The sequence below is a fragment of the Hyla sarda genome, chromosome 2 (assembly GCF_029499605.1).
Source record: "Hyla sarda isolate aHylSar1 chromosome 2, aHylSar1.hap1, whole genome shotgun sequence".
Lineage (NCBI taxonomy): Eukaryota > Metazoa > Chordata > Amphibia > Anura > Hylidae > Hyla > Hyla sarda.
The window spans coordinates 91,441,344-91,585,522 of NC_079190.1; the positions used below are offsets into that span (position 1 = coordinate 91,441,344).

General features: G+C 42.8%; 1 protein-coding gene across 1 annotated transcript; it reads left to right on the top strand.

The window, feature by feature from the left end:
- Nucleotides 1-2,180: 2,180 nt before the first annotated feature.
- Nucleotides 2,181-82,283, top strand: LOC130357657 (inhibin beta C chain-like). The gene is made up of 3 exons (XM_056560390.1): nt 2,181-2,285; nt 63,527-63,880; nt 81,358-82,283. The coding sequence occupies exons 1-3, from the start codon at nt 2,192-2,194 to the stop codon at nt 82,092-82,094; spliced, it is 1,185 nt and encodes a 394-aa protein (XP_056416365.1). The 5' UTR covers nt 2,181-2,191; the 3' UTR covers nt 82,095-82,283.
- Nucleotides 82,284-144,179: the final 61,896 nt, after the last annotated feature.

The window sequence follows — 144,179 nt, forward strand, 5'->3', positions numbered from 1 at the left end:
TGGCTCATTCATATAAATGGGATACAACGGGGAAATGGCAGTGGCCAGTTTTTATATTCTGCTAGATCCGGCTGCACAAAACATGATGTGAATGAACCCTAACAACGGTATTGGTTTCATAATAAGTCATTCCATAATAACAATATGATGGTTTGTTGTCAGCTGAATCACGATTTTCTTTTTTTAGAGTTAGACCATGTTTGCATTGTAAGAAGTAGTACTTAATATGAAAGTGCACCTCTCATATCACAGAAAAAATTGATGCTTATATATGTTAGTTACTAGGTCATGCAGATGCTTTACTTGTCTTTTTTATGTGTGTGGCTTCTGTGTTGGGCTCACAAATCTGATCTGCTGCTCACTCATTATGAAATCCACTGGTCAGGAAGGGAAATGTCCAAGGCAAGCCCTGAGCACACCCTCACTTGGCATGCATTCACGTCCTCCTGGAGTCTGCTCCTAATCCAATCACTGCAGGCTTTTATGTAACCCCATCCTCTTCTCCTCTCTGTTTTCATGCTGCAGATAGGACATACCTCCTTTGTCCCAGCCTATGCTGCAGCCGGACAGGATCATGTTCTGGATGGTATGAAAACCCCTAGTGGTCTTTTTTTAAGAACCATTATTTGTATAAAAATTATTGGAAAAAATATATATAACATTTTTGTGAAGTGAAATTTAGGCAATTACACTGTTCTACAAGTAAAAAGTTGCGAGCATGAAAACAGCTGTTCTTACATAATTTTGGGGTGCTAAAAATGAAAATAACATAAAAAAATGTAGATTGGCTCTAGTTTCCATGATATAAGCAACCAACTAATAAAGTAAGGTTTATAAAATGCATGATGCAACTTACACAATAGATTACATAGTCAGTATTGGTGACCAATAGAAAACCGCCAAGCGTACCAAGATGATGCAATATTAGCTAATATTACGTAACCAAATTCTATAAAAATCACGGTATCTGTTACTTGGCGAGTTTAGGGTGGGTTCACACTGCGTTTACTAACTATGGGAATTGGATCCGGTTGGGGGGAGTGAAAACCAGACGCTCCCGTGTCATTTGAATGAGCTGAACTGAGTCACACAGTGACTCTGGTTGGCTCATTTTTGCCCCGTATCCAGTTTTTGGATCGGAGTGAAAACCGCAGCGTGCCAAAGTTTTCAGCCCGGTCAGAAAACTGGATACAGGGCAAAAATAAGCTGATCAGAGTCACTATGTGACTCCGGTCAGCTCATTCAAATGAATGAGAAGGGGGCCGGGTCCAGCTGGGATATGGGAGCGCACGGTTTTCACTCCCCCCAGACGGATGCGGTTACGGTATGTAGTAAACGCAGTGTGAACCCACCAGTGTCTTTAAACAATGTTTTATGCTAGTAAATTTTATTATGCATCGAACCTGTAAACATATAAATAGATTATACATAAACAATAAATATAATAATAAATATAATTATAAATAAATGATAAACATGTACAATAGATTATTTCTTGCATTCACTGTTGCAAATGTAATTCACTTCATTTTAATAAAAATATACAGGTTTATATACCGTATATACTCGAGTATAAGCCGACCCGAATATAAGCCGAGGCCCCTAATTTTACCCCCAAAACCCAGGAAAAGTTGTTGACTCGACTATAAGCCTAGGGTGGGAAATACATCATCCCCCCATGTAATCATCCAGACCCCCGTCATCATCCCCTCCCCCTTCATCATCACCACCTGTAAATCCCTTCATCAGTGGTCTTCAACCTGCGGACGTCCAGATGTTGAAAAACTACAACTCCCAGCATGCCCGGACAGCCATCGGATGTCCAGGCATGCTGGGAGTTGTAGTTTTTAAACCTCTGGAGATCCGCAGGTTGAAGACCACTGCGACTTTCGTCATCATCCAGCCCCCCCCCCTTTTGTACTTACCTCCCCTTGGCGGGAAGTTAGGGTTAGCTAGTCCGGGCCATCTATGCTGCAGGGACCGTCCGGTGGGGAAGGTTAGTCGTTGCGGGCTATCCATTTTCACCGGGGTGTCCTCTTCTCTGTGCTTTGGGCCAGGAGCTAGTGACGTTGCCTTGACGACGACGCACAGGGACATTGCGCATGAACGTCCCTGTGCGTCGTCGTCAAGGCAACATCACTACTCCGGGGCCGGGCCCGAAGCGCGGAGAAGAGGGCCCCCCCCGGTGAAAATGGACAGCCCGCAACGACTAACCCTCCTCACTGGACAGTCCCTGCAGCATAGATGGCCCGAACCAGCTCACCCTAACTTCTCGCTGAGGGGAGGTGAGTTCAAAACAAAAGGGGGGGGGGAGCTGGATGATGACGAAGGCCACAGTGGTCTTCAACCTGCGGACCTCCAGAGGTTTCAGTACTACAACACCCAGCATGCTCGGACAGCCATGCCCGGACAGCTTGCTGGGAGTTATAGTTTTGCAACATCTGGAGGTCCACAGGTTGAAGACCACTGATGAAGAGATTGACAGGCGGAGAGTTCACTCGAGTATAAGCCGAGGGGGGCGTTTTCAGCACGAAAAATCGTGCTGAAAAACTCAGCTTATACTTGAGTATATACGGTATACGTATTAAGTTTTGGCGCATTATTTGCTTATTACCTGTAGTTGTAAAATGTAAAATGTCCGTTGCATGAAAACTAGAGCCAAATAACGAATTTAATTATTATATTTGAATTCAGCATGTGAAATTCATTAAGAAATGGCACGTTTCTTTTCTGAAACAAAAAAAATAGAAAATTTGTAGAACAGTGTTATTAAAAAAAATAAAAACAACAGCAAACAAATATAAACTTGTACAGAGCCCCTTTGTGAATTGAATACCAGCACAATTGTTGTCTTGCTGAATTACTGAAATAAACATCATATTTATAACGTGTGTAATCCAAATAGATCCCCAGTGACTATAGCTTGAGCAGCAGCTACAGTATATCAGTATTCTGTAAATTGGAAAAAATAAATGCTGTTTTTATTGCATTTTTGTATTAAATTTATTATAAAAGCAAATAAACCTAGAGTCATTTAATGTCCATGCATGCTTAAGAGCTAATAAAATTATTCATGACATAAACATTATATAAGCAAACACCTCTGACATGAAATGAATCACTTTTTTTCAAAATGAATTAAAATCTGAACATAAGCACAACATTGCAAAAAAGAAAATGTGTAATTTTGTCTTGTGCACTAAGCAAGCATTAGAAAATTAAGTATTTGCATTATTTATGCAAGAAAAAGTCACTTTACTGTAGGAATATAGCACATCCAAGGCTGGTTCTTGGAATTAGCTGAGCTGAAGGGTTTTAGCAAAGGATTAGCCCCCCCCCCAAAAAAAAAAAAAGTGAATTCTACTTGTAAACATTTGGAGAGATAGGCGCATGTGCACGGCTCACGGATAGGAAGCACCTGATGTGAGCTCCGTGCTGACCGGAGGTTGAAAGCCCTTATCTGCGCCAATTGTTGCTCCTACCTGGAAGATAATTACCTCGACGTGGAGGGGAACATGTCCCACTCCTCTAGGAAGAGGAATCAGAAGCTATCTCAGGGACTTTCTCAGTTGATTCCAGACATCTTCAGAGCGGAGCCTAGCTCCAAGATGGCCGCCTGGCACCCCTTCTCGCCTGCTAAACATTCTGATGAAGATGACTCACCTGCTGCAGCCGACCTAACTCCGGCCGCTATGTACCGCAATATCAAGGCCAAACCTCACTGGCCAAGGCGGTATTGGACATTTCGACCGAGATCCAGGACCTGGGACGAGTGGCGGATACGGAAGCTAAGCTGGACAAGCTCACAGATGCTGTGGAGGCTGACCGCCATGATCTCGACGACCACTCCGACCATCTCCGGGCTTTGGAATTAAAACTTTAGGATCTCGAGAATAGATCCCGCCGAGCCAACTTGCATCTTCGGGGGTTCCCGGCGGAGGTCGTGGACCTTGGTAAGACTGTCTCAGATCTATTTTTTGCCCTGGCGCCAGAGCTCGAGCCGCAACTGCTCCGGTTCGACAGGATTCATAGGGCCCTCGCTAGGCCCAAAAACCCTGATACTCCCAGAGATGAGGTCTTGAAATTACATTATCCAGAGGTTCGGGACACCTTACTGCAGGCAGCTAATAATACCCCCGTGCTCCCTGGCATGGCACCTGCTGTCCGCCTGTATTCCGACCTGGCACCCTCTACATTGGCCCGCCGCAGGGAGTTCAGGCCGGTTACCTTGGCTCTACAACAGGAGGGAGTGAAGTACCGCTGGGGTTTCCCTTTCTCACTCACTTTTCAGCTGCAAGGACGGACTCATGTGGTCAAGACGTTACCCGAGGACCTTTTTACTCACCTCAAAATTGCCTTGGTGGACCCCCCCACCCCTGCCACAAAGGCCGAACCGACCGACTAGAACATGGGCTCCGGTACTCAAGGATCGGCGATCCTATAACCGGTCACAGAGGCCTGCTACGCCACCGTGAGGTCCCCTCCTGCCACTAGAACTTTTCCTTTTATTGCTGGAGCTGAGAATATTGCAATTTACTATGCTTCTCCTTGCTGCTCGCATTTAACTGTTGGGATGCTATCCTGATAAGAGCATATCTGTGTATGATCCCCCTGGTTGCTATGGGAGACCCCCGACTCTACTGTTTGAGTTGTTGGCGGCTGCAGGATCCCATGTTCGGGACGTTCTCCTGTGTACTATTGCCCTCAGCCTTGCCACCGGCCACTTGACTGCCGCTCTGTTACATTGACTGCCCCATGTTGCTCCACGTAGAGATCGGGACATTTTCTAGTTGCCCCACAGCTTTCTCCCTCTGTCCTTTTGGTACATCTGCTTTGTTTTTCTCTCCCCTCCCTCCCTTTCTTTCCCCCCCTTCCCTCCCTTTTCTCTCTCCTTTCCCCCTTTCACTCACTCTTCTTCCCCTCCTCTCTTCCACATCCCTTCCCTCTCCCATCCCCCTTTCCCCACCACCCCCACTCCCTACCTTCTCCCCTTTCCACCCCCTATTTGCATCTTCCCCTCTCTTCCTCCTCCCTTTCTCTTCTCTCATCTTTCTCTCCTCCCTTCACCCTTGCTCATGCCCTTCATGCCCTTCTCTCTTTTTATTTCCCTGGTGCCTGTCACCCCCTCTCACTGCCCCTTTCCCTCCCTTCCCCCCTTCCCTTTCCTCCCTTCCCATTCCTCCACCTGACCTTTGATATTCTGATTTGGGCTGGCGACTTCAATATGGTTTACAATGGTAAGCTAGACCGTTCTAATACTGCCCCGTTTTGTAGGTCAGGAACTTAACAGAGACTACTTACCTCCCTTTTCACAGAGAACTCCTTGGTGGATGTGTGGCGGGAGCATAATGGGTCTATTCGTGGGTATTCATATTATTCTCCTGCCCACCATCACTACACTAGGATAGATTGGGTACTGTCCAATACACATATTTTGCCTCAATTGCTCTACGCTCGCCATATCCCCTCTGCGTGGTCTGACCACGATATGGGTATGGTGGCCTTCAACTTTATGTGTCCCCTTTCATTCCCATTCAAATGGCAAGTCAATGAGTCACTAATGACTATGCTTAGAGTTAAACGGCAACTAGAAGAGGACCTCAATACCTACTTCTCAGTTAATGTACAGCCTGCCTTGAATCCTCATTGTTGTGGCTGGCCCACAAATCTTTCATTAGGGGTCGTATCATTTCTTTAGCCACTGGGATTAAGCGTGATAGAACAGGTACCCAACGGGCTTTAGAGGTTAAGTTGCTTAGATTGACGTATGCACACCAACAGGACCCCTCTCCATATCTCTTTCGCCTGCTCCAGGGCTCAGCTGGACGCACTCCAATCCACGGTAGTGGAGAGAGCCCTACGTTGGACTAAGGCAACGTACTATAAATTCGCTAATAAACCCGATCGCCTTCTAGTGTCCAGGCTAAAAAAGACATCATATATTAACAGAGTACATAGCCTCCAGCTGCACCTTGGTGTAGGTACTTCCCATCCTGATAGGATCTATATGGCCTTCCTTTCTTACTACACAACTCTTTACTCTGAACCTCAACGCCCCTCCTCTTTCTCGTCTTCACTCACTACCTTTCTCTCACCGATTCCTCTTCCTCAACTTTCTCCTGACGCCAGAGAGACTTTGAATGCCGCTTTCTCCCCAGAGGAGGTCTCAGCTGCTATATCTAAACTGGGGAATTCCCCCGGCCCTGATGGGTTCGCAGCCACGTATTACAAAAAATTTGCCCCACTGCTTATTCCCAATCTAGTTCTTTTATTTAACTCCCTGATGGCACCTGCCCCTCTCCCCTGTGAGTTCCTAGATGCTCTAATAACTGTCCTCCCAAAGCCCCACAAGGACCCCCTCCAGAAGACCAACTATCACCCCATATCTCTCATAAATGTGGATTCTAAAATATTGACCTCTATTTTGGTCTCCCCCTTAAACAAATATTTGCCAACCTTGATTGATCTGGACCAGGTTGGTTTCTGTTACGCCGAGCGCTCCGGGTCCCCGCTCCTCCCCGGAGCGCTCGCAACATCCTCGCTACGGCAGCGCCCCGGTCAGATCCACTGACCGGGTGCGCTGCGATACCGCCTCCAGCCGGGATGCGATTCGCGATGCGGGTGGCGCCCGCTCGCGATGCGCACCCTGGCTTCCGTACCTGACTCGCTCTCCCTTGGTCCTGTCCCGGCGCGCGCGCGCGCCGGGTCTCTGCGATTTAAAGGGCCACTGCGCCACTGATTGGCGCAGTGGTTCCAATTAGTGTCTTCACCTGTGCACTCCCTATGTATACCTCACTTCCCCTGCACTCCCTCGCCGGATCTTGTTGCCCTTGTGCCTAGTGAAAGCGTTCCCTTGTGTGTTCCTAGCCTGTGTTCCAGACCTCCTGCCGTTGCCCCTGACTACGATCCTTGCTGCCTGCCCCGACCTTCTGCTACGTCCGACCTTGCTTTTGTCTACTCCCTTGTACCGCGCCTATCTTCAGCAGTCAGAGAGGTTGAGCCGTTGCTAGTGGATACGACCTGGTTACTACCGCCGCAGCAAGACCATCCCGCTTTGCGGCGGGCTCTGGTGAACACCAGTAGTAACTTAGAACCGGTCCACTAGCACGGTCCACGCCAATCCCTCTCTGGCACAGAGGATCCACCTCCTGCCAGCCGGCATCGTGACAGTAGATCCGGCCATGGATCCCGCTGAAGTACCTCTGCCAGTTGTCGCCGACCTCACCACGGTGGTCGCCCAGCAGTCACAACAGATAGCGCAACAAGGCCACCAGCTGTCTCAACTGACCGTGATGCTACAGCAGCTACTACCACAGCTTCAGCAATCATCTCCTCCGCCAGCTCCTGCACCTCCTCCGCAGCGAGTGGCCGCTTCAGGCCTACGACTATCCTTGCCGGATAAATTTGATGGGGACTCTAAGTTTTGCCGTGGCTTTCTTTCACAATGTTCCCTGCACTTGGAGATGATGTCGGACCAGTTTCCTACTGAAAGGTCTAAGGTGGCTTTCGTAGTCAGCCTTCTGTCTGGAAAAGCTCTGTCATGGGCCACACCGCTCTGGGACCGCAATGACCCCGTCACTGCCTCTGTACACTCCTTCTCGGAAATTCGTAGTGTCTTTGAGGAACCTGCCCGAGCCTCTTCTGCTGAGACTGCCCTGCTGAACCTGGTCCAGGGTAATTCTTCCGTTGGCGAGTACGCCATACAATTCCGTACTCTTGCTTCTGAACTATCCTGGAATAATGAGGCCCTCTGCGCAACCTTTAAAAAAGGCCTATCCAGCAACATTAAAGATGTTCTGGCCGCACGAGAAATTCCTGCTAATCTACATGAACTCATTCATCTTGCCACTCGCATTGACATGCGTTTTTCCGAAAGGCGTCAGGAGCTCCGCCAGGATATGGACTTTGTTCGCACAAGGCGTTTTTTCTCCCCGGCTCCTCTCTCCTCTGGTCCTCTGCAATCCGTTCCTGTGCCTCCCGCCGTGGAGGCTATGCAAGTTGACCGGTCTCGCCTGACACCTCAAGAGAGGACACGACGCCGCATGGAGAATCTCTGCCTGTACTGTGCCGGTACCGAACACTTCCTGAAGGATTGTCCTATCCGTCCTCCCCGCCTGGAAAGACGCACGCTGACTCCGCACAAAAGTGAGACAGTCCTTGATGTCAACTCTGCTTCTCCACGTCTTACTGTGCCTGTGCGGATATCTGCATCTACCTTCTCCTTCTCTACTATGGCCTTCTTGGATTCCGGATCTGCAGGAAACTTTATTTTGGCCTCTCTCATCAACAGGTTCAACATCCCAGTGACCAGTCTCGCCAGACCCCTCTACATCAATTGTGTTAACAATGAAAGATTGGACTGTACCATACGTTACCGCACGGAGCCCCTCCTAATGTGCATCGGACCTCATCATGAAAAAATTGAGTTTTTGGTCCTCCCCAATTGCACTTCCGAAATTCTCCTTGGACTACCGTGGCTTCAACGCCATTCCCCAACCCTGGATTGGTCCACAGGGGAGATCAAGAGCTGGGGTACCTCTTGTTTCAAGGACTGCCTTAAACCGGTTCCCAGTACTCCCTGCCGTGACCCTGTGGTTCCCCCTGTAACCGGTCTCCCTAAGGCCTATATGGACTATGCTGACGTATTTTGCAAGAAACAAGCTGAGACTCTACCTCCTCACAGGCCTTATGACTGTCCTATTGACCTCCTCCCGGGCACTACTCCACCCCGGGGCAGAATTTATCCTCTGTCCGCCCCAGAGACTCTTGCTATGTCCGAGTACATCCAGGAAAATTTAAAAAAGGGGTTTATCCGCAAATCCTCCTCTCCTGCCGGAGCTGGATTTTTCTTTGTGTCCAAAAAAGATGGCTCCCTACGTCCTTGCATTGACTACCGCGGACTTAATAAAATCACGGTAAAGAACCGCTACCCTCTACCTCTTATCTCTGAACTCTTTGATCGCCTCCAAGGTGCCCACATCTTTACCAAACTGGACTTAAGAGGTGCTTATAATCTCATCCGCATCAGGGAGGGGGACGAATGGAAAACGGCATTTAACACTAGAGATGGACACTTTGAGTATCTGGTCATGCCCTTTGGCCTGTGCAACGCCCCTGCCGTCTTCCAAGACTTTGTTAATGAAATTTTTCGTGATCTCTTATATTCCTGTGTTGTTGTGTATCTGGACGATATTCTGATTTTTTCTGCCAACCTAGAAGAACACCGCCAGCATGTCCGCATGGTTCTTCAGAGACTTCGAGACAATCAACTTTATGCCAAAATGGAGAAATGTCTGTTTGAATGTCAATCTCTTCCTTTCCTAGGATACTTGGTCTCTGGCCAGGGACTACAAATGGACCCAGACAAACTCTCTGCCGTCTTAGATTGGCCACGCCCCTCCGGACTCCGTGCTATCCAACGTTTTTTGGGGTTCGCCAATTATTACAGACAATTTATTCCACATTTTTCCACCATTGTGGCTCCTATCGTGGCTTTAACCAAGAAGAATGCCAATCCTAAGTCATGGCCTCCTCAAGCGGAAGACGCCTTTAAACGGCTCAAGTCTGCCTTTTCTTCTGCTCCCGTGCTCTCCAGACCTGACCCATCTAAACCCTTCCTATTGGAGGTTGATGCCTCCTCAGTAGGAGCTGGAGCGGTTCTTCTACAAAAAAATTCTTCTGGGCATGCTGTTACTTGTGGGTTTTTTTCTAGGACCTTCTCTCCGGCGGAGAGGAACTACTCCATCGGGGATCGAGAGCTACTGGCCATTAAATTAGCACTTGAGGAATGGAGACATCTGCTGGAGGGATCAAAATTTCCAGTTATTATTTACACCGATCACAAGAATCTCTCCTATCTCCAGTCTGCCCAACGGCTGAACCCTCGCCAGGCCAGGTGGTCTCTGTTCTTTGCCCGGTTTAATTTTGAAATTCACTTTCGCCCTGCCGATAAGAACATTAGGGCCGATGCTCTATCTCGTTCCTCGGATGCCTCGGAAGTAGAGCTCTCTCCGCAACACATCATTCCTCCTGACTGCCTGATCTCCACTTCTCCAGCCTCCATCAGGCAAACTCCTCCAGGGAAGACCTTCGTCTCTCCACGCCAACGCCTCGGAATCCTCAAATGGGGTCACTCCTCCCATCTCGCAGGCCATGCGGGCATCAAGAAATCCTTGCAACTTATCTCTCGTTTCTATTGGTGGCCGACTCTGGAAACGGATGTTGTTGATTTTGTGCGGGCCTGCACTGTCTGTGCCCGGGATAAGACTCCTCGCCAGAAGCCTGCTGGTCTTCTTCATCCTCTGCCTGTCCCCGAACAGCCTTGGTCTCTGATTGGTATGGACTTTATTACAGACTTACCCCCATCCCGTGGCAACACTGTTGTTTGGGTGGTCGTTGATCGATTTTCCAAGATGGCACATTTTATTCCTCTTCCTGGTCTTCCTTCAGCGCCTCAGTTGGCAAAACAATTTTTTGTACACATTTTTCGTCTTCACGGGGTTGCCCACGCAGATCGTCTCGGATAGAGGCGTCCAATTCGTGTCAAAATTCTGGAGGGCTCTCTGTAAACAACTCAAGATTAAATTAAACTTTTCTTCTGCTTATCATCCTCAATCCAATGGGCAAGTAGAAAGAATTAACCAGGTCCTGGGTGATTATTTACGGCATTTTGTTTCCTCCCGCCAGGATGACTGGGCAGATCTTCTTCCATGGGCCGAATTCTCGTACAACTTCAGAGTCTCTGAATCTTCTTCCAAATCCCCATTTTTCGTGGTGTACGGCCGTCACCCTCTTCCCCCCCTCCCTACTCCCTTGCCCTCTGGTTTGCCCGCTGTGGATGAAATAACTCGTGATCTTTCCACCATATGGAAAGAGACCCAAAATTCTCTCTTACAGGCTTCATCACGCATGAAGAAGTTTGCTGATAAGAAAAGAAGAGCTCCCCCCATTTTTTCTCCCGGAGACAAGGTATGGCTCTCCGCTAAATATGTCCGCTTCCGTGTTCCCAGCTACAAATTGGGACCACGCTATCTTGGTCCTTTCAAAATCTTGTGCCAAATTAATCCTGTCTCTTACAAACTTCTTCTTCCTCCTTCCTCTTCGTATCCCTAATGCCTTTCATGTCTCTCTTCTTAAACCACTCATCATCAACCGTTTCTCTCCCAAACTTATTTCTCCTACTCCTGTCTCCGGTTCTTCAGACATCTTCACCGTAAAGGAGATACTGGCCTCCAAAAAGGTCAGAGGAAAAACTTTTTTTTAGTGGACTGGGAGGGCTATGGTCCTGAAGAGAGATCCTGGGAACCTGAGGACAATATCCTAGATAAAAGTCTGGTCCTCAGGTTCTCAGGCTCTAAGAAGAGGGGGAGACCCAAGGGGGGGGGGGGTACTGTTACGCCGAGCGCTCCGGGTCCCCGCTCCTCCCCGGAGCGCTCGCAACATCCTCGCTACGGCAGCGCCCCGGTCAGATCCACTGACCGGGTGCGCTGCGATACCGCCTCCAGCCGGGATGCGATTCGCGATGCGGGTGGCGCCCGCTCGCGATGCGCACCCCGGCTTCCGTACCTGACTCGCTCTCCCTCGGTCCTGTCCCGGCGCGCGCGGCCCCGCTCCCTAGGACGCGCGCGCCGGGTCTCTGCGATTTAAAGGGCCACTGATTGGCGCAGTGGTTCCAATTAGTGTCTTCACCTGTGCACTCCCTATGTATACCTCACTTCCCCTGCACTCCCTCGCCGGATCTTGTTGCCCTTGTGCCTAGTGAAAGCGTTCCCTTGTGTGTTCCTAGCCTGTGTTCCAGACCTCCTGCCGTTGCCCCTGACTACGATCCTTGCTGCCTGCCCCGACCTTCTGCTACGTCCGACCTTGCTTTTGTCTACTCCCTTGTACCGCGCCTATCTTCAGCAGTCAGAGAGGTTGAGCCGTTGCTAGTGGATACGACCTGGTTACTACCGCCGCAGCAAGACCATCCCGCTTTGCGGCGGGCTCTGGTGAACACCAGTAGTAACTTAGAACCGGTCCACTAGCACGGTCCACGCCAATCCCTCTCTGGCACAGAGGATCCACCTCCTGCCAGCCGGCATCGTGACAGTTTCGTACCTGGATGCCAGGCACCTGACAATATTAGAAAAGTACTCAATTTAATTCACTGCGCAAATGCTTCTTCAATACCCCTCTCGATTTTATCATTGGATATAAAAAAGGCATTTGATTGTGTCTCATGGCAGTATCTGTTTGCGGTGCTTTCAATGTTTGGGTTCTCAGGCCCCTTTGTTAAGATCCTCCATCACTTATATTCTTCCCCCCACAGCCTTCCTAAAATTACCCTCCATGGCCCCCCAGTCCCTGGGGATTCGAAGGGGAACCCGCCAGGGTTGCCCTCTCTCTCCGACACTCTTTGCATTGGTGATGGAGCCTCTGGCGGCTCTGATCCGGCACAATCTCAATATATGGGGTTTAACTGTGCATTCCTCTGAATATAAGGTTAATCTGTTTGCAGATGATCTTCTCTTAACACTGACGGAGCCCCTGAATTCTTTGCCCAATCTTTTCTCTGTTCGGCCTGCTCAGGCTTTACTGTTATTGTGAATAAATCTGAAATTATCTACTGTAATGTCCCACTACCCTTACAACATCTAATTTCCCTCAACTTCGGCTTTAAGACTTCCTCACAAGGCCTCTCTTACCTTGGTATCACCCTTACTCCCTCCCTACGCTCTTTATATGCATGTAACTACATCCCCCTTTACCGCTCTGTCCGAGCGGACCTGGCACAATGGAATTATCCCTATCTGTCTTGGATGGGCAGAGTCACTGTAATTAAGATGGTCATATTGCCCCGCTTATTGTACCTCTTCCGATCACTCCCGATACCTATTGTCAAATCTGATTTGATTGGGCTGCAGAAGGATATTTTTGCTTACATCTGGGCTCATAAAAAACCACGTATTGCTAGAACGGTGATGTAATACCATAAAAGGCCTCTCAGTCCCAAACCTTTTGAAGTATTATTATCGCACAACTGGCTCTGGTTCACATCTCCTCGGGGGCCCCAAAATGGGCCTTTCTAGAAAATTCCATGCTTGCCCCGTACTCATATACAGCGCTCATGTGGTCCTCCTGTCATGTCTCTACTCTGTTGCCCTCATCAGCCCTTGTAGCCCTATATTCGTTGTCTCTCTGGCGTCAGGTTCGCTTTAAGTTCTGCCTCCAATCTCCTATCTCTCCGCTGCTACCTATTTTATCCAATCCTCTATTTCCCCCAGGCCTGACCTCATTGAGTTTCTGGTCTCTCATACACTTCCTTCTCTCATGTCCTTCACCTTATCTCGTTCTGTCCCTCATGCTGAACTCTTTAGGGCTCACAAGATATTCTCTTTTCTCCGCACACAGGTGCGTACTTCATGCACTATTCGCCCCACCTTCTTTGAAGCCCGCGATCTGTACACACCTCACCTCCCTGGTCTATTATCTTTATTATACTCCCATCTTAATGCACCCCCATCTGATACAAAATTGAAATATATGCAGGCCTGGGAATCTGATCTCCACATGGTTCTCTCACCGTCTCAGTGAAGGGATATCTGCACTGCATTAAGCCGAGGTAGTTGGCAGGTGTCCTTGATGGAAAGGCTTTGAAGGTCCTCCATAGGACTTATCTGGTCCCTGTACGGTTACATTCTATTTACCCCACTGTATCACCACTTTGCTTTCGGTCATGTGGTATGCTAGGTACATTTTACCATACTTAGTGGTCCTGTCCTGTAGTCTCGACCTTTTGGTCGCAGGTGCTTGACCTTCTTGATTCTATTCTACCTATTCGAGTTCCGAGGACGCCTGCCTTCTGCCTCCTAGGAAGCAGGCAAACAGGATGCGCTATAAACCGTTTAGACTTGCGCAACACATCCTGATGGCAGCCAGGATCCATATTGTCTCACAGTGGAAGCAGCCGGGTCTCCATATTGGGACTGTAATCTCTAGAATAAACCTTATAATGCTCTGTGAAAAATTGTCCACAATTCGAGATGATATGGTGGAAAACGTTCATACAATACGGGAACCATGGTTATCCTCTACACATAGCCCTGATATTTTTGCTTATCACTTTACTGATTGCCGCTACTCGGTAACTCTGTTTGGGTGTCGGCCTGTGATTGTGCTTAGCTGCCTTTAGTCTCACTCACGTCTCTGGGGGATGCCGACCTGAACTTATATTACTTATGTGTATCACTGTATTTCATGTTATGTTATATCGGTCTACGGACCACTTTTGTTACATTGTTGGAAGCGATGTTTATGTATCAATAAAAGCTTCATAGTTTGACTGTTAAACATTTGGAGCAATGTATCAAGCTGTTTTAGGCTATGTTCACACAGTGTAAAATTTGTGGCCTATTTTATTTCATGAGACCATTTTTTGGCCGTAATCTGATAGAAATATGGCTACATTTTTGCTGCCTAAGGCAGAAAATGCATGCGTAAAATAAAAAAATACAACTAAATATTAGACAGTGTAAATATAGCCTTAACGTAAGATCTAGAGCTTGTCTTCCTTTTCCCAGAGCAATATGAGAAATAAAAACTTAGCTGTGATTGATTACTATGGGAAACAAAGAGAATCTTACTATAAGACAACTTTGTTTCTCACAATGCATTGCATCCACAAGCTAACAACATATTGGCCGGCATTTATCATTGTGTTTACTTTTTTTTCTGTCTATATTTGGCGCTATTTTGCCACAAGTGTCCTTTTTTCTCCTTTTTTGCACCTTTTGGTTTACACATTTCTGCTGATTTTGAGTTGTAATCCACTGATTTTGGCAATACGCATGATATGGACAGGTTTTATGAACTGCGCCTTTTTGTGAAAAGATGCAAAAAGAAAAGCGCAAAGCCACTGAAAAGTCTCTAAACTACACCAGCCCAGATTTAGCTTAGCTTTTTGGTGTATGTGAAGAGAGAAATTTCAGAAAATGAGTACCTGCACAAAAATGAGTATCTGGGACCATTTAAAGGGTAGCTCCCACCATTATACATATTTTATTTCTGTCCCTGCCTATTGCCTATCTATCCCTAACCCCCTCCCTGCTTTTTTTTTTTTTTTTTTTTTTTTTTTTTTACTATATTAAAAATAACTTTTTGTCTGCCTGGTAGTGTGCTCACTACCAGGCAGACTTCCCCAGCAGGCACCACGTCACTGATGCCTGCTGGGGCCGACTTCCGCCCTTAGTTCATCTACACAGGGTGCCTCCAGCTGTTTCACCACTACGACTCCAAGCTTGCCCTGACATCTATTGGCTGTCAGGGCATGCTGGGAGTTGCAGTTCTGAAACCCGGAACCCCGCTCTCCTCCAAACCCCGTTATAACCACCAACCCCCCTAAACATAAATGAATAAATAATCATTAATAAACATACTTACTGATACTGCAGAGTCCGGCAGCGGGCGTGCAGGGGCAGCGGCGGCGACGAAATGTGCGGGAGGAGTGGCCTCCCAGCCAGTGGCCGGGGAGCCAATGCGCTCGCTCCCGCCTGTCTGATTGACAGGCAGGGAGCGAGCGCAGTGTAAATGAATTAGGACTGATTGCCCGGCCGCAATCGGTCCGAATTCAGGCGTGATGTCACGCCGTGCTGCAGCCGGCCACTAGGAGGTAGACCCCTAGTGGCCGGTTTTCAAACGTAAAATTCACCCTGAAAATGAAAAAATAAATAATGAAAATATATTACAGATATGTTGTACATAAGTACTACAACATATCAAAAAAATAAAGTTGGTGACAGTATTTACAGATATTTACGTCCTGCGCCGGCTCCCGCGATATGAAGCGGGATCGCGCCGCGATCCCGCATCATATCGCGTGGGTCCCGGCGCTAATCAACGGCCGGGACCCGCGGCTAATACCACACATCGCCGATCGCGGCGATGTGCGGTATTAACCCTTTAGAAGCGGCGGTCAAAGCTGACCGCCGCTTCTAAAGTGAAACTGAAAGTATCCCGGCTGCTCAGTCGGGCTGTTCGGGACCGCCGCGGTGAAATCGCGGCGTCCCGAACAGCTGATCGGACACCGGGAGGGCTCTTACCTGCCTCCTCGGTGTCCGATCGACGAATGACTGCTCCGTGCCTGAGATCCAGGCAGGAGCAGTCAAGCGCCGATAATGCTGATCACAGGCGTGTTAATACACGCCTGTGATCAGGATGAGAGATCAGTGTGTGCAGTGTTATAGGTCCCTATGGGACCTATAACACTGCAAAAAAAAAGTAAAAAAAAGTGTTGATAAAGGTCATTTAACCCCTTCCCTAATAAAAGTTTGAATCACCCCCCTTTTCCCATAAAAAAAATAAAACCGTGTAAAAAAAAATAAAAATAAACATATGTGGTATTGCCGCGTGCGTAAATGTCTGAACTATAAAAATATATCATTAATTAAGCCGTACGGTCAATGGCGTACGCGCAAAAAAATTCCAAAGTCCAAAAAAGCGTATTTTGGTAACTTTTTATAACATTAAAAAATGAATAAAAAGTGATCAAAAAGTCAGATCAAAACAAAAATCACACCAATAAAAACTTCAGATCACGGTGCAAAAAATGAGTCCTCATACCGCCCCGTACGTGGAAAAATAAAAAAGTTATAGGGGTCAGAAGGTGACATTTTTAAACATATAAATTTTCCTGCATGTAGTTATGATTTTTTCCAGAAGTGCGACAAAATCAAACCTATATAAGTAGGGTATCATTTTAACCGTATGGACCTACAGAATAATGATAAGGTGTAATTTTTTCCGAAATATGCACTGCGTAGAAACGAAAGCCCCCAAAAGTTACAAAATGGCGTTTTTTTTTTCGATTTTGTCGCACAATGATTTTTTTTTCCGTTTCTCCGTGCATTTTTGGGTAAAATTACTAATGTCACTGCAAAGTAGAATTGGTGACGCAAAAAATAAGCCATAATATGGATTTTTAGGTGGAAATTTGAAAGGGTTATGATTTTAAAAAGGTAAGGAGGAAAAAACGAAAGTGCAAAAACGGAAAAACCCTGAGTCCTTAAGGGGTTAATAAAATTGGTGCTCTTACATGTTACCAGCACACAAAATAGAGGTGTAGAAAAATGCTTCACTTACACCTACAATAATAAATGCCGGCCAGTGTACGTATTATAGTTGTTTATAGACATACAATGTAATATTATTTATTTACAGTTCATTCTAAGTATTACTTTTATGAAATACCTTGTCCATGGTACTGAAGGACATATCGCTATTACAAAGGGTTATTATTCTATCTTATTAATCTACAAATCAAAATTAACTGCTAAGTAGTTGATTTCATGTTACATGATAGCAGTTTATTTTTCCTTTTTTTAACAAATAATTTTAAATAAATTATGTGGCCAATTTATTAATATTGCTTTCTATAAAGCTAAATTTTTAAAAATAAAAATATTAATTTAGGGTATATTCATACTTACAGTATCCTGAGCATATTTGATGCACAAGATTTGATGCTGTAAATTTTATGCTGCAGATTTCAATGTAAACTAAATGAGTGAACACAACTTCAAATATGCGCAGCACACTGTACATGTGAATTGGCCCTAAAGCATACTAGTTGTAAGTATGTTTAAAGTATAAGGTGTCATATTTGTGGTCACAAGGAGTAGCATCGTACCTGACCATTATAAATCATGAATATGGATTGTTTTCTCCACTTTGCAAGATCTCTTTTTAAATTAAAGTTGTCGATGAGCTAGTTGTTAAAGGAAAGCTACTTTGAAGTCTCCTATGCACTTCACACACACACACACACACACACACACACACACACAAACACACACACCCACACAAGAGGATCCTGCCCCAATGCATCTCTGGTACACCTTAACAGCATCATAGGGAACATTACAGAGCAATTCTGAGTAGTCTAAGGTGTGAATCTCTGTTTCTCCCCATTATTTCTGCATATACTTTTATTTGCAGTGAGCTGATTATTTTTCAATGAGTTTAGAAGCAGTAGAAGCAGGTAAGGAGTCCGTTAAGTAGAGATAAAGGCATTTATGTCTAATAATTTATATTACAAAGTTTTGTATATCCACTTGTATTATTGTTGTAATGTTAGATGGAATAGCTTGTTTCCTGTTGTTTTAACCTTTTTTGCCTGACACCACAGTATTTATCTAACCTTGACATGGCGAGTTTAAGACTATAAGAAAGACTAGCGACTGCTAGTGATACCCCGTTGACAGCCACAGCTCTTTACTCAAAGATTGTCGGTCAGTGTGTTCCTAGCAACCAGTCTATCTCTGACATTTGGATAGAAAAAAAGAAATTTGTCCAAACACAGTTGTTCATATTGAATGACTGGAGGCAGAGTAGAAATAGATATAGAAAGTATACATAACATGCATAACATTAATTTGCTGATACCAGAATATTTATTTGGGTACTGTATAAGAAATTAAATATAGAAAAAAAAATTATTGGTTTTTTATACTCTCTCAGCTCAGTTTCTTTTTTGATGCCAATACTAGGGAAATTCAACTTAAGATGTGCTCACATCATGAGTTGCTTTAAAGGGGTATTCCAGGCAAAACCTTTTTTTATATATATCAACTGGCTCCAGAAAGTTAAACAGATTTGTAAATTACTTCTATTAAAAAATCTTAATCCTTCCAATAGTTATTAGCTTCTGAAGTTTTCTGTCTAACTGCTCAATGATGATGTCACGTCCCGGGAGCTGTGCATGATGGGAGAATATCCCCATAGGAACTGCACAGCTCCCGGGACGTGAGTCATCAGAGAGCAGTTAGACAGAAAACAACAACTCAACTTCAGAAGCTAATAACTATTGGAAGGATTAAGATTTTTTAATAGAAGTAATTTACAAATCTGTTTAACTTTCCAGAGCCAGTTGATATATAAAAAATAGTTTTGGCCTGGAATACCCCTTTAAGTTGCAGGCCTATGCCTCTCATTGGACAGATCAGCATCCCATTCTGACAGGATGCTAAAGTATCCATTCAACAGAGGGATAAATTCTAACGTGAAAATACCTAAAATTTTAAGACCAGGAGATAACACAGTCTAGAGTCGAATGTAAGTAATATATAACATATAAAAGTAAAATAAAAGTAATAAAAATAGCCTGCTATCAAGGAGGGATCGTTCTACTGATGCTGTGGATTTGGTGCAGACTGAAACAGACTGCTTATGCATACCATCAATGCAGAGTACGTATAGTAAATATGTGTGATGTGTTCTGACATGTTACATTTTGATTGATTTGTGGGATAACTCCTGTAATGAAATAAAAATTGAGTGAGTTGTAAAAGACATAAGTCAAATGTAAATAAAAAAAACTATATATTTAAAAAAAATTGAGAAAAACATTAAAAATTCTATGAAAAAAGTGATAACAAGTGCACACCTCTCTTAACCTTTACACACCATTATGACAAATCCATTTCACATGGCTGTCAGGTGTTTAAAATATTTATACCATAGACATATATAAAAGAAGATATCTGGCACTCACCAGATTTCAGATGCGAAGGTAAGGTTTATTCAATGAAAGTACAAAAATACATACATGGCAAAGGGAGAGCACGGACACCATCCACGCTGGCGGTGATAGCTACAGTCATGGCCGTAAATGTTGGCACCCCTGAAATTTTTCTAGAAAATTAAGTATTTCTCACAGAAAAGGATTGCAGTAAAGCAAGTTTTGCTATACACATGTTTATTCCCTTAGTGTGTATTGGAACAAAACCAAAAAAGAGAGAAAAAAAAAGCAAATTGGACATAGTGTCCCACCAAACTCCAAAAATGGGCTGGACAAAATTATTGGCACCCTTTCAAAATTGTGGAAGAATAAGATTGTTTCAAGCATGTGATGCTCCTTTAAACTCACCTGGGGCAAGTAACAGCTGTGGGCAAAATAAAAATCACACCTGAAAGCAGATAAAAAGGAGAGAATTTCACTTAGTCTTTGCATTGTGTGTCCGTGTGTGCCACAATAAGCATGGACAACAGAAAGAGGACTTGAGAACCAAAACTATGGAAAAATATCAGCAATCTCAAGATTACAAGTCCATCTCCAGAGATCTAGATTTGCCTTTGTCCACAGTGCGCAACATTATCAAGAAGTTTGCGCAGGGAGCATCAGTGTCAGCACGAACTATCCGTTGACATGTAAATGAAATGAAACGCTATGGCAGGAGACCCAGGAGGGCCCCAATGCTGACACAGAAACATAAAAAAGCAAGACTACATTTTGCCAAAATGAACTTGAGTAAGCCAAAATCCTTCTGGGAAAAAATCTTGTGGACAGATGAGACCAAGATAGAGCACATCATTCTACTGTTTACCGAAATGGAATGAGGCCTACAAAGAAAAGAACACAATACCTACAGTGAAATATGGTGGAGGTTCAATGATGTTTTGGGGTTGTTTTGCTGCCTATGGCACTAGGTGCCTTGAATGTGTGCAAGGCATCATGAAATCTGAGGTTTACCAACGGATTTCGGGTCGCACTGTACAGCCAAACATACGTCAAAAAGCACCCAGAAGTGGATGGCAACAAAGCTCTGAGTTCTCAAGTGGCCAGCAATGAGTCCAGATCTAAATCCCATTGAACACCTGTGGAGAGATCTTAAAATTGCTGTTGGGAAAAGGCGCTCTTCCAATAAGAGAGACCTGGAGCAGTTTGCAAAGGAAGAGTGGTACAACATTCCGTCTGAGAGGTGTAAGAAGCTTATTGATGGTTATAGGAAGCGACTGATTTCAGTTACTTTTTCCAAAGGGTGTGCAACCAAATATTAAGTTAAGGGTGCCAGTAATTATGTCCAGCCCATTTTTGGAGTTTGGAGTGACATTATGTCCAATTAACCTTTTTCCTCCCTTTTTTGGTTTAGTTCCAATGCACACAAAGGGAATAAACATGTGTATAGCAAAACATGTATTACTACAAGCCTTTTCTGTGAGAAATACTTAATTTTCTTGAAAAATTTCAGGGGTGCCAACATTCACTTCCTCGGACCACTCCCCCACTGACATCGGAGCAGGTGTTACATACCTATGCTCTTGTGTGCGTTGGCGTATGTTTTAACAGACAAGTGTAACACGGTAACATAATAACATAGTTCATAAGGTTGAAAAAAAGACCAGAGTCCATCAAGTTCAACCTATAACCCTAATGAGTCCCTACTGAGTTGATCCAGAGGAAGGCAAAAAAAAAAAAAAACATACTCGAGGTAAAAATTCATTCCCGACTCCAAATATGGCAATCAGAATAAATCCCTGGATCAACGTTCTGTCCCTATAAATCTAGTATACATAACCAGCGATGTTATTGTTCTCCAAAAATGCATCCAGCCACTTTTTTAACTCTTTTACAGAGTTCACCATGACCACCTCCTCAGGCAGAGAATTCCACAGTTTCACTGCTCTTACAGTAAAGAACCCACGTCTGTGCTGGTGTAGAAACATTCTTTCCTCTAAACGTAGACAATGCCCCCTTGTTATAGATACAATCTTGGCTATACATAGATCATGGGAGAGATCTCTGTACTGTCCCCTGATGTATTTATACATAGTTATTAGGTCTCCCCATAGCCTTCTTTTTTCTAAACTAAATAACCCCAATTCTGATAATCTTTCTTGGTACTGTAGTCCTTCCATTCCCCGTATTACCCTGGTTGCCCGTCTTTGAACCCTCTCCAGCTCCACTATATCTTTATTGTACACTGTTGCCCAGTACTGTACACAGTATTCTATGTGTGGTCTGACTAGTGATTTGTACAGCGGTAGAATTATTTCCTTGTCATGGGCATCTATGCCCCTATTGATGCACTACAGCTAAATTTACTGTTAACTAAGACCCCCAAGTCCTTTTCCACGTCAGTCATCACAAGTGTTCTCCCATTTAATACATAATCCCAGCCCGGATTTTTATTCCCCATGTGCATAACCTTGCATTTATCAGTGTTGAACCTCATCTGCCACTTCTCAGCCCAAACCTCCAACCTATCCAGATCCATTTGTAACAGTGCTCTGTCCTCTATTGTGTTTACCGCTTTACAGAGTTTAGTATTATCTGCAAAGATTGATACTTTACTATTCAACCCCTCTACAAGGTCATTAATGAATATATTACATAGGACAGGACCCAAGAAAGACCCCTGTGGTACCCCACTAGTAACAGTCACCCTCAGAATAAGTACCATTAATAACCACCCTCTGTTTCCTATCACTGAGCCAGTTACTTACCCACTTACACACATTCTCCTCCAGCCCAATCCTTCTCATTTTATGCACCAACCTTTTTATGTGGAACCATATTAAATGCTTTGGAAAAATCCAGATATACGACATCCAGCGATTGCCCCTTGTCCAGTCTGGAGCTTACCTCCTCATAAAAGCTAATCAGGTTAGTTTGACAGGACCGATCCCTCATGAAACCATGCTGAAATGGAGTCATACATTTATTTTTAGCAAGATACTCCAAAATAGCATCCCTTAGAAAACCCTCAAACAATTTACATACAAGAGAGGTTAAACTAACAGGTCAATAATTCCCGGGGTCACCTTTTGATCCCTTTTTTAAATATTGGCAGCACATTTGCCATGCGCCAGTCCTGGGGAACAGTCCCTGTCACTATAGAGTCCCTGAATATTAAAAATAGGGGTCTGTCTAATACATTACTTAATTTCTTTAAAACACTGGGGTGAATGCCATCTAGACCTGGTGATTTGTCTATTTTGATTTTTTGTAGGCGGCACTGTACTTCTTCCTGGGTTAGACAGGTGACCTGTAATGGGGGGTTTACCTTATCTCGCTGTATTTGACCTGGCATTTCATTTTCCTCGGTGAATACAGTGGAGTAGAATTTGCTTAATATATTTGCTTTTTTCTAATCCCCGTTTATAATTTCTTCCTCATCATTTTTTAAAGAGCCTACACTTAAATTTTTGACCTTTTTGCTATTTATATAGTTTTGGGGTTAGAACATTTTGGGGTTAGTTTTACTCTCTTTGGCAATGAGTCTGTCTCTCTCTTTTGCGGCTTTTATCTGTTTTTTTTATATACATATTTTACATTGTAAACTGTGCAATGTTAAAAACAATAAAAAAGCAAGTTGAAAACCACCTTAACAGAATTGTTAGGAGGGAACATTGAACCCCTGATTCAGATTTTTTGTTAGACGCAGTTTTCACTAGAGGTGTGAAATCTTACTTTTGCCCCCCACTGTCCCCAGGTAGCAGCTTGGACCTCTTTCAATGTGAGGTTTTGAAGGAGGTCAAAGCTCTAAGGTACCCAGAAGACCCCCCCCAAATCTCTCTTTTGAGGAAAATAAAGGCCTTTAAACATTAAGGTCCATGAAAGGGATTATAAAAAAAAAATAATAATCAGCCAAGGGGGGTAACAAAGTTCTCATGACTTAAGAATATTATATTAAAGGGGTACTCCGCTCCCCAGTGTCCGGAACATTAAGTTCCGAACGCTGGGTGCGGGCGTCCTTATTCACCCTGCCCCCTTGTGATTTCATGCCCCACCCCTCAATGCAAGTTTATGGGAAGGGGGCATGATGACCGTCACACCCCCTCCCATAGACTTGCATTGAGGGGGCAAGGCGTGACATCATGCCCCGCCCCTTCAATGCAAGGGGGCGTGGTGTCCACGGAAGCCTGCACCCAGCGTTCGGAACTAAATGTTCCAGACGCTGGGGAGTGGAGTACCCCTTAAAAGAAGCATTACATCAGTTACATAACACATCTTACTATGAACGGCTTTCTATCAACCCCACACAAAGGTACACTTCAAAGCTTCAGTCCTTGCTTAGAAGCTTTGTCAAAAAAAATCGCTACAAAATTGCTACCACTGAATGTCAAGTGGTATTGTCTCCGGAAGGGGGTCTTTAACGGAACCACTATTGAAATATATAGATTGGCTCCTGCATCCTCTATTAAAAAAAGTAACGGCCCTGGTGAAGGGTACCAACAAATTTGTACTTGGTTTGCAGGACATGACCTGGGAGGATGGCTTTCTTATGGCTTCTATAGACATAGAAACCCTTTATGCCAGTATTCCTCAATCATAAAGTGTACAGTGCATACGTGATCTCCAGTCTAAATCCAATAAGAGCCTTTATTGACTTTGTCTGCGATTCCCTCACCTTTATCCTTACAAACAATGCATTCCAATTTGATGAGATTTGTTACAAACAGATTAGCTATGGGCACTCCTGTTGTGTGCACTCTGGCTATCCACATAAAGTGGATAAAGAGTTATAGTCTCTTCGTGGACAATATTTTTATTGTTTGGTCCTGGACAGGTGAGACTTTCGCAGACTTCGTCCAATATTTAAACACAGCCAACAGTCTGAATCTGAAATTCACCCTCAAAACAAGTAAGTTAGAATTTCTTGATGTCCTGGTAAAACCTAAGGAAAGCATCCTTCATACAGAAGGGTACAGGAAACCAACGGAGGGCAATTCTCTGCTGCACTATGGGAGTTATCATCCCCAACATGTTAAGATTGCAGTACTTTATAGGCAGTACCTAAGGTGACGAAGAATTAACAGCACGGATTACCGTATTTATCGGGGTATACCACGCACCGGCCTATAACACGCACCCTCATTTTACCAAGGATATTTGGGTAAAAAAAGTTTTTTACCCAAATATCCATGGTAAAATGAGGGTGCGTGTGTGCGCGTGTATACCCCGATATACCCCCAGGAAAGGCAGGGGGAGAGAGGCCGTCGCTGCCCGCTTCTCTCCCCCTGCCTTTCCTGGAGTCTAGAGCGCTGCTGTCAGCCCTTCTCACCCCCTGGTTATCGGCGCCGCTGCCCGTTCTGTCCCCTTGACTATCGGTGCCGGCGCCGATAGCCAGGGGGAGAGAAGCGGCGCCGACAGCAAGGGGGAGAGAAGGGGCAGCGGCACCCATTGCGTCGTTGCTATGCACGGCGCGGCGCACTGACATCATGCGCCGCGCCTTTCAGCGCATAGCAACGACGCTGGGGACGCACGACGGAGGCCTGCAGCAGCGCGGACCCGACTCAGGTAATTATGCCACCGGGGATGGGGGGAGGCAACGGGGCAGCGGCGACGGCAATGGGTGTCGCTGCCCCTTCTCTCCCCCTGGCTGTCGGCGCCGCTTCTCTCCCCCTGGCTATCGGCGCCGGCACCGATAGTCAGGGGGACAGAACAGCCTAAAAAGTGCGTGTTATACGCCGATAAATACGGTAATCATTTTTTAAACAGACTAATTAATTATCAGAAAGGTTGCAGCAGAGAGGGAACCCACTGAATGTATTAGATAATGCAATATGTATGTACACAAGCGCTACTGATCACAATACCTACAGCAGCTATAAAATACGGGTGAGATGCCTTGATTACCACACCTCAATATGGCATAAAGAGTTTTAATATAGTGTATTTAGCGCTTAGTAGGACTTTGATTAATTCATATCACACAACTTAAGCATATAACACATGGATGTACGTATTTGTTACTTACAGTTGTGATGACTTTTCAGTAATTGTAGTTATGTTGGTAGATGCACTGTAATGGTAAGTGTTAATGATAAGTATTAACAGTTCATATACCATTATTTTTCATTATTAATAAAAGATAAAGGTTACAGCATAATGCACTCACAGGATTTTATCCATATTTTTTTTTCATATAATGGTATAGAAGTAATGCTCCAATCTCCGTTATGTCCTTTTATTGCAATGCGCTGCTCTATTGAAATACTCTGTGGAGCCCATATCTCTAGAAGGTAGGCCCACTGTTAAAATATAGTCCAGAGTTTTTAGACATATACCGTATATACTCGAGTATTAGCCGTTCCGAATATAAGCCGAGGCCCCTAATTTCACCCCAAAAACCCAGGAAAACCTATTAACTCGAGTATAAGCCTAGGGTGGGAAATATATCATCTCCCCACCCCCGGTCATCATCCCGCCATCCTCTGTCATCCCGACTCCCACTGTCATCATCCAGACCCTCCGTCATCCCCCATCATACAGATCCCCCTTGCCCCCCATATCATTATCATATCCCCCTGTCATCATCCAGACACCCCTATCTTGTTCTTTACTCACCTCCTCAGTTGCAGCTCTGTCCTAGCAACCATCCAACATCGCTGCAGGGACCCTCTGACTTCTAAAGGGGAGGGTGAGCCGGTTCGGGCCATCCATCTTGACCAAGAGTCCCTCTTCTCCGCTGCGTGCTGGCCCCGGACTAGTGATGCTGCATTGACTCCGCCGTGTAGGGACGCCCCTGACATCACGGACGTCTGCTGCGCATGAACGTCCCTGCACGGCGGCGTCAATGCAGCGTCACTAGTCCAGGGCCGGCCCGGAGCGGAGAAGAGGGCCTCCTGATCAAGATGGATGGCCCGGCCAGCTCACCCTCCCCACTGGAAGTCGGCCCTACAAACATGTGTGTCATTTAAAAAAAAGATACTTCATGGTGTATCGTAGTCTGTTTCCTCGTGGAATCAGGCTAGAATGAAATCCAGGTCAGGAGGGAGACTGCCCAGGCCGGTAGCATCTCAACTTTACCTTTCCCCGCCTGGAATATCCGGATGTGGTTCAGTAAAGCAAAGTGACGTTAATACGGAGATCCAAAAAGGGCAAAAAACCTCTGACACGTTTCGAAAGCTATACAGCTTTCTTCGTCTGGGATGTTGTTCCTTAGTCCTGTCATCCTTTATATTTCAGGGTACATTTAATTGATTTCACAGGAAGCCGAACTTCTAAAAGTCCTGATTTAACCCTTGTGGGGCTAAAGAGTTCAACTCGAATATCCATTTACTTTCTGCCCTAGACATTTGGGAAATGAAATTTCCCCCTCTCAAGTGTGGTGTGATTTTCACAATCCCCAAAAAAGGTGGTTCCCTCTGTGGATGCTTGGTGGTTATCTATAAAATGTTTAGAAAACGGGTGACCCTCGAATTTTCAGCTAATGTTATAAAAATGTTCACTAATCCTTTTTGAAGCCTTGTAGCTTTTGAAACGTGTTTTGAAACGTGATTTTTGTCCTTTTTGGTTCTCTGTAGTGATGTCACTTTGCTTTACTGAACCACATCCGGATATTCCAGGCAGGGAAAGGTAAGGTTGAGACGCTACTGGCCGGGGCAGTCTCACTCCTGACCCGGATTTCATTCAAGCCTGATCCGAACTTCATAAAAATTTTACCTGGATTTCACGAGGAAACACACTACGATACACGATGAGGTATCTTTTTTTTAAATGACACACATTTTTGTAGGGCAATATCTAAGGGAGGATTTCTATAACCACGTATATGTCTCTGGACTATATTTTAACAGTGAGCCAACCTACTGGAGATACGGGCTCCACTGAGTATTTTAATAGCAGCGCATTGCAACAAAAGGACATTACGATGATTGGAGCATTACTTCTATACCATAATATGAAAAAATCGGATAAAATCCTGTGAGTGCATTATGCTGTAACCTTTCTCTTTTATTAATAGAAAATAATAACGGTATATGAACTGTTAATACTTATCATTAAAACTTACCATTACAGTGCATTTACTAACATAACTACAGTCATTGAAAAGTCATCACAACTGTAAGTAACAAACACATACACATCCATGTGTTATATGCTTAAGTTGTGTGATATGCATTAATCAAAGTCCTACTAAGCGCTAAATACACTATATTACAAGGTATTAGATAATGATTCACAGAAAGCATTTAAACAGAAAAGAATGACATTATTGTAAACAGAGTAAAGTAAAATCTGATATACAGAAAAAGCCAACACGATTTTCCTTTGCCTTTAAATTTAGTCCTTTAGCCAGTACCAGTATTAAAAGGTAAATTTTTTTTTTTTTGCTGCCGTACCAACTACGTGGTCTACCATATAGTGTGTGCATGTGGCAGATTTTACATAGGCTGCGCTGTGCAGCCCATCCACTCACTTAAAACTCAGAAAGGCTCTACTCGTCTAATCAAACATGTTTTGAAAGAACATAATAGCTATCCCAAAGCATTCGTTTTTCAGAAGGAGACAGAAGAAAGATGCTGCTTCAGAGCAAAGCAAGATAGATTTTGCGTACAGGAGCGCAAGGTACATTAAGGATGAATGATAAAATAGATCTTGCTTGACTGTTTTCTCTTGGATACAGCACCCCAGAAATTGGAGGCTGTGGACTTGTCTATTGGAATTTTGTATCAGAAAGGGGATTTCCGCATAAGGAGTTGTGGTGATATGCAGTGCCGAACGCTGTCTCTTTGTTTCTTTCAATAGTTTTTTATTGAATTTTACCAAAATAGAAAAACAAACATGTATAAAGGACAGGCGCAGCTGTCAACTTATTATTTTACGACAACAAAAACAGCGAATCATAAATTAAAAGGAAATAAATCCTGTTTCCGAAAATTTCCTTTAATGGTCATGTCATTTTGCAAATTTCCCTCTATGGGATATCTTATGTAATTCCTAATATATTTATTTAAAAAAAAAAGCCCTTAGATCTTGGCCACTAGGTTTCACTATGCTCTTTACTGGCTGTTGTTAGGCATAGTCTAAGAATCTTTGAGTCTGTCTCCCCCCTTCAGAGGACCAACACTGTCCCTGAAAGGCTTTTCTCTTAGCAGCAGCAGTTTAGTGTTAAGTGAAACCCTTCCCTTGCTGTGCTGCTGCTTTTTCTTTAACCCCTTAAGGACTCAGCCCATTTTGGCCTTAAGGACTCAGACAATTTAATTTTTAAGTTTTCATTTTTTCCTCCTCGCCTTCTAAAAATCATAACTCTTTTATATTTTCATCCACAGACTAGTATGAGGGCTTGTTTTTTGCGCGACCAGTTGTCCTTTGTAATGACATCACTCATTATATCATAAAATGTATGGCGCAACCAAAAAACACTATTTTTGTGGGGAAATTAAAACGAAAAACGCAATTTTGCTAATTTTGGAAGGTTTTGTTTTCACGCCGTACAATTTCTGGTAAAAATGACATGTGTTCTTTATTCTGAGGGTCAATACGATTAAAATGATACCCATTATTATATACTTTTATATTATTGTTGCGCTTAAAAAAAATCACAAACTTTTTAACCAAATTAGTACGTTTATAATCCCTTTATTTTGATGACCTATAACTTTTTTATTTTTCCGTATAAGCGGCGGTATGGGGGCTCATTTTTTGCGCCATGATCTGTACTTTTTTTTGATACCACATTTGTATATAAAAAACTTTTAATACATTTTTTATAATTTTTTTTTAAATAAAATGTATTTAAAAAGTAGGAATTTTGGACTTTTTTAATTTTTTTTCGTTCACGCCGTTCACCGTACGGGATCATTAACATTTTATTTTAATAGTTCGGACATTTACGCACGCGGCGATACCAAATATGTCTATAAAAAATGTTTTTTACGCTTTTTGGGGGTAAAATAGGAAAAAACGGACGTTTTACTTTTTTATTGGGGGAGGGGATTTTTCACTTTTTTTTTACTTTTACTTTTACATTTTTTTACATTTTTTTTTACACTTGAATAGTCCCCATAGGGGACTATTCATAGCAATACCATGATTGCTAATACTGATCTGTTCTATGTATAGGACATAGAACAGATCAGTATTATCGGTCATCTCCTGCTCTGGTCTGCTCGATCACAGACCAGAGCAGGAGACGCCGGGAGCCGCACGGAGGAAGGTGAGGGGACCTCCGTGCGGCGTTATGAATGATCGGATCCCCGCAGCAGCGCTGCGGGCGATCCGATCTTTCATTTTAATCGCGAACTGCCGCAGATGCCGGGATCTGTATTGATCCCGGCACCTGAGGGGTTAATGGCGGACGCCCACGAGATCGCGGGCGTCGGCCATTGCCGGCGGGTCCCTGGCTGCGAACAGCAGCCGGGATCAGCCGCGCATGACACGGGCATCGCTCCGATGCCCGCGGTTATGCTTAGGACGTAAATGTACGTCCTGGTGCGTTAAGTACCACCTCACCAGGACGTACATTTACGTCCTGCGTCCTTAAGGGGTTAAAGTGTACCTGTCATTTGTAAAAACTTTTTTATAATATAGATAATACCATTGTATGTATATTTGTAATATACATTGGTTAAAAAATGTGTATATTTTTAGACACAGCAGCTATTTCCTGTGTGTCTCTGTGCAGAGACAAAATACACATAGTGTGGGTTGACATAGCAGGACTCTGTACATTGAGGCTCTGTGACACGCCCCGGCTCACACGGCAGGCTGCCTGACAAGCCAGAAGCCTGCACAAAGCTCTGCTTGTCCCGCCCAGACTTCCTGTATTTGGTCTCCTCCCAGAGACAAACAGGCAATATTTGCAGGGACAGCATTTTTTCACTCTAAAACATACAAAGTTTTCAACCAATGTATGTTACAATATATATATATATATATATATATATATATATATATATATATATACATACATATATACATATATATATATATATATATATATATATATAATGTTATTATGTACATTTACACTTCAACTTCTGCTCACATAGTACATAGCAAAGCCAGTGCATCATTAACCACTTCTCCCTCCACATTCCATCTACAGTAGTTTACTGTTAATCATCCCCCAGCAGTGCAGTGCAGCCTGGTCAGTCCTGTTAACTTCTTCCGGAACTATGTCATGCCATAACAGTAGTAGTAGGTGTTGGCCAGAGAAGTAAGGGAAAGGGTGTACCTTTATGTGTACTACTGGCAAACAGCCCAGCTCTGGCACAGCCCCCTGAAAGGAGGAAAATGAAAAATAGCTGTTCCCCATGAAGGGGCTTAATAACAGCAGTGAGGACACTTGTGACCACTCTGAAGGGTTAATCTGACAAAACCATGCAGGTTTTAATACAACAGGTAACTTTTAAATAAGACCAACTCAAAAATACATGGTATTTTAAATAACGACACAGCCCAAAATGTCCCACAAAAAGGAAGACACATATTTCGGTTACACTAATAAAAATATATAGAGATTTTATTTATCTATTTTATTTCTTTTCTGAACAAAATTTCCCAACACTTGCTTATGCTTTTAATGATGCCTTTGTCTGTTGAACTTTGCTTTCTAGGTGAAAAGTCATATCTAGCAGTCGTATGCCTAAGTCCAGTTTTGATTGTGTTGGCACAGATGTAGTTAAACTTGTTAATAGATTGTTTGAATTTCAAATTAATTGTGTTGAAATATCTCTAGTGTTTTTTTTACATTTTTTATGTGATGTACCTTTTATTGGAACGGGCCATTATATGACTAAAAATGTGGCACTACCGCCTATTAGGCTTGTGTTATAGATATGAATATGACATACATTTTATTTGATATATTTGTGTTTTTATGCCCATAAGCTTCACAAGTTATTGCCTAACAGATTAAATACAACCTTTTAAACGCCGAAAGGGTTAATTTCAATGGAACATCCTGTCTTTTGTTGAAGACCTGCCTGACTGCTTCTAGGAGGGGTTTTATGGGCAGGGAATAACCTGGAAGGCATATAATCTGGGAAGGGCTTCTTTTAGATAAAAGACTTTGCTGATCATTGTTGGGGGTCTTTTACCTTTTCCACCACTGGCTGTTGCTGGAACATTTTCCGAGATGTAGGTTTCCTGGTTACAGGCCAATGTGCCAATCCTTCCATCAAAACAGCTGCAACTTTCATCTACCTTTTTCATCTAAGATCCTGGGATGCTAAGTATAAAACTGTATCATTTCTGTGCATTTTATATTTAACTAGAATATGTTTATTATCTTATTAAACATTATTATCTTTTGCTGCATTCTGGGTGATTGGCAATATTTTTTGTTAACTTTTAGGATATATCTCTGCCAGAATTCTTTATGTTAATAGGTTGGCTTTGGGTACTGTGAGGATTTCACTCTGGGGTTAGCTATGGGATCGTCCTTGACACAGGCACAGTACACGTTTTTACTTCATTCAGCTGGCAAACAACAGTTCCTTATGCAAGTCTGGCTCCTCACCAGCTTTATTAACCAGGTTGCAGGATAAACAAAAATATAACACAGTAACAAACAAAATTCTAGGCTGTCCCGCCACTAACTACACATTAGTCACTTCCCTCTCTATCCACTTGTAAGCTAGTCTCCACCAGCTTAAAACACAAGTTTCTTGCAACCTTTACTCACTGTTCACACACAGCGTTGGCAGCCTCTTGCTTTGTTTACTAAGACCACTTGTCTGTCCACTTCACTGGTGTGGGTCACTCACATCGCCTGGCTGTGTGCTCCTCGCAAGGACCCCTGCCTCCCTCCTAACAGCCACCTTGCTGTCTTCTGGGGAGAGTTCAGACTATTATGGTTCCTTTCTTTATATGCAGACTTCCCACACTTCTGCTGGCCTAATTAATTAGGCACCTGATGAGCATCTCTGCTAGCTCACCTAGGATAAAGGTCTTGGAAAAACACACATTCATTGCCCTCAAACCTGCCTCAATGCCACCCCCCCCCCCCCGCCTCTGCTCAGACTACCGGGAAGGAGCACTTTATCTCAAGAGACAGTATATGACTGCCTTTCCTTTTACTTGACCAACTTCGTCCAACAGGTTTTGAGGCACTTGGCTAACTTCTTCAGCAGATTCTATATGCACCACTTCAATGGCGCACCCGTCTTTCGCACTTTCACCAGCCACCAAGCACAAGACTTTTGGTCACCTTTGACAAGTCCCTTGTAGAAGGCTCCATTCATGTCATGCCTTTGCAAAGCCAGGTCCTTCATCTTGGTCTGCGCAGTGCTCTGGACACTAGGTGCGGACAAAGCAGATTCTCCAGGCCTTTGTCTTCTGTCAATGGTATGGCCACCGTCCGAACTTTGAAAGTGGCCAACTAAGCCTGTATCACCCATTTGCTGAACTTCTAACACATTCTCCACAATAAGTAGAAAAACTTGGCACTCAAACAGGAGTAGAATAATGATAGTATTTTATTAGACAATCATCAGATTCTGACGTTTTGGTCCAATCCCGTTGTAGCAGTTGTACACTGCGCTTCATATATCCACTCTCCCGGCGGGAAGCCGTTTCTTTATTACTGCACACCTCCGCAGCAATCTAACTCTGAGGAAGGTCCAGGGATTAGACCGAAACATCAGAACCTGATGATTGTCTAATAAAATACTATCATTATTCTACTCCTGTTTGAGTGCCAAGTTTTTCTACTTATGATTGATGGTTTGGGACCCTACTTGTGCACCAACATATTAGGAGAGTGCCATATTTTTCTACATTACATTCTCCACAATTTCAGGGGGCTTCCCTTTAATGCACCTGCCCATCTTCTCCTTGAGACGGTCTCTTCTCCAAATTCTACTTCTGCAGACTTTCTTCCGGTGTTTTCCGGAACGAATCCAGCTCCTCTCAGGGTTTCTACCACAACCCTGTCTTCTATCACAGTGACTAGTGATGAGTGAATTTTTGAAAAAAATTGATTCGGCCGATTCGCCTATTTTTTCGATAAAATTTGGTTCGGTCCAAATTTATTTGTGGAAAATTGATATTAAAAAACGTCTATTTCTGGCCTACAGAGAGGCTCAATAGGGGTGTAGAACACTTTGCCTTGTCCTAACACGCATAGGGAGTGTGCAGTGTTAGTAAAATAATACTGTTATTCAGTATGACATGCAGATTACAGGCATCACTATTAGAATCACTGCTGCAGAGCGTCTGGATGTGGCAGATTTTTTAATGTAATTTTTATTTTATTTAATTCGAATTTATTTTAAACTTTTGATTACTAATTCTAGTGAGCATCGAGCTGGCAGTCCGCCGGGAGGTGAGCTACCACCTGTTCCAGCCCCTGCCTCTCAGTGCACCCCCATACTCTGAGCGTCCACTTGAAAAGGGAGGGACTGTAGTACCAGCATCATGGACAGGAGCACATTCAGCATCTGTGCCATTGGATAAGTGGGTGCATAAAGCTCGAAGTGGCAGTGAAAAAGCTTGTGCTTATATCTTCAAATCGATAAACTGGTGGTCCTTCAGGTGCAAATGTTTCATTTAATCAGTTATGGTTCATTGTTATCGCTCAACGTTTCATTGGATTCTTGTGATAATTCCACAGGTAATATGATGTCGACGACCATAGGGCCTCAGTCTTGAAAAGATTACATCAATTTTTTTTTTATTTAAATTTAAAATTTATATTAGATTCCCAAGTCCCGGTGCTTACTTTGAACTTATACTGTATGACCACAAAACCCAATCTAACAAGGAGTCACATGGCGGCACAATGAGCCTAGAGGTGGCAGCAGCATGAGGAGACCATAATTTGGCAGAATGACACAGCCTTAAATTGGCAGCAGCAAGAGGAGTCCATATAGTGGCTGAATGACACAGCCTGGATTTGGCGGCAGCATGAGGAAACCATAGGGCCTCACAATCCCTAAGATTAAAAGATGAATTTTAAAATTTTAATTGAAGATTTATAATAGCTAGTGCTACCATAAAAATTTTTGGTTAATGTCCCAGGCCCAGCAGCATCAGTAAACCATATAGTGGCTGAATGACACAGCCTGGAGCTCGCAGCAGCATATAGCGAGTAGAGCATATACAGTGGGGATCAAAAGTTTGGGCACCCCAGGTAAAAAATGGTATTATAATTCTTATAATATGTCAACATAAGTTAGATTTTAATTACATCATTTACAGAAAACAAAAATAACAGAAAACAAAAAAATGGTGTCTGCAAAAGTTTGGGCACCCTGCAGAGTTAATATCTTCTTTTTTTTTTTTTACAAGTAGATATTTTATTCCAAGAATTAGCAAAGTTTATATATAAATAAAGAGTAAAATGCAGAGTTAATATCTTGTACTGCCCCCTTTGGCAAGTATCACAGCTTGTAAACGCTTTTTGTAGTCAGCCAAGAGTCTTTCAATTCTTGTTTGATTTATCTTTGCCCATTCTTCCTTACAAAAGTCTTCCAGTTCTTTGAGATGTCTGGGCTGTCTGTCACGTACTGCTCTTTTAAGATCTATTCATAGATTTTCAATTGTGCTGAAGTCAGGAGATTGTGAAGGCCATGGCAAAACCTTCAGTTTACGCCTCTTGATGCAATCCCCTGTGGATTTCCAGGTGTGTTTAGGATCATTATCCATTTGTAGAAACCATCCTCTCTTTAACCCCTTAAGGACACAGGATGCCCTGTGACGTCCCCGCACCCTGAGCTTTAAGGACCAAGGACGTCCCCGGACGTCCTGGTGTTTCTCCGGTCTCTGCCGCGCGCCGGGCAGAGATCGGAATGGCATTCCTGCTGAAATCCTTCAGCAGGCATGCCATGCAAATGCTGAGGGGGGTCCCGAGACCCCAGCATGTCGACGATCGCCGGAGATCGCTTGCGAAATCATGCAAGCGATCTTCGGTGATCGGCGGTGTACAGTACACCGCCAATCACCTGCCGTTGCTGGGGAGCGGTGACAATACTGTCACCGCCCCAGCAACGCTGCTATTAGCCCGCGATCGTCCGGCCAATAGCAGAGCAGCAGAGGAGGGGTTAACGGTCCCTTCGCGCTGCTGCACCCGCTGCTGCTCCCGCTGTGGATCCCCCCTCGGAGCTCCGGAGCCCCCTCTATAGCCTTAGAATAGGGACAGCGGATTGCAGGGACAGGTAGGAGTTTAATTGGTTAAAAAAGTTAAATGAAAGTAAAAAAAAAAAAGTAAATTTTTTTTTTACCCCCCCCAACCCCCTAATAAGTCCCCAGGGTCCTATTAGGGTCTGATCCCTGACCCCGGTCCTATTAGGGAGCTGCGTTTGCCACCCCTTTTTGTTTTGGCCGCAGCTTTTTTTTTTTTATAAAAAAAATCCCCCCCGACCCCCTAATAGGTCCCCCAGGGTCCTATTAGGGTCTGATCCCTTACCCCGGGTCCTATTAGGGGTTTAGGGAGCTCCGTTTGCCACCCTTTTCTTTTTGGGCCGCAGCTTTTTTTTTTCTATTACTGTTCTACACTTTTTACACCAAGCACCACACAGTACATTCTTCCCCGCCCTCCCCCCGCACACACCCCCTCCCTCCCGCCACTGCCCCCCCCCGCCACCATAGAAAAAAGGCGATGGCCCGCCAGGCATTTTCGGCAGCAGAGGCTTACGCTTTTTTAGCCACCGACTCCGAATCTGCCAGTGAGGACGAGGAAGATCCAACTTTTTTGCGTTTTTCCTCTCCCTCCTCATCATCTAGTAGTGATGATGAGTACCCTGTACGGCGACGGAGACGCCGCCAGACGAGGCCACACCCCCCTCATGAGAGTGACCCCAGTGGCCGACACTAGTACGAGTGGCAATGCCGCTCGTAATAGGAGTCTGGCCCCCCAGACAAGTGCACAGGAGCCCCCTTCCGACGACCCTGTCTGGAGCCCCCCAGAGGCTTATCAGCCACGGATTCCTGAGTTTGTTGGTGACTCAGGAATCCGGGTTGACCATGCTGGCTTCACTGATCTGGACTTTTTTCAGTGACAGTCTGGTCAATCACATGGTGGAGCAAACGAACTTGTATGCCCAGCAGTTCATTGCCCACCACCCCGATTCCTTTTTGGCGAGGCCCAATGAATGGCGCGCCATTGATGCAGCGGAAATGAAGACATTTTGGGGCCTCGCGCTACATATGGGCCTGGTCAAAAAACCAAGTGCTCGTCATTACTGGAGCGGGGACGTCCTCTACCAGACCCTGCTTTACAGTATGGCAATGACACGGAACCGGTTTGAGGCGATTCGGAAATGCCTGCATTATGCAGATAATGCGGCATGTCCGCCCCGAGGTGATCCCGCCCATGACCGGCTTTACAAAGTGAGGCCGGTCATCAATCACTTTGGGGCCAAATTTTTGGAGGCCTACGTACCACTCAGGGACCTCTCGGTAGATGAGTCTCTCATCAGTTTTAAGGGGAGACTCATCTTCCGCCAGTATATTCCCTCGAAGCGGGCGCGGTATGGCGTGAAACTCTACAAACTCTGCGAGAGTACCTCCAGGTACACTTGCAGGTTTAGAGTATATGAGGGACAAGATTCCCGTATTGAACCCCCAGAATGTCCCCCCACTCTGGGTGTTAGCGGGAAACTCGTTTTGGACCTTGTGCACCCATTGCTGGATAAGGGTTTCCACATGTACATGGATAACTTTTATACCAGCATCCCTCTGTTCAAATCCCTTTCCGCCAGATCCACATCCGCTTGTGGGACCGTGCGGAAGAACCAGAGAGGCCTTCCTCTAAATTTTGTTAAGACGCCTAACCCCAAGGGTGAGTCCTGGGCCCTGACCCATGATAACCTGTTGTTGGTGAAGTATAAGGATAAGAGGGATGTCCTTATGCTCACCACTATTCATGGGAACGGCAGCACCTCTGACCCTGTGCGAGGTACCGTGGGAGCGTCCCACAAGCCTGATGTTATTCTGGACTACAATCGGTATATGGGGGGGAGTTGATCTCTCAGATCAAGTCCTCAAGCCATATAACGCCATGCGGAAAACACGGGCATGGTACAAAAAAGTTGCGGTCTACATGGTACAGGTTGCCATGTACAATGCGCTGGCAACACAGGGACATTCCTCCAGTACCAAGAAGAAGTCCTAAGGTTCCTGATCTTTGCTTAACAGGAAAGATCAGGCCGGACTTCCCAAGGGTCTGGAATTATAGGTGCCAGGATCTTTTCAGGTGACATCCTCCCCACTGGAAGGAAGGGGCGATCCCAGAAAAAATGCAGAGTGTGTTACAGGAAGGGGATGCGGAAGGACACGAGGTATCAATGTGACACTTGCCCAGATAATCCGAGCCTCTGCATAGGCTGCTTCAGGGAGTATCACACTTCCATGGAGCACTAAATTTTCCCTTTTCATTACAATTTTCCATAATTTGACCAATGTACCAAGTCCAGAGTACATTCCAAAATATGACCCCCATAAATCACTAAATTGCCCAAAAAAACCTTAAAAAAAAATAAATAACCTGATAAGACCTCTGGGGGTGTTTTTTCAAAAATGGGTCATAGGTCACTGAGTCACTATCATCGGGGACTTTTTTATGTTGCCTCAAATGCGCAACGCTCTCTCTCCATCTGAGCGGGTGCGCATTTGAGGCAGCAGGTTAGGGACGGCCACACACATCACATTCCCAGAATGATGATTCAGAGCATAGGGTTTGGGGCGGGCATGTTTTTTTACATTTTGTCTATGCTCTGGGTCATCATTCTGGGAACATATCCTGTTTTATTTTTTTATGATTTATAGTTTTCTGGCCCACTGTACCCCATATTACGAGCCTCTGTACCCCACCTGTCTATCCCAATTACGGCCCGTTGTCCCCCATAGTGTTTCCCTATTTTAGGGCTCAATGCTCCCCCCATTAACGCTCCTTGAGGGGGGGTCCCACATCCTGGCTGCTATAATAAGCTCAAGGCCCCTGACTGACCTCCCACTCCAAGACCTGGTGTGCTCCCGCGGAGCGAAAATCATCAAAAATTAAGGTATGTCCTTATTCTATTCCAGAAATGTATTTACCAATTTTGGAGGTTCTTTTCTGCTATTAACCCTTGTAAAAATGTAAAATTTTGGTGAAAACCCACATTTTAGTGAAAAATATATATATATTTTTTACATATGCAAAAGTCGTGAAACCCCTGTGGGGTATTAAGGCTTACTTTACCCCTTGTTGCGTTCCTCAAGGGGTCTAGTTTCCAAAATGGTAGGCCATGTGGTTTTTTTTTCGCTGTCCTGGCACCATAGGGGCTTCCTACATGCGACATGTCCCGTCCCCCCCATTTCAGCAAAGTTTGCAAATGTGACTCCTTCTCTTCTGAGCATTGTAGTTCGCCCGTAGTGCACTTGACGTCCAGTTATGGGGTACCTGCATACTCAGAAGAGATAGGGTTACAAATTTTGGGGGGTCTTTTCTGCTATTAACCCTTGCAAAAATGTGAAATTTGGGGGGAAACACACATTTTAGTGAAAATTATTATTTTTTTTTTTTACATATGCAAAAGTCGTGAAACCCCTGTGGGGTATGAAGGCTCACTTAATTCCTTGTTACGTTCCTCAAGGGGTCTAGTTTCCAAAATGGTATGCCATGTTTTTTTTTTTGCTGTCCTGGCACCATAGGGGCTTACTAAATGCGACATGCCCCCCTAGCAAAATTTGCTCTCAAAAAGCCAAATATTACTCCTTCTCTTCTGAGCATTGTAGTTCGCCCATAGTGCACTTCAGGTCAACTTATGGGGTACCTCTATACTCAGAAGAGATGGGGTTACAAATTTTGGGTGGTCTTTTCTGCTATAAACCCTTCAAAAATGTGAAATTTGTGGGGAAACACACATTTTAGTGAAAATTATTATTATTTTTTACATATGCAAAAGTCGTGAAACCCCTGTGGGGTATTAAGGCTCACTTAATTCCTTGTTATGTTCTTCAAGGGGTCTAGTTTCTAAAATGGCATGCCATGGGTTTTTTTTTTTTTTTTTTTTTGCTGTCCTGGCACCATAGGGGCTTCCTAAATGCGACATGACCCCTAGCAAAATTTGTTCTCAAAAAGCCAAATATTACTCCTTCTCTTGTGAGCATTGTAGTTCGCCTGTAGTGCACTTCAGGTCAACTTATGGGGTACCTCTATATTCAGAAGAGATGGGGTTACAAATTTTGGGTGGTCTTTTCTGCTATTAACCCTTGCAAAAATGTGAAATTTGGGGGGGGGGGGGGAAACACATTTTAGTGAAATTTTTTTTTTTTTTTTACATATGCAAAAGTGGTGAAACCCCTGTGGGGTATTAAGGCTCACTTAATTCCATTTTACGTTCCTCAAGGGGTCTAGTTTCCAAAATGGTATGCCATGTGTTTTTTTTTTGTTTTTTTGCTGTCCTGGCACCATAGGGGCTTCCTAAATGTGACATTCCCCCCTAGCAAAATTTGCTCTCAAAAAGCCAAATATTACTCCTTCTCTTGTGAGCATTGTAGTTCGCCCGTAGTGCACTTCAGGTCAACTTATGGGGTACCTCTATACTCAGAAGAGATGGGGTTACAAATTTTGGGTGGTCTTTTCTGCTATTAACCCTTGCAAAAATGTGAAATTTGGGGGGAAACACACATTTTAGTGAAAATATTTTTTTTTTTACACATGCAAAAGTCGTGAAACCCCTGTGGGGTATTAAGGCTCACTTAATTCCTTTTTACGTTCCTCAAGGGGTCTAGTTTCCAAAATGGTATGGCATGTTTTTTTTTTTTTTTGCTGTCCTGGCACCATAGGGGCTTCCTAAATGCGACATGCCCCCCTAGCAAAATTTGCTCTCAAAAAGCCAAATATTACTCCTTCTCTTCTGAGATCTTCCAGATCTTGCTTTAACTTCCACTGTTCCTGATGACTGCCATTTCTTAATTACATTCCGAACAGAGGATATTGACATCTGAAAACGTTATGCTATCTTCTTATAGCCTTCTCCAGCTTTGCGATCATCAACTATTTTCAGTTTCAGATTTCTAGACAACTGCTTAGAAGAACCCATGGTGCTGATTGTAGGGGCAAGGTCAGATACGTCTGGGAATTTAAAACCTTTGAGATTGACATCACCTTGTCTTGCCAGATGATTAAGAACAATCCATAACACTGGCAGGTCTCAGCTTTGCAAAGGGGGCAGTGCATGCTATAAATTCTGCAGGGTGCCCAAACTTTTGCAGATTTTTTTGTTTTCTGTTATTTTGAAAGTGTAAATGATGGAAATAAAATCTAACTTTTGTTGACATATTATAAGAATGTCTAATCTGTAATTCGATGCCTTTTGGCGATTTTTCCATCTTTCCTTGGCTTCTTTGTGCACATTAATACAAATTTTTACCTGGGGTGCCCAAACTTTTGATCCCCACTGTAGCGGCGGAATGGCAGAGTCTGGAGTTGGTGGAAGCATGAGCAGACCATATGGTGGCTTAATGAGACAGGCTGGAGGTGTTAGCAGTAGCATCAGGAGTCCTGAAAGTGACCCGGTGACAGAGTGGTGCAGTGCGTGGCAATACCAGTACCCGGTGACGAAGGTGGGTGAAAAAAATGTCAGATGAGGAGGAATGTTTGTAACTGGGGAGCAGCACCTTAAATCTGTTTGGCACTATCCATATTTGTGAAGTGTTGGAGTGGCACCATGGTTAATCTACTCCAATGCATCAAGCATTGGTGTGTGGAAATCCTGCTTGCTTGAGCAATCAATCACCGATTTCACTGATTTTTGCCATGCAACGGTAAGGCAGCAGCCTGTGAATGAAATCAGCCATGGCACCTATCAGCTTGCAAAAAAAAAGTGTAATAAAAAAGTTAACCCTTTCAGGTATTCCCTTCTGAATTAATAGTTTAAATCACCCGGCATTTCCTAGTAACAAAATAAAACAGTGTAAATAAAAATACACATATGTGGTATACCACTTTTTAAACCGCACGTTCAATGGCGTACGTGCGCAAAAGAATTATCAAAAAGTGATCAAAAAGTCTGATCAGAACAAAAATGGTACCACTAAAAACTTCAGATCACGGCGCAAAAAATTAGCCCTCATAGCCCCCTGAACGCAGAAAAATAAAGTTATAGGGCTCAGAAAATGACAATTTTACATAGTTACATTTTCCTGCATGTATTTATGATTTTTTTCAGAAGTAATACAAAATCAAACCTATATAAGTAGGGTATCATTTTAACCGTATGGACCTACAGAATAAAGATAAGGTGTCACTTTTACAGAAAAATGGACTGCGTAGAAACGGAAGCCCCCAAAATTTACAAAATGACATTTTTTCTTCAAGTTTGTCGCACAATGAATTACATTTTTTTTCCGTTTTGCCGTGGATTTTTGGGTAAAATGACTAATGTCAATGTAAAGTAGAATTGGTGGTGAAAAAAATAAGCCATAATACAGATTTTTAGGTGTAAAATTGAAAGGGTTATGATTTTTTAAAAGCAAGGAGGAAAAAACGAAAATGCAAAAACGTGAAATCGCTCAGTCCTTAAGGGGTTAATATTGGAAGAGTAGGGCCTTACAGGGGAAGGCACCCCACGCAAATGCCCGGGGGGGTCATAAGACCCCCCCCCCCCATGTCGCGGATGAATTCACACCGGCGATTTGCGGCTATTCTGGGTCTCCGGGTCTATGACCCAGTGACCCAGAAAATAAGGGGATCGGGGTTTTCCAAGATACCCACTATCCCCTTAAAGAAGATAGGAGTGAGGTGGCAGGGGTGCCACCCTTCCTATCCCTGCTATTGGTTGTCTAGAAGCGACGACCAATAGCAGATCGGGGGTTAAATTTCGGTTTCCCCGTTCTGCCCATGCACAATAGGTGGGTCAGAACGGGGAAACCGAGGAGGACTCGCGCCGAAGGTCCACTTACTCATCGGCGGTGGTGATCGGTGGCAGCAGAGGACAGGGTACATTCACATCGGCGAGTTTACAGTAAGTTTCCTGCTTGAAGTTTCTCCTAGCGGGAAACTCACTGTAAACCTCCGCCAGTGCGAATGTACCCTAAAAACACAACATTACACTAACACATAATAAAGGGTAAAACACTACATATACACCCCCTTACACTGTCCCCTTCCCCAATAAAAATGAAAAATGTATTGTATGGCAGTGTTTCCAAAACGGAGCCTCCAACTGTTGCAAAACAACAACTCCCAGCATTTCCGGACAGCCACTGACTGTCCAGGCATGCTGGGAGTTTAGCAACAGCTGGAGGCACCCTGTTTGGAAATCACTGGCGTAGAATAACCCTATGTCCACCCCTATGCAATCCCTAATTTAGTCCTCAAATGCGCATGCGCTCTCTCACTTCGGAGCCCTGTCGTATTTCAAGGAAACAGTTTAGGCGACATAATGGATATTTCCGTACTTGGGAGATATTGCTACAAATTTTGGGGGGCTTTTTCTCCTTTTACCCCTTATGAAAAGGAAATGTTGGGGGCTACACCAGCCTGTTAGTGTAAATGTTTTTATGTTTTTTACACTAACATGCTGGTGTTGCCCCATACTTTTTATTTTCACAAGCAGTAAAAGGAAAAAAAGACCCCCAAAATTTGTGACATAGACGCAAAAAAATTAATACCCACATGTGACCCCATTTTGGATACTACACCCCTCACAAAACGTAACAAGGGGTATAGTGAGCCTTAACAGCCCACAGGTGTTTAATGAAAATTCTTCAAAGTTGGATGGAAAAAAAATATTATAATTTTCACTAAAATGCTGGTGTTACCCTAAATTTTTCATTTTCACAAGGGAAAATAGGAAAAAAGACCCCCTAAATTTGCAACCCCATTTCTACTGAGTAATAACATACCCCATATGTGGATGTAAAGTGCTCTGCCGGCACACTACAATGCTCAGAAGAGAAGGAGCGCCATTGGGCTCTTTTCAGAATTGAAGACCACGTGTGTTTACAAAGCCCCCATAGTGCCAGAACAATGGACCCCCCCACATGTGACCCCATCTTGGAAACTACACCCCTCACAGAATTTAATAAGGGGTGCAGTGAACATTGACACCCCACAGGTGTCTCTCAGATTTTTGGAACATTGGTCCGTGAAAATGAAAGATTACATTTTTCATTTGCACATCCCACTGTTCCAAAGATATGTCAAACGCCTGTGGGGTATAAATACTCACTGCCCCCCTTATTAAATTCACATGAGGTAAAACCAGCATTTTAGTGAAAAACAATATTTTTTTTCATTTACACATCCAACTTTAACAAAAAGACGTCAAACACCTGTGAGGTGTTAAGGCTCACTGTACGGCTTGTTACGTTCCTTGAGGGGTGTAGTTTCCAAAATAGTATGCCATGTGGTTTTGTTTTTACTGTTCTGCACCATAGGGGCTTCCTAAATGCGACAAGCCCCCCAAAAACCATTTCAGCAAAATTTGCTTTCAAAAAGCCAAATGTGACTTCTTCTCTTCTGAGCATTGTAGTGCACCAGCAGAGCACTTGATGTCCACACATGGGGTATTTCCATACTCAGAAGAAATGGGGTTACACATTTTGGGGGGCATTTTCTCCTATTGCTCCTTGTAAAAAAGGGGGAAAACTAGCATTTAAGTGAAAAAAATTAATAAATCATTTACACATCCAACTTTAACGAAAAGTCGTCAAACACCTGTGGGGTGTTAAGACTCACTGTACCCCTTGTTACGTTCCTTGAGGGGTGTAGTTTCCAAAATAGTATTCCATGTGGGAATGTGCTGTTCTGGCACCATAGGGGCTTCTTAAATGTGACATACCCCCCAAAAACTATTTCAGAAAAACTCACTCTCCAAAATCCCACTGTTGCTCCTTCCCTTCTGAGCCCTCTAGTGCACCCACTGAACACTTGACATACACGTTTGAGGTATTCCCTTACTTGTAAAATTTCTAAAACTGGGTCTACAAGAACATGCCAGTGTAAAAAATTAAGATTTTGAATTTTCTCCTTCAATTTGTTGCTATTCCTGGGAAACACCTAAAGGGTTAACAAACCTTTTGAATGTCATTTTGAATACTTTGAGGGGTGAAGTTTTTATAATGGGGTAATTTATGGGGTATTTCTAATATGAAGGGCCTTCAAATCCACTTCAAAACTGAACTGGTCCCTGAAAAATTTAGATTTTGAAAATTTTGTGAAAAATTTGAAAATTGCTGCTATAATTTGAAGCCCTCTGATGTCTTCCAAAAGTAAAAACATATCAACTTTATGATGCAAACATAAAGTAGACATATTGGGGGATATTTATCAAACTTGTTTATGTCCCGCATCAATATAGACCAAACTACAGAGGGTTAGGCTGGTCTATTGTGCGCCTAATTTATCAAAAGGCACACAGCTCTTGATAAATTCTGTGCACAGACTTCAGGATCTATGGGTTAGACTGTATTTAAACCTGCTTCAACATGGTCTGACATTTCGGCGTACTTTCAGCCGATGCGACTTTTCAGCTTTTGATAAATTCAGCACCAATGCATTTTCCAATGCATTTCTGTCTAAAATAGACTATAATGCGTCATGTTCTAAAAATTCTCTAGAGAAAAAGTTGCAAAAAAGTCACACATATTTAGACTGCGACTTTCTGTGCGACAAATTTAGACAGGAAAAACCAGTCTAAATCCTTTGAAAAATATCCTCCATTGTATAAGTGAATCAATATATAATTTATTTGGAACATTCATTTTCCTTATAAGCAGAGAGCTACAAAGTAAAAAAAAAAAAAAAAAAATTAAATTTTTCCATCAAATTTTTTTAATTTTTCACCAAGAAAATATGCAGGTATTGACAAAATGTTACCACTAACATAAAGTAGAATATGTCCCCAAAAAAAAATCTCAGAATGAAAGTTAAAATCATCCCAGAGTTATTAATGCTTAAAGTGACAGTGGTCAGATGTGCAAATATGGCCGGGTCCTACACTGAAAATTGGCTGCGTCCTTAAGGGGTAAAAAAATAATTTGTCTAGAACAGCAGCAGGTGTGTACTTTTGGCTGTCCTTTCACAATATCTAGGTCCTTGACAGATTAACAGGTACAAAATAGTACACTACTTAGATGTAGGTATGTGGTATGCACTTATGAGGGCAGAAAAATGCGCCACAGTAGGCTTAAAAAAAAGTATTGGAGTAAAACACCAGCCGTGATTACATTTGCCTGGCCTTTCACAGTATCTAGGCCCTTGACAAATTAAAAGGTACAAAATTGTACACTACTTAGATGTAGGTATGTGGTATGCACTTATGAAGGCAGAAAAATGCACTACAGTATGCTTAAAAATAAGTATTTTTGCACAACACCAGCATTACACAACAGTGCTGCAGCACACAGTCACTGTGTACTAAACCCAAAATTGCACTCTCTCAAAGACTATTAGGAATGGACTGCTGGGTATTATACAGTCTACAGACAAGTATAGCCAGCAGACCATTTGTTGTGAAAATGAATTAAAATTTTGTTATAAAAAATAAAAATGTTGTTAAATATATTTTTTCCCATCCCTACTGCATCTTTTTGTTATTTTTTGTAACAAATTTTGAAAAAAACGCCAAAGGGGCCAAAAATGCAATTTCCACTCACATGCAAATACGCCAGAAAAAAAAACATCAGACGCAAGAAATTGCACTGGCATTTTTTTCAGTGAAAAGAAAGCAGGAAAAAATAATAAGTGGAATCCTAGCCTAAAGGGTTCATGCTGCTGCCCGTCATTAGTGATGATGTCCCGGTTACTGATACTAGCCGTTCCTCACCGACTAGCTCCTGCGTTTGCTTCATAGGCATTTAATGATGCAGGGCATACAGTTACACCCTGGTGGTTAAGAGCCAGATAACAGGGGCGTATCTGTATGCCTATTATCATCTAGAGGTTAATTTATATTCATTTTGTGGGGATTGTAAAAAATAAAAACAATTCCACTTCTTTAACACAGCCATGCATCTTAAAAATGCATTATCTTTATTGTAACATATCTTAAGTTATTGTAAAAGTTATAAATATATGTTTTAAAGGTTTTTTATTTACTTTTAAATTTGTTAAACTATTTGCTAGTTCTGTAGTAAAACATGAGGATGTTAACATGCAGATTTGATGTGCAGCATTTTAGTTGCATTTTTATATTAACATGCAGTATTCTAAAAGTATCTTCTTAACAGGACTTCAAAAATAATGGAACAAATATATGCAAATTAAAAAGGCACTATAACACTTCATAAATTGCTGCATACATTTTTTCATGTGTTTTTCAACAAAATAAACAAATACTCGTGTAGGAGTCCAAAAGGACTAAACAGAATACTATTAAAAACATTACATCATCATAGCACAAAAGTAATGACTACACTACCCTGCACCTTCATGCTACCAAACCTTTGTTCAAAAGCATAATGAAAAGATTCTGCATTAATTTAGTAGACTATGTCTGTTTTACTACTGCAAAAAATAGACATTGTATCCTACATAATAACATATACTATTAATGAGGACTTTGAGTTTAGCAAATATGTTTAACAGTAACTTCACAAAATTGTTCATATTCAAAGGTCATTTGATAAAATAAATTCATGTCATGTTCACTTTCCAGATTCTAAATATGCACCATATTTTTTTAAGATTTCTGTAAGCAATAATAAAAAATAAAAAAACACTATTATTTAGATGGTTAAAGGGGTACTCCCGTGGAAAATGTTTTTTTTTTTTTTTTAAATCAACTGGTGCGAGAAAGTTAAACAGATTTGTAAATTACTTCTATTAAAAAATCTTAATCCTTCCAATACATTTTATGGGCTGTATACTACAGAGGAAATACTTTTCTTTTTGGATTTCTCTGATGTCATGACCACAGTGCTCTCTGCTGACCTCTGCTGTCCGTTTTAGGAACTGTCCAGAGCAGCATATGTTGGCTATGGGAATTTTCTCCTGCTCTGGACAGTTTCAAAAATGGACAGCAGAGGTCAGCAGAGAGCACTGTGGTCATGACATCAGAGAAATCCAAAAAGAAAAGCATTTCCTCTGTAGAATACAGCCCCTAAAAAGTACTGGATTTTTAATAGAAGTAATTTACAAATCTGTTTAACTTTCTGGCACAAGTTGATTTAAAAAAAAGTTTTCCACAGGAGTACCCCTTTAATGTGGTTGTCCTTGTCCAACATAACTGTCTACTTTTGCTCGTAGGCTTTGTCCACCATTGCAACTTACACTTATCAAAGTCAATTTTTCAAAAGTACTGTATATGGACTCTTGTCCATCACACCTGTATGAGCTTGCTGGACATCCGATTCCAAAACTATAGGCTTTAAATGGTACCTGTTATTAGGAATAAAAATGTATATGTTATAGATTAGCCTATTTGAATTACTTTTCTAAATATTCTTAATAATTTTTTTTTTTAGCTATATGTGTTAAACTAACCCATAAAATTTGGTCATCAGGGGTCCTCCTTCTGGTCCTGCATGAATTCCTGCTGGCAGATTTACTCCTGTGGCAGCCTGGCAGAGACAAAAATCAGGAAATGCAAGTAAGACCTCAGCTCAGCACAGTGTATAGAGTGTATAGAGATAAATAGTTCAGCTCCCTTCCCTTGAGGTGAGCTACACTGTAGAGTCATGATGCTTTCAGTGCATCACACTGAATATTTTGCTAAATATTGTGCTAAATATATCTACTCCCTTTGCTAGCAGCTGGGCAGAGCTGATTAACTGTAGAGTTAATTGTAGAGAGCTGAGCGGAGTGTGCACGGTATCATCCAATCACGTCCCATCTCCCACTGAACTGCTGTCGGTTGTATGTAGAAGAGTGAGGGAGGAAGTTCTCCCCAGCAGGGCTTCAGATGATGTCATGCCTGCTGGGGAATGCCTCGTCCCAGTCTGTGGAGCTGACTTAGACTGAGCAGAAGATATAGAACAATATCAGGATAGAAAACCAGAAAAATAATACTAAATAAAGGTAGGTTTATCATGATGGAGGGAGTGAACTGGGAGGATTAAAAATTAAAAGCTTGTGACAGTTACTCTTTGACATGGAGTTGGTTTCCCTTATGAAGCTATACCTGTCTCCACTCTTCTAGAAAGGCTACCCTAAACATATTGGAGCGTGTCTGTGGGGATTTTTACCCATGCAGTCTGAGCATTTGTGATATCAGGCACTGAGGTTTATTAAGAAGATCTGGCTTCAAATCAGTTTTCCAATTCGTACCTAAGATGTTAGTTGTGGGTTGGGGTAAGGAGTTTGTGTAGACTGTTAGTATTACTCCACATCCAACTAAAACAACTAATCTAAGCATCTAACTAATGCTCTAAGGATGGTAACTAGAGGAAAAGGCCAAGGTAATTTTAAAAACTTTAAATAGACATTGGAGACAAATTTTTAGCCCATGATCAGAGACTGGAGATTTATCAAAACCTCTGTAGAGGAAATGTTGCCCATTTGCCCAGATCACTTCTTATATTTTTGAGAGGCCTCTTTTTCCTCAGCAAAGGTTTTAATAAATCTCCCCAATATGAGCAGGCAAGCCATGGAGACAAGATTTTCTTGAAAAATATCTGACTAAAAAAGAATATAGGTAAAAATAAAGTGAGCCATCTTTGGGAAGTGATCCACCACCAACCAGATGTTGGTAAAAGCAAACACTTTTTAAAGGAGTAGACGGCGTGCACTTTTTTCATTTTATCCCATTCGGGCTGCAAAATAAAAGAAAACACACTTTCTCTTACCTGCCAATGAGCCCCCGGAGCTCCGGTTCACTCCTGTACAGGTGTTCGGTCCTATCACCAGCTGCACCAGCTGCAGCGATGTCCCACCTCGGCTGGTGATAGGCTGAAGCTCCGTGTGACGTGCCGGGCTAAAAGGAAGTAAGAAGAATACAGCCCGGGGACCGAACACCTGTACCGGAGCTCTGGGGGCTCGTTGGCAGGTAAGAGAAAGTTTGTTTTCTTTTATTTTGCAGCCCAGACGGGATAAAATGAAAAAAGTGCGCGCCGGACTACTCCTTTAACTTTTTTTCAATTCGTATTTCCTCATCGATTGTACTTTCTTGCGTGCAGGACCTTCTTGCTTCTACTTTGCATTGTTAATTAGTTTGTCATTATGAAATATCTTAGTACCAACTAGAATATACCAATGAGGCTAAGATAAAACGTAACTTTTACTTAGATCAAAATTAAATAGCAACAAAATAGGGTACACACAAACTGACATAAATAGTTTGGTGTAGGGGTAGGGGCTACAGGTGAAGCCCTAACCTAAAGATACTAATACATAAAACACTCCTAATTTCTCAGTGTGGAAATGGAGAAAGGGATAAATGACAAACAATAATACAATGAAAATGGCAAGTGGCAGACCTCTCTTGCCAACGCATTTCACCCCTAGCATCACAGGAGCTCATCAGGGATAAGAGGAAACCACAATTTTATAGATATAGATGGATGCAGTGTACCACATAAGAAATACTGATGTAGTTTAACATATTACAATAAATGATACAGATAGATAGGTGTCAAAAAAACTGTAAAATAAATCCTAGGGATGGAGATCCTTAGGGGGCATGACTGCTGCTCTTATTTGGCATCTTGACGGTCCTATTCCATGCCCTTTGCCGTTCAACTATCTATATATTCTATCACTAGGTAAGCTACTCCATTCATTATTAAGGGGTTTACTGTTTTGGCTATTGGCATCTGTTCACAAAATCACTATGAGACGTTTGTTTATACTACTGAAGGATATTGTCATCCGTATCATCTCTGAGTCCAATGTACCGTAATTTTGTTGTTACTTTAGGAGTCTGTGTCTTTCATTAACTGTGAGGTTACATCTTTGGAAGAGTCATTACCCCCTATCTAATCTCATTAAGGGTAAGCCTAATCCCTTATATATATTTTTTGGACATTTGTTATATGTTCAACTTCAAATTTTATATATATATATATATATATATATATATATATATATATATATATATACATACACACACACACACATTTTTTTATACACACACACACACATTTTTTTGTCTTTACAGTGTGGCCTTATATTGTCACATATCAGTGAAGCTCATCTACAGCTCCAAGTCTGATATTATGGTCATACACTTACCCTCACTATACCAATATATCCTAATATTATTTGTGATTGGGTTCTATGCTATTGTACTGTCTAAATCCAGCATTTTATTCCTTGCATATTTGTGACGTCCATCTGACTCTGACTGACACAGACTTCCCTTTTACACATTTTTTACAGTTTTTTGAACAGCTATCTATCTGTATCATTTATTGTAATATGTTAAACTACATCAGTATTTCTTACGTGGTACACTGCATCTATCTATAAAATTGTGGTTTCCTCTTATCCCTGATGAGCCCCTGTGACGCTAGTGGTGAAACGTGTTGGCAAGAGAGGTCTGCCACTTGTCATTTTCATTGAATTATTGTCTCTGTCATTTATCCCTTTCCCCATTTCCACACCTAGAAATTGGGAGTGTTTCATGCATTAGTATCTTTAGGTTAGGGCTTCACCTGTACCCCTACCCCAAACTATTTATGTCAGTCTGTGTGTACCCTATTTTGTTGCTATTTAATTTTGATCTAAGTAAAAGTTAAGTTTCATCTTAGCCTCATTGGTATATTCTAGTTGGTATATATTTAATATACTGTCACCAAGGGCTCAATATCACAGCGGGTCCTGGTTACCCTTATTGGTTGCCAGAAGTGGGTTGATAATATGAAATATCTTGTAATATTATCTGTACATGTCCTCTCTGTATTGTAATGTGCCGAGGAACATGTTGACACTATGTAAATAGAGATAATTATGTAATATCATAAAGCAAGGTTAACAGCTGACTGGGTACTTCTTTTTGGCATTAGAGAATATCTTGGAAAATAAATTGTAAGAAAGATACTTATTTCCTTCTGTCTATTGGGAGAGTACTACACTCACAAGAACTGAGAAAGAATGGACCTTCAGAAAGAATGGCCTAATAGGGTCCAAATAATAAAAACTGGAACTGGAGCTAAGGAGAAGCAGAATTTAAAATGGTTAAAGAACATATGTAGAACTCCCACTGGAAGACAGACTTGAAGTGAAAGATTACTGATGTATCCCTGTGAGATAAGTGACACATTGACTGAATGTTATGTGTAGGGGTTCTTAAAGTGTCAGCAAATTAATGTGGATCCTTTTTGCAAGGGAAAGTTTAGTGAAATTTTCCACAGAAGCAAGGCATGACATAGAGTCTACAAGGATCAGTATTTTATCATCGATAGGGTATGTAAGATATACTGTGATTCCCCTAGTCTCACTTAGGCTCCAAAAGATATTTGGCTTGACAAAATGACCAGACCAGTTGACCTTTGATAAACTTTTTTTATTTTAATTTTTTTATTTTTTTTACAGACAATAGAGATATAGGGAGGTATTCATGAAAAGTGGAGTAGATGAACGTGTTTTTACTCCATTAATTCATGTGGCGGAAACTGTGTACCTGCACCAAATGGCACAGAGCATATGATAAATCTGGTGCTGATCACATTTCTTACTTCAGTACTCATTTTGTATGAAGTTTCCTCTGCAACTTTTTGTGCTACTTATTTACCCATGCGACAAATGTGCGACTTTTGGATAAGGCTGCCCACAGTCAGTTTGTAAGCCAACTGAGGACTGGTGTAGAATCTAACACAATTGCGCCTAACAAACTTAAAAGTTGCACATGATAAATTCCTGACCACTGCTTAACCCCTTAAGGACCAGGCCATTTTACACCTTAGGACCAGAGCGTTTTTTGAACATCTGACCACTGTCACTTTAAGCATTAATAACTCAAAGACGCTTTTACCTATCATTCTGATTCCAAGATTGTTTTTTCGTGACATATTCTACTTTATGTTATTGGTAAAATTTTGTCGATACTTGCATCGTTTCTTAGTGAAAAATTCCAAAATTTCATGAAAAAATTGAAAATTTTGCATTTTTCTAACTTTGAAGCTCTCTGCTTGTAAGGAAAATGAATATTCCAAATAATTTTTTTTTATTCACATATACAATATGTCCACTTTATGTTTGCATCATAAAATTTACGATTTTTTACTTTTGGAAGACACCAGAGGGCTTCAAAGTTCAGCAGCAATTTTCCAATTTTTCACAAAATTTCCAAAATCACAATTTTTCAGGGACCAGTTCAGGTTTGAAGTGGGGTCATTTATGGGGTATTTCTAATATGAAGATATTAGAAATACCCCATAAATGACCCCATTATAAAAACTGCACCCCCCAAAGTATTCAAAATGACATTCAGTCAGCGTTTTAACCCTTTAGGTGTTTCACAGGAATAGCAGCAAAGTGAAGGAGAAAATTCACAATCTTCATTTTTTACACTTGCATGTTCTTGTAGACCCAATTTTTGAATTTTTACAAGGGGTAAAAGGAGAAAATGTATATTTATATTTGTAGCCCAATTTCTCTCGAGTAAGCACATACCTCATATGTCTATATAAAGTGTTCGGCGGGCGCAGTAGAGGGCTCAGAAGCGAAGGAGCGACGAGGGGATTTTGGAGAGTACGTTTTTCTGAAATGGTTTTTGGGGGGCATGTTGCATTTAGGAAGCCCCTATGGTGCCAGAACAGGAAAAAATACCCACATGGCATACCATTTTGGAAACTAGACCCCTTGAGGAATGTAACAAGGAATAAAGTGAGCCTTAATACCCCACAGGTGTTTCACGACTTTTGCATATGTAAAAAAATGTTAAAAAAATTTCACTAAAATGTGTGTTTCCACCCAAATTTCACATGTATGCAAGGGTTAATAGCAGAAAATACCCCCCAAAATTTGTAACCCCATCTCTTCTGAGTATGGAGGTACCCAATAAGTTGACCTGAAGTGCACTACGGGCGAACTACAATGCTCAGAAGAGAAGGAGTCATATTTGGCTTTTTGAGAGCAAATTTTGCTCAGGGGCATGTCGTATTTAGGAAGCCCCTATGGTGCCAGAACAGGAAAAAATACCCACATGGCATACCATTTTGGAAACTAGACCCCTTGAGGAACGTAGCAAGGAATAAAGTGAGCCTTAATACCCCACAGATGTTTCACGACTTTTGCATATGTAAAAAAATGTTAAAAAAATTTCACTAAAATGTGTGTTTCCACCCAAATTTCACATGTATGCAAGGGTTAATAGCAGAAAATACCCCCCAAAATTTGTAACTCCATCTCTTCTGAGTATGGAGGTACCCCATAAATTGACCTGAAGCGCACTACGGGCGAACTACAATGCTCAGAAGAGAGGGAGTCATATTTGGCTTTTTGAGAGCAAATTTTGCTCGGGGGGCATGTCGCATTTAGGAAGCCCCTATGGTGCCAGGACAGCAAAATAACCCCCACATTGCATACCATTTTGGAAACTAGACCCCTTGAGGAACGTAACAAGGGGTACAGTGAGCATTTACCCCCACTGGTGTCTGTCAGATCTTTGGAACAGTGAGCTGTACGACATTTTTAATTTGCACAGCCCACTGTTCCAAAGATCTGTCAGACACCAGTGGGGTGTAAATTCTCACTGCACCCCTCATTACATTCCGTGAGGGGTATAGTTTCCGAAATGGGGTCACATGTGTTTTTTTTTTCGCGTTTGTCAAAACCGCTGTAACAATCAGCCACCCCTGTGCAAATCACCTCAAATGTACATGGTGCACTCTCCCTTCTGGGCCTTGTTGTGCGCCCCCAGAGCACTTTGCGCCCACATATGGGGTATCTCCATAGTCGGGAGAAATTGCATTACAAATTTTGGGGGGCTTTTTTCCCTTTTACCTCTTTTCAAAATTAAAAGTATAGGGCAACAACAGCATGTTAGTGTAAAAATTTTTATTTTTTACACTAACATGCTGGTGTAGACCCCAACTTCACATTTTCATAATGGGTGAAAGGAGAAAAAGCCCCCCAAAATTTGTTAGGCAATTTCTCCCGAGTACGGCGATACCCCATATGTGACCCTAAACTGTTGCCTTGAAATACGACAGGGCTCCAAAGTGAGAGCGCCATGCGCATTTGAGGCCTGAATTAGGGATTTGCATAGGGGTGGACATAGGGGTATTCTACGCCAGTGATTCCCAAACAGGGTGCCTCCAGCTGTTGCAAAACTCCCAGAATGCTTGGACAGTCAACGGCTGTCCAGCAATACTGGGAGTTGTTGTTTTGCAACAGCTGGAGGCTCCATTTTGGAAACAGTGGCGTACCAGACGTTTTTCCATTTTTATTGGGGAGGGGGGCTGTGTAGGGGTATGTGTATATGTAGAGTTTTTTACTTTTTATTTTATTTTGTGTTAGTGTAGTGTAGTGTTTTTAGGGTACAGTCACATGGGCGGGGGGTTACAGCGAGTTTCCCACTGCGAGTTTGAGCTGCCGCGCAAAATTTGCTGCATCACAAACTTGCAGCCTGATACTCACTGTAAGCCCCTGCCCACAGGGGGGGGGGGGACCTCCAGCTGTTGCAAAACTACAACTCCCAGCATGCACAGTCTATCAGTGCATGCTGGTAGTTATAGTTTTACAACAGCTGGAGGCACACGGGTTGGGAAACACTGAGTTAGGAAACAGACAATGTTTCCCAACCAGTGTGCCTCCAGTTGTTGCAAAACCACTACTCCCAAACATTCTCAGGCATGCTGGAAGTAGTAGTTCGCCAACATCTTTAGAGCCAGATTTTGCCGAACTACAACTCCCAGCATGCTTGGAGTTGTAGTTTTGCAACACCTGGAGGACTACAGTTTGCAGACCACTAATACAGTGGTTCCCAATCTGTGCCCTTCCAGATGTTGCAAAACTACAACTCCCAGTATGCCCTTACTGTCCAGGCATGCTGGGAGTTGTAGTTCTGCAACATCTGAAGGGCCAGATGTTGCAGAACTACAACTCCCAGCATGCCTGGACAGTAAGCGCATGCTGAGGATGTGTAGTTTTGCAACATCTGGAAGGGCACAGTGGTCCCAAAACTGTGGACCTCCAGATGTTGCAAAACTGCAACTCCGAGCATGCCCAGACGCCAAGGGCTGTCTGGGCATGCTGGGAGTTGTAGTTTATAGGGTCCCATTACAGCAATGCATGTCGCTTTACGGCGACGTGCATTGCTGTAAAGGGCCCGACCGCGGCTGAAGATCAACTCACCTGTCGCCGCCGCCGCCGCCTTCATCGCCGGGATCCGGGTCTTCAGGGACGAGGTAAGTACCGGGGCCGGTCCCCAGCACTCCCCCGTCCCCCGCCGCGTCCTCTGGTCTTCTTCTCGTCCTCTCCGGACTTCCAGGGGCCGGACAGGGCGGGAGGAAGTAACCGCCCCCCCCCCCCTGCGATTGGTCGGTTAACTAACCGAAGAATCGCAGGGGATCGGAGGAGTTGGCAGGCTTGCCACCTCGCTCCGATACTCCAGCATGGTCCTGGCTGTCTGTGACAGTCGGGATCATGCGAAATTACCGGGCGGTCGGGTCCCAGAGACCCGATCAGCCCGATATCGCCGCAGATCGCAAGGGCTATTTCCCTTGTGATTTGCGACGATCGCCGACATGGGGGGCCTACATGGCCCCCCTCGGCGTTTGCCCTGGATGCCTGCTGAAGCATTTCAGCAAGCATCCGGTTCCGATCTCTGCCCGGTGCGTGGCAGAGACTGGAAAACGCCAGGGCATATGGATACGCCCTGGGTCCTTGAGGCCCAGGGTGTGAGGGCGTATCCATACGCCCTGGGTCCTTAACAGGTTAATAAATAAATCAGATTTAAGACTGTCCAACTTTTGGAAGTGGAACAGTGGAAGAATCAGCAACATATTTTATGCATAGATTTTGTCTGCTTTTTCATCGATTACAAACAGAAATCAATGCATAATATATATAGGCGAATTGTTAGCTGTGTGAGTTTAGCCAATCTGTGTGCCTGGTCTCTATTAGTGTTGAGCGCGAATATTAGAAATGCAAATTTTTGACGCGAATATCGGCACTGCGTGTTTTTGCGATTATTTAGAATGCAGTGATATATATTTGTAATGATGAATATTCAATTTGTTTTTTAATGCAAATTTTTATGCAAATGTTTATGCGAATATTTATGCGAATATCGGCACTTCCAGACTGGACACTGATTCCTCCCTTCTTTTAGGTGAAAGATATAATTGTGCATGCACACTATGCGAATTTCATTACGAATTTTCTCATGAAAAAAAAAGGAACATAGCGAGTATGCAAATTTCGCGAATATAGGACAAATATTCATCCATATATTCGCGAAATATCGCAAATTTGCATATGGCCTATGCCGCTCATCACTAGACTCTATGGGGGACATTTATCAAAGCATTTAGTTCTTTTTTGCTTAAAATTGGCGCAAAAAAGTTGCATGTGCGATTACTCAACTTTTTGATTGTGCAGTGCCCTAAGCAAAAAAAAGAAACTTGGCTTGCTTACCAAAGCAAAAAGTCATTTTTGACTTGCAGTGGTCAGAGATTTATCAAATGCAAAAAAACTAAATTTACTCCAGCTCAGACATGAAGCAGAAGAAGCCACTACCAAAGCAGAAAAAAAAAAAAAAAAAAAAAATTGCTTACGTGAAAGAAATTCATCAACTGTCTGAAACCAGTTGATAAATAAGTCGCACATAAGCAAAAAAATAGAAAGAAAAAAACTAAAAAAAGGAATACATAAGCAAACATTGATTAATGTCCCCCTATACGAATCTGCTACGGTTCTTTCTCTGGTTATTATTTAATCTTAAAGCTACTTATGGTTTCTGAATTCTACATTTTTACCCAGCTTGTTTGACTATTCTCCTGAATTAACCCTCGCTTATCTTACTGGAATTAACCTTGTAGTTATTGACCCTCCATTGCCTGTCTCTCAGTCTAGTTGTTATCTCCTGGTTAAGCCTGCTTTCCTTGGTTCAGACACTGGATTTTTTGTTGGCTTTGATGTATATTCTGACATTCCATTATTGACCCTTGATTCGTTTGTTTCTCTTTTCTGTCAGCTCCACCAGTTAGTAGCAGAATAAAACCAGGTGATATTTTTCAGTTCAGGAGTAAAAAGGTAAAAAGTAATGTTTCCTTTGCGCCTATTCACACTACAGAATTTCTGATCTGAATTTCCATGAGTAAACTCTGCATAGATTTTGCTTGCAGCAGACTCCCTTTGATTTCAAGCATTTCTGCGAAATTTTTTCTATATATAGAGCCTGCTTTGGGTATGAAATAACGTGTCCATGCACTGTGTAGAAACAGAAGCACCCAAAAGTTGCAACATGGTGTTTTTAGTTTTTTTTCAATATCGCCTTACTGTAGGTTTTGTGGTAACAAGAGTGATGTCATCACAAAGTGGCACAAAAAGCAAGCCCTCATATGGGCCTGTAAGTGGAAAATTGAAAGTGTTATGATTATTAGAAGGGGAGGAGAAAAACCAAAACTGCACAGTCCTTGAGTTCTTCCTGAGGGTTAAGGACCATAAGGCTTCAATCATCGTACAGATTCAGGTCCCTGATTGATTGCGTTCTCCTATATTACTAGATTGTTGCTTTTAAAAACTATTATAGATGCAGCATACTGAGGTGACGTTGATGCCTATGTCTTTAATGTTTGAGCCATTAAAAGACAATATTGGTGCAATATAAGTGCCCCAAATTTTTTTTTTATCCTCACCAACTTTTTGCTTTTATTGCTGATGGCCAAGTGTAAGTTGAAACTGTAAGCACTGTAAAGGTTTGAAGGGTTTTCATCTCTATTAGTTGAACAAGAAACAGAGCAGATTGAGCACATAAATGTTATAGGATTGTTCAAGATTAAACAATGAAGACATATTTGCTAGAATTTTTCCAAACACTGCATGCCTTTTGCTTGTGCATTCTATCATTCATTTCAACTTTGCCCTTTTCACATAATTGATTCTGTACTCAGGGCCACTGTCAGGGGGTACAGCCAGTACCTCAGTAAGGGCCCCCGTGGCACCCCCCTGCAGCAGACCCAGCATATTTTATTTACCTTTTCATGTGACACGCCGCCCACCCTGTAGTCACCTGTAATCAGTCCCGGAGTGAACACGCTCTGGAGACTGATTACAAACGGGGTACCGCGTGCATGATCCCGGGGGTCCCCAGCGGCGGGACTCCCGCGATCAGGCATCTTATCCCCTATCCTTTGGATAGGGGATAAGATGTTTAAGCACCGGAATACCCCTTTAAAATATGGTAAATGTTGATAAGTAAAAGTGCTGATGTAAAGCATATGAATGTAATACAGGCATCATCAATGATCAGGCTGAACACTAAGGCTAGATTTTTAAACAGTTTTTTTTTTGTGTGTTTTTGACCCAAAGCCAGAAGTGGATTAATGAGGAAGAAGTAGTATAACTCATTCCTTTATATTTTCAATTCCTCTTTCAATACACTTCTGCCTTTGGCTAAAAACTGCAGTGGCAGTATTCTAAAAAATGCCAGAAAAGAATCCCTGCGTGGACTGGAAACCTAGCCTAAGGCTGGTTTCAAAACTGCAATAAGCAGTGTCTAGCAGTGCCTATTTAATGTAAGTGCCAGAATAAGTCCCAGCTTATACATTAATGGATCCATAGAGCCCAGTACTTGATTTAGGTAACAACCAGTGGTGTTTGCTGTATGGAATAGTGCAGACTTCCATGCTATTGCATTTAGCTATATGGTGTACCATACATTTCTTACTATGGGACGCCTAGGTCAGGGGTAGGCAACCTTTTGGTAGTGCTGTGCCCAAAAAAGTTTTTAAAGTCTCTTGGGGGTGTCGGCGATATAGGTGTAGCTTATTGTGGGTGTGGTTTATTGTGCGTGGGGCTTGTCACAGAGTCGTTTTTTTTCTTCAGAATTTTCCCTATATATTGTCTTTGCTGTAAGGACCTTACAATAAGGACAATGTAAAGGGAGGGGACCATCCACATCAGTCATTAAAGTTTTTGTTCAGCATGCATAATCATTTTAATACAGGCTGCAGAATCAGACCCCACCATAATACAGACCACAGAATCAGACTCCCCATAATTCAGACCCCAGAATCAGACTCCACCATAATGCAGACCCCAGAATCAGACTCCACCATAATATACATATAGTTACATTAAGTGACTCACAATTCACGTCTTTTCTGATCAGTGCAGTATTCTTTCATTTTCTTCTCCGGCTCAGAGCACCATGACAATTTCTTCCAGCCAAAACCCATCACCGCAGCATCTGCAGGAAAAATATTTTACTACTCCTACAATTGTCACCATGAATTAAACACCAATAATACAAAATTCATGAAAAAATAGTATAAACTTTATTAGATAATTAGTAACAAACTAAAGGACAGACAAACCCACCCCTAAAAAACATATACCCCAGAAAAGCACTAGTGACCTGGTCCTGATTATCAAGATGGTAAATATAAGGAACAATGCATAGGTTATGTTGGTTCACTCAGATTATCAATACGGTAGTGTGTACCTCAATACAAAATCGCCGCTAATACAAAAAAGATTATTATCCATAAAACACTACCTGTAATAGGCATGTTCCCACAGGCTATCCAGGGACACAGTGCACCCTCAACGGACGTCGTTTCGTGGGTCTCCCCACTTAGTCTTCATATTTTTCCAGTGCCCCACCTCTATCCTATTAGGTAGGTATATCCCACAGTATTTAGTTCCATATTAGGTAGTTCAACCCATAGGCAGGTATGTCCTCAGGTAGGCAGCCCCCCAATAGGTAAATACATCCTTAGATAGGTAGAACAATCCCCTCCCCTCCTCCGCTAGATATGTTGGTAGGTAGCTAACTAGTAAGTGTATTAGTAGGTAGCTAACTAGGTGTCACATATCGACAGGGTGTGGAGCCCTGAACTCACCCGCTCCCACTTGCCCTGCCTACTTCCATACCCACCCTAGGCGATTGGTCCACAATCACGGTGACAGTCCCTGCCTGATTAAGTGCAGGGAGTGAAACGTCAAAAAAATACAACTTACAATACAGATGGAGGTCAGGAAACTGTATGGAATAACACCCACTAACAGAAATAATAACTAAACATACACACAATATGTCACAGTCCACAAGCCGAGTCAATACCAAGAGATAACAGAAAAGCCAAATCGCAGAACCTATGGTCAACGTTTTTCATTATCTGTGTATAAGTTCCATTCTTACATTTTATCAATAACATCTATTTGGGTGTTACATATTATCCTACGCAACCCGATAACCATTTGATGTATTGGTATATGTTTTTTCACTTTTTCAATTATAATTTTTTTTTGCTGAATATGAGCATTACTTAATATTCTGCATTAGTCTACTCTCTAGTAGTCTTTTATCTAACTTGTGTTAAGAGATTCACGGACACAAATCTAGGTCATGAGCGCTCCCCTTGTGTATTCCCCACCAGCTAGATTTGGGATAATCAGTATATACCTACTCTTAAGTGACGCAACTTCTAGTATCAGTGCCTATAATCACGTATCTGCATATACCAGCTGTTTGCTAACATTGAGTGCTGTGCCAGTATATCAGAGCCACGCCTGTTACTGATGTCAGAAGGGGGATCGGCACCTCTGACGTGGCCTGCAGCGACCTGATATAACGTCAGATGCGGCTCACACATGCATAGAGCGCAGAGAAGCCGTCTGTTACGGCTCCCTGCCACTGCAGGTATGTGCTCCATCTGACCAATATGCCGGACGCCGGAACCGTGAGTACTCTGCTGAGCGGTATTTCTTTAGCCCTCCTTTCCTTTTCAGCATTATAAATTACTGGGGCTTTTTATGTGCATTTTTTTAGGTGCCTCGGTACATCAATGAACGGTTGTGAGTAGGACATCTGGGGGATACTGAGGACTTTTCATTTACAGGAATAATTGCTGATAGACATTTGTACATATCCCCTTATATCTTTTCAGGGGTACCTGGAATCTCACGGCAGTCTGATCCTTGTTTTGGGGATTATTCACCTGCAAACTTATCATTATAAGTTTCTATCCATATATATATATCCTCTTATGCATTTATTGATAAGAGAACTTATGAGTTATCCCTGAGGACGCAGTGTTGCCGCGGCAAAAATATGTTGGGAACCTCATTCTTGTGATATTTGATACTTTTTTTGACATAATAATTGTAGAGATAATGTGCTGATACAAAACAATATTAGCATTTTTGAACCTAGTTCTTTTTTTTGGCAAGATTGCCGTAAAAATTTGTGTTGTTGTAAGACTACACTAGTGCATAGCACTCTGTTATTTAGAATTGTTGTTTGGCGCCTGTTCCCGATTTTGGTCTATGTCCTTTTCCGTCTTTGTGAACAGATATTGCATCTTGCATCTCTTGGTCTTTTTTAAGACACGGTACACTGGATGTTTTTTTCGTACATATTTTAATGAAAATTAGAATTATTAAAGTTATATTTTATTCTAAGTTCCTCCCTGTTCTAATCTAGATTGGTGATTAGGCTTTATTTCTTGTAAAACATTCTTTGTGGGTATATATATCATTTTGGTCTTCTGCTGGACCCATGTGTGATAAACAGTGCTTTCCTACGGTTTAAAAGGAGCTAAGCAGGTGAAAAGCCAACGAGGTCAGCTGACCATCCAGAGAACAGGGCGTATCCACAGAAACCAGAGTAACAAAACACCTCAGTGCAGATTAACCCTTCGGGTTCTTACACTAGGTAGCCAAATAGGTAGGTATCCAGAAATGTAGGAAGCTAGCTAAGTAGATAGGTAGCTAGGTAGGTAGCTAGTTAGCTATGCAGCCAAGTAGGTAAGTAAGTACATATGTAGGTAGGTAAGTAGCTCTGTTGGTAGGCAGCCAAGTAGGTAGCTATATAGGTTGGTAGCCAGAAAGCTAAGTAGGTGGGTAGGTAGCTACATAGATAATAAGTAGCCAGGTAGGGAAGTAGCCAGGTAGGTAATTGGGTAGTTAGCCAGGAAGGAAGTAGCCAATCAGGTAATTACGGTATGTAGCCAGGAAGGGAAGTAGCCAATCAGGTAATTACGGTAGGTAGCCAGGAAGGGAACTAGCCAGGCAGGTAATTATGGTAGAAAGCTGAAAGTGACGCTCGCGCACCTGGGGATTCGGGACAAGTGTCCAGGATTCCCCAGTAGTGAGCAAGTGCCTGTGCCAGGCGGGTCTCCTCTCCGACCAGGGCCCTCACGTGCCACCAAGAAGCACGGCCCCTGCCCTAGGTCTTAGTTGTACGTTGGAACCCCCCACCTCCCAACATACATGTCTGACAGCCACTATTTATGCAGTGTGAAACCAACCTTACAGAAATATAGTAATATATTGCATCCTATTTTGAATCTAAAACACATTAGGAATTAAAACTAAATAAAAGATAAACAATAAAAACCATATAATATTATAAATATCTACTGATAACATTATTTTTTTTCTTTTTTTTTCTTATTAAATTCCACTGTAACAAGTATTTCTCAGCAAACAGTTTAGAGAGGGTTAACTGGGCTCTGCTAGCCATCCTGAGGTCACCAGATTGTGTATATTTGCTGTACTCATACAGCTTTTGTTTATTTTTTGTTTGGTGAAGAATCAAAGCTTAAATAATAGAAAACTTTGCACTTTTGGATTTAGTTTCCTCCCAATTTCAAAGGACAGAAGACACAGAGCAGAAAGCAGAGCGAAGCGATAACCGGCTGTAGATCTCCAAGCCTTGTAACCTTGTAATGCTTGTAAACAGATTTTATTCTTTAGATTTATTACAGTACATATACTTTTACCTAACTATAAACTGCTTAGCTAATAATTGTTACTTATAGGTTATTTATCATTTCCTATACAGAAAAAAAAGAATTAACTAGTCATTGGTCAGTCAATCATTTTCACATTTTAGTATCATGTAGCAAAATATAAACTAGTAGTCAGGCCCTTTACCTAAATGTGGTATGTTTACTAGACTATTTGTGCTGAACAGAGAATATAGAACTGTGCTTGTATCATTATGATGATTCTTATGTTCTGTGTTTGCTGAATTATTGCGTCCTTCTCTGCAGATTACATCATGATAGTCCATATTGCTTTACCTCTGTTGCTGGTTATTATGCAGGCGTCAGTGGCAAATTTTTCCTGCTCATCTTGCACCACTTTCAACCAACCTATGGAGGCGGAAGCTGAGAAAGAAATACTTCTGGAGGTGGCCAAGCACAACATTCTCAACAAACTTCACTTGCGCCAGCGCCCAAACATTACGCAGGCTGTGTCTAGAGAAAATCTGGCACAGGCTTTGCTACGATTAAATATTGAGTTGGATGAGGACTATTTTCTAGATTTGCCAAAAAAGAATGGAAAAGGGGACAAAGAAGTGGATATTGGTCAAACTTATGAAGTCATCAGCTTTGCTGAAATAGGTATGTAATATATAAAGTGTATATATAAAGGGGTTGGTTAACATTTAGCTACAGAGTATCATGTGTATTGTTTTAAATGTGAGAGAAATTCCTCATGGTCATGTATATTGGAAGTCAGATACTAATATTAATATCCCTAATCATTATGTGCAGTTGTGTTTTTTATTTTATTTTATAATGGGCAGATATTAATTTGTAAATGTGATTCTTCACAAAAAAAAAAGTCAATGGCTTCCATTGTATGTATGTATGTATTTATGTCATTGGCTTTTGTGTCTCCATATGAACCTCACTTGTAACACCATACTATAAGTTGTACTATTTTTACAGCTACAGAATGATTATTTTCCTTTAGCCAACTAACATAATGAGACTTAATAGTTAAAACTTGTAGTTTTTGTAGTGAACGCAATTATTTCCTTAAAGGGGTACTCCAGTGGAAAACTTTTTTTTTTTTTAAATCAACTGGTGCCAGAAAGTTAAACGAAGCATGTGATGCATGTGAAACGGTCCCGTTGCCAGACAGCTGTATCCCCTGTATGTCTTTCTCTCCCCATGTATGTGAGCATAAATAAAGAAGAAACTGCTTGAAAATCAGCTCCGGTGAGTCGCCGACTTCTTTTCTGTTCTACTGTTACATGACCATTGCTTTGTGTCAAGTCAGAGCACCACCAAGGTTTCACAGAAGCAGCCCACCTAGCTATCCCTTTTTCCACTAGTCCCATATAAACTTTACAGACTGAGCAGTGCCGATCTCACTTGCCTTCTTCACCAGATTTCTAAATTACTTCTATTAAAAAATCTTGATCCTTCCAGTACTTATTAGCTGCTGAATACTACAGAGGAAATTATTTTCTTTTTGGAACACAGAGCTCTCTGCTGAATCACACCATTTTAAGAAGTGTCCAGAGCAGGAGAAAATCCCCATAGCAAACATATGCTGCTCTGGTCAGTTCCTAAAATGGACAGAGATGTCATCAGAGAGCACTGTGGTCGTGATTCAGCAGGGAGCACTGTGTTCCAAAATGAAAATTATTTCCTCTGTAGTATTCAGCAGCTAATAAGTACTGGGAGGATTAAAAGGGGTTATCCAGGAAAAAACTTTTTTTTTATATATCAACTGGCTCCAGAAAGTTAAACAGATTTGTAAATTACTTCTATTAAAAAATCTTAATCCTTTCAGTACTTATGAGCTTCTGAAGTTAAGGTTGTTCTTTTCTGTCTAAGTCCTCTCTGATGATACCTGTCTCGGGAAATGCCCAGTTTTGAAGCAAATCCCCATAGCAAACCTCTTCTAAACTGGGCGTTTCCTGAGACAGGTGTCATCAGAGAGGACTTAGACAGAAAAGAACAACCTTAACTTCAGAAGCTCATAAGTACTGAAAGGATTAAGATTTTTTTTTAATAGAAGTAATTTACAAATCTGTTTCACTTTCTGGAGCCAGTTGATATATATATAAAAAAGTTTTTTCCTGGAATACCCCTTTAAGATGTTTTAATAGAAGTAATTTACAAATCTGTTTAACTTTCTGGCACCAGTTGATTTAAAAAAAAAAAAAAAAAGTTTCCCACCGGAGTACCCCTTTAAAGTAGCACTCTTGACATATCAACGAGTTGTGTAAAAAATGGGGACTGTAAGCTGAGGTCTCCAATGACTAATAGGCTATGTTCACATGGGGGAAATTCTGTGATTCCATTCTAATTCTGTTCTGCAGATATTTTGTAGTTTTGCATAATTTGGGTGGAATTTTGTTGGAATTTCTGTGCACTCAAAACACAGTATTGCGCTGAAATTGAAAGCCTCATTCAGTTTAAAGGGTTTCCGCTGCAGAATTATTCAAAATATAAACACATTTTCAATGTTTTTGCGGAATCTGGAATGCAGAATTTCCGCAGCGGAAATTCCACAGCAGAAATTTTGCCACGTGAATGAGACATTGGAATCCCCATTCAACACAATGTGCTGTAAATTTTGCAGAATTTCCGTGCAAATTTTCTGGCAAAATTCAGCTGCATGAATTTAGCGTTAGAGTGGGGAGGCTGGTGGCATTCTACTAAGTGCTATGCCCTACAGCTTTTAACATGGACATATCAGATGTCAGTGACGTACTATATACAAAGACAGATGAAAGTGGATGAAAGTTGAAGGGGAATCTGTCAGCTGTATTTGCTGGTAAGAGCTGCAAACACTGTTGGGTAGCTCTTAGATTATAAAAGCAAATTGTTCCTTTAAGTAGCATACAAGCCACCCCTTATGAGAATCCACAGACTGAATCAAAAGATATCTTCTCCTATACTGATACTGGTATTGTTTTCTTTATCCTACTGGTGACATATGGGCCCACCAATACTGTACTTTGGAATCCACGCAACTAGCTATAATCACTCTATATGATCAGTGGGGTAGTGTGTAGATAAATTACAACACTATGGGGATCTATGGGCAACACTATGGGCATCTATGGGCAACACTATGGGCATCTAGAGTGACCTACAATATTGTTATTTTTTGAAATTTCCTCACTGAATTACTCTGTGGATCAGCAATCTTCCTGTTTCATGTTAAATAAAACAAAAATGACCTGGGAATAGCACTTATATCCGCTGCAATTGGCTGTCCCATTGCCCAATGGCACTTTATTCTTTTGTCAGAATCCAATTGCTCGTTGGAAGTTCCACTATGGAACTTCCAACAAGTGAACTGAGCAGCAAAATTCCTATTGAAATCAGTGTGAGACTGCTGCAAGGCAGAATCAGAACAAAATATTCTTAGTAGTGTGAACAGGGCCTTACGGGGACATACAAGTCAACCCTAAGCTATTAAAGGGCACCAAGCACCATATATAAAGCTTGGCAACACGTTATATATATGGTAAAATCATTATCCTCACCTTCCCCGGGGAACGTTTTTGCCCTCAGGGAAGGTGAGGATATAAAGTTTCACCCGCTGCCCCGTAAGTAATCCCCTGGGTGGGTTCTGATGCCCGCTATTAACCCTATAGATGCCATGATCAATGCCAATCACTGCATCTATAGCGATAATGGCAGTGCCAGTATGATGGGGTGACCTCATCGGAAACCTGCTGTGCACTAAAATGGCAACCAGAGGTCTTTTACCTTCCTCTGGCATGCAGGATGATCACTACATAGCAATCCAATGATTGCTAAAAAAAAAAAGTCCCCATGGGAAAGTGTAAAATAAATATAATTTTTATAAAAATTATATATATATATATATATATATATATATATATATATATATATATATATATATATATATATTTATTTATTTACCGCTTTTCCCATTAAAGAAAAATGGAAAAAAACTAAGAAAAAAATAAATTTACAACATATTTGGTATCCCCGTGTACGTAAATGTCCATACTATTAAAATATAGTGTTTATGATCGGGAATGGGGAACAGTGTAAACTTAAAAGAATACCAAACACCAGAATTGCTGATTTTTGATCAGCAAAAAAAGTTTAAAAAAAGTTAATAAATAGTCATCAAAAAGATTCTTCAAAACAAAAAAATGGTACCAACAAAAACTACGGACCACAGCACAAAAAAAATGAGCCCTTATATAGCTCATATACAGAAAAAATAAAAAAGTTATATAGCTCAGAATAGGAAATCTTTTTTTAACTTTTTTTATGAAAGAAATGTTTTTTAAACTTAGTACAGTGATAAAAAAAAACTATGTGAACATGGGTATCATTTTAATAGTATTGACCCACAAAGCCCCCTAAAAGTTGCAAATTATATATTTTTTGCTTCGCCATACATTTTATGGTAAAATCTATGCGAAGTACAATTTGCCCTGCAAAAAAAGACAAGCCCCTTATAAAAGTATTAAAAAACGAATATGCAAAAATGAAACCTAGCTGTGTACTTCAGGCCCAAATGGGCTGTGTCTTTAAAGGGGTTAATAGTGTGCTCATTGGGAAAGGTGTGATGGAGCGGCCTCCAGGCCCCTTCCATATATCTCTATGGGAGAGCCATTCATCTCTCTTCAGCCATTGCTGGGGGCCCCATCACTCGGACCCCCCGCAATATAAAACTTATCCCCTATCCTGACGATAGAGGATACATTTTTTTTCCATGAGTCTACTCCTTTAAAGGAAAACGATCACCAGTTCACCCTCACTATAACCCGATACACCAGGTTATAGTGCGGGTGAACTGGAGACTGATGCGGGGTCTCGGACTGCTATATCTACCTGCAGTCCAGAGCCCCGATCCTCCGAAGGTGCCCCTCTTCCAGCGCTGACTTGCGCTTTGAGCCTGGTCAGCCGGATAGATTTAATAAGTGCCGGTCACGTAAGTGTGAGGTTTTGATAGATCAGCCCCATAGTGGGGTCAGATGAGAGCAAAATGGGACTGTTCGGATGCAATAATACACACCATGTTTAGAGGAGAAATGGCACTGCAAATCACCCTAAAAACACCATTCCAACAGCAAAGTTTAGAGGTGGAACCATCATGGCTTGGGTCTGCATTTCAGTAAATGGTACTGGCAAACTTCACATAATTGAAGGAAAGATAAATAGGCAAATTCACTGAGACATTCTTGACAAAAATCTGCTGCCATCTACCAGAATGATGAAATGGAACAAGGGTGGACATTTCAGCAAGACAATGATCCCAAACACTCTCAAATGGTTTCAATGAAAGAAAATAAAGCTGCTAAAATGGCCCATCCAATCACCTGACTTAAATTCCATTGAAAATCAATGGAAAGAACTAAAGATCATAATTCATAGAAGAGGTCCATGGAACCTTTTAGATTTGAACACTGTTTTGGGACATTCCGCTGCAGTCCAATTGATTTCAGTGGGATTCTGCTGCACTTTTAAGATGGTGGAATTTCCAATTCCGGAGTCCGCAAAAAAACTAATTGACAAGTTTATTCTTTCTGCAGATTTTGCTCAGAAATGCATTGCCATCTATGAAACGGCACATTTCCTGCCGGATCATGCAAATATGTGGAAATTTGCCACATTTTAAATTGTGTTGTGTTGAAAAAATGCCCAATAGCACACCATAGCAATGCATGTGACTAGTTACTCAATACAGGAGGCATTTTAAAGCTGTCATTACCAACAAAGGCTTTTTTTTTTTTTTTTTTTTTACAAAGTATTAAATAAATATCAGTAAGCGTGTTTAAAGGGGTACTCCGGTGAAAACCTTTTTTCTTTTAAATCAACTGGTGGCAGAAAGTTAAACATATTTGTAAATTAGACAAAAGAATATTTGAGGCTCAAGGTCTTTGGATAAGGAACACACTTGTTGGTTAAGATATATTAAATATTTATTAATTAATTTCTATCAACTGATCATCCGGGATCACATGGCCCTTGTAAATCCATGGAATCAGAAGATTTATAAAAAATATAAAATCATAAAATTCATATATATGTTCATAGATATAGAAATAAAAAAAAAATATATCTATAGATGTATAAGACCACTGGAAATGATAGCAGCTATTTCAAATCGGCACTCTGGATAATATTTATTTATAGATAATGTCCATAGAAGTGCCAATGCAGTCCTGAAAATATATCACAGTCTTTCACACTTATAAATGTCCTTTTATGACAGTTGAGTGGCAGTTGAATAATATTCAGGTGTCTGTGGCCTCAGACTTAGATGTCGCTCTGTGTGTTATACAGAGTAATCCTAGGATGCTGTATTCCACAGCGCAGGTTATTCAAATGCCGGCAGTAAATTCAAACTATGCGCATAGTGTTAAGAAAGGTTTAGCTCACTGGTCCTGATGCAATTCTCTGGATGTATCTTTACCGTTCCTTGCTTGTCCTCAGCGATGTCAGGCAGCCGTCTGTCCCCGCTCTCTGGCCTGAGAGCGCACCGCTGTAGTGTCTGCCGACTCCTCTTCGCGCGGTGTTAGCGGATGGTGGGCGATAGATACAGGGGCTGCAGCGCTTGCAAGGCAGGTAATCCAGGTGGCGTCCTCGTGCAGAGAGCGCGCGCTCCCGGTCTCTGACCGCGCGCTCAAAAAATGTCCGTGTGATAGCTGGTAATTGCTGTGGACTGCAAATGATAATAGTGGTCTCATATGTCTCTTGGGGGGGGGGGGTCGACGGACGCGTTTCAGCACCCACTAGGTGCTTTCTTCAGCGGCTTGATATATTTAAGCTGTCATAAAAGGACATGTATAAGTGTGAAAGACTGTGATATATTTTCAGGACTGCATTGGCACTTCTATGGACATTATCTATAAATAAATATTATCCAGAGTGCCGATTTGAAATAGCTGCTATAATTTCCAGTGGTCTTATACATTTATAGAGATATATATATATATATATATATATATATATATATATATATATATTTTTTTTATTTTTTTTATTTCTATATCTATGAACATATATATGAATTTTATGATTTTATATTTTTTATAAAGACCTTGAGCCTCAAATATTCTTTTGTCTAGTACTCCCTTATCAGACACCTTGGGTACAGGTGTTAGTTTGAGTTGCCCGGGTCATTGTAGGGAAACTTTCCACAGGAGCCTCTCCGCTTTTTCTAGATTTGTAAATATTACTTCTATTAAAAAATCTTAAGCCTTCCTGTACTTATTAGCTGCTGAATACTACAGAGGAAATTCTTTTCTTTTTGGAATGCTCTCTGATGACATCACGAGCACAGTTCTCTCTGCTGACGTTTTTATAATAATTAACACTTTATTTATTGTTGTCCTTAGTGGGATTTGAATCCAAGTCCCCAGCACTACAAGGCAGCAGTGCTAACCACTGAGTCACCATGCTGCCCTTAGCATACATCTGCTATGCATGGATGCTAAAATGGATAGAGATGTCCGCAGAGAGCACTGTGCTCGTGATGTCATCAGTGTTCCAAAAAGAAAGGAATTTCCTCTGTAGCATTCAGCAGCTAATAAGTACTGGAAGGATTAATATTTTTTAATAGAAGGACTCTTAAGGACCAAGGACGTACGGGTATGTCCTGGGTCCCGGTCCTGTGATATAACGCGGGGTCACACGGTGACCCCGCATCATATCGCGGCGGGCCTGGCGTCATAGTGAAGCCGGGACTCGCCTCTAATAGCGCGCGGCACTGATCACGGTGCCGCGCGCTATTAACCCTTTAGCCGCGCACTCAAAGCTGAGCCGCGCGGCTAAAAACGGAAGTGAAAGTTGCCGGTTAGCTCAGGGAGCTGTTCGGGATCGCCGCGGTATAATCGCGGCAACCCGAACAGCTGTACTACAGGAGGAAGGTCTCTTACCTTCCTTCTTGCAGTCCGATCGCCGATTTAATGCTTCAAGCCTGAGATCCAGGCTTGAGCATTCAATCGCCGAAAACACTGATTGATCCATTCCTATGGAGATGCATCAATCAGTGTTAAAGATAAGTTAATGCAATGTTATAGCCCCCTATAGGAGCTATAATATTGCATAAGAAAAGTGTAAAAAAAAATCATTAACCCTTTCAATTATCCCTTCCCCTAATAAAAAAAATTTTTCTTTAAATATATGTTTTATTTTGCAACATAATAAACTACAGAACAATAAGTATATGCAATATTAAATAAGAATACAATAACAGTATATAGAGAAGCAAAATTATTCGAAAAAAGAAAATTTATCAAGGGTATTTAGGTACTACTTACAATATCCAATGGCCTTAAGAAGAAAAAGCAAATGAAGGACAAAGAGAAAAAGATGTGAGAAAAAGAGGAGAGAAGGAAGAGAAAAAAAAAATTGGCGGGGGGGGGGAGGGGAAAGAGAAGAGAAGAAACCCTCTAATACAAAAAAATTACATTAGTGTCTTGTAATCCACCTATTCCAAATCGCTAGTCCTCTCTTTAACCCCTTCAGGACCAAGCCCACTTTGGCCTTAAGGACCAGAGCGTTTTTTGCACATCTGACCACTGTCACTTTAAACATTAATAACTCTGGAATGCTTTTAGTTTTCATTCTGATTCCGAGATTGTTTTTTCGTGACATATTATACTTTAACATGGTGGTAAATTTTTGTGGTAACTTGCATCCTTTCCTTGTGAAAAATCCTAAAATTTGATGAAAAATTTTAAAATTTTGCATTTTTCTAACTTTGAAGCTCTCTGCTTGTAAGGAAAATGTATATTACAAATAAAAAATTTTTTTATTCACATATACAATATGTCTACTTTATGTTTGCATCATAAAAGTGACGAGTTTTTACTTTTGGAAGACACCAGAGGGCTTCAAAGTTCAGCAGCAATTTTCCAATTTTTCACAAAATTTTCAAACTCACTATTTTTGAGGGACCAGTTCAGGTTTGAAGTGGATTTGAAGGGTCTTCATATTAGAAAAAGCCCACAAAAGACCCCATTATAAAAACTGAACCCCCCAAAGTATTCAAAATGACATTCAGTCATCATTTTAACCCTTTAGGTGTTTCACAGGAATAGAAGCAAAGTGAAGGAGAAAATTCACAATCTTCATTTTTTTACACTCGCATGTTCTTGTAGACCCAATTTTTGAATTTTTACAAGGGGTAAAAGGAGAAAATGTATACTTATATTTGTAGCCCAATTTCTCTTGAGTAAGCACATACCTCATATGTCTATGTAAAGTGTTCGGCGGGCGCAGTAGAGGGCTCAGAAGGGAAAGAGCGATAAGGGGATTTTGGAGAGTACGTTTTTCTGAAATGGTTTTTGGGGGGCATGTTGCATTTAGGAAGCCCCTATGGTGCCAGAACAGCAATAAACCCTCACATGGCATACCATTTTGGAAACTAGACCCCTTGAGGAACATAACAAGGAATAAAGTGAGCCTTAATACCCCACAGGTGTTTCACGACTTTTGCATATGTAAAAAAAAAAATTATTTTTTTTCACTAAAATGTGTGTTTCCCCCCAAATTTCACATTTTTCCAAGGGTTAATAGCAGGAAATACCCCCCAATATTTGTAACCCCTTCTCTTCTGAGTATGGAGGTACCCCATAAGTTTACCTGAAGTGCACTATGGGCGAACTACAATGCTCAGAAGAGAAGGAGTCATATTTGGCTTTTTGAGAGCAAATTTTGCTCGGGGGCATGTCGCATTTAGGAAGCCCCTATGGTGCCAGAACAGCAAAAAAAAAACCACATGGCATACCATTTTGGAAACTAGACCCCTTGAGGAACGTAACAAGGGGTACAGTGAGCATTTGCCCCCCACTTGTGTCTGACAGATCTTTGGAACAGTGGGCTGTACAAGTTTTCATTTTCACGGACCACTGTTCCAAAGATCCGTCAGACACCTGTGGGGGGTAAATTCTCACTGCACCCCTCATTACATTCCGTGAGGGGTGTCGTTTATGAAATGGGGTCACATGTGGGTTTTTTTTTTTTTTGCGTTTGATTGTTACAGCGGTTTTGACAGCCACCACTGTGCAAATCACCTCAAATGTACATGGTGCGCTCTCCCTTCTGGGCCTTGTTGTGCGCCCCCAGAGCACTTTGCGCTCACATATGGGGTATCTCTGTAGTCGGGAGAAATTGCGTTACAAATTTTGGGGGGCTTTTTTTTCCCTTTTACCTCTTGTGAAAATGTAAAGTATAGGGCAACATCAGCATGTTAGTGTAAAAAAGAAAAAATTTTTACACTAACATTCTGGTGTAGACCCCCTTCATCCTTTTCATGAAGGTCAAAGAAGAAAAAGCCCCCCAAACCTTGTAACGCAATTTCTCCCGAGTACAGCGATACCCCATATGTGGCCCTAAACTGTTGCCTTGAAATACGACAGGGCTCCAAAGTGAGAGCGCCATGTGCATTTGAGGCCTAAATTAGGGATTTGCATAGGGGTGGACATAGGGGTATTCTACGCCAGTGATTCCCAAACAGGGTGCCTCCAGCTGTTGCAAAACTCCCAGCATGCGTGGACAGTCAACGGCTGTCCGGCAATACTGGGAGTTGTTGTTTTTCAAGAGCTGGAGGCTCTGCTTTGGAAACAGTGGTGTACCGGACATTCTTATTGGGGGAGGGGGGCTGTGTAGGGGTATGTGTATATGTAGTGTTTTTAACTTTTTATTTTATTTTGTGTTGGTGTAGTGTAGTGTAGTGTTTTTAGGGTACAGTCACATGGGCGGGGGATTGCAGCGAGTTTCCCAGCGCAAAATTTGCTGCATCTCAAGATGCGAGAAACCCACTGTAAAAGCCTCGCCCATGTGAATGTACCCTACAGGGGGGGGGGGGGGGGTGCACCAGCTGTTGCAAAACCACAACTCCCAGCATGCATGGTCTGTTGGTGCATGCTGGGAGTTATAGTTTTGCAACAGCTGGAGGCACACAGGTTAGGAAACAGTGAGTTAGAAACAGACAATGTTTCCCAACCAGTGTGTCTCCAGTTGTAGCAAAACTACAACTCCCAGAATGCCCAGACAGCCGAAGAGCATGCTGGGAGTTGTAGTTCGGCAACATCTGAAGGGCCAGATGTTGCTGAACTAAAACTCCCAGCATGCCTGGACAGTCAGTGCATACTGGGAGTTGTAGTTTTGCAACAGCTGGAAGAGCACAGATTGGAGACCATTATTCAATGGTCTCCAAACTGGGGCCCTCCAGATGTTGCAAAACTACAGCTCCCAGCATGCATGGTCTGTTATTGCATGCTGGGAGTTATAGTTTTGCAACAGCTGGAGGCACACAGATTAGGAAACACTGAGTTAGAAACAATGTTTCCCAACCAGTGTGTCTCCAGTTGTTGCAAAACAACAACTCCCAGCATGCCCAGACAGCTGAAGGGCATGCTGGGAGTTGTAGTTCGGCAACATCTGAAGGGCCAGATGTTTCTGAACTAAAACTCCCAGCATGCCTGGACAGTCAGTGCATGCTGGGAGTTGTAGTTTTGCAACAGCTGGAAGAGCACAGATTGGAGACCATTATACAATGGTCTCTAAACTGGGGCCCTCCAGATGTTGCAAAACTACAACTCCCAGCATGCCCAGACAGCCAAAGGCTGTCTAGGCATGCTGGGAGTTGTAGTTTTCAGACTCCTAGAAGCAGCTGTGAAGATCTTCACTGCTGCCTCTGAGGACCACATACTTACCTGCCGGTCCCGTCACTGCTCGTCCACGTGGCCGGTCCTGCCGCTGCTCCTCGGTCCCGCCGCTGCTCCAGGTAAGGCCGCCGGTCCCCACGTGTTCCCCTCCTATGCCGCAGGTCCCTGCGAGCCCCTGCAGCCATCGTCCCCCGTTCTGCCCGACTTCCAGGGGCGGGCAGTGCGGGGGATCTGAACTTTCACCCCAGATCACTGTGATTGGTCCACAGGGACCAATCACAGTGATCGCTGACCAGGACCATCAATGGATGGTCCTGGGGGGTGAAGCAGAAGTTGTCCCCTGCTGGAAACAGCGGGACTTCTGCCAGTTAACCCGTGCGATGCTGCGCATCGCCGGGTTAACTGAATGTCATTTATAAACGTCGGGATGCGCGAACGCACTGCACAACCCGGCGTTTATATATGACATTCTGCGGGAAGGGGTTAAATAAATCGCTTTCTCCCAAGCGACCACCAGCTCCATCTTTTTAAGAAATTGTTTTTTGCCCTAATAAAAGTTTGAATCACCCGGCATTTCCAAGAATAAAAAAAACACAGTGTAAATAAAAATAAACATGTGTGGTATCGCCGCGTGCGGAAATGTCCGAATTATAAAAATATACTGCTTTTTAAACCGCACGTTCAATGACGTACGTGCAAAAAAATTCCAAAGTCCAAAATAGCGCATTTTTTATCACTTTTTATACCACAAAAAAGTGAATAAAAAGTGATCAAAAAGTCTGATTAGAACAAAAACAAACAAACAAAAACTTCAGATCACAGCGCAAAAATTGAGCCCTCATAGCCCCCTGAACACAGAAAAATAAAAAAGTTATAGGGGTCAGAAGATGACCATTTTAAACGTATACATTTTCCTGCATGTATTCATGATTTTTTTCTGAAGTGATAAAAAAATCAAACCTATATAAGTAGGGTATCATTTTAACTGTATGGACCTACAGAATAAAGATAAGGTATAATGTTTGCCGAAAAATGTACTGCGTAAAAACGGAAGCCCCCAAAACTTACAAAATAGTGTTTTTTCATCAATTTTGTCGCACATTGATTTTTTTCCCGTTTCACCGTAAATTTTTAGGTAAAATGACTAATGTCATTACAAAGTAGAATTAGTGACGCAAAAAATAAGCCATCATATAGAATTTTAGGTGAAAATTTTAAAGAGTTATGAATTTTTTAAATTTAAGGAGGAAAAATTGAAAATGAAAAAAGGAAAAAGCCCGGGTCCTTAAGGGGTTAATACTTTTTTCCTGTGTCATTTTAAATTATTACACATAATTTAACCCCTTAAGGACAACAGACATAAATGTACATATTGATGCGGTGGTACTTAACGCATCGGGATGTACATTTACATCCTTTAAATGACGCGAGCACCGGAACGGTGCTCACATCATGCACGGCAGGTTCCAGCAGCCAGGGACCTGCCTAAAATGGCAGACATCAGTAATTTCTCTGATGTCTGCCATTAACCCTTCAGATTCTGTGATCAATACAGATCATGGCAACTGCAGCAATGTGGGTGTTTAAATGGATGATCGGATTGCCCGCTGTACTGCTGCAGGGATTTAGTCATCCAACATGGTGGCCAGAGGTCCCTTTACCTGCTCCGACTGTCATCCCGGGTCTTCTGTTCTGGTCTGAGATTGAGCAGACCAGAAAAGAAGATCGAGGATAATACTGATCAGTGCTATGCCTATGCATAGCAATTTTCAGTACATGCAATCTAATGATTGCTATGAATAGTCCCCTATGAGGACTATAAAATTGTATAATAAATAGTAAAAAAAAGTTTACAAAATTATGTACCAAAATATCCCTCATTTTATTAAAAAAAATTATTAAAAGTGATCAAAAAGTTAATTTTCAGCAAAAAAAAAAAAAACTACAGATCACGGTGCACTAAATGAGCCCTCATGCCACCCCATATGCAACAAAATGAGAAAGTAATAGGTTTTCAAAATAGGGCAATTTTAACCCCTTAACCCCTTAAGGACCAGGCCATTTTACACATTAAGGACCAGAGCGTTTTTTGCAAATCTGACCACTGTCACTTTAAACATTAATAACTCTGGAATGCTTTTAGTTATCATTCTGATTCAGAGATTGTTTTTTCATGACATATTCTACTTTAATATAGTGGTAAAATTTTATGGTAACATGCATCCTTTCTTGGTGAAAAATCCCCAAATTTGATGAAAAAAATGAAACTAACTTTGAAGCTCTCTGCTTGTAAGGAAAATGGATATTCAAAATAAAAACGTTTTTTGGTTCACATATACAATATGTCTACTTTATGTTTGCATCATAAAATTGATGTGTTTTTACTTTTGGAAGACACCAGAGGGCTTCAAAGTTCAGCAGCAATTTTGAAATTTTTCACAAAATTTTCAAACTCGCTATTTTTCATGGACCAGTTCAGGTTTGAAGTGGATTTGAAGGGTCTTCATATTAGAAATACCCCATAAAAGACCCCATTATAAAAACTACACCCCCCAAAGTATTCAAAATGACATCCAGTAAGTGTATTAACCCTTTAGGTGTTTCACAGGAATAGAAGCAAAGTGAAGGAGAAAATTCAAAATCTTCATTTTTTACACTCGCATGTTCTTGTAGACCCAATTTTTGAATTTTTGCAAGGGGTAAAAAGGAGAAAATTTTTACTTGTATTTGAAACCCAATTTCTCTCGAGTAAGCACATACCTCATATGTCTATGTTAATTGTTCAGTGGGCGCAGTAGAGGGCTCAGAAGGGAAGGAGCGACAAATGGTTTTTGGGGGGCATGTCACCTTTAGGAAGCCCCTATGGTGCCAGGACAGCAAAAAAAAAGAAACACATGGCATACCAAATTTTACATTTTTAAAAAGGATAATAGCAGAAAATACCCCCCAAAATTTGAAGCCCAATTTCTCCCGATTCAGAAAACACCCCATATGGGGATGAAAATTGCTCTGCTGGTGCACTACAGGTCTCAGAAGAGAAGGAGTCACATTTGGCTTTTTGAAAACAAATTTTGCTCTGGAGGCATGCCACATTTAGGAAGCCCCTATTGTGCCAGAACAGCAAAAAAAACAAACAAAAAACACATGGCATACCATTTTGGAAACTAGACCCCTCGGGGAACGTAACAAGGGTTAATGTGAACCTTAATACCCTACAGGTGATTCACAACTTTTGCATATGTCAAAAAAATTTTTTTTTTTACCTAAAATGCTTGGTTTCCCAAAATGTTTACATTTTTAAAAAGGGTAATAGCAGAAAATACCCCCCAAAATTTGAAGCCCAATTTCTCCCGATTCAGAAAACACCCCATATGGGGGTGAAAAGTACTCTGCTGGCGCACAACAGGTCTCAGAAGAGAAGTAGTCATATTTGGCTTTTTGAAAGCAAATTTTGCTCTGGGGGCATGCCGCATTTAGGAAGCCCCTGTGGTGCCAGAACAGCAAAAAAAAACACATGGCATACCATTTTGGAAACTAGACCCTTCGGGGAACGTAACAAGGGGTAATGTGAACCTTAATACCCTACAGGTGATTCACGACTTTTGCATATGTTAAAAAAAAAAAAATTTTTTTTTACTTAAAATGCTTGGTTTCCCAAAATGTTTAAATTTTTAAAAAGGGTAATAGCAGAAAATACACCCCAAAATTTGTAACACAATTTCTCCCGAGTACGGCAATGCCCCATATGTCACCCTAAACTGTTGCCTTGAAAGACGACAGGGCTCCAAAGTGAGAGCGCCATACGCATTTGAGGCCTAAATTAGGGACTTGCATAGGGGTGGACATAGGGGTAGTCTACGCCAATGATTCCCAAACAGGGTGCCTCCAGCTATTGTAAAACTCCCAGCGTGCCTAGACAGTCAGTGGCTATCTGGCAATACAGGGAGTAGTTGTTTTGCAACAGCTGGAGGCTCCGTTTTGGAAACAGTGGCGTACCAGACGTTTTTCATTTTTATTGGGGAGGGGGGCTGTGTAGGGGTATGTGTATATGTAGTGTTTTTTACTTTTTATTTTATTGTGTGTTAGTGTAGTGTAGTGTTTTTAGGGTACAGTCGCACGGGCAGGGGTTCACAGTAGTTTCTCGCTGGCAGTTTGAGCTGCGGCAGAAAATTTGCCGCAGCTCAAACTTGCAGCCCGATACTCCGCCCATGTGAGTGTACCCTGTACGTTCACTTTGGGGAGGGGGGGAACATCCAGCTGTTGCAAAACTACCACTCCCAGCATGTATGGTCTATCAGTTCATGCTGGGAGTTGTAGTTTTGCAACAGCTGGAGACTCCGTTTTGGAAACAGTGGTGTACCAGACGTTTTTCATTTTTATTGGGGAGGGGAGGGGGGCTATGTAGGGGTTTGTGTATATGTAGTGTTTTTCACTTTTTATTTTATTTTGTGTTAGTGTAGTGTAGTGTTTTTACGGTACAGTCGCACGGGCGGGGGTTCACAGTAGTTTCTTGCTGGCAGTTTGAGCTGCGGCAGAAAATTAGCTGCAGCTCAAACTTGCAGCCGGATACTTACTGTAAACCTCCGCCCATGTGAGAGTACCCTGTACGTTCACATTGGGGAGGGGGGGGGGTGGGAATGTCCAGCTGTTGCAAAACTACAACTTCCAGCATGTACGGTCTATCAGTGCATGCTGGGAGTTGTAGTTTTGCAACATCTGGAGGCACACTGGTTGTGAAACACCAAGTTTGGTAACACACATGTATGGACAGCGGAAGGACATGCTGGGTCTTGTAGTTATGCAACAGCTGGAGGCATACTACTTTGGCTGAAGATGCTGGGGATTGTAGTTATGCAACAGCTGGAGACACACTGGTTTGCTACTTAACTCAGTGTGCCTTCAGCTGTTGCCAAACTACAACTCTCAGCAGTCACCGACAGCCAACGGGCATGCTGGGAGTTGTAGTTATGCAACCAGCAGATGCACCACTACAACTCCCAGCATGCACTTTAGCTGTTTGTGCAAGCTGGGAGTTGTAGTTATACAACAGCTGAAGGTACACTTTTCCATAAAAAAATGTGCCTCCAGCTGTTGCAAAACTATAAGTCCCAGCATGCCCATAAGGGCATGCTGGGAGTTGTGGTGGTCTGCCTCCTGCTGTTGCATAACTACAGCTCCCGGCATGCCCTTTTTGCATGCTGGGAGCTGTTGCTAAGCAACAGCAGGAGGCTGTCACTCACCTCCAACGATCCAGCCGCATCAGGTCAGTCCCTCGCCACCGCCACCGCTGCTCCTGGGGCCCCGATCCCAACATTGACGCCGGGGATCGGGGTCCCCAGCACCCGGGGTCTTCTTCCCGCACCCGCTCACGTCTTCCGGAAGAGGGGCGGAGCGGGTTGCGGGAGTGACACCCGCAGCAGGCGCCCTGATTGGTCGGCTGGTAAACCGTCCGTGCCACCTCACCCCTGCTGGCTATGGCTGTTCGGGGCCTTCTCTGACGGCCCCGATCAGCCAGTAATTCCGGGTCACTGGAGACCCGATTGACCCGGAATTGCCGCAGATCGCTGGACTGAATTGTCCAGCGATCTGCGGCCATCGCGACATGGGGGGGCATAATGACCCCCCTGGGCGATATGCCGCGATGCATGTGAACGATTTCAGCAGGCATCGGGCACCAGCTCCCCTCCGGCTAACGGTGGGGGGCCGGGAATGAACAGGACATACTCCTACGTCCTCGGTCCTTAAGGACTCGGAAACGGGGGTGTAGGAGTACGTCCATTGTCCTTAAGGGGTTAAGGACCACGGACGTATGAGTACGTCCCTGCGCCCTGGGTCTTAAGGACCAGGGACGTACTCAGGAGCCTGCACAGAGCCCTACTTGTTCTCAGTGCACAGAGCTCTGCTTGTTCTGAACTCACTACCTGTATTTGGACTCCTCATAGAGAGACACAGATAATAGCTGCAGGGACATTTTTTTCAATCAAAAATGTTTTTAGATATTTTATTCAATATATGTTATAAACATAAATATAATGGTATTATCTACATTATATCAAAAGTTTTTGTTGACGACGGGTACATTTTAAAGGAAATCTGTAGTGCGCTAGACACTGGCTCTGTGCCTACTGCACAAAGCTAAACAAAAACTCCCAGCATGCCCAGACAGCCGAGCATGTTGGTAGTTGTAGCCAGGCAATGGTTAGTGCGGGTGAAAGTAGTAACAGATTTCCTTTAACGTGTCTATCAATCCCCTGATTTCCATTATTTTTTACGACTCCTACTTCTTGGTGTTTCAATTTCAATTGTAAGGAAGATTTTTTGTTTGCAATTGAGTTCATAAGAAGATACTTTCTCAGCTTTACTGCAAATACGTAGTTCGACTGACAAAGAATGTTTAGTTTTGTTCAATACACAATACCATTTACTCACATTGTCTCTTATTTACCCACAATTTTGTTTTATATGCAGATATCTCAAATGCGGGCAAAAACGTTCTTCAGTTTCATCTATCTACTGATAAAGACAAGCGGGAGGAGATTCGCCAGGCAGATATGTGGTTGTATCTAAAAGGTGCATTCGGCAACATGATAACCCTGTCTGTGACTTGTAAGTTCATGCCTAACGCCAACTCAATAAAAGGCACAGCCGAGGCTAAAGCTGTAAGTGGAGGCTGGTATATGGTTCCTTTAAAGATGTTTTCTGGAAAAGCTCTCAATGAGGGAACAGAAAATATGTACATAGAACTGATGTGCCTAGACTGTCAGAATCCACTTAAAATGGATTATATTAGCCATGTACATCGTCCATTTTTGGCATTAAAAGTTTACAACAAACAGGAGGACTCTCGAATTCGGAGGCATATTACAGAGTGCACCGGTGATATGCAAATTTGTTGCCTGAAGAAGTTTTACATTGCTTTTAAAGATATTGGCTGGAATGACTGGATTATCAGCCCAAAGGGTTATTTCATGAATCTGTGTGAAGGAAGATGTCCTGTTCACCTTGCCCGAGCACCGGGAATTGCAGCATCAAGTCATACAGCTATCTTCAGCTTAATCAAAGCCAACAATGCATATTCTAACTTCAGTCTGTGTTGTGTTCCAACAAAACGAAGGCCTCTCTCCTTTCTTTACTTTGACATTAACAACACCATTGTCAAGGCAGATATTCCCGATATGATTGTGGAAAGTTGTGGTTGCACTTAACATCTTCATTTACCTCCTATCATTTAGTTTTTCACTGTCATGAACACTTTCTAAATTACTGAAATGCTTATTCAGGCCCTGTTTCCTCCTTTTCATGTTTAGGAGCAATGGGAATGCCTGATACCAGAGGGAAATAAAGGGCAAAAAGCAGCATAATACTGAGATTATACCATTGCACGATTAAGTAAGTAAACCGTTTGAAGTTAACTAGATGGCATCAATGATTATTAATAGAAAGTGGTCAAATTATTATCTAAGTCACAATTCTAGACAATCACAGTCTAGCTAAACTAATAACACACAAAAGTTGTACTCTTCATGTATTCTACTGAGCAAACATCCACAGTACAGGGACTGTAATTGGCCAAAGTTGTGGAATCCACAGGGCTTTTCAATTTAACCTTTTATCCCCTTTTCCCATACCCTTTTAGGGTACCTTTTCCACTTACATGTAGGTCCATACGATTACAATGATACCCAAATTATATAGGTTTTGGTAAATTTTACTATTTAAAAACAATTTGAAAAAGGAGTATGCTTGAAAAAATGGGAAAAGTGGTGATTTAACATTTTATTATGGCAGTCATTAAAGTGGTCACCTGATTAGGAAAAACTCCTAACCTTTGGTCCCTTTTATACATGTGCATTACTATTGTAATATACATGTATTAGGTAAAAAATCCTCTCCTGGCATCCACCCCATCTCTGCACCACTCCCTCACAATGAACACCACCCCATATGCATGAGCAGGAGCCCATGTGATCATAGCAGAGGGCTTGCAGTTTCTTTTCCGGCTAAGCCAGCGCCTGTTTCAACATCAAAGCTGCAAGCCAGACCCCCTGCTGTGACGTGAAGCCAAAATTCAGAGAAGCAAAACTGGGCTTAGGGGGGGGGGTATAGTCTTTGGGTGGCGTGGAGGAAGAAACAGAAAAAGACCAGAGCAGGGAGTAAAGGAGAACTGCATGGCTGGGATCAAAGCAGAAGGTCAGGGTGAGTATTTAACCCCTTAACGACAATGGACGTAAATGTATGTCATGGTGCCGTGGTGCTTAACGCACCATGACGTACATTTACGCGCCGCACGGATGTCCGCAATTAACCCCTCAGATGCTGTGATCAATACAGATGACTGCATCTGCAGCAGGGCGGTACTTTGAATGGATGATCGGATCGTCCCCAGCGCTGCCGCGGGGATCTGATCATCCAGCATGGCAGCCGGAGGTCCCCTCACCTGGCTCCAGCTGTCTCCCGGGGTCTTCTGCTCTGGTCTGAGATTGAGCAGACCAGAGCAGATGACAGATAATACTGATCAGTGCTATGTCCTTTGCATAGCACTGAACAGTATTAGCAATCAAATGAGTGCTATAAATAGTCCCCTATGGGAACTATTAAAGTATAAATAAAAAAAAGTAACAAAATGTGAAAAATCCCCTCCCTCAATAAAAAAGTTAAATGGCAGTTTTTCCCATTTTACCCCCGAAAAAGCGTTAAAAAAAAATGTATACTCATATTTGGTATTGCCGCGTGCATAAAAGTCTGAACTATTAAAAGATACTGTTAATTATCCCGTATGGTTATTGGCATAAACATAAAAAAATTTCACATTTTATTCCCCAAAAAATGTATAAAAAATGTATAAAAAGTAAAACCTTAGGTGGTATTGATAAAAACTACAGATTATGGCGTAAAAAATGAGCCCTCATACCGCCCCATATACGGAAAAAAATTGAAAGTTATAGGTGGTCAAAATAGGGCAATTTCAAACATACTAATTTTGTTAAAATCCAGAAGAAAAGGGTGTAGACAGCTCTCACCTCCTTGATGAATGCACGTGTGCCCAGATTGGCGGTAGCGCAACTGCCCAATGTAGCAAACCAAAGGAAAATGTCCAGCACCGCAGATCCGTTGCTCTTAGGATTTATTTGGCATGAAATCAGGTACACAAATACACGGAGCGTACAGCCTACGCGTTTCGAGTAATACTACCCTTAGTCATGGCATAAAACACAATGAACATTAAAACAATTTATAGTATATTCTGCAGTCATGTTTGGCCGATATTATTGGCCAATAATCATGATTTTCGACGTTATTGGTATCGATACTCCGGTAATGCCTCGCCCCCCCACCGCACCGCACCGCCGCCCCAACCGCACTGCCCCCCTACCGCACCGCCCCCTCCCAGAGACCGTTGTGGCCGCCGCTGCCCCATTGCCTCCCCTGTTTTATAATTACCTGTTCCCGGGGTCCACGCTACTTCTGGCTCCTGCTGTGTCCTGCGTTACGCTGTGTGCTGCGGTGTGCAATGACGAGTGATGTCCTCAACACGATGTCACCGTCAGTGCACACAGTGTCAGATCAGGACACCGCTGGAACCAGAAGTAGCGTGGACCCCAGGCCCCGGGAACAGGTAATTATAAAATCAGGGATGGGGGAGGCAATGGAGCAGCGGCGGCGGCGGTTTCTGGCCGGGGAGGGGCGGTGGTTGGAATAAGGACCAGCAGGAGGAGAGAAGCGGGTGGCGGCGGGGGATCAAGGGGGTGTACTGAAATAGCCGATAACTTATGCCGGAATATTGGTATAAGTTATCGGCTATCGGCCTTAAAGTCCACAGAGTATCGATATCGGCCCTAAAAAAATCGGTATCGGTCGATCCCTAGTTTAAACCCCTAGAGGACACACTGCCCTAACATATGTCTCTCTATATGGTACAAAACTACAACTCCCAGCATGCCCTGACAGTGAGGACATGCTGGGAGTTCTAGTTTTGCAAGATCTGGAGAGTCATAGGTTGGGACTCTCTATATAGTACACACTTACAACTCCAAGCAAGCCTTGAGTTTCAATAAATGTTAATAAGCCCTTCCCCCCACCAAAAATATGTTAAATATTACCGTCTTTTCTCATTTTATAAAAAAAAAAAAAAGTAAAACCATTTAATTAATAAGCATATTTGGTATTGTTGCATGCAGAAATGCCCAAACTTAAATAAAATGTTAATTGTCCCGTGTGGTGAACAGCATAAGCGTAAAAAAATATATATATCAAAGTACAAAAGTGCACATTTTTGGTCACATCACATCCAAAAAATAAATGCAAAAAAAAGGGAGCAAAACATAAAATATACACAAAAGTGGTACAGTTCAAAAAAAAATACAGGTCATGCCCAGGGGCTTACATAGAGCATTTGTGACAACAACCTTTAGAGCATTTGGCACCCGGGGCAGTGCCTTTGTTTGGCACCCCCCACCCCCACCCCACAACCGGGGCAGACTTGCCACCATCCACCCCAACCCAAGAGAGTAAGCAAACATGCACAAACTTAATAAAGCACACACCCTTAATAAAATAAAACCCTGCGCCCCCTTATTAATATAAAACCCATGCACACCCCCTTAATAAAACTCCTTAACCCCCCTTAATAAAACCCTTAACCTCCTTAAAAAATATCACTTTCCATCTGCACCAAATAGAAACAAATCCAAATACCCCTCAATATAATGAACAAATCCTGCACTCCCCCCTTAATTACACCCCTCCCTTCCCCCCTCTAATTACACCCCCTCCCTCCCCTTAACTACACCCCTTCCCTCCCCCCCTTAATTACAACCCCCCCTTAATTTTTCCAGTGCCATCCCCTCCTCTACAAAATCTTTCCATCTATAGGCCCACAAACTGTGATAATGCCCTCCTTGGTGTCTTGCACACTAAAAGGGCAGGTAGGTAGGTAGCCAGGTAAATATGTAACTAGGTAGGTAGATCAGGAAGCCAGATATGTAGGTAGGTGACAAGCCAGGTAGGTAGAGGGCTAGCTAGGTAGTTAGGCAGCCATGTATGAAGGCCAGGTAATGACATAGTTAGGTAGCTGGGTATGTAGGTAAGTAGTTAGGCATCCAGGTATAAAGTTAGGTAGCCCCCCCTTCCCCTTAGGTATAGGCAGCAGAGTTAATCCCCCTTCCCTATAGGTATAGGCAGCAGAGTTAACCCTCCTTCCCCAAAGGTATAGGCAGCAGAGTTAGCCCCCCACCCTTCCCCATAGATATAGGCAGCAGAGTTAACTCCCCTTCCCAATAGGTATAGGAACAGAGTTAACCCCCCTGTCTCCTTAGGTGGAGGCAGCAGAGTCCCCCCCCCTTTCCCCATAGGTATAGGCAGAGTTAAACCCCCCTTTCCGCATAAGTATAGGCAGAGTTACCCCCCCCTCTTCCCCATAGGTATAGGCAGAGTTACCCCTCTCTTTCCCCATAAGTATAGGCAGAGACACCCCCCTTCTTCCCCATAGGTAAAGGCAGAGCTACCCCCCCCCCTTCCCCATAGGTATAGGCATAGTTACTCTCCCTTCCCCATAGGTATAGGCAGAGTTACCCCCCTTTCCCCATAGGTATAGGCAGAGTTACCCCCCCCCTTTTCCCCATAGGTATAGGTAAAGTTACCCCCTCTTCCCCATAGGTATAGGTAGAGTTACCCCCCCTTTCCCCATAGGTATAGGCAGAGTTACCCCCCCTTTCCCCATAGGTATAGGCAGAGTTCCCCCCTCCCCTCCCCCTTTCCTCATAACTATAGGCAGAGTTACCCACCCCCCTCTTCCCCATAGGTATAGGCAGAGTTACCCCTCTCTTTCCCCATAAGTATAGGCAGAGACACCCCCCTTCTTCCCCATAAGTATAGGCAGAGACACCCCCCTTCTTCCCCATAGGTATAGGCAGAGCTACCCCTCCTTCCCCATAGGTATAGGCAGAGCTACCCCCCCTTCCCCATAGGTATAGGCAGAGCTACCCCCCCTTCCCCATAGGTATAGGCATAGTTACCCCCCCTTCCCCATAGGTATAGGCAGAGTTACCCCCCCCCCCCTTTCCCCATAGGTATAGGCAAAGTTCCCCCCTCCCCTCCCCCTTTCCCCATAGGTATAGGCAGAGTTCCCCCCTCCCCTCCCCCTTTCCCCATAAGTATAGGCAGAGTTGCCCACCCCCCTCTTCCCCATAGGTATAGGCAGAGTTACCCCCCATAGTTAAAAATAAAGTTAAAAATAACGCTCACCTGATGTCGCACACAGCGATCTCCTCAGCAGCAGGGGCCCGCGTCTACTCCGCTTCACAGTACAGGCGCCAATGAGTGACATCATCGGTGCCTGAACTGCGTGCTGCGTGGGGGCGGAGGTCACATTTCCTCTGTGAAAGCTGCAGATGCGGCTCAGACAGAGGGGACGGCTTCTCCTGTATGTGCGTGTATCGCACATACCGGAGAAGGCCGTGCTGTCTGCTGGGCATCTGGGACAAGTGTCCCAGATACTCAGTAGTGGCGGCGGCGGGCCCTTAACCTGGCCGGGCCCTCGGACGACATCGGACCAGCCGGTCAGTCCGCCCCTGGATGGGGGTTACTCCGTCATGGCACCCCCCTTGTGAGTGGCACCCGGGGCGGTTAAGTGCCAGACAAGAGCATTCACTTAGATGTCTGACATTAGCAGTGAGTCCCCCTGCTTATAGCTGCAGTTAACCACTGGGTATAAAGCGCGCTTCATACACCTGTAGTGGGACCAGGATGAACATGTATGCCCCAGTTTTTGTGAACTGGTATTTCCTGTTTGAGTTTACTTCTTTGCATACAAATCCCATAATTCATTTTCTTTCCTCCTTCACATCAGCCATTGAAACATAAATGAGCTGCATCCATTCAAAAGACCTGTGGTTTTCAATTAGGGTGCCTACAGCTGTTGCAATAGTTGCAGATTGATCTTTCTCCCATCAAGCGATCCCTCCACCCATTGAAGCAGACAGGCTCCTTGTCATCAGCTAACTAGTGATGTCAGGTCTTGGCCCCATTGCAACCTGGGAATAATCTGAGACAATCATCTTGTATGCTGGTAAAAATAAATATTGGGGTGAAAATCACAGAAGAATTGTGAGAAAATTGTCACACACAGGTACAGACACTATATTATGAACTACACTAACTTTACAGCCCCTGTAGCATAGTCAAATAAAAAAAAAAAAAAAATCCTGGAATACCCCTTTAATGCAATACATTTCAATGAACTTTCTCCCTGTACTGTGAATGTTGTACTCAATGGGGGAGATTTATCAAAACAAGTGCAGAGGTAAAGTTGCCCAGTTGCCCATAGCAACCAATCAGATTGCTTCTTTCATTTTTGCAGAGGCCTTGTTAGAAATGAAAGAAGTGATCTGATTGGCTGCTATGGGCAACTGGGCATCTTTTCCTCTGGACAGGTTTTTCATAAATCTCCCCCAATGTGCTCAATATAAAATGAATATTACAAAATTTAATGCCCTATTAGTTTATTTATATTGTGCTATAATTGTGACTTCTAGAAATCAACCCATATTTTAATAATCTACGCAGAAATCTAGATAATTCTAAGAGGTTTACTTACTTTTTCTTGCAACTGTATGTACTATTTCGATTCATTGCTTGATAAGGTTTTGTGTGCCCTGGACACTGTAACAAGTTGAAATATGTAGATAAAAATTGTTCAATCAAGAGTATGAGTGGACCATTAAGATGAAAGTGTCACTGAGAGGGTGTATGTTACTATGGTATTTTGGTGAGATTTGTAACTTGAGAACAGTAATGATAAAACCCACAAAACTATAAAAATGATACCAAACGTGTAATTGTGGAATACTTTAGTAATTTTAGCTAACCAGATAATATCCTAACTGTAAAATATTTATGGAATATAATTTATAAATTTTATGTGGCAGTTACTTGTTTTTACTTAAAGTTATGGTTCTTTTGCAAATATCCATTATTATTATTATTAATATTATTATTGCATATTAATCACCATAAATAAAGAGGGAAAACATCTATAAATTATTTTTATCAATATTATTTTACTATTTTGTGTAGATTGCTCACATCCTGACCTATGTCACTCAACAGAACACAAACAAAACCTCTTTAGTTTGTATTTATCTTTCATTTGTGCTCCATTCTTGCTGAACTACAGACAGCAGAAGAGGAGTCATGAAGTGATGACGTAAAGTAACACATGACTGCAGGATCTGATTACAAACAGGAGTTGGTTGTAGTCTCTAACCATGCAGTTGTACACAGGGGCGCAGTTATAGGCAGGGCTGTATCTGTCACTCAGCACCTGAGAGCCTGTGCCTTAGGGCAGCAAAAAAAAACAAAAAAAAAAAACTTTTAATGTAGCTGCTGGTTTAATTCACATGTGTCATTGTGTTTAGGATTTGTAATTGATTTCACCACGTTTTTTGTATAGAGATGAAATCCACAGTGAATGTATTGTATGCAGTTTTTACTCATTCTGAGTTCCTAGGGCAGCATGAACCCTGTCACTGTCTATAGGGGAGCAGAGTAGCAGTTATAGCTTGGTCCTGGTGTCAGAAGGGCCTTAAAGGGGTACTCCACCCCTAGACATCTTATCCCCTATCCAAAGGATAGGGGATAAGATGTCTGATCGCGGGGGTCCCGCCGCTGGGGACTCCCGCAATATTGCATGCGGCACCCACCTGTTTCTTGTCTGGAAGCGCTGGAGGGTCTGGGTCGCGACCATGGGAACGGAAGTCCGTGACGTCACGACTCGGCCCCCGTGTGACGTCACGCCCCGTCCCCTCAATGCAAGTCTATGGGAGGGGCCGTGACAAGAAACAGGTGGGTGCAATATTGCGGGGGTCCCCAGCGGCGGGACCCCCGCGATCAGACATCTTATCCCCTATTCTTTGCATAGGGGATAAGATGTCTAGGGGTGGAGTACCCCTTTAAAGTCTCCACTGCTACAAAAAAATATTATATACTACTATAGATGGCACATGGTAGGTAGGGAGCCTGATACAGATTTTGCATTGAGGTAGCTTCAAGTTCAAAATTACACATCACACATAGGTTTTATGTGAATTCAAATAGAAAAAAATTACTAGCGGTCGTGTCTCAAACAACAACCCATCTGCCGTCATCGATTGGTTAACACGGTGTTAAGTGACATCTGACACCCCCAGTCAACAATCGGTGGGTTCCTCAGACACAACCCTCAGTTAGCATGGCCGCTTTATGGTGGCGAAGCATATGTGGCGACCACCAGCGCCGCAAAAACAGTGCCCACAGGGGGAACTATCCACTGGCAGAGCAGCCCCAATGCCACTCAAATCAGTCCCAGGGTAGCGCCTTCCCACATACACGGTGCTATGGCAGCAATGGACGCTGCACTGCACCACACCAGTGTAAATCGGTGTAAAAGCTCACTTACCACTCCCAGCCAGAGAATGGGAGATTTCCAGAAAGAATGGGGCCTTGTGTTGTTTCCTGCCAATTTATATAGGCCTGGGCTGAGGGTCAGAGTGCTGGCCAAGTTTAAAAAAAAAAAAAAGAAGAGGGGGATAGAAAACGTAATGTGAATTCAAATAGAGAAAACAGACATGGTCGCACATCCACAACATGCACAATGATCTAAGGCTTCTAAGCAATATTTATTAAACTAACAGGTAGCACATGGTAAGCACAAAGTAAGTGAGCTTTTACACCTGTTCACACTGGTGTGGTGTTGTGCAGCGTCCATTGCTGCCGCTGTGGGGAGGCATGGTCCTGGAACTGGTTTGAGTGGCATTGGGGCTGCTCTGCCAGTGTGTTGTTCCCCCTGTGGGCACTGGTGGTCGCTGCTCAGTGCTATGTCATTTTATGCTAGGGACATAGGGACTCACTACTTACAGGTTGCCGTGACGTGGCTTGCGGGCTTGCACTATGTGATCATAAAGTACACTAATGACCTGTTAGTTTAATAAATGTTGCTGAGAAACCTTAGATCATTGTGCATGTTGTGGATGTGTGACCATGTCTGTTTTCTCTATTTGAATTCACACATAGGTTTTAAATTATTATTGCATAAAAAACAACATGGTGCTGGGACAGGGTGTAAAATAGAGGAGCAAAAAAATACTTATCCAGCCCTGGTCCCCCACTGCTCCCCCATAGCTCACGTCGCCTGGACCTCGCCTCCATCGGGTCCAATCTTTTCTCTTTTTCCTTCTTCCCAGACAAGCACTAAGCGCAGGACCTTCCAGCTCAACTAAGCGAGACAGGAGACTTATTCTGGGTTGTTAACAGGCTAAAAAGCTGTTTAAAAAATTGAAGGCTATAGCAGGCTATACTAATAGAGAGGAGATCTATATAATGTTATTTATTTTTCTTACAGTAGAAGGTGTAAACTAAAAAGAAATACGAAATGCCAGAATTTCATTATCTTGGTCACATCTACCTGAACATGGTAACAATAGAAACTAGAGATCACAGGACAAAAAAAATAGCAAATATAAACTTTTAAAAAGCAGTGAAACATAGCAAAAACTATACATATTTGGTATCATTGTGACCATGCCAATCTTTCTGGTAAAGACAACATGTCAATTTTACTGCCCAGGTAATGGAGTAAAAACAAAGCAAAATTGCATTTTTTTAGATTTCCCCTAATTTTTTTTATTTTTTATGTTTTGCAGTATATTTCATGGTAGTATAAATGATGTCATTACAAAGTACAAATGGTCCTGAACAAAAAAAAAAAAAAAAAAAAGCAAGCCCTTATGTGACTCTGTGGATGAGTAATTCTAAGAGTCATTTGTTAGAAAACGAGGAGGAAAAAATAAAATGCTAATTAAAAATCGGCTGTGTCAAAGGCAGTGGAAGAAGGTCACGCAACTGCTATGAGACAGGGGGGTCAAATTGTGGTTATGCTGTCTGACCACCCCCCCCCCCCTTCCCCGAGCTCCTGAACCGCTAGTCCTGGCAACCACTCCCTCCACTCAAGTGGCCGATGAACAGTGATGTTCAGCACTTATTGGCCAGTCAAGGCGCAGTACTCCGTTGCTGAAACTTTGACTTCACCCTCTGCTGAAATTAGCAGTTTGGAGATGTGGGGTTTAGGGGGGGGCAGGAGCCCTAATTGTGATTTTTGCTCTGTGAATCCTATGTACACCCCTCTTTAAGGGGTTATTAACATGGCTGCTTTTGCCACTTCAACCACATTTAGATTTCTGTGGTTATTCACTGAGGAAACCCTGGGGGACACGGATGGAAGGTACAGTCATGGCCGTAAATTTTGGCACCTCTGAAATTTTTCAAGAAAATTAAGTATTTCTCACAGAAAAGGATTGCAGTAACACATGTTTTGCTATACATGTTTATTCTCTTTGTGTATATTGGAACTAAACCATGAAAGGGAGGGGAAAAAAAGTAAGTTGGACATAATGTCACACCAAACTCCAAAAATGGGCTGGACAAAATTATGGCACCCTTAACTTAATATTTGGTTGCACGACCTATAGAAAAAATAACTGAAATAACTATACCTTTTCCCAACAGCAATTTTAAGATCTCTTCACAGGTGCTTAATGGGATTTAGATCTGGACTCCTTGCTGGCCACTTCAGAACTCTCCAGTGCTTTGTTGCCATCCATTTCTGGGTGCTTTTTGACATATGTTGGGGGTCATTGTCCTGCTGGAAGACCCAAGATCTCGGACACAAACCCAGCTTTCTGACACTGGGCTGTACAGTGCGACCCAAAATCCTTGGGTAATCCTCAGATTTCATGATGCCTTGCACACATTCAAGGCACCCAGTGCCAGAGGCAGAAAAACACCCCAAAAATATCCTTGGACCTCCACCATATTTCACTGTAGGTACTATGTTCTTTTCTTTGTAGGCCTCATTCCGTTTTCGGTAAACAGTAGAATGATGTGCTTTACCAAAAAGCTCTATCTTGGTCTCATCTGTCCACAAGACGTTTTCCCAGAAGGATTTTGGCTTATTCAAGTTAATTTTGGCAAAATGTAGTCTTGCTTTTTTATGTCTCTTTTTCAGCAGTGGGGTCCTTCTGGGTCTCCTACCATAGCATTTCATTTCATTTAAATGTTGATGGATAGTTCGCGCTGACAATGATGCTCCGTGAGCCTGCAGGACATGCGGGCATCCGGGCTATCCTGCGTTGACACCTTTCATTAATTTTTTTTTTTCGTCCACGCCCAGGGAGATGAGCTACAGTGCCATGGGTTGCAAACTTCTTCATAATGTTGTACACTGTGGACAAAGGCAAATCTAGATCTCTGGAGATGGACTGGTAACCTTGAGATTGTTGATATTTTTTTCACAATTTTGGTTCTTAACCCCTTAAGGACCGGAGGTTTTTCCGTTTTTGCATTTTCGTTTTTTGCTCCTTGCCTTTAAAAAATCATAACTCTTTCAAATTTACACCTAAAAATCCATATGATGGCTTATTTTTTGCGCCACCAATTCTACTTTGTAATGAAGTCAGTCATTTTGCCCAAAAATCTATGGTGAAGCGGGAAAAAAAATCATTGTGCGACAAAATTGAAAAAAAAACGCTGTTTTGTAACTTTTGGGGGCTTCCGTTTCTACGTAGTACATTTTTCGGTAAAAATGACACCTGATATGTATTCTGTAGGTCCATACGATTAAAATGATACCCTACTTATATAGGTTTTATTTTGTCGGACTTCTGGAAAAAATTATAACTACATGCAGGAAAATTAATATGTTTAAAATTGTCATCTTCTGACCCCTATAACTTTTTTATTTTTCCGTGTATGGGGCGGTATGAGGGCTCATTTTTTGCGCCGTGATCTGAAGTTTTTAACGGTACCATTTTTGCATTGATACGACTTATTGATCACTTTTTATTCATTTTTAAATGATATAAAAAGTGACCAAAAATGCACTATTTTGGACTTTGGAATTTTTTTGCGCGCACGCCATTGACCGAGCGGTTTAATTAATTATATATTTTTATAATTCGGACATTTCCGCACGCGGTGATACCACATATGTTTATTTTTATTTACACTGTGTTTTTTTTTTTTATTGGAAAAGGGGGGTGATTCAAACTTTTAATAGGGGAGGAGTTAAATGATCTTTATTCACTTTTTTTTTTCACTTTTTTTTTTGCAGTGTTATAGGTCCCATAGTGACCTATAACACTGCACACACTGATCTTCTATGTTGATCACTGGTTTCTCATAAGAAACCAGTGATCAACGATTCTGCCGCATGACTGCTCATGCCTGGATCTCAGGCACTGAGCAGTCATTCGGCGATCGGACAGTGAGGAGGCAGGAAGGGGCCCTCCTGCTGTCCTGTCAGCTGTTCGGGATGCCGCGATTAGCCGCGGCTATCCCGAACAGCCCGACTGAGCTAGTCGGGAACTTTCACTTTCACTTTTAGCCGCGCGGCTCAGCTCTGAGCGCGCGGCTAAAGGGTTAATAGCGCGCGGCGCCGCGATCGGCGCTGCGCGCTATTAGAGGCAGGTCCCGGCTTCACTATGACGCCGGGCCCGCCATGATATGACGCGGGGTTACTGTGTAACCCCGCGTTATATCAGAAGAGCAGGACCAAGGACGTACCGGTACGTCCTTGGTCCTTAAGGGGTTAAGTCCTCAGACAGTTCTCTTCTCCTCTTCCTGTTGTCCATGCTTAGTGTGGCACACACAGACACACAATGCAAAGACTAAGGGAACTTCTATCCTTTTTATCTCCTTTCAGGTGTGATTTTTATGTTGCCCACACATGTTACTTGCCTCAAGTGAGTTTAAATGGGCACTGTCAGATACAAAAACTTTTGATATGTTGTAAAGCATGTATAACCAATGGGTTTTGCAATTGCTTTCATCAGAAAATTTTCAGTATTTCAAACCGAAAAAGCCAGTCAAACAACTGCCCCCCCGCCTTCTTGGACACATACTAATCCTGCTGTGTCCATGTGTCATGGACCCACTTCCTTGATTGACAGCTGTGAGCACAGGGCTCACAGCTGGAGGAAAAATCCTCCCACTGTCAGCTTGTGTGCCGCTACTGTCAGTGAGGACAAGCTGGGAGTTGTAGTTTTGCTAATGCTAGGGGAAATGTGAGCAGACAGCATACTGAGGGAGGGGGGCGGAGACCTGCACAGTGAGGCCACGCCCCTCCCTTTGAGAAGAATTCAGACTAGTGAGCTAAATTAAAAATGTAATAAAATAATAAATAAAGGTGCTAGACACATAAAAATTAGATGTACATGGTCAGGATTAGGTACTGAGTGATATCTTGAAAAAAAAAATTTTGTTGGATCTGACGGGTACGCTTTAACCCCTTAAGGACGCAGGGTTTTTCAGTTTTTGCATTTTTTTCTTTTTTTCCTCCTTACCTTTTAAAAATCGTAACCCTTTCAATTTTCCACCTAACAATCCATATTATGGCTTTTTTTTGTGTCACCAAGTCTACTTTGCAGTGACATTAGTTATTTTACCCAAAAATCCACGGCGAAAAGAAAAAAATAAATCTATGTACGACAAAATCAAAGAAAAAATGCCATTTTATAAATTTTGGGGGCTTCCGTTTCTATGCAGTGCATATTTTGGTAAAAATGGCACCTTATCTTTATTCTGTCGGTCCATACGGTTAAAATGATACCTTACTTATATAGGTTTGATTTTGTTGTACTTCTGGAAAAAATCATAACTATATGCAGGAAAATTTATAAGCTTAAAATTGTCATCTTCTGACCCCTATAACTTTTTCATTTTTCCACTTAGAGGGATGTATGAGGGCTCATTTTTTGTGCAGTGATCTGAAGTTTTTATCGGTACCATTTTTGTTCTGATGGGACTTTTTGATAACTTTTTATTCATTTTTTAATGGTATAAAAAGTGACCAAAAATACGCTTTTTTGGACTTTGGATTTTTTTTTTTACGTGTACGCCATTGACCGTGCGGTTTAATAAACAATACATTTTTATAGTTCGGACATTAATGCAGGCGGCAATACCACATATGTTTATGTTTATTTTTTTACACTGTTTTATTTTATTTTTATGGGAAAAGGGGGGTGATTCAAAATTAGAGAAGGTTAAATGATCTTTATTAACACTTTTTTTACTTTTTTTTTTGCAATGTTATAGCTCCCATAGGGACCTATAACACTGCACACACCGATCTTTTACACAGATCACTGGCTAGTATTAACATGCCTGTGATCAGTGTTATCGGCGCTTGACTGCTCCTGCCTGGATCTCAGGCACGGAGCAGTCATTCGCCGATCGGACACAGAGGAGGCAGGTAAGGGCCCTCCCGGTGTCCTGTAAGCAGTTCGGGACGCCGCGATTTCACCGCGGCTGTCCCGAACAGCCCGACTGAGCAGCCGGGATACTTTCACTTTCGCTTCAGACGCGGCGGTCAGCTTTGATCGCCGCATCTGAAGGGTTACCCTTCCTGTACTTTTTAGCAGCTGTATGCTACATAGGAAATTCTGATTTAAAAAAAATGTTGTCTCGTCTCTCTGCTGAGAGACTGCCGCGGGTCCCGGCAGTTGATGGCCGCCGGGACCGACCCGATATGACGCATATGGCGGCATATAGCGCGAGCCGGCGGAGGACGTAAATATACGTCCTTCGTCGTTAAGGGGTTAAAGGAGCATCACATGCTTGAAACAATCTTGTTGTTCCACAATTTTTAAAGGGTGCCAATAATTTTGCCCAGCCCATTTTTGGAGTTTGGTGTGACATTATGTCCAATTTGCTTTTTTTCCTCCCTTTTTTGGTTTAGTTCCAATACACACAAAGGGAATAAACATGTGTATAGCAAAACATGTGTTACTGCAATCCTTTTCTGTGAGAAATACTTCATTTTCTTGAAAAAAATTCAGGAGTGCCAACATTTACGGCCATGACTGTATGTAGGATTAGAGGCATTATAGTGACTGGGTCCTCTAGTTAGGTGCACATTCTCCTTGAATAGCCTGAAATGGCTTTTAGACATAACCAGAAAAAGTGTAAAACTTCCCCAGGCAAGTGCAATATTTAAAAAGTAATCTAACAGTTACAACAGCATACAACTCTTATTGTTACTACAGTGGCGTCTGGTGCAGTTAAAAAATTGATGGGCACCTGCCAGAGACAACATCATTAAGAGGCACTCCCATTACATAGAGACAAACGGGTGGAGCTCCAACAGCTTGCTGGACAGATGGCATCATCCTGGCCCTGAGAGGAGCAGTGATTTCAGGAGAAAGGAGGAACTCTCATTACATTGAGATGAACATGGGGATTTGCAACAGCTTTAAGGATAGAGGATTTGTGTCATTATGCTGGCCTGAGGCGTAGTGCTTTCTGCTGCTGTTGTGATTGTGACTTGTCCCTTTAAAGGGGTACTCCGCCCCTGGCATCTTATCCCCTATCAAAAGGATAGGGGATAAAATGTTAGATCGCCGCGGTCACGCTGCTGTGGACCCCGGGGATCGCCACTGCGGCACCCCGCCATCATTACTGCACAGAGCGAGTTCGCTCTGTGCGTAATGACAGGCGATACAGGGGCCGGAGCAGCGTGACGTCATGGCTCCGCCCCTCATGACATCACGGCCCGTCCCCTTAATGCAAGTCTATGGCAGGGGGCGTGATGACCGCCACGCCCCCTTCCCATAGACTTGTATTGACGGAGGCGGGCTGTGACATCACTGGGGACGGAGCCGTGGCGTAACGATGCTCCGGCCTCTGTATTGCCCGTCATTACGTGCAGAGCAATCTCACTCTGCGCAGTAATGATAGCGGGGTGCTGCAGCAGCGATCCCCGGGGTCCCCAGCAGCGGGACCCCGGCGATCTGACATCTTATCCCCTATCCTTTGGATAGGGGATAAGATGTCTAGGGGCGGAGTACCCCTTTAACCTCTTAAAGACACAGCCCATTTTGGCCTTATCCGGTCTGGCACTGCAGCGTTCTGAACACGGAAGCTTGGAGCTTCAGTGTTTGTGATGTCACACCATGCCCCTCCATTCATGTCTATGGGAGGGGGCATGACAACTATGTACTAGCCGTCATGCCTTTTCTCATAGACATGAATGCTGGGAGCGTGATGGCTGTAGTCGCCGGATGACTGGGGTGCCGCACCATAGATTGCAGGGGGTCCCAGTGGCTAGACCCCGCAATCACACATCTTATCCCCTATCCTTTGGACAGGGGATAAGATGTTTAGGGGCAGAGTACCCCTTCAAGGACCAAGCCAATTCATTTTTGCATTTCCTTTTTTTTTCTCCTCGCCCTAACATTTATTTTGAAATCAACAGACCCATATGAGGGCTTGTTTTTTGCCAAATCTATTGTACTTTTGTAGAGATACCTTTCACTTTACCCTGAAATGTATGGCGCACAAAAAAATATCATTATTCTGTGTGGAAAATGAAAAAGGAAAACCTAAATTTTGCTAAATTTTGAGGGTTTAGGCTGACTGTGACACAACTCTTTCTCTTGGCTAATGCTATTCTTCTGCTTAGCACAGGGGGTTGGGGTAAAGGCAGAGATCATCTAACAGACCATCTAGAACGGACATTTCCACCATGCCATATAACTGTAGAAGAGGAGGAATCCACTGACACCTGGCTTAACATCATATCGTCTGACTCTTTTTGCTCCTCTCGGGAAGACCTCGAATGGTCAAACTTTTGCTTGCTGATTAGGTTGCTACGATTATCACCAGGCACTTGGCTGCTGCTGCTACCTGTAATTATGCTGGTCCTGCCACCTACATTCTTACTGACAAAGGACATGGCAGGGGTGCTTTGTCCTCTCCCCTGTCCAATTCTTGACCAGGCTTTACAAGCCACTGTAACCCCAAAGTTTGGAGCAAAACCGGGTTTGCTAGTCTCGGCTCGCTCACCTCTACACTACGGAATGTCTACACTGAGAATGTCTTGTGGACATTCCGGAGTCTGCAGGCACCGGCATAAACATGCCAGTGCTAGGACCGCATGGGAATGGGCCGTGTAATAGACAGCTATGCATTCCGTGAGAAGTACGCAGAAAGAATACATTTGTACATTCTTTCTGCGGACACGGAAATCGGAATTTTCATGCCGGATACATCTGGCACAGAAATTCTGCTATGTGCACAGCACAGCAGAATCCTCATTGACTCTGCTGCAGCGAAATCTCTGTGCTGAATTCCAATGCTTAGAGTTTAAAAGCCTGAATTACATCAAGTGGTTGATATGGTGGTAGTGAATACCAGATTCATTTATCTGTAAACAGGCAGGTGAAGCAAAATCCACCTAGAATTCTACATTTTGACAAGTAATTTAGAAAACTATGAATTAACAGCAAAGACAGGAACTAGAGAAATTAAACAGGTTCTCCACTGCTCTGCCTTCCGGAGCTCTGCTCGCAGCGTCCAGAAGTTTATTACTCCGAACACTGTGTGCGGGCTTCCGTGTTTGAGGCCGCCCCCTTGTGATGTCATGCCCGCCCCCTTGTGACGTCACGCCTACCCCCTCGTGACGTCACGCCCACCCCCTCGTGACATCACGCCCGCCCCCTCAATGAAAGTCTATGGGAAGGGGGCGTGACAGGGGTGGCACCCCCTTCCCATAGATTTTCGTTGAGGGGGCGGGCATGATGTCACGAGGGGGTGGCCTATTACATGGAAGCCCGCACACAGCGTTCGGAGTAATAAACTTCCGGACGCTGCAAGCGGAGCTCCAGAAAGCAGGGCAGTGGCAAACCCCTTTAAGGATGGAAAATATTTAGAATATGCTGAACTATAGAGGATACTTGGGCTGCTGAGTACATAGACCTATGTTTTTCTCTCAAAGACAAGGAATGCAAAGTGCCTGTTAACTAGTGTTGCTCGCGAATATTCGCAATGCAAATTTTATTCGCGAATATCGCATATTTGCGAATTCGCGAATATTCGCGAATATAGCACTATATATTCATAACTACCAATATTAGTTTTTTTTTTGTTTGTTTGTTTTTTTAATCACAGTACACATCACAGTGATCACCCCTCTCTGCTTCCAGCTTGTGTGGTGTAAAGAAGGTTCTAATACTACTGTGTGAGACTGGCGTGCGAATTTTCGCATATGCGGAGCGGAGCCGTGCGCGCCAGGATGTGACAGCCGGGGACCAGGACAGGTAAGTGGATTGGGATGCAATCCGCTAGCGGACGTGTCCCACTATGCGAATCGCATCCCCGTCGGCAGTGTCAGTGCAGCGCTACCGGTAAGCGGGTCTGACCGTGGTGCTGCTGAGAGGGGAACGCCGCGAGCGCTCCGGGGAGGAGCAGGGACCCGGAGCGCTTGGCGTAACAGTGCCCCCCCCTTAGGTCTCCCCCTCTTTTTGTCTGCTTGTCCCTTCACATGAGACGAGGCCATTGGGAGCGATTCTTGAGTTTCCTTCCGGATGACAGAGAAGTCCTGGGTAATTTCATCAATGGCAGGCAATCCAGAAGAAGTGGGAATAGGGAGGGGGGACAGAGGGTGAAGCTTGCCACGGGGCAGAGTGTTACCAGGAAGGGGGCTATGAGGAGGCAAAATCCCAGCTTGCTTTTTGCCGAAAATATCCTGGTAAGCCTTGGGAGGAGCCGGTATGGGTGGAACCTCAGGAGTTAGACAAGTGGGAGCAGATGTGAGGCATCGTTTGTGACAAGAAGGACCCCAATTCTTGATCTCCCCGGTGGTCCAGTCAAGGGTAGGAGAAGGACGTTGGAGCCATGGCAGGCCGAGGAGGAGTTCAGAGGTGCAGTTGGGCAGAACCAAAAATTAAATTTTTTCGTGATGCATTCCAATGCTCATAAGCAGGGGTTCTGTGCGGTAACGCACAGTGTAGTCCAATTTTACTCCGTTGACAGAACAAATGTAGAGCGGCTTGACGAGACGGGTCACTGGGATGCTGAACCGATTAACAAAAGAGGCCAAAATAAAATTTCCCGCAGAACCAAAGTCCAAGAAGGCCACAGCTGAGAAGGAGGAGCTGGCAGAAGGAGAAATCCGCACGGGCACAGTGAGACGTGGAGAAGCAGACTTCCCACCAAGAGACGCCACTCCCACGTGAACTGGGTGCGTACGTGCGTTTCCCAGACGTCGAGGACGAATAGGGTAATCCACTAGGAAATGTTCGGTACTAGCGCAGTACAGACAAATTTTTATCTCTGCGGCGAGTCCTCTCTTCATGGGTCAGACGAGACCGATCCACTTGCATAGCCTCCTCGGCGGGAGGCACAGGGGTAGATTGCAAAGGATACTGGGAGAGAGGTGCCCAGAGATCAAGGTCCTTTTCCTGGCGGAGCTCCTGGTATCTTTCAGAAAAACGCTTGTCAATGCGGGTGGCCAAATGGATAAGTTCATGCAGGTTGGCAGGAATTTCTCGTGCGGCCAGCACATCCTTGATGTTACTGGATGTTACCTTTTTTGAAGGTCGCGCAGAGGGCCTCATTGTTCCAAGATAATTCAGAGGCGAGGGTACGAAATTGGATGGCATATTCGCCCACAGAAGAATCTCCTTGGACAAGGTTCAACAAGGCGGTTTCGGCAGAAGAGGCTCGGGCTGGTTCCTCGAAGACACTACGAACCTCAGCGAAGAAGGACTGAACAGTGGCAGTGACAGGATCGTTGCGGTCCCAGAGCGGTGTTGCCCATGACAAGGCCTTCCCAGACAGGAGACTAACCACGAAAGCCACCTTTGACTGTTCTGTGGGAAATTGGTCCGACAACATCTCCAAATGTAGGGAACATTGAGACAGGAAACCACGGCAGAGTTTAGAGTCCCCATCATATTTGTCCGGCAGGGACAAGCGGAGGTTAGGAGCGGCCATTCGCTGCGGAGGAGGTGCAGGAGCTGGCGGAGGAGATGGTTGCTGCTGTAGCTGTGGCATAAGTTGCTGTAGCATGGCGGTCAACTGCGACAGCTGCTGTACTTGTTGGGCGATCTGTTGGGATTGCTGGGCGACCACCGTGGATAGGTCAGCGAGACTTGGCAGCGGCACCTCAGCGGGATCCATGGCCGGATCTACTGTTAGGATTCGGCAGGCTGGATGTGGATCCTCTGTGTCAGCGAGGGATTGGCGTGGACCGTACCGGTGGACCGGGTCTAAGCTGCTACTGGTATTCACCAGAGCCCGCCGCAAAGCGGGATGGTCTTGCTGCGGCGGTAGCAACCAGGTCGTATCCACCGGTACCGGCTCAATCTCGCTGACTGCTGAGAAGACGTGGGACAGAAGGACTAGACAGAGGCGAGGTCAGACGTAGCAGAAGGTCAGGGCAGGCGGCAAGGTTTGTAGTCAATGGTAACAGCAGAAGGTCTGGAAACACTGGTATGGCAATCACAGGAAATGCTTTCTCTAGGCACAAGGGCAAAACGATCCGGCAATGCTGGGAAGGGGAAGTGAGGTTATAAAGGCGTGGAGCAGGTGGGAGCTAATGACACTGATTGGACCAGGCACCAATCATTGGTGCACTGGCCCTTTAAATCTTAGAGAGCTGGTGCGCGCGCGCCCTAGGGAGCGGAACCGCGCGCGCCAGGACGTGACAGCCGGCGACCAGGACAGATAAGTGGATTGGGATGCGATCCGCGAGCGGGCGCGTCCCGCTATTCGAATCGCATCCCCGTCGGCAGTGTCAGTGCAGCGCTCCTGGTCAGCGGGTCTGACCGGGGCGCTGCAGAGAGGGGAACGCCGCGAGCGCTCCGGGGAGGAGCAGGGACCCGGAGCGCTCGGCGTAACAGCCATACTACTAAATGGAAGCACAGAGGGAGGATATACTATTTGAAGGCCCTGTGTGGAGGCCTCTACTAAATGGGAGCACAGAGGGGAATATATTAAATAGGAGCACAGTGTGGGGGCTTATACTATATGGTGACAGAGAGGGGGCTAAGTGCTCTATTGTGACAAAGAGGGATCTTACTACTAGATGGTGGCACAGAAGAGCCCTACAACTATATGGTGACACAGACTGGCCTTACTATTATATTGTGGCACAGAGGGGCCTACCTATTATATGGTGGCATAGAGGGGCCCTTCTACTATATACTGGTATAGTGTGGCCGTACTACTATACGGTGGCCCACAGGGGCCTTTCTACTTTATGGGATTTAAATTAAAGTGACAACCGTAAATCTCCTGGTGTGATCATACAATTATTTACATTAGGCAGAAATCTGTTGGAGTATGTCCCAGACATCTTCCACATCTTGAGGGGATATTCTTCTTGATCTTTCTCGGAAAGAGGCAGGTTCAGGAAGTCTTATAGCATGGGTGGCACTCTTAGAACACCCCACATCCAATTCTGCTCTGGAGAAAAATCCTTCTCGGGTAACTAGTTTAGAACGAAGGATGCCTTTCCACTACTTTGGTAGAGGAGAAACTTTCAAGTTAAAATCTACCGGCGCTTTAACACGATCCCTCTGTTCTGCAATCACAAACACGATGGATGAAATTTGGTCTAACAAGTGAATCACACCAATCTTCTGATGATGATCAATCCGGACTTCCATGGGTGTTAAAGGGGTACTCTGCCCCTAGATAGGGGATAAGATGTCAGATCGTCGGGGTCCCGCTGCTGGGGACTCCCTGGATCTACCATGCAGCACCCACCTGTAGCGGCTTCCGGAACCACTGGAGGTCTTCAGGCTGAGTCCATCTCGACCACCGGGACGGTAGATTGTGAGGATCTCCAGCAGTTCCGGAAGCCTCTAGAGGTGGGTGCTGCATGGTAGATCCAGGGGGTCCCCAGCAGCGGGACCCCGGCGATCTGACATCTTATCCCCTATCCCTTGGATAGGGGATAGGATGTCTAATAGGCAGAGTACCCCTTTAAATTCTGTACCATCACAGGAGAATTCAACAGACAATTTTTGCGCCAATCTTTCACCTCAGGTATGAGAGTCCACAACTTCTTATGATCTTCTTCAGGCAGAGACTCGGAAAGGTATAGTCCAGTTCCCCCTAACATCTCAATGTGCTTGGAGGCTATGTCTCGTAAGGTTTGGGTCTCTGAATAGTGGCATGACTCTGTATTGTTTCTAGGGTTTGTCAATGGCACTCTTTCCCTAGGGCAGGGCTGACCTCTATCAGCCGAGCAAAGAATACATCTCCCACTTCCGTCTACCTCAGATATTATATGGATGCGTATGTAACTGTCCCTGATCGGAAGTAGTGATGAACATGTAAAAGAAGCGGGGATAGTGGAGTGGCCTAGATGGATAATGAATGTGCGGGATAGTGATACTCTGGAGGCATACGTTCTTTCTGCCTGTATGTTTAGGTGCAACATCCTGCCACCAATAATGGAATGCCCGCTGTATCCACTTAGGTGCAATGTTCTGCCGGTGATACCAAAAAATTACCGCTATATCGGCTAATGCAAAACGTAGGGGAAAAATTTAGCATTAGCCGACATAGCGGTCATTTTTTTGTATCGGTGGCAGAACATTGCTTCTAAGTGGATACAGCGGGCATTCCATTATTGGTGGCAGAACATTGCACCTAAACATACAGGCAGAAAGAACGTATGCCTGCAGAGTATCACCATCCCGCACTTTGAGCATTAATTCTCCTTGCAAGTTGTTCTCAGCATTATACCTATAGGTACGGACTTACAATTGATAACGTCTACCCAATGTTTTTTTAGTACTCACCGCAATTAAATATTTATTCGTTATCCATCTACGCCACTCCACTATCCCCGCTTCTTATACATGTTCATCACTACTTCCGATCAGGGACAGTTACATACGCATCCATATAATATCTGAGCTACTTATTGCATATGCATTTATCTGACACTGTAATATCTATAACATAGTGGTATATCCATATAGCTGATATATATCAGCTATAATATTTCACAGTTTGCTATTACATTTGTTGGATTAATATTATTGATGTCACCTAACTAATATGGTTACATAATAAAAAAAAGTCCTATTGTTTACAAAGTCCCTTTCAGCGCTAATGTTTTATTTAATTATTACTTTATGGTAAAGAGGGATCCATAGTATACACATAGCAGCTAATTGGGCAATCATCACAGTAGTATCTACCTAACATCATGGAAGCACTAGTTAGTATTTGTTTTTTGCATCCTGTAAAACTTGGAGGTAGTCTTGGACGATAGCTTATCCATTCACTCCCTTGCACAATCTTATCTTGTCTGTAGCTACAAAGAGAAGACTCTCCATCAAGAGTTTCTTCTTCAAACTGTGGTCCTCCAGATGTTGCAAAACTACAACTCCCAGCATGCACGGCTGCAATCGTCTGTCTGGGCATGCTGGGAGTTTTAGTTGTGTGCCTCCAGCTGTTGTAAAACTACAACTCCCAGCATGCCCAGACAGCAATTTTCTGCCAGAGCATGCTGGGTTTTGTAGTTTTGCAAGATCTGGAGGACCACAGTTTGGAAGTCACTGTGCAGTGGTCTCTAAACTGTGGCCCTCCAGATCTTGCAAAACTACTAGCATGCCCGGCAACAAGCGGCTGTCAGTACATGCTGGGAGTTGTAGTTTTGCAACAGCTGTAGGCACACTGGTGGGTAAACACTGAGTTAGTCTACTACCTAATTCAGTGTTTTCCCACCAGTGTGCCTCCAGCTGTAACAACAACAACTACTACAAACAACAACTCCCAGCATGCACAGTTGTCAGTTCATGTTTAGAGTTGTAGTTTTGCACCCTTAAACACCCCTCCCCCCCACAATGTAAATGTACAGGGTACATTCACATGGGCAGGGTTTTACAGTGAGTTTCCCAATGCAAGTTTCAGCTATGGCCCACTGCATTTTTCCACTGCAACTCAAACTCGCAGCGGGAAACTCACTGTAAACCCCTGCCCGTGTGAATGTGCCCTAAAAACGCTAACTACACTACATTACCAAAAAATTTAAAGTAAAACACTACGTATACAACTCCCAGCATTGCCAGATGGCCATTGACTGTCCAGGCATGCTGGGAGTTTTGCAACAGCTGGAGGCACCTTGTTTGGCAAACACTGGCATAGGGTATTTTTGGCAGCGGAGGCAAGAGTAACGCTTGCATCCGTATCCGCCCCTATGCAAATCCCTAATTTAGGACTCAAATGGCGCTCTCTCACCTCGGAGCCCCGTCGTAATTCACAGCAACAGTTAAGGCCACATATGAGGTATTTCCGTACTCAACAGAAATGGTGTTAAAAAAATTTTGGGGCTTTTCCTCCTTTTACCCCTTATGAAAAGAAAAAATTGGGGTCTAGACCAGCATGTTAGTGTAAATTTTTTTACACTAACATGCTGGTGTTGCCCCATACTTTTCATTTTCACAAGGGGAAAAAGGAAAACAAGACCCCCAAAATTTGTAACGCAATTTATCCTGAGTATGGAAATACCCCATATGTGGACATAAAGTGATCTTCAGCCGCACAACATGGCTCAGGAGTGAGAGCCCCATGTACATTGGAGGCCTAAATTGGTGATTTGCACAGGGGTGGCTGATAGTTACAGCAGTTCTGACATAAACGCTAAAAAAATGTAAATAAAAAAGACCCACATGTGACCCCTTATTGGAAACTACACCCCTCACGGAACGTAACAAGGGATATAGTGAGCCTTAACACTCCACAGGTGTTTGACAAATTTTCGTTAAAGTTGGACATGAAAATTAAAATTTTTATTTTTTTCGATAAAATGCTGGTGTTACCCCAAAGTTTTCATTTTCACAAGGGGTAATAGTAAAAAAAGAGCCCCCAAAATTTGTAACCCCATTTCTTTTGAGTAAGGAAATGCCCCAAATGTGTATGTAAAGTGCTCTGCGGGCGAACTACATTGCTCAGAAGAGAAGGAGTGACATTGGGCTTTTGGAGAGAGAATTTGGCTGGAATTGAAGGCCATGTTCATTTACAAAGCCCCCATGGTGTCATAACAGTGGACATGTGATCCCATTTTGGAAACAACACCCCTCACGGAATGTAACAAGGGGTGCAGTGAGCATTTACACCCCACAGGTGTCTGACAGATTTTTGGAACAGTGGTCCGTGAAAATGAAAAATTTTAATTTTCATTTGCACAGCCCACTGTTCCAACTATCTGTCAAATGCCAGTGGGGTGTAAATGCTCACTGCACCCCTTATTACATTCCGTGAGGGGTGTAGTTTCCAAAATGGGGTCACATGTGGGGGGTCCACTGTTATGGCACCATGGGGGCTTTGTAAACGCACATGGCCCCCGACTTCTATTCCAACCAAATTCTCTCTCCAAAAGCCCAATGGCGCTCCTTCGCTTCTGAGCATTGTAGTGCAACCGTAGAGCAGTTTACATCTATATATAGGGTATTTCCATACTCAGAAGAAATTGTGTTACAAATTTGGGGGGGCTTTTTCTCCGATTACCCCTTACAAAAATGAAAACTTTGGGGTAACACCAGCATGTTAGTGAAAAAAAAAATAATCAAATTTTTACATCCAAATTTAGTGAAAATTCGTCAAACATCTGTGTTAAGGCTCACTTTACCCCTTGTTACGTTCCTTGAGGGGTGTAGTTTCCAAAATAGTATGGCATGTGTTTTGTTTTGATTTTCAACATAACCCCCAACATAACCAACATAACCCCCAAAAGCCATTTCAGCAAAATTTGCTCTCCACAATCCCATAGTCGCTCCATCCTTTCTGAGCCCTCTAGTGCACCCAAAGAGCACTTTACATCCACATATGAGGTATTTCCTTACTCTAGAGAAATTGGGTTACAAATTTTGGGTCTTTTTCTCCTTTTACCCTTGTAAAAATTCAAAAAAAATGGGTCTACAAGAACATGTTAGTGTAAAATTTTAAGATTTTGAATTGCATTTTCTCCTTCACTTTCTGCTATTCCTGTGAAACACCTAAAGGTTTAACAAACTTTCTGAATATCATTTTGAATACTTTGAGGGGTGTAGTTTATATATTGGGGTCATATATGACGTATTTATGACAGAAAGGTCTCTCAAATCCACTTCAAACTGAACTGATTTAGAAATTTTCATGAAAAACTGGAAAATTGCTGCTAAACTTTGAAGCCCTTTAATGTCTTCAAAAAGTAAAAAAAAAAATGAACTTTATGATGCCAACATAATGTGGACATATTGGGGGAGATTTATCAAAGGATTTAGACTGGTTTTTCTTGTCTAAATTTGTCGCACAGAAAGTCGCAGTCTAAATATGTGCGACTTTTCTGCGACTTTTGCTCTAGAGGATTTTTAGAACATGATGCATGCTAGTCTATTTTAGACTGAAATGCATTGAAAAATGCATTGGTGCTGAATTTATCAAAAGCGACTTTTCAGCGACAAGTCGCATAGGCTGAAAGTACGCCGAAATGTCAGACCATGTTGGAGCAGGTTTAAATATAGACTAAAGCATAGATCATGCAGTCTGTGCACAGAATTTATCAAGAGCCGTGCACCATTTGATAAATTAGGTGCACAATAGACCAGACTAACCCTCTGTAGTTTGGTCTATATTGATGCGGGACATAGACAACTTTGATAAATATCCCCCATTGTGTATGTGAATCAATATATCATTTATTTGGTATGTCCATTTTCCTTACAAGCAGAGAGTTTCAAAGTTAAAAAAAATGCTAAATTGTTAAATTTTTCATGACATTTTTGAATTTATCACCAAGAAATGATGCACGTATCGCTGAAAATTTACCACTAACATAAAGTAGAATATGTCATGAAAAAACAAATTCATAAGTTAAAGCATCCAAGAGTTATTAATGCTTAAAAGTGACAGAGGTCAGATTTGCAAAAAAACGGCTGCGTCCTTAAGGTCAAAATGGGCTGTGTCCCATATGTATGCAATTGTTGGAGAAATATGTACAGTACCATTTCTCCAACAATTGCATAGCATTATCCTTCCAGACCTCAAAAGGCTCTTCTGCAGGAACAGGCTGGTTCCCGAAAATCACCTTTGGTTTGCAGTACCTATAGGTGTGATTTGCCGTCACTATGGCCTCCGAGAGATTTTGTAGTATGTCAGATGCATCACTACTTCCTGAAGGCGGGGTTCTTAATACAGGGTTGTCTTGTTTCGGTAATGCTGGAGATGGGGGAGACTCTGTCTTGGGAGTAATCCTCCCCTGTTCTCTAGGACGGTGGGCAGTTTGTATAGGAATTGCTTCAGCCTTTCCAGAGATGGAAGTCAGGGACTGGGAATAATTTACTGTGTCATAGTCTTTTCATCCTAACCCAAAAGTTGTTGTGGTGAGACTCTTTCTTTCTAATCAGGGAGACAGTACACTAAGGAGAATCCTTTATCTGTGGCTCCATAAAATGAATGTTGGTAGGCCTCTCAAAGTCTCTCACATACATATGACAATATATTAGCATATAGGTTTGGCCATCAGAATCCTTTAGGATATCCCTGATGGTCGCCATTTCTATTCCCAGTTGGATTTCTACACATAGCATAATATCACAGTCTGCTGTAATGGTACCTTTCCTTGCTGGGCGTACTGTATTGCAAAGGAGGGAGTGGCCCGGGGCCGTAACTTATTCTCACTGGTAGTGTTGCAATGCGAATTTTATTCACGAATTCGCGAATATTGGCAAATATAGCACTATATATTCGTAATTAGTTTTTGTTTTTTTGTTTTTTCACAGTACACATCAAAGTGATCATCCCTCTCTGCTTCCAGCTTGTGTGGTGTAAAGAAGGCTCTGATACTACTGTGTGAGACTGGCATACGAATTTTCGCATATGCTAATTTTCGCATATGCTAATTTTTTTAATGCTAATTTTTTTAATGCTAATTTTTTTAATGCTAATTTTCGCATATGCCAATATATGCGAAAATAAAACGCGAATATTACGAATATGCGAATTTAGCGAATATATGACGAATATTCGTCCATATATTCGCGAAATATTGCGAATTCGAATATGGCCTATGCCGCTCAACACTACTCACTGGCTGTACCCCAATTTGTAGCAGGGTTTTGGGGGTGCCCCCTAGTGTCTCTGGGGTCCCTTACCCTAGTTACATCACTATGCCCAATTATCCTGAGCCTCCGCTATCTGGGAGCTGGGGTGTAGGGATGTGGGGTCCCACTGGGAGCAGAAAATGAACAAATAGGCATAACATTATACAATAACACAATATAACACAAAGAGCAATGCAAATGTTGATTCTCCTTACCCACCCGCTTGCACACCTGCGGCCCACCCCCTTATCTTCTCCCTAATGGCCTTTGCACATAGGAGCGATGGGGCCGTTGAAAATCCTGCTCCACGGCATCACTGAAATAGGCTGAGCTGGGTAATGTCCACCACCGGACCTCAAGGCCTGTACTTTGAGTAACAAGACAGTATGCCCTGTTGTGGGACAGGGCAGAGGGCTTTGGCGTACCCTCACAATGCCCATAACTAGGTCAGTCCAGTTCTCTCTCACTGCATTCACCAGCCGGCTGGACTTAGTGCTTATCTCTCTAATCCTGCCCGCAGGTCTCCCAGCTGGAGCTGTTCTCTGAGCAGCAGGTTCTTACACTGCTCCTCAGCACATCCTTTCTCTAGCTCTCCTTCTTCTGTCTGAGGAGATCAGGAGGAGCACAGGACCTGTGTGATGTCACAATCATGTGACCGGTGTCTCCACCAATGCTAAAATATCTCTCTTAAAATGACTGCTAATCACGTGATCACAATTCAACTTTCAATAAAATTGCTTAATTCATTTGTGGTTGTAGTCCAGCATTTATAGGTACTAAAGCACTAATAACACATAGGGTTACATATCAATATATCATATCAGTTTATATCAGTTACATATCATATCCTTATTGGATGCTTGCTAATAAAAGTATGTACCCGCGAGTGTAGACCAAAAAATATCTGTATTGTCAAATATCTTTAAAAATATTAAAGGGTAGCTCCCACCATCACTTTTTTTTTCTTTTTTCTGTCCCTGCCTATTACCCATCTATCCCTAACCCCCTCCCTGCCTTTATTTTTATTTTTTTACATATTAAAAATGCCTTTTTGTCTGCCTGGTAGTGTGCTCACTACCAGGCAGACTTCCCCAGCAGGCACCACGTCACTGATGCCTGCTGGGGCCGACACTTCCGCCCGTAGTTCACCTATACAGGGAGCCTCCAGCTGTTTCCCCACTGCAACTCCCAGCTTGCTCTGACATCTATTGGCTGTCAGGGCATGATGGGAGTTGTAGTGGCGAAACAACTGGAGGCATACTGTATAGGTGAACACCATGATGGCCGCACATCCCGCTCCCCGCCGTATAGCCCGCAATCCAAAAAACTGGATCTTGGATCTTGTTCTTATTCCTGACTTTTCATCTTTCTTCCATTTTCTAAAATCAATTGCTAAACTTCATACAAAGGCCCGGTCTGTAGCTGTACTGTAAGGCCACAACCATATCCACAACCATATCATGCAAAATTTGGTAGAATGTTCAAGTTTATTTACTTCTGTTCTATTGGCTGGAGATGCAGTCTGCTACTTCTGTACATCTGAACTGGTAAGACTGCAAAGCCTTGTGAATCTGTAGCTTTTCTTATATCTTGTACTGCTTATTTTGCAAATGTGGGTATCCTGTAATGATTATGTGTGCACATTTATGATAAATGCCATGCAGGCCAACTAAAACATGCTATTTATTATAGTAATGATAGTAGTAACATTCTATTATATTTGTTAAAATCTATCACTTCTTATGTCAATTGCATTACAGTATATTGGATATACGTATAATCTTTCATGTAATCTAGTTGATTTAGCACACACACAGGGCCCTTGAAGAAATCAGCAAATATTATCAAGGACCTGCAGCCGATATTGGCGGAAGATGAGATGCAAAAAGAAATCTTCCCTGAACCTCCCATCTTGGCCTTCAGACAACCACACAATTTTAAACGAAAGCTGGTCAGCCGAAAATTATCTACAGAAAGAACAGACACAGACAATGGGACCAAACCCTGCACCAAACCTCGCTGTAAACTCTGTCAACATATCTGCACCAAGATGGAAGCCACCCACAACAACAAGACATATAACATTAAGGGACTATACTCCTGCACATCCCCAAATTTGGTCTACATGATACAATGCACCAAGTGTGACATGGGATGCTACATTGGTTAAACCGTCCGGAAACTCAACAAAAGGATGAATCTACACAAACATTCCATCAGCCGCCATAAAGAAAATGACTACTGCACCCCAGTTAGACATCATTTTAACCAAACAGGCCACTCCATACATAAAAATCCAACAAATTGAAAACATCAATTAGGATTAAAATATAACTTTTACTTGAAATATAATAAAATTAATAGTAAATATATACACGATTTGTGAAAATAAGCACAAACAAGGGGAAAGACAGGGGAATAGGGGTACAGGTGATGCCCTAATTAAATTCCCTACCTGAAAAAATCTCCTAACAACTAAGTGAAGGATAGGGTTATGGGAGTGATTACAGTATGTACAATTAGTACAAATATACATATATCAACCTCTCTGGCCAACGCGTTTCTCTCCCGGGTTGAAGGGAGTTCATCAGGGATGAGAAGATAATATTCACAATTCAGATAGTGCACAACAAATACAAAATAGTATACAGAAGATACAAAAAAATGATAGCAACTATAGATAAATGATAATACACAGGTCCGGGTCCGTCAGTCATAAGTACCAGTCATATCTAAGAGTCTGTTAGTGTCTAGTCAAACATGAAATGCACATACATTATCATAAAAAATAGCAAAATATAGTATGTAAAGCATTCATATGCAATGTTAGTGAAGTAAGTTGACTCCAGAAAGAGAGGAGGATGTTCTGTTCAAGATGCATACAGATACACCCCTCTGTAGGGTAGCGATATTCACTTAAAAGCACCAACATAACAATCTGTTCCTGATATTGGAGCAGATCTCAATTTGACAGACTCCTAAGACTGATGTCAGTTAGAGATATAATATAATATAAATGTGGTCAGGCAAAGATGTACTCCCACAGGGTAGGTAAAGTACTACTGGTCTCATCTGGGGTTATGTTCCCATTAAGATAGAATATAACTGGGTAAAAACTTGATAGAAGTGATCCACAGTAAGATTAGGTAACAGGGGCCACAACAGTGAAATAATAGATGTAGCCCAGACCTGGTCCCTGGACCACGAGGGATGCCGCACTCCATACATTACCTTACAGTCAGGATACTGAGAGGAAACTTCAAAAACAAACAAGAGAGAAAGACATTTGAAGCTAAAATTATACAGTTTTTTTATGCCAAAATCAATGTGGATTTGAGCTTTTTATCTCATTAGCAAAATTTCCTATAATCTGTACTGTACTGTACTGTATTCTCTTATAACTTGTACTGTATTCTCTTATAACCTGCACTGTATTCTCTTATAACCTGCACTGTATTCTCTTATATCCTGCACCGTATTCTCTTATAACCTGCACCGTATTCTCTTATAACTTGTACTGTATTCTCTTATAACCTGCACCGTATTCTCTTATAACCTGCACTGTATTCTCTTATAACCTGCACTGTATTCTCTTATAACCTGCACTGTATTCTCTTATAACCTGCACCGTATTCTCTTATAACCTGCACCGTATTCTCTTATAACCTGCACCGTATTCTCTTATAACTTGCACTGTATTCTCTTATAACCTGCACCGTATTCTCTTATAACCTGCACCGTATTCTCTTATAACTTGTACTGTATTCTCTTATAACCTGCACTGTATTCTCTTATAACCTGCACTGTATTCTCTTATAACCTGCACTGTATTCTCTTATAACCTGCACTGTATTCTCTTATATCCTGCACCGTATTCTCTTATAACCTGCACCGTATTCTCTTATAACTTGTACTGTATTCTCTTATAACCTGCACCGTATTCTCTTATAACCTGCACTGTATTCTCTTATAACCTGCACCGTATTCTCTTATAACCTGCACCGTATTCTCTTATAACCTGCACCGTATTCTCTTATAACCTGCACCGTATTCTCTTATAACCTGCACCGTATTCTCTTATAACCTGCACCGTATTCTCTTATAACCTGCACCGTATTCTCTTATAACCTGCACTGTATTCTCTTATAACCTGCACTGTATTCTCTTATAACCTGCACTGTATTCTCTTATAACCTGCACTGTATTCTCTTATAACCTGCACTGTATTCTCTTATAACCTGCACTGTATTCTCTTATAACCTGCACCGTATTCTCTTATAACTTGTACTGTATTCTCTTATAACCTGCACTGTATTCTCTTATAACCTGCACTGTATTCTCTTATAACCTGCACCGTATTCTCTTATAACCTGCACTGTATTCTCTTATAACTTGTACTGTATTATCTTATAACCTGCACTGTATTCTCTTATAACCTGCACCGTATTCTCTTATAACCTGCACCGTATTCTCTTATAACCTGCACTGTATTCTCTTATAACTTGTACTGTATTATCTTATAACCTGCACTGTATTCTCTTATAACCTGCACCGTATTCTCTTATAACTTGTACTGTATTCTCTTATAACCTGCACTGTATTCTCTTATAACCTGCACCGTATTCTCTTATAACTTGTACTGTATTCTCTTATAACCTGCACTGTATTCTCTTATAACCTGCACTGTATTCTCTTATAACCTGCACCGTATTCTCTTATAACCTGCACTGTATTCTCTTATAACTTGTACTGTATTATCTTATAACCTGCACTGTATTCTCTTATAACCTGTACCGTATTCTCTTATAACCTGCACCGTATTCTCTTATAACTTGTACTGTATTCTCTTGTAACCTGCACCATATTCTCTTATAACCTGCACCATATTCTCTTATAACCTGCACCGTATTCTCTTATAACCTGCACCGTATTCTCTTATAACCTGTACCGTATTCTCTTATAACCTGCACCGTATTCTCTTATAACCTACACTGTATTCTCTTATAACCTGTACTGTATTCTCTTATAACCTGCACCGTATTCTCTTATAACCTGCACCGTATTCTCTTATAACCTGCACCGTATTCTCTTATAACCTACACTGTATTCTCTTATAACCTGCACTGTATTCTCTTATAACCTGTACTGTATTCTCTTATAACCTGTACCGTATTCTCTTATAACCTGTACCGTATTCTCTTATAACCTGCACTGTATTCTCTTATAACCTACACTGTATTCTCTTATAACCTGCACTGTATTCTCTTATAACCTGCACTGTATTCTCTTATAACCTGCACTGTATTCTCTTATAACCTGCACTGTATTCTCTTATAACCTGCACTGTATTCTCTTTTGCATCTCACTTTCTCCTGCTTAATTACCAGTCTCTCCCCCCCTCTTTTTCTCAACCTTATCTATTTACTGTATTTTTCGCCGTATAAGACGCACTTTTTCTTCCCCAAAACTGGGGGGAAAAAGTTGGTGCGTCTTATACGGCGAATACACCCCTAGCACGGCGGTCCCTGCGGCCATCCCCTGTGGCCGGGACCCGCGGCTAATACAGGACATCACCGATCGCGGTGATGCCCTGTATTAACCCTTCAGATGCGGCGATCAAAGCTGACCGCTGCGTCTGAAGGGAAAGTGACACTAACCCAGATGTTCAGTCGGGCTGTTTGGGACCGCCGCGATTTCACTGCGGCGGTCCCGAACAGCCCGACTGAATAGCCGGGTTAGTGCTTACAGGACACCGGGGGGGACCTTACCTGCCTCCTCGGTGTCTTCTCCGTTCAGGGATCCCCTGTATGGCCGGCGCTCTCCTTCCTTGTCATCACATTGTCGCGTGCGTCGGCGTGTGTAACGACGTGATGGCAGCGACGGGGAGCGAGGATACCCGGCCGGCAGCAGAGACGTTCCAGAGCGACGTGGACACGGCGACAGCGATGGAGCGACATCCAGGGCAGCAGTGACGGGTCCGGAGCGGCGGGGACACGTGAGTATTACCTCCTCCTGCAGTGGTCTTCAATCTGCGGACCTCCAGATGTTGCAAAACTACAACTCCCAGCATGCCCGGACAGCCAACGGCTGTCCGAGCATGCTGGGAGTTGTAGTTTTGCAACATCTGGAGGTCCGCAGGTTGAAGACCACTATTGGGTTCAAAATCTTTATTTTTTTAGATTTTGCCCCTAAAAATTGGGTGCGTCTTATACGCCGGTGTGTCCTCTAGGACGAAAAATACGGTAGTTTATGTTCCTATAGCTGGACAATTTATGGCCCATCTTAGGTAGTGTTGCTCGCGAATATTCGCAATTCGAATATTATTCGCGAATATCGCATATTCGCGAATTCGCAAATTTCGCGAATATAGCGCTATATATTCGTAATTACGAATATTCTTTTTTTTTTTTTTTTTTTTTTTCTTCACAGTACACATCACAGTGATCATCCCTCTCTGCTTCCAGCTTGTGTGGTGCAAAGAAGGCTGTAATACTACTGTGTGAGACTGGCGTGCGTAAATTCGCATATGCGAAAATTAGCATATGCTAAATTTCGCATATGCGAATTTACGCGCGTGTAAATTTTGAATATGCCAATATTCACTTATGTTACTTTTCGCATACGCGAATATCCGCATATGCGAAAATAAAACGAGAATATAACGAATATGCGAATATTCGCGAATATATGACGAATATTCGTCCATATATTCGCGAATATTCGCGAATTCGAATATGGCCTATGCCGCTCAACACTAATCTTAGGCTGCTTTCACACAAAAAAAATTTGGCCGTTAAAAAAGTCCGTTATAAAAGCCCTGGTAAACGGCCGTTAAACAATCCCATTAAAGTCTATTGGATTTTTTGATTATCCTTTATGACGTGTTATAGTCCGTCATGAATAACGGCTGTTAGTTGTGACGGAAGAAATAACGGCACATGCACTAATTTTTCTTCCGTCACAAGAAACGGGTAAATTAACGGCTTTTATTTTTAACATTGAAGTCTATGGCTGACGGATGAGCCTTTATGCCATCCGTTTGCACACAGTTGATTATATCCGTTATTACTTCTGAGCATGCTCAGAAGAGGTGACATCAGCAGACTCCTGCAGTGCTGAGGGAGAACTACTACTCCCATCAAGGAACAGACTTGTTTCCATGATGGGATTAGTAATTCCCCGGCTGCGGGAGTCTGCAGACAGCTGGGGAGGCTAGATTAGTGTTTTACTACAACCCCCATCATGGAACAGAGTTCCATGATGTGGGTTGTAGTACCTGGGCTGAGGGATTGATCGCATCGGGTTTCACTTCTGAGACCCGATGCGATCAAAAGATATTAAGCAGGGGAGCGGGCAGCATGGTCCGCAACCCTGCGATTTATCAGTGTGTTTTAACTTTCATTTTTGAATCCCCCGCGGGGAGCCCTGAAAAATGAACTTTGAGAGTAGCAGGGGCCAAAAAGCACTGTGGGAGGCAAGATATATAACACTGCAGAGGGGGGGGGGGGGGGGGGCGCAGACATATAGCCTATATATCTAGCCCCCCAGCAGCGCATTAGATATGACCCCTGCCTGCGCATTAAATATATACCCCCCGCCGGCGCATTAAATATATACCCCTGCAGAGCATGTATATGTGCCTTCGCAGCTCTTCTATATACATATGCCCCTACCGCCATATAAATGAAAAGTATTACTATTAGCAGCGCATAGAGTCGGCTCCCAGCACTATGCGCTGCTAATAGAAATATCTTTGATTCATATGGCAGCAGGTGTATATGTACATATAAGCACTGGGGGGCCAGATAACGCTATATGTCTGCCCCCCCCCCCCAGTGCATCTATATACATATACCCCTGCCGCCATATGAATGAAAGGTATTTCTATTAGCAGTGCATAGTGCTGGGAGACGGCTCTATGCGCTGCTAATAGAAATACTTTTCATTCATACGGCGGCAGGGGTATATGTATATAGAAGAGCTGTGGGGGGCAGACATATAGGGTTATCTGCCCCCCACAGCACTTCTATATACATATGCCACTACAGCACTATGTATGAAAAGTATTTCTATCAGCAGCATCGGGCGGCCGATGCTTCTGCTAGAATGCTTTTCACATATAGCATTGCAGTGGCATATGTATATAGAAGCATACACATGCTCTGCGGGGTATATATTTAATGCACTGGTGGGGGTATTTATTTAATGTGCAGGCGGGGGTCCTATCTAATGCGCTGGGGGGCTACATATATAGGCTATATATCTGCCCCCTCTGCAGCGCTATATATCTTGCCCCCCACAGAGCTTTTAATATAGATACAGCCACTGCTAATCCCAAAATAAATTCTTCAATCTCTTGCTGAGAGCCCTGATTGGCTCCTCAGTACCGGCCATTCAGGGCTCCCCGCGGGGGATTCAAAAATGAAAGTTAAAACACACGATACATCGCAGGGTTGCGGAGCATGCCGCCCGCTCCCCTGCTTAATAAGTTTTGATCGCATCGGGTCTCAGAAGTGAAACCTGGTGCGATCAATCCCTCAGCCCCTGTACTACAACCCCCATCATGGAACAGAGTCTGTTCTATGATGGGGGTAGTAGTATAAGCTTTAATGTAGCCTCCCCAGCTGTCTGCAGACTCCCGCAACCAAGGAATTACTACTACCATCATGGAAACAAGTCTGGTCCATGATGGGAGTAGTAGTAGTCCCGGCTGTGGGAGTCTGTAGGCAGAGGTGTTTGGCCATACATGAGGGATAAGGGGTCTTAACAGATGAACATTTATTCAGCTGTTAGCACCCTTTATTTCATCCGTTATTAAACATCTGTTTTTACACAGAAAACGGACATTTAATAATGGATGAATGCTCATAGTGTGAAAGCAGCCTTAGTGTGAATTCTCCACATCTATTGTCTTAACCCCTGCATATTTGTGAGATGTAACCTGTGTCCTCTGCTTGTGAGCTTAGATTTGCTTTGGACTTGATAAAGGGAGGAATCCCGAAAGCTTCTCCACAAGATTCTGTTAGTCCAATAAAAAAGGTTTTACAAGATACTGCAACATGATTATATATATATATATATATATATATATATATATATATATATATATATATATATATATATATATATATATATATATATACTGTGTATGTTCCAGCATCACTTCCAAACGGCTAAAGATATTTCGATAAAAACTTGGCACACATGTTACTTATATGTCAACAACAAACATAGGATAGGTAATTTAACACTTACCCACCCCCATTTGCGAGGGTCAGGGTTTTTGTTTAAAGTCCCATACAAGTCTACAGGAAATGTATGTTCCAGCATAACTTCTAAATATCTCCAGCCATTTGGATGAAACTTAGTACACTTTACTTTAATGTCAAATAAAAATATATGATAGTTAAAATTAACCCTGACCTACCCCCTTACGTGAAGGACAGGGTTTTTTGTCTTACATCCCATGCAAATACATAGGACTTCCAGTACCTTACTCCAAGCTCTGCTCTGCAGCTCCGGGTGAGTGCATCAGTCCGGCCACACCCGTCCCACATGCCACATCCCATCTTGCAAAGCCACACCCACATTTAAGCCGCCCCCTTTTTTTTTTTCTAGCCTTTTTGTGCTTTGGCCAGCTTGCAAGTAATGCTACTTTCACGAAACCACGCCTCCTTCTATTTTCGGCCTACAATCTCTTCATCACAGCTCCCCCACCTGAGGACGGGATATAAGGATGACATATAAGGACGGGATATGAAGACGGGATATGAGGTTGGGATATGAGGTCGGGATATGAGGATGACATTTGAGGATGGGATATGAGGACGGGATAGGAGGACGGGATAGGAGGAAAAGGATATTGGGAAAAGGATATGAGGAAAAGGATATGAGGAAAAGGATATGAGGAAAAGGATATGAGGATGGGATATAAAGACAAGTACTTCCTCCTATGTTTCTTTTCCTCCCCCACAAGGATTAGGTAGTAAAAACCGGGCAACACCGGGTACTCAGCTAGTACATAATATTTTAGGAATTCAATACTGAAATCAAATTAAACAAAATGGAAACGTCCTAAAATATTCTTAAATGATACTAAGGCTTGATGGTATTGCAAGGTTTTCTCCACATGAGGGAGACAAATCCCACATTTACTGACTATATTGTCCAAAGAAAACTTTCATTTTAATGACAATGCATTTAAAAAGACTGAAAATATTCTTGTGGGCTTTTTATTTGCATATATGTTAGTAAATTGCAAACCGACACATAGGCACAATATATATAATATTAAATATTAAAACATGATAGATAGAGATATTGAAAAATACATTTAGCCTGCCATAAGATACAGTATCCAAGACAAAAATACTGAATACAATAAGTAACGGGTCATAGCAGCTCCAGCACTCGCTTTATAGACTGTAAACCCGCTGCAATGTACAAGTATGTCACTGTACACCAATTATCAGGGCACAGAGACTTCCATGTGTGTCCTCTAGGGGTTAAATGTGAAGGTATGTGCAGTGACTGTGTAGTAAGGTAGTACGACCTGGGCTGCAATTTTAATTAAAGGGGTTATCCTGGAATAGAAAAACACAGCAAAATTCGTTAACCCCTTAAGGACCCGGGGTTTTTTGCATTTTCGTTTTTTCCTCCTTACCTTTAAAAAAACATAACTCTTTCAATCTTTCACATAAAAATCCATATGATGGCTTATTTTTTGCGCCACCAATTCTACTTTGTAATGACGTCAGTCATTTTACCCAAAAATCTACGGCGAAACGGGAAAAAAAATATCAATGTGAGACAAAATTGAAAAAAAAATAAAACGCCATTTTGTAAATTTTGGGGGCTTCCGTTTCTGCAAAGTACATTTTTTGGTAAAAATGACACCTTCTTTTTATTCTTTAGGTCCATACGATTAAAATGATACCCTACTTATATAGGTTTGATTTTGTAGTACTTCTGGAAAAAATCATAACTACATGCAGGAAAATTTATACGTTTAAAATTGTCATCTTCTGACCCCTATAACTTTTTTATTTTTCCGTGTATGGGGCGGTATGAGGGCTCATTTTTTGTGCCGTGATCTGAAGTTTTTAGCGGTACCATTTTTCATTGATAGGACTTATTGATCGCTTTTTATTCTTTTTTTCATGATATAAAAAGTGACCAAAAATGCACTATTTTGAACTTTGGAATTTTTTTGCGCACACACTATTGACTGTGCGGTTTAATTAATGATATATTTTTATAATTCGGACATTTCCGCACGCGGCGATACCACATATGTTTATTTTTATTTACACAGTTTTTTTTTTTATGGGAAAAGGGGGGTGATTCAAACTTTTAATAGGGGAGGGGTTAAATGATCTTTATTCACTTTTTTTTGCACTTTTTTTTTGCAGTGTTATAGCTCCCATAGGGACCTATAACACTGCACACACTGATCTTTCACATTGATCACTGGTTTCTCATAAGAAACCAGTGATCGATGATTCTGCCGCTTGACTGCTCATGCCTGGATCTCAGGCACTGAGCAGTCATTCGTCGATCGGACAGCGAGGGGGCAGGTCGGGACCCTCCAGCTGTCCTGTAAGCTGTTCGGGATACCGCGATTTCACCTGGGCTATCCCGAACAGCTCCCTGAGCTAACCGGCATGGTTTCACTTTCATTTTAGATGTGGCGCTCAACTTTGAACACCGCGTCTAAAGGGTTAAAAGCGCGCGGCAGCGCGATCACTGCCGCGTGCTATTAGCCACTGGTCCCGGCCGTTGTTAGAGGCTGGGCCCGACCCGCTATGACACGGCGCCACGCCGTGGCCCTGCGTTATAGATTGGGAGCGGACTCAGGGCGTACAGGTACGCCCTGGGTCCTTAACAGGTTAAAAAACAGCTCCCCATCTGTCTTTAACCCCTTAAAGGGGTATTCCAGGCCAAAACTTTTTTTTATATATCAACTGGCTCTGTAAAGTTAAACAGATTTGTAAAGGACTTTTATTAAAAAATCTTAATCCTTCCAATATTTATTAGCTTCTGAAGTTGAGTTGATTTTTTCTGTCTAACTGCTCTCTGATGACTCACGTCCCGGGAGCTGTCCAGCCCCTATGGGGATATTCTCCCATCATGCACAGATCCCGGGACGTGACATCATCATTGAGCAGTTAGACAGAAAACTTCAGAAGCTAATACCTATTGGAAGGATTAACATTTTTTAATAGAAGTAATTTACAAATCTGTTTAACTTTCCGGAGCCAGTTGAGATATATATATAGATATAGATAGAGATATATATATATATATATATATATATATATATATATATATATATATATATATATAAAAAGGTTTTTTGCCTGGAATACACCTTTAACCCCTTAAGGACGCAGGACGTAAATGTACGTCCTGGTGCGGTGGTACTTAATGCACCAGGACGTACATTTACGTCCTGTGCATAACCGCGGGCATCGGAGCGATGCCCGTGTCATGCGCGGCTGATCCCGGCTGCTGATCGCGTGCGTCCGCCATTAACCCCTCAGGTGCCGGGATCAATACAGATCCCGGCATCTGCGACAGTGCGCAATTTAAATGAATGATCGGATCGCCCGCAGCGCTGCTGCGGGGATCCGATCATTCAGAACACCGCACGGAGGTCCCCTCACCTTCCTGCTTCCGGCTCCCGGCATCTTCTGCTCTGGTCTGTGATCGAGCAGACCAGAGCAGAAGATCACCGATAATACTGATCTGTTCTAAGTCCCATACATAGAACAGATCAGTATTAGCAATCATGGTATTGCTATGAATAGTCCCCTATGGGGACTATTCAAGTGTAAAAAAAAAATGTAAAAGTAAAAAAAAAGTGAAAAATCCCCTCCCCCAATAAAAAAGTAAAACGTCCGTTTTTTCCTATTTTACCCCCAAAAAGCGTAAAAAAAATTTTTTATAGACATATTTGGTATCGCCACGTGCATAAATGTCCGAACTATTAAAATAAAATGTTAATGATCCCGTACGGTGAACGGAAAATGTAAAATGTGTAAAATGTGAATGTAAAAAAAAAAAAAAAGTCCAAAATTGCTACTTTTTTAATACATTTTATTTAAAAAAATTATAAAAAATGTATTAAAAGTTTTTTATATGCAAATGTGGTATCAGAAAAAAGTACAGATCATGGCGCAAAAAATTTGCCCTCACACCGCCGCTTATACGGAAAAATAAAAAAGTTAGAGGTCATCAAAATAAAGGGATTATAAACGTACTGATTTGGTTAAAAAGTTTGTGATTTTTTTTAAGCACATCAATAATATAAAAGTATGTAATAATGGGTATCATTATAATCATATTGACCCTCAGAATAAAGAACACACATCATTTTTACCGTAAATTGTACGGCGTGAAAACGAAACCTTCCAAAATTAGCAAAATTGCGTTTTTCTTTTTAATTTCCCCACAAAAATAGTGTTTTTTGGTTGCGCCATACATTTTATGATATAATGAGTTATGTCATTATAAAAGGAAAACTGGTCGCACAAAAAACAAGCCCTCATACTAGTTTGTGGATGAAAATATAAAAGAGTTATGATTTTTAGAAGGCGAGGAGGAAAAAATGAAAACGTAAAAATTTAATTGTCTGAGTCCTTAAGGCCAAAATGGGGTCCTTATGGGGTTAAGGACGCAGGGTTTTTCAGTTTTTCAGTTTTTGCATTTTCGTTTTTTCCTCCTCACCTTTTAAAAATGATAACCCTTTCAATTTTCCACCTAAAAATCCACATTATGGCTTATTTTATGCATCACCAATTCTACTTTGCAGTGACATTATTCAATTTACCCAAGAATCCACAGCGAAACGGAAAAAAAATAATTGTGCGACAAAATCGAAGAAAAAATTTAATTTTGTAACTTTTGGGGGCTTCCGTTTCTATGCAGTGCATATTTCAGTAACAATGACACCTTATCATTATTCTGTAGGTCCATACGGTTAAAATAATACCCTACTTATATAGGTTTGATTTTGTCGTACTTCTGGAAAAAAATCTAAACTACATTCAGTTTGACCCCTATAACTTTTTTATTTTTCCACGTACAGGGCGGTATGAGGGCTAATTTTTTGCACCGTGATCTGAAGTTTTTATTGGTATCATTTTTGTTTTGATCGGACTTTTTGATCACTTTTTATTCATTTTATAATGGTTTAAAAAGGGAACAAAAATAAGCTTTTTTGGACTTTGGAATTGACCGTGCGGTTTAATTAACAATATATTTTTTATAGTTCAGACATTTATGCACGTGGCGATACCACATATGTTTATTTTTATTTACACTGTTTTATTTTTTTAATGGGAAAAGGGGGGTGATTCAAACTTTTATTAGGGAAGGGGTTAAATGATATTTATTAACACTTTTTACTTTTTTTTTGCAGTGTTATACACTGCACGCACTGATCTTTTACACAGATCACTGGCGTGTATTAACATGCCTGTGATCAGTGTTATCGGTGCTTGACTGCTCTTGCCTGAATCTCAGGCACGGAGCAGTCATTCGTCGGACAACGGACACCAAGGAGGCAGGTAGGGTCCCTCCCGGAGTCCTGTAAGCTGTTCGGGACGCCGCGATTTCACCGCAGCAGTCCCGAGCAGCCCGCACTGAGCAGCCGGGATAGTTTCACTTTCGCTTCAGACGTGGCGGTCAGCTTTGATGGCCGAGTCTGAAGGGTTAATACAGGGCATCACCGCGATCGGTGATGTCCTGTATTAGCCACGGGTCCCGGCCGTTGATGGCCGCCGGGACCGCCGCGATATGACGTAAATATACGTCCTTCATCGTTAAGGGGTTAAGTTGGGAGTGGTTTGACAACTTGGCTCCATTCACTTCAATGGAACTGAGCTGCAGAACCACACCCAATCTGGAGACAGACAGGGAGCTGCTTTTGAAAGAAAGTAGCGCTGTTTTTCTATTTCTGGATAACCTCTTTAACCCCTGTAGGACGACAAGTTTTCTCATTTTTGCACTTTTGTTTTTTCCTTCTCACTTTCTAAATATCATAACACTTTAAATTTTCAACTACAGACACACCACATCTTTATTCTGTAGGTCCATATGGTTACAAGGATACCTAATTTATATAGGTTTTATTTAATTTTACTACTTTAAAAAAATTATAACTACATGCACCAAAATTTATATGTTTAAAATTGTCATCTTCCGACCTCTATAACTTTTTTAGTTTTCTGTATACAGGGATGTATACTTTTTTGCGCTCCATTTTTGTTTTGATGGAACTTTTTATAAATTTTCTAAGGGTATGCAAAAATATGCAATTTTGAACTTTGGTATTTTTTTTACGAGTACGCCGGTTTAATTAACAATATATTTATAGTTTGGACATTTACGCGCGCGGTGATACCACATATGTTTATGTTTATTTTTGTTTACATAAAATTGCGATGTTCCGATCAGCTGGGACGCAGGCGGAGGTCTCCTTACCTGTCTCCACGGCGTCCGATCGTCGATTGATTGCTCCAAGCCTGAGCTACAGGCTTGAACAATCAAGCCCCTATCTCACTGATCCGCGCAAAGCTATGGCTTTGCAGGGATAAGCATAAGAGATCAGTGTGTGCAGTGCTATAGCTCCCTATGTAATTTAACCCCTTCCCTAATAAAAGTTTGAATCACCCCCCTTTTCCCATAAAAAAAAAAAACACGTGTAAATAAAAATAAAAATTAACATATGTGGTATCGCCGCGTGCATAAATATCCAAACTATAAAATTATATCAGTAATTAAACCGCACGGTAAATGGCGTACGCGCAAAAAAAATTCCAAAGTCCAAAATAGCGTATTTTTGATAATTTTTATATCTTAAAAAAATTAATAAAAAGCTATCAAAAAGTCCGATCAACACAAAAAGGGTACGGATAAAAACTTCAAAACACGGTGCAAAAAATGAGCCCTCATACCGGTCCGTACATGGAAAAATAAAAAAGTTACAGGGGTCAGAAGATGACCATTTTAAAGGTATAAATTTTCCTGCATGTAGTTTTGATTTTTTTCAGAAGTGCGACAAAATCAAACCTATATAATTAGGGTACCATTTTAACCGTATGGACCTACAGAATAAATATAAGGTGTCATCTTGACCAGAAAATGCACTGCGTAGAAACGGAAGCCCCCAAAATTTACAAAATTAAATTTTTTCTTCAATTTTGTCGCAAAATGATTTTTTTTTCGTTTTGCCGTGGATGTTTTGGTAAAATGACTAATGTCACTGCAAAGTAGAATTGGTGGCGCAAAAAATAAGCCATCATATGGATTTTTAGGTGCAAAATTGAAAGCGTTAGGGTTTTTAGAAGGTGATGAAGAAAAAATGAAAATGCAAAAACGGAAAAATGGTGAGTCCTTAAGGGGTTAAGGACTTTAAAACGGGGGCTTATGGGTACGTCCAATGTCCTTAAGGGGTTAAGGACTGAGGACGTATCCACCCCCCCCCCATTTTAGAGTCCTTAAGGACTGAGGGCGTATGGGAATTTTGGTTCCCGCCGCTAGCTGGTAGGGGACTGGACCAGGATGCCTGATTAAATCATTCAGTAGGCATCCCGGCACATTGCCGAAGGGGGTCCTGAGTCAATTCACACTGGCGATCTGCAGCGATTCTGGGTCAAACGGATCTCCGGTGACCCGGAAGATAAGGGGGAATCGGGGCTGTCCAAGACACCCCCGATCCCCCTGAAGGGATATGAGTGAGGTGGCAGGAGTGCCACCCCTCCTATCCCTGCTATTGGTTGGTCAGAAGCAACCGACCAATAGCAGATCGGGGGAAGGGGGGGGGGTGAAAGTTCGGTTCTCCCGTTCTGCCCACCCACAGTAGTCCAAGCAGATCAGGGGAACCGATAGTGACCGGCGCCAGAGGTCACTTACCACCGGCGGCGGCAGTGGGCGGCGATTGGTGGCCGGCAATAATGCGCGGCTGGCTCCCTGATGCAGACTAGCGTTGAGTAGCAACATCTGGAGGGCTACAGTTTGGGACCACTATACAGTGGTCTCTAAACTGTAGCCCTCCAGATGTTGCAAAACTTCAACTCCCAGCATGCCCAGACAGCTGTTTGCTGTTTGGGCATGCCAGGATTTTTAGTTTTGTAACAGCTGGATGGCTACAGTTTGGAGATCACTGTGTAGTGGTTTCTAAACTGTGGCCCTCTAGATTTTGCAAAACTACAACTCCCAGCATGCACAAACAGCAAATGACTGTCTCCCCATGCTGGGAGTTGTAGTTGCGTACCTCCAGCGGTTGCATAACTAATTCTCCCAGCATGCCCTTCGGCGATCAGTACATGCTGGGAGTTTTAGTTTTGCAACCGCTGGAGGCACACTGGTTGGAAAATACTGAGTTAGGTTACAGAACATAACTGAAGGTTTTCCAACCAGTGTGCCTCCAGTTGTTGCAAAAGTACTCCCAGCTTGCACAGTCTGTCAGTTTTGCAACAGCTGGAGGTTTGCCCCCCCCCCCCCACACTCCATGTGAATGTACAGGGTACATTCTCACGGGCGGGTTTACAGTGAGTTTCCTGCTTCAAGTTTGAGCTACAGCAAATTTTCTGCCGCAGCTCAAACTCCTAGCGGGAAACTCACTGTAAACCCCTGCCTGTGTGAATGTACCCTAAAAACACTACACTACACTAACACATAATAAAGGGTAAAAGCACTACATATAAACCCCCTTACACTGTCCTCCCCAATAAATATGGCAGTGTTTCCAAAATGGAGGCTCCAACTGTTGCAAAACAACAACAACTCCCAGCCTCTGACTGAAAAGGCATGCTGGGAGTTTAGCAACAACTGGAGGTACCCTGTTTGGGAATCAATGGCGTAGAATACTACTATGTCCACCCCTATGCAATCCCTAATTTAGTCCTCAAATGAGCATGGCGCTTTGTCACTTCGGAGCTCTGTCGTATTTCAAGGAAACAGTTTAGGGCCACATATGGGGTATTCCCGTACTCCGGAGCAATTGCACTTCAAATTTTGGGGGGCTTTATCTCCTTTTACCCCTTATGAAAAGGAAAAGTTGGGGTCTACATCAGCCTGTTAGTGTAAAAAATATTTTTTTTTACACTAAAATGCTGGTGTTGCCCCATACTTTTTATTTTCACAAGAGATAAAAGGAAAAAAAGACCCCCAAACTTTGTAATGCAATTTCTCCTGAGTACGGAGCTACCCCATATGGTGGCGTAAAAGGCTCTGCAAGCACACAACAAGGCTCAGGAGTGAGAGTGCACTATATACATTTGAGTTCTGAATTGGTGATTTGCACAGGGGTGGCTGATTTTACAGCAGTTCTGACATAAATGCAAAAAAATACCCACGTTTGACCCCATTTTGGAAACTACACCCCTCACGGAACGTGAGCCTTAACACCCCACAGGTGTTTGGCAAATTTTCGTTAAAGTTGGATGGGAAAATGAAAAAAACATTTTTTTTTTTTAACTAAAATGGTGGTGTTACCCTACATTTTTAATTTTCACAAGGGAAAATAGGAAAAGAAGCCCCCCAAAATTTGTAACCCCATTTCTTCAGAGTAAGAACATACCCCAAATCTGGATGTAAAATGCTCTACGGGCGAACTATAATGCGCAGAAGAGAACGATTCCTACTGGGCTTTTGGATAGAAAATTTGTCCGGAATTGAAGTCCACGTGTGTCTACAAAGCCCCCATAGTGCCAGAACAATGCCCCCCCCCCCCACATGTGACCCCATTTTGGAAACTACACCCCTCACAGAATATAATAAGGGGTACAGTGAGCATTTACACCCCACAGGTGTCTGACAGATTTTTGGAACAGTGGTCCGTGAAAATGAAAAATTTTATTTTTCATTTGCACTGCCCACTGTTCCAAAGATCTGTCAAACGCCAGTGGGGTGTAAATACTCACTGCACCCCTTATTACATTCTGTGATTGGTGTAGTTTCTAAAATGGCGTCACATGTTGGGGGGCACTGTTCTGGCACCATGGGGGGCCCCCGACTTCCATTCCAAACAAAGTTTCTCTCCAAAAGCCCAATGGCGCTCCTTCTCTTCTGAGCATTGTAGTGCGGCAGCAGAGCAATTGACGGCCACATATGGGGTATTTCCATACTCAGAAGAAATGGGGTTACAAATTTTGGGGGGCATTTTCTCCTATTACCCTTTGTAAAAATGTGAAATTTGGGGAAAAATACAGAATTTTAGTGAAAAAAAATTTGGACAGTTCCTGACATGGACAGAGGTGTAATCAGAGAGCACTGTGGTCAGACAGAAAAGAAATCCAAAAAGAAAAAGAACTTCCTGTGGAGTATAACCCCAAAAGTACTATTTTTAAATAGAAGTCGTTAACAAAATCTGTTTAACTTATTGGTACCAGTTAATTAAAAATGTATTTATTTATTTATTGCTGTCCTTAGTGGGATTTGAACCCAAGTCCCCAGCAATGCAAGGCAGCAGTGCTAACCACTGAGCCACCATGCTGCCCTTAGCATACATCTGCTATGCACGGTTGCTAAAATGGACAGAGATGTCAGCAGAGAGCACTGTGCTCGTGATGTCATCAGTGTTCCAAAAAGAAAGGAATTTCCTCTTTAGCATTCAGCAGCTAATAAGTACTGGAAGGATTAAGATTTTTTAATAGAAGTAATTTACAAATATGTTTAACTTTCTGCCACCAGTTGATTTAAAAGAAAAAAGGTTTTCACCGGAGTACACCTTTAAAGACTTCGATTTAAAAAGAAAGTTGAGTTGTTCTTTTCTGTCTGACCACACTGCTGACACTTCTGTCCATGTCAGGAACTGTCCGGAGCAGGAAAGGTTTATAATATGGGGATTTGCTCCTACTCTGGTCAGTTCCTGACATGAACAGAGGTATCCACAGAGAGCAATGTGGTCAGACAGAAAAGAACAACTCAACTTCCTCTGGAGCATACAGCAGCTGATAAGTACTGGAAGGATTAAGATTTTTTTATAGAAGTAATTCACAAATCTGTTTATCTTTCTGGAGCCAGTTTATATGGGAAAAAAATACTACAATTGTACATAAGTCTTCTCAACTGATGTCTAGTTAAATCTAGATACATTTGCAAGTAATGTATAATTCACTATTAAAAATTTGACTATATTGTTCTTCCATAAGATTATACCTTTAGTTCTGTAAGTGATGACTCTGTTCTGTGTAAGGAAAGAGCAGTGGGGCTGCTGAGACATTGCTGACAGCCCATTGCAACATTATTGGAGTTTACTGGTATCATTAGAAAAGTAGAAGGGAATTGATTTCCCCAAACCTGCTGTCACCTATTACCCACATTTCTTCCACTCATGAAAGGAATATGTGCCAACAGAATTCTGGGGAATTATGATAAGGCAGTTTACTAATATACAATTAAAGGTTTACAAAATGTAAATCCTCACTTCAAAATAAGAAAAAACATTTTCACTATACAGTATATTCCATTGTAATATTATTTATTTATTTTTTGCAAAAAGCCCAGATATTACTCTTCCAAGGTCTCAATAAGAGGAAAAGCTGCTATTTGTTGAATAAACACAGACAGTAAAACCCACTTCAGCAGTGAGCAAACATGACCTTTGCCTGACAGACAGTATTGATTTGCTGTTGGGAATGGCATCTGTACCATGTCCCTGTCAGGATCTTTTTGGACTGGAAAAGCAGCCCTGAACCCAATACATTTCTACAAGTGCCAGGGGCCTCGGCAGGACCCCTAGTCCTCTCTCTGCCCCAACATCTATTACAGGGTCTGTAATCAAGTTTGGTTCGTTGGCACATAATGGCAGTCTATGCAGAGAAATTTATGGAGCTTTTGGCAGACTGGAAAGCGGAGTGCAATGTTGCCTGATACCCCGGCTAATCGCAGTGGGTCTGTGATATCAGTGACTACAGCACTGATGGGACACAGTCAGGAGAACACACAGTGATATAAGTGACTCACAGGTGATGTCTTCTCTGTAGTCTTTTTTTTTTTCTTCTTTATCTGATCCAGACCACTGTAACTTCCTTCTGCAGAGTCCGATGCCCGGACATCATTTGCTTCTCACGGTCAGCAGATCCTAATCCTATATGTGAGGACAATAAATAATACAACCCTGTCACATACTGTACCATCTGAATCAGGGGCCTAACTAGAGTCTCATGGTCCCAAGGACAAAATTTGGCATGTTCCCATCAATTGACACCAGCCCCACAAAAAATATCCCCCCCATACATCCACAGGCTCCCCCCCCCCCCCCCCCAGGTCAGCATGTCCCCATCCATCCACAATAGCCCCAAAATCTGCATGTCCCCCATTCCTCCACACAGTGCCCTCCAACAGCATGCCCCCATACATACATACCATGTCCCCCTCTCCTCACCATGTCCCCCCCATCCTTCAACAGAGTGTCCCCCTTCTCTCCATACCAGTGTTTCCCAAATAAGGTGCCTCCAGTTGCTGCAAAACTACAACTTCCAGCCAGCCCAGACAACCAAAGACTGTCCAGGCATGCTGGGAGTTGTAGTTTTGGAACATCTGGAGGTATCCTGGTTGGGAAACACTACTCCGCCTAGTAACCCACTCTTAAGCATGTGCCCCATCCCTCCATACCAGTGTTTCCCAAGGAAGGTTCCTTAAGCTACTGCAAAACTACAACACCCAGCATGCTTAGAGTTGTCGTTTTGCAGCAGCTGAAGGCACCTTGCTTGGGAAACACTGCTCCACACAGTACCCTCCAAAACAGCACCCACCAGCAGCAGCAGCATGTCCCCACTCTTTACCATTTTCTTACCTGGCTTCTGGCAGCTGTTGGCTTTTACATTACCAAATCCTGTGCATCCACAAGAGGAGGAGGGGCAGGGGGCTTTTCCTCTTCTTGGAACTTGGGTGCCCAGCCCCTCCTCCTCCACTCCATCTTGATCGGGGCCGGCGGGGCTTCAGCCCAGGTGAGCAATTCCAGCATCCAGCACACTGGGGCCCCCACCCTCTGCATCCAGCAGTGCTTCTTGCATGCAAGCAGTCCAGAGCTGCAGGCCCTGTGGGCCCCCATGGCTATGAGGCCCAGTTGGAAATGCGTCCCTTGCGACCTCTGTAGCTACGACACTGATTACAGTAACATTTTTTAAGAAATTAAGTACTACACAAAAGTCTCTAAAAGCATTGGGATTCTTTTCCGTCTTTAATATTAGATCAATAGGGTCCAACTCTTGGTACCTCCAATGATCAGCTGTTTTAGCACTTAAAGGGGTACTCCAGTTTCACATTTTTATGGTTATCTAGTGTGCATGTAGTGAGTTTAGCACTTTTGTAATTCCCATGTTATACATCTGTCCACAGCATGTCTGTTTTTTTCTGACCTCTTTTCTGTTCAGTAGATTCTCTGGTTACTTTTGACTGTCGTCCACACTCATGGCCATGTTTGTTTACTGAAATGGTTTCGCCCCTTTTACGCCCCCCTCCCCGTAATGAATATTCATTAAATTGATGTTGTTCCATACAAGATGACAGCGGGAGGATGGATGTCTCCTCCCACTGTCAGCCAGCCCTGCGCCCGTGGCTCACAGTGTACTGAATACCCTGTATCAGCACTGCGGCTGACATGTAATCCCTTCCCCGCCATGAGAACCATGCACCCATGGGCAGAATCGGCTATCATGATTCCCCCCCGCGGGCGCATTGTCCCCATGGCATGGGAATATGTAACATGTCAGCTGCAGTGCTATCATGATTCCCCTTGTGGGCACGTTGTCAGCTTCTTACCCCGCAGTCCCCACATCAGGGAATGAGTGAATTGTCAGGCGCAGTGCCCTGTCCCCATATCAGGGAACTAATCATATGTGACCCTCGGGCGTTGCTCTACTTTTCCCCCAACCCCCCCAAAAGCGATGTCCCCACGTCAGGGAAAGGGTTAACTGTGAGCCGCAGTGCTGCACATTCTCAGTTAACCCTTTCCCCAATGCAGGGACATTGCTTTTAGGGAGGGGGCGGCTAACAATTCATTCATTCCCTGATGTGGGGACTGCGGGGTAAGAAACTGACAGTGCGCCCATGGGGGAATCATGATATCGCTGTTGCTGACATGTTACTAATTCCCCCCGCCATGGGGACCGTACGCCCTTGGGGGGGGGGGGAATCATGATAGCCGATTCCCCCAGCGGGCGCACGGTCCCCATGGCGGGGATGGGGTTACATGTCAGCCGCCGCGCTGATACAGGGTATGCAGTACACTGTGAGGCAAAGTATACTAAAGAGCAGGGCGGGGAAAGGGCATGCTAAAGGAAAAACAACAAAAAAAGCTGGTCCCAAACAAGGCTGGGCGGCAATGCAAAACAAGTTGGGCAAGGCACTGAAAGAGGAGACAGGCTACAAGGCATGCTGGGAACTATAGTTTCTAAAACAAAGGCAAAACTGAAATAAAAGCTACACTACATGGACACACTTGTGCAAAAAAAGGAAAAGAAAGACAAACCAAGAGCAAGCACGAGACCAGAAATAACAAGAAAACTCACCTGCAAGGGTAAGTAGAAACTTAAAAACACATTGGCCACTGGAGTACCCCTTTAAGTTATAATGTGGTATCCCGGTACCATATTGCATGCCATACCTTGTATGGTGGTACCCAAAGTCAGAGTTACTACGTTCAGGTAGGGTTCCCCAGGTGGGACAGCCCCTAGTCGCCTCCTCCTATTCTAATTTTATAATGTTTATGTGTACATATTTAATAATGTGTATATTTAATATAATGCATATAAAAGTACATGCCTTGTTAGCGTTGCAGGACCTTCGGTTATGTGACTATGTTAATTCCTCTATGGTATGTTGAAGGACCTTTCGGAGGTCCTTTTTGTCACATGTTTACCCATAACTCTATGTAAAGGTGATTGACAGAAGTATTGGACCAATTAGCCCTAGTCCAGCCCCTGCCCATATAAGGTAGCTGTAGCCAATTATTGCTCTCTTGGGTTGCTGCTCTCGTGGATGCCGGACTAGCAGGATGGATCTGTGCAACTTTCAAAGACAAGCTAAACTGAGAGTCCTAAACTAAATCCCCGCTAAAGCTAGCGTGACTACTGGACCGAAACGAAATCCCCTAAATTCAGTGGAACAGCGCATATCAGTCTACAGACTTTAAAACGCTTAAGGTCCCAACCACTGTCAATCTCTAAGAAACCTTGCCTGTATAGAGACTGTTCCGGTTAAGATGCTTGCATAAAATTTTCAGTAAAGTTCCAACTGTTTTCAGTAAACTCTCCAGTTGTGGACATTCAATTATTCTATACCTCCCTATCGCTCTTCGGAAGGGTGGCGGTAGGACAAGCATTACAGAATAGCCCTCACCCTGGCGTCACGAATAGAAAGGGTTAACCAGACACCCTTTAGTCACTGCACAGCTACACCCCATATACCCTACTGCCTCAGGCTATAATAATAGCCCCTACACAGTAATTTTACTGCTAAGTAAGCCCCAAACACGGCGCACGGTCCCCATAGCGGGGAATCAATTACATTACAGCCGCAGTGTGAACAACATTGCAACCGCAGCACTTCGGCTATCATAGCAGGAGACATCCTCTTGCTGTGGTAGCCGAACTCACACTGAAGGGAACGGTATTTGATACAGCATCTTTGTGGTCACGTGACACGTGCACACACCCCCACAGCCCCCCATGGAACCAATGGTAGGGGGCGGGTGTGCGCATGTCAGCCAATGGAGCTGTCTTAGTCCAGCACTGGAAAGTGCTGAGTCATGTAACACATTCCACATCAAAAACACAAAATATGGCACTACACCGGGGCAATGATGACTCCCTTGCACCCTTTAACCCCTTAAGGACACAGCCCTTTTTCACCTTAAGGACTGAGCCTTTTTTCGCAATTCTGACCACCGTCACTTTACGCATTAATAACTCTAAAATGCTTTTACCGAATATTCTGATTCTGAGATTGTTTTTTCCTGACATATTCTACTTTATTTTGGTGGTAAATTTTCGGCGTTACTTGCATCCTTTTTTGGTGAAAAAGCCCAAAATGTCATGAAAATTTAGAAAATGTTGCATTTTTCTAACTTTGAAGCTCTCTGCTTGTAAGGAAAATGGATATTTCAAACATTTTTTTTATTCACAAATACAATATGTCCACTTTATGTTGGCATCATAAAATGGACATATTTTTACTTTTTGAAAAAATTAGAGGGCTTTAAAGTAAAGCAGCAATTTTCAAAAATTTCTGTTTCAATAGTTTTTTATTGATTTTAAAAAGAGCATAGACAATACAACCAATAACGTCATAAAATAAAAGGTAACGAATAACAGTGTACAAAGCTTATTGTCAAATGTCAGCACATGTAGATTACTGAGTCGAGAGCAATCACAAATACATTTCAGAGCAATGACGCTAAGATATTAGTGGAGTTCTCTCGAGACAGTACCCAGCCTTGTTCATAAGTCAACAACTATAACTGTGAATTGGATGAGAATGTGGTTAGTCAGCCACTATAACAAAAGGAGGAAGAAAAGAGAGGAAAAGAGAATTATAGAAAGGGGGATTAGAAAAGGTCATTAAGGGAGGGTTCTAGAAAAGAAGGGAGGAGGGTGGTGGGAAGGGGAGGAGGGGAGCCAGGTGGCGGAGTCCAGGGGTCTCTGGAATAATAGCATTGACAGGGGCTTACAAGTGGAATGGAGAGTGGAAGATGCATATCGGACAGAGTGTGTGTATATGACATGAGTCCAACAGTTATGCAAAGCGGGAATTAAGCCATGGTTTCCAGAATTTAGTTAAGGAGGGCATATTCCCTGTATTATATGATAATGCTCTCTCACAGTTGTAGGAATGTTGCAATAAGGCTTGGAGTTCACCAATTGTGGGGGAGACATCAGATTTCCAATGGTGAGTGAGGACCAATTTAGCTAAGATAAGAATTTTACTGTAATGAACCTAAAACCTGGGGGTATAGTATGTAAATCCAGGAGTAGCAATGACAAGGCAGGGGACAGACAGATATTGCAACCCATGATATCCCCCAACATTCCACCAACTTGATTCCATTAATTTCGGATGACTGGGCAGAACCACAAAGTGTGCTTTTCAACGTTTCTTTCTCTCCACATCCCCTCCAGCACTCAGGAAGGGAGTCTGGGTATATAGAGTGTAGCTTATCTGGCGTTAGATACCATCTATATCTAGTCTTAAGAAAGGCTTCTAGGTGGGGAATAGCAGGTAGAGCCCTCCTTGCCCATCTGCCAGCAAATATCCACTCCTGATCCAAGATAACCCATGACAGGTCTTTTTCCCAGGATTTATAAGGCGCGAACCCAGAGAGTCATTTCGGGCCAACTAGCATGTCTAATAAAGGACAGAGTCCCTTGAATTGTAATGACTGTAATTGGTGGGCCTCTGTGTTATAGTACCATGCATTATGGTCATATGTTTGAAGGAAGTGACGGATTTGAAGGGATTTGTAGAAGTCCTTTGTTGGAATGGTGTATTTGTGTGTCAGGTGTTCAAAAGTACTGAGTGTGTCTCGTGAGTATAGTTGGTGAATGACATTGATACCAGCAGAGTACCACCCCTGAAGGTCAAGATCTGGAATTGCGACAGCTATGATTTGAAGGGGGGTATTGTGAGGGTGTTTGCACTGCAGTTTCCCACATTGCTTATGAAGGAAGTGCCAACATTGAAGGCCCGCTAGTGTCAATGGAGAGAGACCCGGGTGAATGGGTAAGTTCCACGCGTGTAAGAAGAGGAGACTTTTCAATGCCAGTGGGTGGCAGAGATGTGCTTCAATGTGAATCCATGGGAGAGCAGAGTTATCCCCGGCATACATCTTAAGTTGTGCTATTAAGGTGGCTGCGTAATAGTGGAAGAGATTAGGGAGACCCAAACCCCCCGTCTCCATGTCTATTTAGAAGTGCTACGGATATTCTTTTGCGCCCACCCGACCATACATAGTTAGTTAGGGCCTTCCTCAAGCTGGTGAAGTAGGACGTATGGATTGCAATAGGGAGAGTCCAGAACAGGTATAACAACTTGGGGAGTACAAACATCTTAAACGCTGCTATTCTCCCTAACCATGAGATTTCATTTTTGTTTAGATGATCTAGATCATCTTGAAACACTTTCAAGAAAGGGGTGTAGTTGGCGCCAAATAGACTAGCAACGGAAAGGGTCACCTGAATCCCCAAATACGTGATATTGTCTTTTCTCCAGTCTAGTGGAAATTTATGCTTTAAGGGGGTTAAGATGCCTGGGGGAACATTAATAGGGAGCACCTGAGTTTTCTGTCCATTTAATTTTTAGTAAGATACCGCACTATAATCATCTATTAAAGACATTGCCCCCTCCAAGGAAGTCTCAGGATTGGTTATAGACAAAATAATATCATCAGCGTACATGGAAACAAGATGGGATTTATTATGCACCTGTACGCCTGTTAATAGTGTGCTTGTTTTAAATGCTACCGCAAGCGGCTCTATACAGGGTATAAACATAAGAGGGGATAATGGACACCCCTGGCGGGTGCCATTTCCTAGAGTGAAAACATCAGATATTGTCCCATTTGTAAACACCTTAGCATTTGGATTGGAGTATAATGCTCCAATTGCAGAGAAAATAGGACCATCAAACCCCATTTTCCTCAAAACTGCAAGGGCAAATAACCAGTTGAGGCGATCAAACGCCTTCTCTGCATCTAAGGCTAGCAAGATGTCGGGGAGGGAGTTAACCTCCAGGTAGTGTACAAGATTAATTATCTGCCTAGTATTATCGTAAGCCTGTCTGCTTTTCACAAATCCTGCTTGGACAGTAGAAACTAGGGTGGGTAGGATAGATGCCAGTCTAGTGGCGAGGATAGTGGCATATAATTTAATATCTACATTTAAAAGCGATATGGGCCTAAAGTTGTTGGGGGTATCTGGAGGTTTGTCGGGCTTAGGGAGGGTGACAATTAAAGCTTCCTGGTTTTCTCCAGGCATATTACCACTAGCCATAGATTCGTTAAAAAAGTTGGTTATGTATGGAAGTAGTGTTTGAGAGAAAGTTTTGTAATAGCAAGACGTCAGACCGTCTGGCCCTGGAGATTTCCCTGCAGGTAAGTGGCGAATCGCATTAAATACTTCTGTACATGAAATTGGGGCGTTTAGAGCTGTTAACTGTGTGTCAGTGAGGGAGGGCAATTGTATATGATGTAGATATGAGTTGATGTCGGCCTCTGACGGTTGAGGTGTAGACGTATCTTCTGCTATATTATATAAAGATCTGTAATAGGCCATAAAACTGTTCGCTATATCCTAAGGGGACTGAAGTTTATGGGTGCGGGAAGAGTTCCATAAGAAGGGTATCCTAGACTTTGCGTGTTTACGTTTGAGTCTGTTTGCAAGGAACTTCCCTGTCTTATTGTTGAATGAATAATATTGAGCCTTAAGTTTAAGTGATTGCTTGGCATACGTATCCAATAGCAAGGTGTGTATAAAGGAGAGAAAAACAAAACAAACGAAGAGGAACATGGCTCCTTGGAGCCAAGAGAACTATGTAAGTCCGTGAACGGGTGATGAATAGCTAGGTTCATCAGTTGTGGGGACATAGGAAAGTCCTCTGAAAGCAGAACTCGACGGCCAATCCCGTAATCCAGTTGTGCAGCATTCAATGCCGACCCTTTCTGGGAATACCTGCTGTCTGCCACGTGGGGCGAATCTTCTCAGGCAATGAGGATGATGAATTCGCTGGTGCCTGAACTGCAACACCCCAAGTCTCCAGTTTCTTCACTCCTTCTTCCAAAGAGCAGATCACATGCATTTTTTTGTTGCGGTGGATCAAGAGGCGCGTAGGATAACCCCATTTATAAAGAATATGTTTTTCTCTCAAGGCAGCTGTGATAGGAGCCAGATGCTTACGGATTTGTAGAGTCATAGCAGAGAGGTCTGCATATAAGGCAATTTTGCGAAACTGTTCCGGCACGTTTTTCCGATCCCTTGCTTTCAACATGAGAGCTTCCTTTACATGAAAAAAGTGTATTCGTGCCAACACATCTTTCGGAACATCGTCAGCCAGGCGCTTCGGCTTTGGAACTCTGTGCCCTCTATATAGTAATAGCTCTTTCAGGCAGGAATGCTTGCATTAAAGAGGTCAAGAAGCTAGACAGTTCCTTAGGTGTTACCGATTCAGGGATTCTGCGGAACTTTACGTTGTTCCTGCGAGACCTGTCTTCAAGGTCAGCAATTTTGGCCCGCAGGGCTGATACATCAGAGTCCAGATCATAATGGGAGTCGATGAGCTCATTATGTGAGGAGATGAGGTCCGCTAACTTAGATTCTGCATGATCAACTCTGGTCTCTACTTCATTAATTGCAGATCTAATTGGCTGCAGGGTATGCATTAGACTATTTGTGATGGAGCAACCAAAGATATATGACCAAAGTAGCTTTTCAATCAGAAAAGTATATTGCGTTTGGTGCTAAACACTTTAGTATAATCTCCTATCAAAAATTGCACCAAACAAAAAATATATGAAGTAACAAATTTTATTAGACAAGTAATAATAAATAAAAAACATAAATAGTGAGATCAACAATAGCCAGAAAGATATATATGAGGATCCAATATAAAAAACTCCTAGAGTATTGCCATTATTAGTGAAGCATATAAGGCAGTAGAATCACTGTCACAATGTGCATACATGAAAGAGGCAAAAATTTAAACATAATTAAAACTAGGAGAAAGGAGACAACGTGGATATATGATCACGAAGGTGTACTATGAGAGCCTGGAAGCCTGGAGGCAGTAATGTAAACCTTTCCCACTGAGGGGAAAGAAATATGTTAAAACCAGGCACCCACAAGACATCCACGATCACCGCGTCATACTCACAGGGAGGATCACCCACAACCCAAGGGGTTGTGGGTTATCCTCCCTGTGAGTATGACGCGGTGATCGTGGATGTCTTGTGGGTGCCTGGTTTTAACATATTTCTTTCCCCTCAGTGGGAAAGGTTTACATTACTGCCTCCAGGCTTCCAGGCTCTCATAGTACACCTTCGTGATCATATATCCACGTTGTCTCCTTTCTCCTAGTTTTAATTATGTTAAATTTTTTGCCTCTTTCATGTATGCACATTGTAACAGTGATTCTACTGCCTTATATGCTTCACTAAAAATGGCAATACTCTAGGAGCTTTTTATATTGGATCCTCATATATATCTTTCTGGCTATTGCTGATCTCACTATTTATGTTTTTTATTTATTATTACTTGTCTAATAACATTTTGTTACTTCATTTATTTTTTGTTTGGTGCAATTTTTGATAGGAGATTATTTGTGATGGAGGAATTAAGTAGCAACAACATGCGCTTCAAGGACACTTCGGTGACCGGCACAGCAGAGACAGGTGCCTTGTTAAAGAGATCATTGGCTTCAATCTAGAAGGCTTCAGAGGATCAGAGTCCCCCTTCTCAGAGACGCTATCTAATCTCTGCCTCTGTTTCAGTGGGCTGTTAGTCTCTGAGGGCAGAGAGGAGGGAGCCGAGGCACCATTTTGGCTCCGAGGGACTCCGCCATGTAAACGTGTGCTGCCCGTAGTGTGTCCTCCTCTGTCACGGCCCTCCGCTTGAGAATCTGTAGCGAGAGGCAAGGATGTACTGCGCCTCTGTCTGTCATTACAGTCGCGCGGGTCTGACCTGATCTCCCGGCTTCTGCTCCGTCTGCCGGGCTGTACAGGCGTGTCGGCGCCATCTTGCAATGAGCGCGTCCGAGGGGGCGCATAGAAATCTGTGAGTTTACGGGGCTTATTGTGTGATTTCTCCCTCTTTCTTGATGGCATGTTCGTCAGGCAGGGTTCCGACACCCCCAGGTGACAGAGTGAGAGAGGTAGAGGTGTGATTCAGGGTACCAGTCACTAGATGCAGGAGCTCCGTGCTCAAGCAGCCATCTCGTCCCGCGGCCAGACCACGCCCTCAATTTAAAAAAATGTCATGAAAATTGAAAAATCTGAAGGGACAGATGTTACAGAGCTACAACTCCCAGCATGCCTGGGCAGTCTTGGCAACATCTGGAGGGCTACCGTTTGGGCACCATTGTAACAGCACTGCGACCTCGCAGCACTGCGACCTCGCTCCTATCCCTCAGGATGATCGGGGCTGTCACTGACAGCTCCGATCATCCCTATTTTTTGGGTGATCGGGTCACCAGAGACCTGATCAGTGCGGAATAGCAGAAAATCGCAGGCCGGGATGCCTGCTGAATTATTCCAGCAGGCATCCCGGTCCGGTCCCCAACCGGCTAGCGGCGGGGACCGGAATTCCCACGGGCGTATGCATATGCCCTACATCCTTAAGGACTCGGGATGCAGGGCGTATGCATACGCCCCACGTCCTGAAGAGGTTAATAAGGGCTAATGGGGAGATTTATCAAAACTAGTGCAGAGGAAAATTTTATCAGTTGCCCATAGCAACCAATCAGATTGCTTCTTTAATTGCTAAAAAGGTCTCTAGAAAATAAAAGAAGCCATCTGATTGGTTGCTGTGAGCAACAGGTGAGCATTTCCTCTGCACAAATTTTGATAATTCTCCCCTTAAATGTTTGTGCATTTTTCTTGTGCAGGCAGAATTACATAACACTGAGGAAAGGCCGTTTTAGCATACATAGGACTTTACATAAGAAGATATCTATGAACTTTACATAAGGACAGAGGGCACCAGTATCTGTTATCTTTTCAGTTGTCAAGGTAATAGGAAAACAGTTGACAGAAGCGGGCATGTTATTTGGTTGCTACTATGTACTATGGCACAGACAATGGTTATTTGAATAAAGTACAAGAGATTAATTCCAAGCATATTTTGTAAGTCTCAAAACTAAAGCCAAAGCAGATGAAATGAGTTCTGATCAGTGGTAAAGTTCCCATAACGTTTCCAATGACCTCTTCTTAGGACACCTACAAGTTGCAGGTATCAGAATCCGTAATGAAGATTGCTGAGCTTACCAAGACTGTTCCAGATTTTGATTTAAGGTGACTTTTAAACATTTACAATGGTTTATTTTAATGATCAAATAAAATTACATTGTATTTAGGATCCTACATTGATATTCCTTTTACTTTATGGGCATCATGTGCTATTTTCTTCCTTTTTTATTTTTTTATTGGGAATTTGGAATAATTTTTCCCTCATATGGATGAATGTGTTTAACATGTCATGAATAGTGTTGCTCACGAATATTCGCAATTCGAATATTATTTGCGAATATCGCATATTCGCGAATTTCGCGAATATAGCGCTATATATTCGTAATTACGAATATTCTTTTTTTTTTTTTTTTTTTTTTTTCACAGTACACATCACAGTGATCACCCCTCTCTGCTTCCAGCTTGTGTGGTGTAAAGAAGGCTCTAATACTACTGTGTGAGACTGGCGCGCGAAAATTCGCATTTGCGAAAATTCGCACATGCTAATTTTCGCATATGCAAATTTTCGCATATGCGAAAATAAAACGAATATAACGAATATGCGAATATTCGCGAATATATGACGAATATTCGTCCATATATTCGCGAATATTCGCGAATTCGAATATGGCCTATGCTGCTCAACACTAGTCATGAAACAGTATTCATTTACAGGGTTACTACATGCAACAAAGTTTTGGGGATGTCCATCTATATCCCTATGGTCCCTTATACTAAATACATGTTCTTCACACTCTGCACACTGATCCTGAACCTCTGCTACTTGGGATTTGAGATACATATCTGTGGCAGTGCATTCGCCCAACGGTTTGGGAACATCTCTGAGTGATTAATAAAACTGACAAAGTATGGTATAGCACAAATATCATACAAATGCAAAATGTGTTTAAGTCTAACCCACCCACAATAACACCTGTTGCTCACTCTAGTCTTCACCCTAGAGGCCATTGGGTACCTTCAGTTGGGGCTCATTAAATAGATGGGACAAATAACAAAATCCTGATCCACAGTAATCCTTGGAGTTAGTATGAGACTCTTAGCATACAGTCGCTGGGAATCAAGGCCTCTTGTTAGTGTGTACGTTTCAGGCTTACCATACCTTAATCTGCAAAACAGGTCAGTCCAGTTACAAACCGCTTGCTATCAGACTCCTTTTTTCTTTCAGCTGCTGCAGCACTTCTTAAACTGCATCTGGACAGGCTGTTTCTCTGTGCTTGCTCTGCTTGCCTTCAGATGTTGTTTTCCTGTCAGCTTCTAGCCTGAACAAAACTTTCTGAAAAAATGGCCACTAGCACATGTGCAAATTGGCCCTTCCCCCTGTTTAAGTCACTGCCCAGCTTATTCGCATGTGCAGTCCACCATCTACTTGACGCTTCATATAATTACTGGGTCTTAATACAACAGTCTGTAATCCCAAGGAGTTACATATCATTTAAAAAAACTTTTGACATGTTGCCCAGACATATCAAAAGTTTTGAAAGCACCAGTTCTCACTCCTAAGACTTGCTGTAATCGCTAGTTATAATCTGGGAAAGTTTGTGGAAGCGGATGCCTCTCTTTTTGTAGTTGTTAATAAATCCGGTTGAATATGATGACCGGCCAGGGAGTTAAGTGTGATGCTGTGCACTAGAAACTTTTGAAATGTCCTGACATGTCAATTTTTTTTAAATGATAGTAACCCTTTAACCTTTCTGTTAAAAGCGAAAAACCCTAGCCTTAAAAGATGCCAAAATCTGTGTGAGCAATTTCATAAAGCACTTGTAGTTTGAAAATATAAAAATGTAGCAATGTAAAGAAACATAGCCTGCACTCACCGCTCAATACGGGTCTAACGGCCATCAGGTACCGGACCTCCTCGGTAGCGTGGGATTCACAGCAGCTGCTGACAGCGCTCAGAAAACAGGCAACTGCCGGCGGTTTTGCGTTACAATCAACGCTTCTTCCCGGAAGAAGCGTGGATTGTAACGCAAAACTGCCGGCAGTGGCCTGTTTCTGAGCTCTGTCAGCAGCTGCTGTGAATCCCATGCTACCGAGGAGGTACCCGAGGCCGTTAGACCCGTATTGAGCGGTGAGTGCAGGCTATGTTTCTTTACATTGCTACATTGTTTCTTGACGTTTGATTCTCTGTCCTAGCACCACCGTGGGTCAGAACAGAGACTCTCTCAGCTATTCCAAGAATCCTAAGCAGGGTGTGAAGATTTATGTTGCTAATGCCGCTACTTGCCTATTGTCTTTGAGAAGCTGTGTGACAATATTAAAAACCACACCCACTTTTTTTGTAAAATTAGCTGAAAATGGTAAAAAACTAGAAATGGTGAAAAAATTGCATTTAAAGGGGTACTCCAGTGCTTACACATCTTATCCCCTCTCCAAAGGATAGGGGATAAGATGCCTGTTCGCGGGAGTCCCGCAGC

Coding starts and splice junctions, on each gene's coding strand:
- LOC130357657 (XM_056560390.1), top strand. CDS start 2,192: ATGGACAGCCCGCAACGACTAACCCTCCTCACTGGACAGTCCCTGCAG. Junction 2,286..63,526: donor TAACTTCTCGCTGAGGGGAG/GTGAGTTCAAAA, acceptor CCTTCTCTGCAG/ATTACATCATGATAGTCCAT. Junction 63,881..81,357: donor CATCAGCTTTGCTGAAATAG/GTATGTAATATA, acceptor TTTTATATGCAG/ATATCTCAAATGCGGGCAAA.